Source organism: Syngnathoides biaculeatus, chromosome 18 (assembly GCF_019802595.1).
Source record: "Syngnathoides biaculeatus isolate LvHL_M chromosome 18, ASM1980259v1, whole genome shotgun sequence".
NCBI lineage: Eukaryota > Metazoa > Chordata > Actinopteri > Syngnathiformes > Syngnathidae > Syngnathoides > Syngnathoides biaculeatus.
Genome location: NC_084657.1, coordinates 18,251,976 through 18,396,154, shown reverse-complemented (window position 1 = coordinate 18,396,154; position 144,179 = coordinate 18,251,976). Strand labels below are relative to the sequence as shown.

The following is a 144,179-nucleotide window of genomic DNA, read 5'->3' as shown; positions in this document are numbered from 1 at the left end:
CGCGGTCAGCAAGACCAACCCTCAATATACACAGTGTTGACGGCGCACTGGCCCGCCCTCCTGAGACGCCGGATGGTGGACCAGAATTTCCTCGAAGCTGTCTTTCTCCACGGCCTCACCGAACTCTTCCCATGCCCGAGTTTTTGCTTTAGCGACAAGCGAAGCTGCATTCTGCTTGGCCAACCAGTACCCACCATCTGCCTCAGGGAGTCCCACAGGCCAAAAGTACCTGATAGGACTCCTTCTTCAGCTTGATGGGATCCCTCACCATTTGTAATATCTTCACCTGTTTCTGTAAAATTAAAAACTCCAGTTTCCACGTTCCTCCAGCAGCCCATTTTCTTGCTGCCTTCACTTTCCTCGAAAATAAATGGCTACTGGCAAAAATAAAACAAATGCTGGTGTTTCCTGAGAGTGTGCCTAAACATATCCTGATGTTATTTTAAATGTTGCTGCTTTTGTTCATTTCCCTGCTGAAGTCAAATCTCCTCTGAGACAAAGTTCCAGAATTAAAACAAAATCATGAAAATGTAGAAATGTCTTGTAATACTCTCCAGGATTTGAAATTCCGAGTATTTTTAAAAATCTAGGGTAAAAACATTGAATACGGAGTTGAATTTTCCTTATTCACGGATCAAGTGTCACTTTGAGGCAAAGGTGAATACGGAGGAAGAAAGCCAAAGAAAAGAGATTAGGTGCATTTTTCTTTTCCAAGGCTGCTTCCCTTCTTCCCTTCTTCCATGCAAGTCATGCAGGCAGTCAGCATTACCACCATGGAGTCAGTCACCCAGGCAGCAAACAAGCCAAGCGCTCGGCTTCTTTTCAGCGGGTCCACTGGCACGGGACCAAGTAATGCCACCAAACAAAGAGCCAGTGTCTTGCATCACTTCCCCTCCGAGAGGCCATCCAGGCCACAGCCTCTTATCATCAGGCACTGCCAGTCTGCAGCCGGGCCTCCAGCACAGAGGCCTCTTTGCGAGCCGTTCTCACATTATACAGCACCATTAGACCACTGTGCTCGTGTCATACATCCTACTCGTGGCCCCAAAGAAGTGTCACATCAGAAGAATTGGCGTGACACGTAAAAATTCACGTTTTCAACACAAAAGTGTCGAAAGAGAAAAACTAACTCAAACTAGAATGAAATCATTACTTCAGATTAGACATGTAATAGATAGGGAAGCTTTTCTTGTTAAAATTGTTTTTTTATTTGTCGTTATCCCTGCGATTGTCTGGCGACCACTTCAGGGTGTACTTGTCTCCTGTCTGAAGAGAGTTGGGATAGGCTCCAGCACACCCGGGACCCTTGTGAGGATAAACGGTAAAGGGATGGAGCGATGTATGCTTCCTGCTACATGCTATTTACATAAATTGTCTCTTAAAATAGACTTTGGATGTCAAAAGTAATGCATCAATCAAACAACAACAAAAATGTTTTTTAGCTTAGAAAAAAAAAAAATAATACAAAAAAATTAAAAAAAAATAAATAAAAAGCATAAAAACCTTACACTCCTAGCAGCCTTACTTAGCTTTTGGATTTTGAAAAAAAATGACACGCCTGCTTGCGATATGCGACGCAGAATATATACTGTAACAGTACCATTTTAGTGTTTTCATCCAAACATTTCGTTTTATTTGCTGTTTTTGCTTGATTAGTTAGCCAGTACGGTTACATAAAAAGTGTCCAGATGAGGATGAGAAATGTTGCTACCCAAAGAACTCAAGTGCGACAATATTTCCTTCCATGTCATTTTTAAAAAGTAGAAATTTGTTGTCGAACGAAATGGACTAAAACATGTTAGTCATCATTTCCAGCCTTCGGTGGAGGTTCACCTCGTGGTTCTGATTTTCAGAAGTTCGGAAACAGAGTTGAAAAAGACGTGTAACTTGCATAAAATGTTGTTTCACTCCATTCAACAGCAATCCTGTTATTTTCCTATTGCAGCAGTTAAGCAGGGAAAGTCTGGAATCTTAATGGGCAGCTTTTGCTCCTCAACTCTTGATAAGTATTCCGCCGGTGTAGTTTGATACTTCCTTCCATGCCACAACCTCACTCTGTGTGTGTGTGTGTGTGTGTGTGTGTGTGTGTGTGTGTGTGTGTGTGTTTCGTTGCGTGTCTGTTTTCAACAGGCCCTTTGGCTGCCTAAGGGGGGGTGGACATGTGCAGGGAAACAGTTGCATTCCTTTCAGATCATCCTCTCCAAGAGAAAATACACACACACCTTTCGCTCATTCACATCTATTCACACGACGGTCCACAAGAGCTCACAAACCTCTCATCCTCCGTCCCTACATTTCTGCGCAACAACAGAGCAAGATCGTCGTCCCCCACCCCCCCTCAAAAAAAAAAAATCTGAAGTAACTAAACTTGGCTTCCGACCCCCAAGCGGTGCCACGCCCACTTTGGCGATGGCAACGGCCTGCAGTGCATTCCTGCTGAGCACATTGTCAAAGCCAAGCACTTCCTCTGGTCGCGGGCCAGCACCGACACAATAACATTGCAAACATTTATCCCTTGGCTCCATGAATGAAACTACACACTGTAAAAGCACGCATAGACACACACACACACACACACACACACACATATATATGCACGTAGAGAACATACACAGGCCGAACTCTGTACAAAAATGAATAATATAACTGTTATTGCAAAACACTGTTTGGATTTCCTTCTGTGCATCTGACTCGCACTTGCTACAGCTGTGCAAAACTAAGTTCCGGAACCATCAAATCTGCATTTACGATGGTCCCCAATGTGTTCTCTTGCTCATGCTAAGGAAGTTAGCATTTATTAGCTTGCTGTAAGGAGTTTTAATACAAGCGAGGTTGAACATAATCCCTTCCAAGATGCTTGTCGACATTCAATTTGGTTTCATCACGTTTTTCCCTTTTTAAGTCCAGAACTACCGTAGTGGCAAAAACAAACACACCACAAACGTTCCCTCAAATTTTTTCCAGACCTTTCGCTGCAAAACGATGCATTGCCAGTGGTGCGACATATGATCACTAGCTCATGTGAAGGAAGTTTCTTGGGAAGTTCTTGTGACTCAATTTTATACAGCGGAAACTCTGAAGTCAAACGCAATCCATTGCAGAATATTAGTTAACATTCATATATTTTATAGTTATCATATTTGGCACTGGTAACTTGGCAAAGAAAATCCTCATCATCTTCTATGCATTGTGCACCAAAACACTTTTTTTAAAAATATTACTAAAAAATGAATATGAACATATATTTACTGTGTACATAAAATGTTTACATTAAACAACCTATTTGAATATTTATCAAAATGTTGGATCACTGTGAAGACATTTTCCAGGGGGAAAAAAATAATTTTACGACTCAAAGTGTATTCAACTTTAGAGGTTTGTTTGTAATGTAGAGTTGTACCTTGACTTAAAATGCCCCTAATTTGGGTTGATTTAGTTTATTTATTTATTTTGCCTTGACTTGCAAGCAATGACTGTAGTTTTTTTTTTTCCATTTAAATCATTGAACAAAAATTACTGTGGTGGATTTCCTGGGGGCTGGAACATATTAATGGCATTTCCATTCTTTTCAGTGGAGAAAGTGGATTTGAGATCCAAAGCATTTGCGTTACGAGCATCGCCATGGAACAAATCAAGCTTCTAGGTCAAGGCACTACTATATTTCTAAACAAGACGTGTGCACAGCGAGCGGTGATGAAGGACGTTTCATTCTCAAGTCTAATTGACATGCTGCGGTCTGGTTTCCATTCAAGGCCAACAAACATAGAATCATGCACACATACAAAAGAATGAGACTCGCATAACAGGTGTGACTCACAGGAAGTGTGTGTCTGTAGGTTTCTTCACTTGTGTCGATTCTGTTCCCAAACGTGTACATGTGAGTGTCCATCCATGGTAGCATCACACGAGAGTCTTGTGCATCATTCTAGTTACATTTACAGCAATTTACTAATTAGTGGTAGAAGAAGAAGAAAAACGCCATTCTTCTTCATTTGCGTCTGGACCATTGTATTATTATCACAGCGGGGCACACCAGAAGGAGCAGCACACCGAAGTGGATGGACATTCCATCCATCCATTTTCTTAGCCGCTTATCCTCACAAGGGCCGCTGGGAGTGCTGGAGCCTATCTCCGCTGTCAACGGGCAGGAGGCGGAGTACACCATGAACTGGTTGCCAGCCAATCGCAGGGCATATTGAGAGAAACAACCACACTCACAATCACACCAAGGGGCAATTTTTGGGATGTGGGAGGAAACCGTAGTGCCCGGAGAAAACCCACGCAGGTACGGGGAGTCCATGCAAACTCCACAGGTCCGGAATTGAACCCGGGACCTCAGAACTGTGAGGCCCACGCTTTACCAGCTGCTCCACCGTGCCACCTGGATGGACATTAAATCCAATAAAAATATTCACTAGTATGGACTTGTTTTTGGTTAAAAACAAAAGCAATGATTTGTTGGAGGAGGCTGGAATTCATTTTAACGAGGAAAGATGAGTCCCGATGCGGGTGTTTTGAGCTCCAAGCATGGCCACTGAATTCATGAAACTCATCTCAAGGCACAACTGCATTGCCATATCAAGCATTCTCTCGAGGTATGGGCCATAGACAAGGCTGAATAAGTGTTAAAGAGATACGAGGCTGTGTCCTTATGAAACACCCCTCCCCATGTCACAATTTCCACTTTTAAAGATAGACAGATGGTGGAAAGAGAGGTAAATATATCCGTGTTACACGTCCGACTGGAAATGGCTGGTGGGAACGCATATGTACGCATGCCTAGACGCTGCTTCACGAGGCTATAAACAACCGGCACACATGGTCCGAAACTAATATGGACGTTCTCGGTCGCTCCCGCGTGAGTACAGCTGCGTTGCAGAGGGCCTGGCCGAGGCAAACACATCTGCTGCTGTGCTCAGACGTGCCAGCGTCTATCTGACGGGGGGGGGGAAGGTTTCTCTTGTAAAATTTCACATGGTCACATCTTCTTGGCCAGCACAGGAGGAAGCCCCCGCTGCCCAAGACCCAAACCCCTCCTGCTAACATACATCTGTTTGGTCAATATCGTGAGCAACAAGGAACATCACCATGGCAACCTGCCATACACACACACAACAACGTCGGCGTCTCCGACACTACCGCGCCTATAGGCGAGGAGAGAGAAGCGGTCACGTTTCCTCTGAAGCGTGTGTGTGTGTGTGTTAGCATGTGCACGTCGAGGCCTTGTGCCACCGTGGTTCAATGTTTTCCTTTCAGCGCCGCCGCCACTCTCCGCTTCCAACAGCCTGACCTTTTCTCTTCCCGTCAACTTCCCGTCATGTGATCTCAGTTTCCGAAAGTCGCGTGGCCCTTGCGAGACATAACTGAGTTGAAGTATCCCACACAGAAAATAGTGGCATTAGCGTGTTATTCAAATCCAGTTTGTTCCACGACCTCCCAATGACTTTTCCTCATAAGAGTTTTCTAAAATGAGAGGTCCTGCCGAGGACTCCCTCTTGAGACATGGAATGGCATAATTAAAAAAAAACAGTGGTGCTTTGTTACCAAACTTTTGTACTCGTCACTGACTGTGCATAATGAACACCGTGTTCAGACATGAGGGTGTCCACCTGTGCATTTGCCACCAGGACACCCGAGACTGGAGTCGGAAGATCGCCTTTGTGGTCATCGGACCTGCGTAAACAACAGTCCGGGGTTAACTGACACCAAACAACCAAACTTGTGGTGGACCTTCGCTAAACATCTGTTCAACGACTTGACTCATCCAATGCTACGGGCGCCGAGGCGAGTCCCCAATCATGCAGCAAGTACTAGCAGCAGACTAACGAATAGAACACCGCGGACACACAAAACCAAACTAAACATCCGTTCATTTTCTTAACCGCTTATCCTCACAATGGTCGCGGGGAGTGCTGGAGCCTATCCCAGCTGTCGAAGGGCAGTAGGCGGGGTACACCCTGAGGTGGTTGCCAGCCAATCGCAGGGCACATGAAGACAAACAGCCGCACTCACAATCACACCTAGGGGCAATTTAGAGTGTCTAATTAATGTTGCATGTTTTTGGGATGTGGGAGGAAACCGGAGTGCCCGGAGAAAACCCATGCAGGCACAGGGAAAACATGCAAACTCCACACAGGCGAGGTCCGGGATTGAACCCGGAACCTCTCCATTGTGAAGCCAAGGCTTTTCCAGCTGCCCCACCGTGCCACCCCCAAACCAAACAAAAATATGAAAATAAAATACACAAATTAAAAAATGTGACCAAGCAATGGCTTGTGACTCGAAACGCTCAAGGTAACTTAAATCTATTTTCAAAAATTGATTCAGAGAAAAAGGGTAAACAGAGAAGTGGTTTTAAAACAAAAACCTAAACTGTCCATGGAGTAATGTGTTAACGTATCATGTATAAAGTCCCGAGTTTTATTTATTTTTTGGGAAAAATATTTTGCAAGACACTGGGAGCTCACCAAGTTTGGGGTGAGCACGTTGGGGTACAGGGAATCGAATGGCGCTTCTTTTATTAGATGATGCATTTGAATAAAGGCGATGTCAAGATGTGGGAAAAAGAAAGTTAATGATTTACAAATAAGGGAATATTATTATTTCTATTTCTTTCTATTCTTCTTACGTTTGTGAGATTACAAATGCAGCTTTTGTCTGAAATGTCAGCAAACATATAGTTCCAAAGCCGCATAAAACGTCAGAGTTTGAAAAATAAGACAAGTCGGACTTATTTGATATGTATTTTCACTTTATTGTAAAATTATTTTACCTTGGACATTTGTTGGTAAAGACTGACATATTGGTTTTAGGTTTCAAGAACATCTTATTTTTGCACTTGCATCACTATTTAGATTTTCTTTTTCTTGTTTTGTACCTGTAAAAAAAAGGTTTTATGATTGTGAAAAAATGGACAATGGAATGAATAGAATATTTCTACTTCCAGTGAGTGAATGATTTTTTTTTTCTGTATGCTTGTGTAGGTCTACATGCTAAATGCGTAATAAACCAAAAAGGAATACAGCTAGACGCGTGCGCGTGCATGCGTGCGTGTGCGTGTGCGTGTGCGTGTGCGTGTGTGTGTGTGTGTGTGTGTGTGGTGTGTGTGTGTGTGTGTGTGTGTGTGTGTGTGTGTGTGTGGAGGGGGCTATAGAAAGAGAGGCACCTGCTCAGCGGCCTCGCTCCAAACAAAGACCCCTCTGTCCCCCAAATACAATGACATGCCCGACTTTCTGTCTCAATTGGGACCAACGTAACACATTACAGACCATGTTCTATTCTACTATTCTACTCTACTCAAACACACATTCATATTCGTTTTTCATAATTTGACTCCAAATACTGTAAGTAGGTGACCTTTTTTTTTCTTTGGGATAAAAACCAGAGCAATTAAAGCCAGGAACATACGAGACACTTGTGGCCTAATAAACACTAACAAACACATCACCTTGGAAATGACACAGAGGAGTATTGTAGCAATCTAGAATAGGTCACATGAGATGAAAATAAACAAGGAACAATTACATAAAAGCTTCTCAATTGCCTCTGTTTGCATGTTATGCACTGGTTGGCCATTACTCAGCCACACGTTAGATTTCTTCTTGATTATTGATGGAGAAAATAGAAGGGTCTTGAAAACTTACCTTGGTGAAAACTGACCTCAAAATGACCTCAGTGGGATTTTGTGAAATCTCACAGTGCATCAACTCAGAATCTTACTAGGAATATTTGTCATTTCCAGTCCAAACCACAGGATTATATAACATAATCATAAAACGTTAACCCCACTAGGAATAATTCTCTACTTAGCTCAAGTACACTTAGCTTGGAAGTGAAAACAAGTTACTTTTCAAGGTGCCGCGTCTTGATGTGAATGTAATCAGATTCATTTTGACTCAAAAAGACACTTTTTTTTTTCAGAAGATTTTGACTTTTTTTTTTGCGGTGCACTCTGTTCCACTGAGCAACGTGAAATGAGGTCAACTTTGTCTATCACGAGTACACCCACAAAAAATATCTCAAGAAGCCATGCCTTCAAAAAGACTGGACTGTCTGCAAATCACGTTTGCTGCACACATTTTATTGTCGTTCTAGTATTTTCCTGAGAGGGCCCTTCAAAGATAAACTCCAGTCGTCCCCAGCGGCGGTTTTTGATAGAGCAGCAAGTCTACAAAGCAACACAATTACATAAACATCGTTAGCTAATTTAAAATAGCTTACCGTTATTCAGTATGTATTGAAATGCTCCCACAAGTGGCCAAGGCTAGACACAGCTAACAACACACTTGTAATCACTTTTTGGAATAAACAGTAACCAAATAAACACATAACTGCATTTGTGCACGAGCTTGCTACAACACAGCTGACGCCAAGGGACTGAAAGTGCAGACTGGCTAACGTGAGCTAAGAACTCAACAGGCCAGGCCCCACCTTTTGAAGCCACACACTCAAAGTCACAGATACTACAGTGTAGAGCTTTAGGATGGCGACCCTGAGCGGACAGAGTCCAGCAATCTTTCCAAGTGTGTGTTTCGACCCCCAACTGGAAAGTAAAAAAAAAGAAAAAAAGAAAATTCCTCAGACATCACTTTCGCTGATTTACATCATTTTGTGGACAAGTCTATTGTGATAGGATGTACAAAAACAGCTAAAGCAAAGCGAAGCAAATTTATTTGTATGGCACATTTCATACACGAGGTAACTCAATGTGCTTTACATGATTAAAGGCATTTGAAAACAAAGAGATAAAACATTTAAAACAGGATAAAAACAATAAAAATGACAAACAAAATATTTAAAAAAAGACAATTAAAACCACATACAGTGCAAGTAATATGATCAAAAAGTGGATATATTCTAAAAAGCATGAGGAAAAAAGAAGAGTTTTCAACCTAGGTTTAAAAACATTCACACTTGGGGCTGACCTCACCCGTGTTGGCAACTTCTTCCATTTGTGTGCAGCATAATAGCTAAATGCTGCTTCACCATGTTTGCTTTGGACTCTGGGCTCCACTGTTTGACCTGAGTCAGTTGATCTCAGAGCTCAACTGGGTTTGTATTCTGCAAGCATTTCTTTCATGTATTCAGAACCTAAATTATTTAGTGATTTATAGACCAGCAGACTAGCAGAACTTTAAAATCTATTCTAAAGCTCACTGGAAGCCAGTGCAAGGACTTTAGGATTGGCATGATATTCTCTGACCGATTTGTTTTGGTCAGAACGTGAACTGCAGCATTCTGAATGAGCTGCAGCTGTTTAAAACTCTTTTTGGGGAGTCCAGTCAGAAGACCATTACAGTAGTCAAGTCTACTTGAGACAAAAGCATGGATGAGCTTTACCTGGTCTGCTTGACACGTACAAGACCCTGACTCTAGATATGTTTTTCAGATGGTAGGCAGTTTTTGTGATTGATTTGATATGATTGTCGAAAGTCAGGTCGGAATCAATCAGAACACCGAGGTTTCGGACTTGGCCTTTGGTTTTTCAAGATAGAGAGTCCAGGTGTTTATTAACAGCAATTGTATTTTCTTTATTGCCAAAAACAATTGTCCCAGTTTTTTTGCAATTTAGTTGAAGAAAATTTGGGCTCATCCAGTTATTTATCTGATTTAGACAGTGGCACAATACCTCAATTGAACTGTAGTCATCTGGAGACGCTGCTAAATATAACTGTGTGTCATCTGCATAGCTATGGTAGTCAAAATTAAAGTTTTGAAGAATTTGACCCAAGGGTAGCATATACAGGCTGAACAGGAGAGGTCCAAGAACTGACCCTTGAGGGACCCCATAGGTCATTGCCATTCGCTGAGACGAGCACCTCCAATGGTCACAAAAAGAACTCTATTCTTGAAATAGAACACGAAGGTGACCATTTTGGTTTGAAGCAACCATTTTTGAAAAATTCCAAGGATGTGTATACTTCAAGGGGTTTGCTCAAATGTCATTGTACAGGTACTTAAAAGAGCAGCAATTTGAACACTTTTACGGGATCATTCAACACCTCAAAGCCCTTAGTTCCCGATAACACTTGACTTTTTGACTACACCATTTTTTCCATCACAGTTTTTTTTAAATGCTAGCCTTGCGCTTTGGAGGACCTCGTGGATGAAACCACACATCAGAGTTGTGTCATGAGGTAGAAGAAGGAGGAGAAGATGTCTCCCGAAACCGGCGGCCTCCAAGCCAAATTGCCATCCGCAAACCAAAACGGATGTGGCAAAAATGTTGACCGACTGCAGCCAAACCTCAGTGAATCTATGAGAAGCAGCGTAATTAGAGTAAAGATGAAAACCCACATGTACACGTTAGGCAAAAAAATAATTGTTGTCTAAATGATGTTTACAGTCTGCAGTGGACCCTTGGTGGATAGACAGATAATAACAGCATGGGTTTATTTTGACCATTTTTAGCAGGGAGTAGTGAAGTAGTTTTAAATGTTTTTATATTTGGGATGAACATGAAAAAACATATAATAGTATAATAGCGTTCTTTATGAAAACATATAGCAATAACAATACATTGTAAAGAAGAAAAAGGAACTTGGGAATCTGCAGTTATATTGGCTATTTTTTTTGCTTGAGACTATTATAATATTGTCTATCTACATGTGTTGCGGAAAAATTTTTGTTCAAATATCCTTTCTTTAAAGCGTTAATTTATCACCGCACGGATGCTGTTTGATAGCCCGTCTATGGAGTTTACTATTATGTGTTAAACTAACGCTAAGCTAAACACAACAACTAAAATCCAACCTTTAACATCGGGTAGGGCTCCAGCTAACAATTATTTTAGTAATTGATTAATGTGTCAATTTCTTTTTATTGATAAATAAATCGGATTTAAAAAAAAAAATACAATCTCCGGGGATTTGGACAATTTCAAGTTAATCAAGGGACTCTAAAGCAGTCGTTGAAAATCCAAAATCGCTATCTATTTGATAATCGATAAATTGTCAGTTAATTGATCATTGGCCCTCTAATATCAGGACATTTCTCTTTGAAAGCTTCACACACACATAAAAGTCTAGCGTTTGTGTGTGTGTATACGCTTGTATCATGCACAAGCACACACACACACACAACCTCCTCCTCACTCCATAACAAAGAGCAAGAGCCAGGGGCCCCCAAAGCTTCCTGTGTCGTACACACAGCCAAGAAATAAACACAATTACATTCATTTGTCCACGCACATACACACAAATATTCGCACGACGACACAATGCGGTCATTCCTGCACAAAAATGCTGTAAACATACCACAGACAAGACACAAAGACACAACGATCCAGGCACAGGCACGCATACAAACGAAATCGAGATTCGCATCGATCGGGCGACTGCGACTATTTTTCCCATCATTTTTGGTGGAGATATTGTGAGATGAAATCGTGAGAGGCCCGCCTGCTCGGACTTGGAGCTTTTCAGCAAGAGGGAAGAATGTCTCCGTCTCGTACAGGAAGCGGGGAGGAAGGAATCGGATGGAATTGGAAAACAATCTCGTGTTTTTTGAGGTTAACAAATGGGAGGAGTGAGTTCACAAATAAAGTCTGTTTTCATTAGAGGCTCACATTTTTTGTCATGAAACTACTCAATTCCTGTGGTCAGACAATATTTTCATTAGGAATTCATTGTGATAACTTGCAACACATGAAGAAAACCCCCACTTGGGCAAACCATATACACTACAACGGTACCTTCACCTGGGACTTTAATTTATTTGGTGACTATTCTCGTCATTTAAAATGTTCATATCAAAAATCATCTTTCTGCATGAAAAAAATCGGTCTGCATGAAATAGGTCAATAATTAAACAGTTTACAGCAGGGGTGTTAAACTCATTTTTAGCACGGGCTACGTTGTACTTACGGTTTCTACCATTATGACTGTGAAACCATCAAAAGGTTTAACCCATCGTTCAATTTATACATGATATTTAGAGGAAGTTTTGGAATCAAGGGTAATGGGTTTTTCAACTATTGCTGACGTTTGGTAACACAAAAATGCTTGCAATCTCTCGTTATCATTTATGATATGACAATTGGAGATTTTGGTACAGATTTGAACAAAAATCACGGAGGTTTATGCACATGATTTGCCTCCACGGGCCACATAAAATCATGCGGCGGGTCGGACCTCGCCCCCGGGTCTTGAGTTTGACACCTGTAGTTTACAGCATCATATTATGTGCTTCAGTGCCTGTTGTCAATGTGCTATTTCTGGTGTGCGCCTCCTGGGCCCTGCTTGATAGTATCGTACAAGACCTACTGTACAGTACGCAATACACAAAGCAGACACAACTAAGTAAGTCAGTAAGCCAGAGCAACATTGGCGTTATTCACAGAGAATACAGAATATATGCCTGTGAGTATTGTAATATTGTCCATCTCATGAGTTATGTTCTAATATCTGTCACTTAAAGGATTTATAACTGCCACGGCACAATATCAATGATAGTTTCAGTCGCTTATTTATACTGTTTTGCATCATGTATTAGCACTAAGCTAACAGAAGTTCATATGTAATTGGGGTTGGTTAAACAAACACAGTGTAATTTTCTTTGTTTTGTGTTTTAACTTCAACTGTAAATGATAATAAACAGCTTGAAACACTTGGGCTCTTTTTGGGGGGGAGGGGCTTTCACTATCTGGTGTTTGTGACTTTCGCTGCTACACTTTAGCACTCATAACTCGTGTTTTTGCCCATATCAAAGATCATAATTATTCAGCCTAGCGACGGCTCATATCTCAACAAAAACTTCCAAGTCAGTTCACTTGAAAACATTATCTGAGAAAGGATAAATCAAATTGTTTTATCCAAAGTGAGGAGTTTCCAACTTTTGTGCAACTAATAAATGTGAAACTGTCCACAAGTATTTGTTTATTTCCCCACCAGCCACTATATGACAACATCAACGAGGGAAACAACATCATGATGTGTGTTATTAAATTTTTGTCCATCACGTGTTAGAAGTTCCACTATAAAAAAAAAAAATGTGTGCTAAGTGATGACAAGTCACGTAACATTGTAAGTAGAGTTTGGGGGAGATGAGGCGGTTGTGGGGGTCGTTTGAGTCATTTACACCAGGTAGTAATTATGTAAATTCTAAAGTTGGCTCTTCCCTTTTATGGGCGGTCACTAAACCAACTGTCAAGCCTGGCTGGCAATAAACGTTATTTATTTCTTTGTTTATTAATACTTCCACTGCTCACCACCCCCCCCCACCTCCCCGTATGACTTTTTAGAAGACAAACAAAGAAAGTTATTTAAAAGTCTGCCAGCTAAATCCACATGATGAACGCGGAGATGAAGGCTCCAAAGTTCAGAATAAATGCATTAAAAAAAATGGGGGGCTTTGTTAGTTATTTTTATGAAAGTAACCCGAGTGCTTCATGTGGTTTTGTTACATGTGGTTTTATGCATTTAGGAATGTAAGGGTTAGGTTTCAAAAGTGGGTAGTAGGCACAGTTAAAACGCCACAAGACAAAGAAAGTGAAATAGTGTGTTTACATGTTGTGCAGCGTGTGGTAATCATTTGGGAAGGAAGCACAATTGAACTCATCTGCTTTGTTTTTCTCTTGCTTCCCCCCACAATGATTTGCAAGATTGTCCATTTATTTAATTTCTTTGAATGTGTTTTGCAAGGATTTATGATATTATTCAATGCAGCATGAGACGTTGGATTTCTTTTATTGTCGTATCACTTTTTTTGTTATGTTTTTAACATTGTTTTATTGCTTTCAAGTTGTGCAATGTTCAAGTGCCTTGTATTGTATTTTTGGTTTTTATGTACAGCGCTTTGTTTCAGCTGGACTTCCTTTTAAAGTGCTCTATAAATAAAAGTGAGTTGCAATTAAGTCCATCAAGGATCCTCAGGTTTTTGATGATCTGTTTCAGTTGCAATCGTTTGGTTGCAAGAAAGCAAAGTTGCAAAAACACGAAAAATATATAAAACTATCCCCCCAAAAAACTTTGGGTGAATTTTGGTTAAATTTATGGCCAGTAAAATTGAATTTTTTCTTCATTGGTTTAGCAGACAGCCCCTTTTAAAGGAATTACCACAACCTACAGCTCTGGAGTTGAACTGTTTTGCACATTTTTGTTTGGTTTGGTTTTGTTTCCAACAGAATAATAACTAATACATTGAAGTATTTAAATATGTAATTTAACCTGAGGAAATGATTTTAATGTAATTGTAAGGCTTTTTAAAATCTATTCAGACATTATTTTAAATCATTATTCTTAGTATAAACAATCTGTTTCACATCACTTTTTTTTATTCATAACATTATAGTTTTGTATTTATAGCCAAGGAAAGTATCATGTTTAGTCATGCAGACATTTGAATTAAACTATACCACGGAAAAAAAAAGTACACAAATGCATTTATGAGAATTCACTTATACCTTCAATAATGTAACAGTGTTCAAGATAAGAATAAAAAAAAGCGATTACATCATAATCATCTAAGTCTTTACTTATTTGTCTATTCAAAAATATGGAACAAAGGACAAGAAGAAAAAGTTATATTCTATCAGAAAGGCATTACCGTTTCAATCTCAACCATCGTTTGGGAACTGAGGCATAACGTCCATTTTGTCTTATGTTTGATTTACCAAATACGGTCATTTGTCCTGGCTGCAGCAACAAATTAACAAGTATTAAAAACATCCTTGTAAATGTTGACATCATTCACCCTCAACAGTCTCCAAAAGGAACACAAATAAATCCAAATTGGATGGTGCAAGAAGATATTTGTCAAACAATGACCTAATGTGGACCCATAAAGTTGAGCACTGAACTTCCTTCCCGATATTTACAACCACTGGATCCAAACACGTACAACAAATTCTGAATCAAAGCATTACATTAGGTCAAGCGACTCGCTTTAGACTTCTTGGCCGAAGATAATGCTTCTTATTGGGCTGGCAGGGTGTCCTGTCGCTCAGTCCCAGCAGATTGTTTTCCACTGACAGGGAGGCGGAATTCCTCAATGACATGTTGTATCCCATCCTAACTGTAACATCCTCCCCACAGGGTAAATAAAAGCTCAACACCAGTGCTTGTGTGTGTTCTAGTCTTTCTGTGTTTCTGGGACACAAGCCTCAACATCCCTTTTATTGAGACGACGTCGTGGAGCGGTGAACAGATACCTTTCGATACTTTGGAGCGACGCTGTATATACCTGAGATGCATGAGTACACTACACGACATCCATATTACGATATTGTGGAACTTCTTTTACGATCACTGGGTTAAGCTTATCAACCACTGTTGGGGAAGGCGGGACTTGAAAACATGCCAACGCTAGGGGATGTAAGCGTTACCATGGCGCTAGTTTTGATTGCACCAATGTTTCATGTTGATGGGGGGGTTGGGGGGGAGAAAGAAAAAAAATGCGTTGTGTGATCCCCGGGTGTCCCAGAGAGGATGTTTTGGGCTTTCCATTCTCCAAGGATACCTTGAGGTAATGTTCGCGTGTTTTTAATGTTGCTAGCAACCAGGTAGCATAACATTATGCTAGTGCTTAGCAAATGCTAGAACTAGCATTCATATGTAAACATTACGCTGGTGTTCTCTCAATTTATGTTCCAAAAGTTCTGTAAACATTGGTTTGTGTGCTCAAATAAGTTTCTCGCCTCTGATTCTGAGGGAACATTTTACAACTTTTATGTCTGGATTACGTAAATCTCACCAGTTTTTTATCTCACATGGAGACACGGCGAGACTTTGCCCACTGCCTATTCCCTTTCAAATTCACACGTGTGAATTCAAATGCTTAGAATTTAAAAAAATCCTCAGTCAAAGATATGTAAATCTGTTCTGTTTACTTGGGCTAAATTTTATTGGTGAAAGGCTGCAGACAGGCTTGAAAATAATTGGGCATCTAATGGAAAAGGGTCATTGCCCATGTGTACATCCCCGTTGCGGGGACATTTTTGCTTGAAAAATGCCAGGACGAGGTTATTTCACCATATTTGATTTTAGTTGTGTTCTTGTCTTTTTCTGATTCTGTGGCACGTTTGTTCAGAGGAGGCTTTTCAATGTAGGGAAATTTTGGCTAGGCGAAAAATGCAAACATTACCTTCCTTCTTCTCCTTCCGTCTATCTCCTCTTGTTTTTCTGAGTTTGTGGTGCACAATCCTTGAAAGACACCCCACCCCCCATATCAAGAAAATATTGTGGGCACATTTTGACTGTCAAAATACAAGGACAAACACCTTTCACCCCATTTAGCCTTCTGTGTATGCTTTTGTTTTTCTGTGTCCTTGACACCCCTCTTTGTTGACTCTACTTTGTGGGCAAATTTTGGATGGAAAAAAAATGCTAAGATGAGCTTGTTTCACTCCGTTCAACTGTGCGACTGTGTGTGCTGTTGATATACAATCTGGCCTCCTCTAAGGGGGAAAAAAAAAAGCCTTTGATTAACTTTTGTTTTTGGCACGGTAAAAAACCAAGACATACAGAGAGGAAATGTGCACGAATGGGAGTGTAAGCATGGGCATTTAGTTAGGCATATGTGTGTGTGTGTGGGCGCGCATGCACTCACAGTGTAGATAGGCTGTGTGTGTTTATTTAGTTTGAGGTGACAGCAGGAAGGAAGGCAGGTTAACGAGCTGCCGGCTCCAGGCACCAAGGCGCATGGTGATTACGCAACCCTACTCAACTCCTTACGCACACACACAGATAATGCAGTCACCTGAGTGAGGAAACAGGAAACCTTGCAAAATAAGCCACCCTGTTTTAGGAGCCTTGCACCATTTTGAAGGCTCGTCCGACATACAATGGGAGTACGGACGCGACCCTGCAGTAAGTAGACTTGACTTGCGGTCACACCCACTGGGTGGCAGGCTAGCTGGTTTCATACTGGACTATTTATTCAGAGTGTGTGTGCCACCAAGAGACACAAACCACATCGAAAGCAAGGAAAAAGGCAAACAGACGCCGTGTTCCACCCTTAAATCGCCATCATCCAATTATCTATTCCACCAATTCCCAACCGCTGTGTGCTATGAGAGATCATCAGTTGTCCAATTTCATTTTTAAAGAAATTACTTGCTGTATATTTATTTGTCTATCTATGCTAGTGACTGATAGTAATAGTAATGGTAAAAATAAAAAGCTCTATTATCAATAATTATCTACAATGTAGGAAATAACAAGAGCAACTATTTGAACTCAATTGGACAGTTGTGACAAATGTCTTAATCCCTCCTTTTTCATGAAGGAAGCCTTGCGGAATTTTGTCTCCTCAATATTGAAAATGGCAACAAGCAAGAAAACCTCAATAGACTGTTTTCGACTGTCATCACACACCTTCCGATTTAGAACGCGGGCGCCATCTTGTTTTGGTGAATTCATGTAAACACACATAACTGACCAGGAATCATTTCAGAAAGGCATATGAATGGGCGCGCACTGCTATTTTGTCGGTTGCTCAAATGGGCACTGTAAAGCGTCTTTCTTTCGACTGCTAGCTGTGATCAAGAACCATTGCAAGAAAACAGAGCAGTTCGCAACCAAACAGCGACAACTGCGGCTGTCTTGTATTAGCAGAGCTCATCTAGCAACCAACCACAATTCGTGTAGAAAAATATGCATGTCTCCAAAATCTGTATTTTCTGTTTCATTACAATGAGTTTGCAAAAACGAGTTACCGCACTGCTAGCTGTTTTGTGAGTTGAGTTAAAAATGTAGCCGTGGAAGTGGAGAAAAAAGTGCGGGACTCATCCCGGTCGAACCCCGCCTCTCTCTGACTCTCGGAAACAAAAACGAAAATAATAACCTACACCTCTTTCATTAGTATAATCGACATAATTTAACATAATGTCGACTATAATCACGTAGTACATATTTAAATTGCAATGTGCTTTCAATGGATACCACAGCATGACGAACCCAGGCATCGATGAATTGGTTGTGGGCCTCCAGACCTTTGTAATTATTTAGTTGGTCCGTGGTATAAGTGCTTTTCGAGAAGAGGAGATAGTGGACAATGTCTGCATAGGTTACCGACGCCCACAGTTGTGTGTTCCATTTGTGTTTCTCCAAGGCATATGGGTCGATATTGTCGATCAAACCACATTTCTTGTCTTAACCGTTTCTTGAAGCAACATCTAATGAGCACCGATAACTTTCCAAAGTCTTTTTACCCATCATGCGTCACTTTTAACAGTCGTACAAACATTTGTGTAAATCACATCTCTATGCAAAAGCATAAGAGTGAACGGCGCGTCGGTATAGTGAACCCATCCAGCACGGCCAGGTGCCCCGGATGTAGTCACGTGGTCGAAAACGGTCTAAAGAAAGTAGAAAAAAAGGAGTTGAAAACCATTAGGTTACGGATACATTTCACTCAGTCTGTTTTCTGAATGCGTTGGTGCAGAAGGAAGGCGGAAGGAAGGTAAATTTGGACATGAAATTGAAATTGTACTTTTCAATTTTTGATTGTCCCTTTCAAACCCTCAAAAGGATCAATACACACAGCTGCTGACGGAGCATATGTGTTCTTCAACAGAATATAAAGTTCTGGATCTGTACTCTTTGACTGTTGAAATGTGGTCTGAGCGATTGGGGTTGAACACGTGCACATGACCATTGCTGCCAGGTGCAAAATCAGCATTTGTGGTTTGTTCTGTCTTCAGGCATCCGAAAGAGAGGAAAGACCGATGCTGCTCAGTGTGGATTTGCATGTGTGTCTATGAGGCAGTGATGGTCAACCGTGCAGAAAAGACCCCCCACGTCACCCATTAACACAGTCTCACCTTTGCCCCCCCAAATGAACAGCTTGCTAATAGAGGCCAGGCTGTGCAGTCACTGAGCATGTTTGCATGTTCACAATGATTCCAGAAAATGGTGAAAGTTTACCCCACGGGTTCTCAAACTGGGGTCCCCAGGCCCTCAGGAGTTCACAAACTGTCTGAAATACAATAATTCCCCACTATTCTTGCAAGATTGGGACTGAGCCCAGCCACATGATGGTGCCAAAGCACTATTTCTGTGGAAATGAAGCTCTTCAATTCACTTTGGTGTAGTTCTTTGGCACCAAAAGGCCACAAGATGATATTGCTTTCACCTGAGCACAAAAAGAGCACAAAGAAGGAGATGAAAGAGGGTCTGACCTCGCCTGTCTGTGAAATTCAACGTTGTAAACCACTGTAATGATGAAGACCTCTGGAAAAGATGGCGTTGCATGGCTTTGGATTTGAGATCAGCTTTTGAGCAGGTTGCCTCCTTACATCAATTACAAGGGGGAGAAGCTGCAACACATTTATGACGCATTATATAGTTGGATATCTCTGTATAAATTATTAGATTGCCATCAAAAGCCCATTTTAAAGTGTGAGGAGTTACAGAAGCAACAAAATAGCTTAAAAAGTGTGTTTTCTCCACTCTGAAACTATTTTTACTATTGATTACTAAAGAATGGATTGGAGACAAGGTTGGAGAGTGCAGACTTCGATGGTTTGGACATGTCCAGAGGCGAGAGAGTGAGTATATTAGTAGAAGGGTGCCGAGGATGGAGCAGCCAGGGAAAAGGGCGAGAGGAAGACCCAAGAGAAGGTTGATGGATGTTGTGAGGAAGGACATGAGGACAGTGGGTGTTAAGAGAAGAGGATGCACAAGATGGGCTTGGATGGAAAAAGATGACACGCTGTGGCGACCCCTGACAGGATAAGCCGAAAGGACAAGAAGAAGAAGATTACTAAAGAATGGAAAAAGCTTGAAACAAACTTTCTGGAGAAGGAAGAATCTAACATTTTGTTTGGGTAGGTTCGGTGCTTATATTTTGACACTACAATATTGTACGCATCTTGACACATCAATCGAAACGCTCTACCATAGCTGGCAACGGATGTGTTATAATGACTAAGAAGTGGGGGTCTGGGGGGTTTGTCTCCATAAGGGGCCCCCAGATTAAAAAAGTTTGAGAATCCCTGGTTTACACAGAAAACGGACAACTCACACAAAGTGGATGAAGACGAGCGTTTACTTTGACTAGCCTTGGACTTTAGGCATGTGTTCGGATTAATAAATGTGCACAATTGAAGACTTCCTGTTATTTAGCGGTGAGGCCAGAGGAAGTTATTCTGTGGGACACTGATCATTTTGGTCAGAACGCCGGCCTATAAATACTGAGCGCGCTACGCAATCCGCATCCCGCCTCCTTCCTCTCTGTTGCTCCAGCCCGCCAAATGAAAAACAGGAGTGCAGCAGAATAACAAAAAAAAGGCAAAAGAAAAGAAGCGTGTGCATAAAACTGCTTCACGCTGAGGGTTTGTGAGGAAATTGTTGAAACATGCTATTGTATGTAAATCACGCACACTGATGTACAAAGCAAAAGGCAATTTATGTCAGCAAAAAAGCCACAACATCTGCATCAGTGCTGTCTTTGGAAGTCATGTTTCCAGCTCACCCCACGCAACCATTACATCACAAACAACTATTGGAACTAAACCGCTTACATGTAATTCATAAAATGTTATAACGCTACATTAACGCACAAAACAGCAACGCATCTCGAGGAAAAAATGTATTTCAAAACATTTTCCTGAGAATTTATTATGTAATTGTTTTAAGAGGACATTTATACAGGACTGGCTTAGTGGTTAGCACTTCCGCATCACAGTTCAGAGGATATGAGTTCGAACCTGGTATGGAGTTTCCGTGTGCTTTGAAGATTTTCCTCTATAACGCTTTCTCCCACATTGCAAAAACATTCATGACAGTCTCGAATCTGTCCACAGGTGTGAACGTGAAAGCTTGTTGGTCGAAATATCCACCGTAACTAACTGGAGACCAATAACAGATGGGATAGTCGCCAGTTCACCCACGACTGGATTAAGGATACGTGCTTCCACTCATATAATTAAATACAATATAAAGAATTCAACAGGTTGTGCATCATGATTTTATGCTTCATTACCCATTGAAACTGTATTCCTAATGTGTAGCCACCACAGGGCAGTATAATATACTGTATACTATAAAAGCCTATAAACAACGATGACAGCCAAAACTGCACCGTAAACTGCAGCAATATTAGCCGTTTCTTGTATATGATAAATATATGTCTGTGAATATTTTGAAAGTCAACACAAACTGCAACTCACACGATTTTCATGTCTTTTGTCTTTACCGGTGTAAAAAGAAAAGCATTTCAATGGGCCAGCACCATTTGTTCTGTAAATAAGGAGTGCCCTCACTATGAATGCCTAAAATTTTAAATCATCAATAACTTTTGGAAACTGGGACCTTAAGCATGGCTGTTTCAGCATGGGAGCCGTTTACCCGTACAAAACCAAATTGCTCAATCAGAAAAAAAAAATTACAATTGTTTTTCATTATTGATCAAGTTATATGAAAATAACTCATAAATTACTAACTTGGAGTTGCAAAAATCATTTAGATATCGTTTTAAAATGAACCGCTCAGACTGTACAAATAAAGCAAATCTTTGCGTACCACTCGAGGAAGCGTCCGTACCACTAGTGGTACCCATACCACACTTTGAGAACCCCTGAACTAGATTAATAATACAAAGGTTTAAAGCATATTTCAACCCCAAAGGAGGTTCAACGCTTCTTCATTCATCAACAAAAACACTTTCACTGTGTAAAGTCAGTAATCTTTCCTCTCAATCAACTCCGATTTGTCCTGGGATTTCATCCCCCTCGGTAACATCGGAAGTCTCTGTTTACCCATCCCATAATAAGGCTCATTCAAGCTCGGGACATCTTGATTAGGTCTGCAGAACGTCTGGTTCTCATTTAGCGTGGAGGATGGACGCAGGGAGAGAAAAAGGGAGCAGGATTGAAGGAGAGGTGAGTGCAAAAGAAGGTGAAAAACAATAAAATCTTCGGCAGTCCAGTGTGAGCGAAACTGATGAACTTGATACATTAAACCATATTGCAGACCATAATAGATGACCTTATCTTGTTGACACAAGAATACTTTACCTCGGTTGGCGTCCTGTGGGGCACACTGATAAGCAACTGTCCTGGGAAAAGCTGGCACAGCTCCTGTGACAGAAATTGGACCAAAAAATATCCTTGAATGAACTGCCCGGTTCTGAACATGTCACAATGTAAACAAGCGAGGCGGACACCATTATCGCCAATCAACAAGAATAAATACATTAAAACGTTGACATTTTACAGCTATCTGAACAGGTTAATGTCCAAGGAGTATTAAGAGCATGAAGATCATTAAGACCAGAAGAGGAGAGACTATAAGTGGCAAAGTTGCACAATGAAGTAGTATACGACTCTATACTCAATCACATTATGATGTGATTCTTGTAACAGACATTTTCTTATACTGTAGCTTTCTTCTTATTCTTATTTTTTTTCTTTTGGCTTGTCCCTTTAGGGGTCGCCACAACCTGTCATCTAAAATTGCTTTTGTTTGTGTACAATTACAATTTTATTTTCCTAAAAAAAACCTCACCTGTAATATTCCCTTGGTTTGTGTAAAGATAAAATGTCTTAGAGTATTGCTACATTTTTCTCAAAATATTCCATACATGTTTCTCAAAATATTCCAACTTTATTTTTGTAAAATTCCCATACATTTTGGTTAAATTAATAAAATAGTTTACCAATTTGATATTTAAACTTTTTAAATTTGCTTTTCTTTAGTCATGTTACTTGTGTGAAGATTACCAAAATTTCCTCATAACTTTTTCTGCATTATATGACTTTTTTTAATTGATTTACAGTTTTTGTTTACTTATTTCTTGTCTACACTATTTTTGTAAATTTTCATTTTTCATAACATTACTACTCTCTTGTCAATGGAACTATCCTTGTAAATAAAATCTTTTTATACTACAACTTTGTTGATATTTTGATTTTGGGAAAATTTGTGAAACTTTTTGTTATAGGTATTTGTTTAAAAGGAATACTTATTATCCTTTATACCATAACTATTTTAAATATCTTCTAATATTAAAACGTTATTGTAGTTACAGTAATACAGTTTGACCTTAAAACCATAAATGGAGGGCTGAGGGAGGTTGGACGCATGGCATAAACAACGAGGAAATCATGACGTTCATGACATTCCCGCAGCACTTTATCAACCTCAGCAGAACTCACAGTCACACCCAGTGGCAAATATATCCAGTTACATTTTAAAAATATAAAAACAGTCGAGACCGCATACACTCCCATGGTATTTGTGCAAGGAAAGAGTGTGTAGCAAACTATGCAACACATACACACGCACGCATACAACACATCAGTGTGGAGTTCATGTAAGCGATAAGAGACGCAAAAGTCAACAGCCCTGCAGATAACCTGCTGATAGCGTGTTCCCTCGCTTCCGCTGCCCTTTTGTTTACCTAATAATCCCATGGATCCACGTACGAGTGGTCCAGGGACACACTGAACAACATATAACTTGGCCAACACTTTCTCCCACTCTTCATGCTCATATCGGAAGCCATTAGAGAGACAAAGCAAAAAGGGAACCCAAAAGGGAAAAACTGTAGGACATACTGTACACCAGGAGTTGGTAACTTATCGTATGTGGGTTACATATGGACCTTAATCCAATCCACCGAGCAGTTACATTATCAAGAGAGATGTGATACCTTTGCATTAATTTAAATTACGGTTGAAGCGTTTAATTGACTACCCGACTTTAACTACTCCGTATTGACAGAGATTTTACCGCGGTCAAAGACTATGCGAATTAGTTACTGAAGGATGAGAATAGATGATGAACCACACTAACAGGAGTCATTTTGATGACTGCCAGTTTTAAAAGTTCATGCAAAGTCGAACCTCAGGATTGGCAGTGAGAAACAAGGGCAGCGGTATGAAGTTAAACGCCACCACTTTTGCCAAAATATTGATGAACAGACAACAACTGTATGATAACATGAACTTTATTCATCAGAATCAATCGGCTGAATTTGAGAAATGAAATGGCAAGAAAAGTAAATATGGGTGATTTTTTTCGCAATATACAATAAGCATCCTGAAAGAAACAATGAAATCTGGATGGGCCTAAAGACAGAACCCTGAGGGATCCCTCATTGGGATGAAATTTTACCCTCCACCAGTGGAGGATTTACAAACAACCTGGGCAAATCAGAAATGTGAAATGAGCGAAATGTGAAGGACTACACAAGTTAAAAAAAAAAAAAAAATCTGTCTTCCACCATGAGAAATAACATGCTCTCCAGACATGTGCACATGCTCAAGAGCAAAAGCCCATTCAGATTGTGGACCACCTGCTGCATTCCACAGCCAACAAGCCGAAGCCCACCTTGTGGTTGACTACCTAGACCAGGCGTGCAGTTACGTTTTCCCTCATAGACCCATTATGAATGTGAAAACAAAAACGTTTGGCCATCTCTCCATAATGTTACATGTACACAAGAAATTGCTGGATAACTAGTTTCGAAATCAGACCTCAAGGATAACATTTTTTCAACTACTGTAAAAGGTGTTTGGCAACAAAAAAATGCAATACTCCATCGCAAACCTATTAACATAAACCGAGGGTTTGAAACTTGTGCCCTCGACAAACTACAAAAGTGCAAACTCCACTACAAAAAATAGTTCACACATTTTCTATACTGTAGATAGCTAATACAATATGTAAAAAAAAAAAGGGGGGGGGGAATGTGAGGAGCAGCAAGAATAGCCAGAAGCATTGTACTTAACATCAAAACAATACCATAAATGTCAATAAAGATAGACAACAGCTTATGTTGGATAACGTCTAATATAGGAAGACATACTGTAAATGTGTTTATGGATCACATAAACAGCTCTCAATAACTGGTCCCCTGCTTATGATCTATACTGTATAGCCTAGTTATTGATGTACTTTTTATACGATAAAGCCTACAATACATACTATTCTTGTTGCTGTTCCCGTTTACCTCTATGTATTATTGTTTATGTAAAAGCTCCTATGTCCTGTCTGCATTAGAAGAACAATTATTGATACGTGTATCTTACCTTATATATAATACTGCTAACTATTCTCATTCCACTTGTGTCCATATTTCTAAATGTTAGCTTGACAAATCGCCACCCACACTTTCCCAGCAGCCAGGAGAGGACAAGAGCAAAAGGAAGAGGTCATTATGGAGGAAGGCCGGGAGTCTCAAACCCATTATATGCCCCTCAGAGAGAGGCAGTCGGCACAACATGGCTGACTGGAGCGCTTCAAAGCAGAAGGAGGAAGAGGAGGGGGACTAAGTCACTTCCACTGGCCTCGCATGTTCAAGGGGAAGTGGAGAGTTTACAGGGTGACACGGGGGTCACAGGGCAGGCCCGGAGGAGGGGACACACGGGGGGTATTTGTGTGGACAAATCTGATTATGTTGGATTTGTTTTGATCGGGTGTGTCAGTTTGTCCAAGCATAGCTAAACACGGGGCTTTACAAAAAGTCCAAACCTAAACAGTTCAAACCACATATGTCCAGATTTGTCATTTTAGTTTACGTCACAGCACTGACAAATACTGAAGAGTAGCACAGTGCGTGTTGTTTATATGTATGTTATTGTCTTAGTTGCCTCTGATAAAAATGACATGACTTTATGGAGTAGTAATTCAACCCGTCTAGTTTCCTGTGATATATATCATTAATGTAATATTTTAGTTTCAATGTTTCACCTTTTCCATGTCAGGATCTTACAAAAATTAAACAGTGAGCAAATAAACGAGTCTCCAGTTCAGTGGCAGCTGAATGGTCTCTATGTATCATGTCAGTGACATTTTTGCATCAGTAAAGAAAAAGGGTACTCATTTGTAAAATTGAAATGAGAACATGTATGATCACAATAACAGATAACCATTTCCATCTCCATTTGTTTTCGTTTTGAAATCCCACATTTGTATATTACGGTTTAAAAACAAAAATGAAGTGGGCTAAGGACCAACCCATGAGGCATTCCAGAAAAACAATTCTTCTTGTCCAATCCTTTTTACACTTTACACAAAATTTTGCCTGACAAGTATGGTGCAAGATTCCCGTGTGTCAATAGTTTTAGTGTGAATTATTATTTCCTTTACATGTACATATCCATGATTGGTGAACATTTTGTCTTCCTGCTCAACTTTTCCAACATGATGACATTAACTATGATTGTAGATGACGTGCTATTTGAAAGCCACTTTATTCTGTCTGTGCTGATCCATCTATCTTTCTCTTGCGATTCTTTCTCACCACTCACCACCTCCTCCTCCTCCTCCTCATCCTCTCGCCAACACCTGTGCCCCTGCAGAGGAGGAGGGGGAGGAGTTCCGGAGAGGAGGAGGAAGCCCCCGGGGCAGCTAGGCACCTCACAGATGGTTAGCAAATTACACCTTTATTACCCTTCGTCTACGCTTCCTCTGGTCAGAGCCTCACAATGACTCGCTGTTCCTGTCACATCTGCCAGCATGTTGGCTTACACCAATTAAAAGTTGTTTGTTGGTTACTATCAGTACACGCAGACTGGCTGAAATGATACACCTGCATACAGTGTAATTAGACTACAAAACAGAAACACTGTGGCTGTTTGGAATGCTTCAAGGTTAGCATTTTGCTTTGGGCGATCGTGGAATCGTCAGATCAAATAAAAGCTTGAAAAGGTCATAAACATTTGATCCACAAATGCTCAGCAAATGTTTATTTTCCAATCAGTGTGCGATAATGGGAATATGGTTTTAGGATGCATTATGAGCCAACTGTCATGGTCTAGGTTTTGGTTTGTTTCAAAGCTTTTCAAGTCTTGTGTGCTCGTTCAGTTAGTTGCGTCCATCCGTTCTCGTTAACCGTCTGCCTCGTGTCGACCAATCGGCTCCCTCCAGCCACTTGCGTCTTTGTCCAGGTGTTCCTCGTTGTCACGTCAATCTGTTTGTATTTAGTTCCCCGGTTTCTTTCATTTCTTGTCGGTCCATTGCTAATGTCACTGTCCATGTTTCTGCCTTTGTCTCTCGGTACCATTTCTTAATCACTCTCGGAACTTTACAAGATGTGAAATGACCTCTTATTGTACTTGTACGCTAAGCTTCACGTTTCGAATCAATTACTTCAAGGGTCTTTTAGTCACTACTAATATAATAGTGTTATCATCCAATCTCAACCTTGTATTGTACCAATGTTCGACTAATTCAAGCCAATTTCACGTATTACACATGATCTTATCCCTTTATAATGATAACCTGAATATTTTTTTCCTTTTTCTAAATACAGTACATCTTGGTTCTATTTAAAGTATTTTACCCCTGAGAGAGAAATGTATTTCAAAGAATAACAAAATGACTAATCCACCTAACGCATGCGAGATGTTTTGCCGTTGGATATATTTTACTTTTGGAAATGGAAACACATGGCACAAATAAACTTCACTACAGGGATCTTCTAATCGCTGTGAGAAAATGAAATATCAATCTAAATCGTTAGAACTCACAAAGAAGAGACGACAGCACTCGTTGGGCGCGGGGGAGGCTTTCAGGCACATGTAAGTCCAAAATTGTTCATAGAAATGATAATTTAGGGCATTAAGTCTTTCTGAATCATGTGGGTCATTGCATCAAGTGAGTCGAGGAGTTTAATTTTGATAAAAGTTGTTTTGCCTCCATCTTGGTGCCAAGGAACTATGTTGAATTAAGTTTGATGGGGAGATTTCAGTTGCCAGAAGAGTCTCTGCTAGGATGAAGGGCAAAATCTATAAAACAGTGGCAAGGCCGGCCACGATGTATGGATTAGAGATGGTGGCAATGAAGAAACATCAGTAAGCAGAACTTGAGGTAGCAGAAATGAAGATGTTGAGGTTCTCACTCGGAGTGAGCAGGTTGGATAGGATGAGAAATGAGCTCATTAGAGGGACAGCCAAAGTTGGATGTTTTGGAGAAAAGGTTAGAGAGAGCAGACTTCGATGGTTTGGACATGTTCAGAGATAAGAGAGTGGTAGAAGGGTGCTGAGGACGGAGCTGCCAGGCAAAAGAACAAGAGGAAGACCAAAGAAAAGGTTGATGGATGTTGTGAGATAAGACATGAGGACAGTGGGTGTTAGAGAGGAAGAGGCACGAGGTAGGCTGAGATGTAAAAAGATGACACGCTGTGGCGACCCCTAATCGGGGATCCCAGTTATTCTAAGTCAGAATCTAAGATCTACGTTATTCTATTTCCTTTGTTTCTGTGTTGTTTGGATGTTGTCCCTACAGTAACAGTAGCCTAACCGCCGTTAATCCGTAGTGACCGCTGACAAGCTCCCCGAGGCTGTTATCCCTCCTTCCCGTGCCTCTTCAAGCCCAGCGTGAAAGCGCAAGCGAGGGCCCCAGCACAGCCATTAGTCAGGGCGGGAAGGCATGGAATAATAATGAACAGCGCTCTCACGCATGAGCAAGCAAACCCCATCACCGCCACCATCAGCCATTTCCATCATCCAAAATGCAAGTCCCCTCTCACTCGAGCGGATCTCGCCATTCTCTAGCGAGCGTTGGCTCCCCTGTCCGGCATCGCTGACTACAGTAGGACTGCCAGGAAAATAAAACAAAATAAAATCCCGTTGTTTTTCTGTCAGTCTTGTCCACATACGACCTTTTCGAACAGCTCTCACACACTCAATATTTAAATATATATATATTAAAATTAAATATGGGCGCTGTCTCATACAGTCTTAAGCTCCACATTTTGTGAGTGTTGTATTTTTAAAAGCAACGACATCAATGATTCTTCGGGGCGGAGGGGGATCGGATATATGGGGAAGCCCCACATATTTGTGGTTTTACCATTTGCAAATTTACCTATTCTTATTTTCTTTGGGGACTGGACATATCCTCCATGATTCAATAAACCTCACCAAAGCAATAAAAGTATTACTTAGGTATGATCTTGTGGCATCTTTGTGGACCAGTTGGGGAACAGTTGGCGGAAGGTGTCTTTTGTTCCATGCGACAGAAGAGTCTCCGCTAGGATGAAGGCACTAAGTTTATACAACACTGGTGAGGCCGGCCATGATGTACAGATTGGAGATGGTGGCCCTGAAGACACAACAGGAACCAGAACTGGAGGTAGCAGAAAGAAAGAAGCTGAGGTTCTCGCTTGGTGTGAACAGGTTGGATGGGATGAGAAATGAACTCATTAGAGGGACAGCCAAAGTTGATTGTTTTGGAGACAAGGTTAGAGAGAGCCGACTTCGATGGTTTGGACATGTCCAGAGGCGAGAGAGTGAGTATATTGGTAGAAGGGTGCTGAGGATGGAGCTGCCAGGCAAAAGAGCGAGCGGAAGACCAAAGAGAAGGTTGATGGATGTTGTGATGGAGGACATGAGGACAGTGGGTGTTCGAGAAGAAGATGCACAAGATAGACTTAGATGGGAAAAGACACGCTGTGTCGACCCCTAACGGGACAAGCCGAAAGGAAAAGAAGAAAAAGAAGAAAAAAAGATCAGATTTATCCAAAAACAAATTTGATTTTAATGACAAAAGGCAGAAACAATGGCCACGTTAGTAGACTGAACAGTACAAGAAAGATAACGGAATAGCACAATCCCACCTGGCAACTAAACAAAAGACTGTAGTACGTCACGGGAAAACAGTTGAAACATGATTTTTAGTGGTAGAAAAGACAAAAAGAAGAGAGTATACTTTCACCAAATTCGACAATGAATCTCCGAGGGCTTAAACAGGCTAACACTAGTGAAACAGGAAGCAGGAAGTAGCAGAGGTCATGTGCCTGGAGGGTCAGGAGGTCCTTTTGGAGAGGCAGAGAGAGATGGGGAGGTGCACTGGAGATATTTACAACAAGACCTTGTTAAGTCATTGTTTTTCTAAGGGTTTTGAACCACAAAATATCGTCAAGGAAGGAGCCTTAAATAGAGTAAATGGATGACAATAAGGCGGCACGGTGGAGCAGCTGGAAACCGCTGGCCTCACAGTTCTGAGGTCCCGGGTTCGATCCTCCCGCATCCCAAAAACATGCAACATTAATCGGACACTCTAAATTGCCCCGAGGTGTGATTGTGAGTGCGGCTGTTTGTCTCTATGTCCTCTGCGATAGGCTGGCAACCGGTTCAGGGTGTACCCCGCCTCCTGCCCATTGACAGCTGGGATAGGCTGCAGCACTCCCGCGAACCTCGTGAGGATAAGTGGCTAAGAAAATGGATGGATGACAATAAAAAAAAGGGGCGGTTTGCAATGATCACTCACCCCGATGAGTGACTTGCACCTGTGACAGAGGTTCTACACGCTTTTCTTTTGAGCCACAGGTATATATGAAATTATATCAAGTGTCATTGTAAAACAATCAATTGTATATACTGTATGGGTACGGCTTGGTGGGCAACCGCTTCTCCACTCATTGAGGAAGTCTTTCATGATACTGTATGTTTTTCCATTGGTTGTCAGTGTATAGTGGAGATGGATGAAATGGATGAAATCTCCAAGAAGGAGGATGGAATAAAGACGGAAGAGCATCAGCACAGCAGCATCAGGGCTACAAGTTGTCCACTGCAGCAGCGTCAGGAGTGACTACGAAGAGAGAAGAGCCAGAATGAGTCATACGCATACTCCTCCTTCGCCCCCTTACCCCCAGCCCATCCTCCTCCACTCTCCTGCCCATGTAGCGGCGTTACGTCCGTCCTGACTCACTCATTCACCTCGGTCTCACGCCTACTTTTTTTGCTTCCACACATGGACCCCCATTCAACAGCAACTTCATTCACAAAATAAAACTTGGTCATTCATAAAAAAAGAACCCTAATGGTTTTTAGAACATGTTTGCGTGAGTTGGTCCTTATTTGATGGTGTGGTGTGGCATTAATTGCCTGCCAGCCCCCCCCCCAACCTACCCCCCCACACACACATGCACACACACACACTGTAAGCCATTGACAAACTGAATCCAATGTGTGTGTTTTCTATTCCCACTTCCTACCCAAGCTGCTGCATCTTCAGTCCTGTCTTCCTCTCTCTGGTTAGCTCATCTCGAGACAGTCTGCTTCCCAGGCAGCTAATTATAGGCCACGGTTGTAGGGGGGCCGGATGTGACAGTGTGCCTGTGCAAACGCCGTTTCTATTGTTTTCCTTTATTTTTGCTATTAAATTCCCAGTGGACTGTTTTTTGTTTGTTTTTTTTTTTTTTTGCAAAGTGTAGCCATAGAATTGATATTTGGTCACTAACGTGTGTGTGTGTGTGGGTAGGTGTGTGGGTGTGCGTGTATGCCACCAAGTAGGATACACAACCTCAGCCCCTCCCTCACTGTACTGCAGCTCTGACTCATACAAGGTGGAGGCAAAGACAAGCGTCGTCTGATGATAAGCAATGAGCATACACACACACACATGTTCATGTATCTAACATATGTCACGTATAGTAACACGTTACTGAGACTGTTTAGCATTACACTGTCTCCACATTTCCGTTTCCCGATTTTTTGAAGTGTTGTTACAGTGATGGACTTGGAAGGAAGTTGAGTGTGTTTGTTCATATTAGCAGTTATCCTAGCTATGTCTATAGCACAAAAAATGCATCTTCCCTTCAGATAGTCCACTGCTGAGGCCACGTGAGAGTGGCTCATTGTTGTCATTGTTTGTCATGAGTGTATGCACACTAGACAAAGAAAGGAAGAAGAGCAAACAGGGGGAAAAGTTTATATTAAAAATTAAAAATGACAGCCAGCATGTGGACTGGGATTTCGACTGGCTTAGCTGCTTTAGAACGGCTTGCTTGGCATGAAAATACACTGTGCTTACCCACCGGGATGTATTTTCGTGGATATATCTTCACAAGTGTACAGACGTTTACGTGTAGGCATGAGAAATATGCTAGCGAAATTTTCCAGGTCGTAGAAGTGTACTTGCTTGACAATGGACCTTTCTGATGGTGATCCTAAGCTCCGCCCCTTACCCATGTCCCGCAAGCTTTCAAAATGGCAATTGAACAGAACATGTTTGAAGTTGATTCTCTATCGCGGATTCCAGATAATATTGGGGTATGTTGTTTGCCAAATGGGTCAGACTTGTCCGAGAGAGTTCTACAAAAAGGTCTCAACTATTTCACGTAACGATATGTACACGGAATTAAGATTTTGGACAGAGCAGGATGCAATGTCAGAGTTACAGCGAAACGTTGGCAATCGATGCAAAAACGTTCGAGTCCTCACGAACTTCATATTGCAATCCAACAGGATAAAATAGTGGAATTGTACTGCGCATATAAAGGAGAGTGAGTACTTTTTACTTAGAAAGATCACGAGTAATATCATTGTAGTCTTTATAAGTGAGTGGGTGTATTCATTTGACTTGGGTCGTAATGGAACCCAGTGCTCTGTCTTAAAAGTCTGATGTGATACAAATAGGCAAATAGACATTTCTCTTGCATGACGTATCCCTAACCCGGCTCTTCGGCATTAAACATTATAAACTTCGTTCAGCAGGTTAGTGATACACTAACAAAGTGAAAGTTCTTCTCCTGCAATGTATAAAGCACTGATAATAATTCAATCAAACTCAAAGAAGTTACTTCTCCCTCACTTACCTTCGAACATACTTGCGTTTGTTGATATTGTCCACACTTAGTTGTACGTGGGCTCTTCCGCGACCCTTAATCCATCGTAGACACTTTGTCAACTGTGTTTTATGCTTTGGAAAATGAATCAACCAGGCCCCTTGTAACCTAGCAGGATATCTTTCATCAGAATTGCACGTTCCCCAAGCGCACCCGAGGACCATTTTCTTCGTAACATTAACTTTTCCAAGCACACGCTACTGACAACCAGCATTGCTTCTGGGACAAGGTGGCCAAAGGAGCGTCAAACCAGGGGTTAAGACAATATGGCTATCTGATTGGCTATTATTGTACGAGTGATTGACAGGTCGGAAAGGTCCATTGACGGTTGAGCGGGACTCAGTTAGAATGCCTTTTTCACCGTTCAAACTAGTCGTGGTTGTTAATGAAATCTAGAAGACATCAATGGACCCCAACAAATTGCGGAGGATTGGACCAGTTCACGAATTGCAAAAATCTGCAGCTAATCGATGCCTTTTATAAATTGCTTTGAAAAAATTGAATTTTACAAATACTGTGTGGTGTGTGTGTGTATATATATATATATATATATATATAATATATATATATATAGCCAGCACACAACTTATCCTTACAAGGGTTGCAGGAGTGCTGGAGCCTATCCCAGCAATCTTCAGGCAGTTTGCAAGGCACAGAAACAAACAACCATTTGCAATCACATTCACACCTACGGGCAATTTAGAGTCTCCATTCAATGCATGTTTTTGGGATGTGGGAGGAAACCGGAGTGCCCGGGAATAAGCCACGCAGGCACGGGGAGAATGCACAAACTCCAGATAGGTGGGGTTGGGATTTGAACCCCAGTTGCTTTGAACTATGAGGCAGACGCTCTAACTAGTCGGTCACTGTGCCGCCTAGGATGAAATTGTGTGCCTTAAAAAGATGATTTCCTGCATTGAATAAGTCACCTGTATTACATCATTGATGAGGATTGGAACGGGGGAAAAAAAAGACAAACCTGCTCCTCTTCTTCCTCTTCCCTCCATCATGCTCCCCTCCCCATCCTGATGGGATGAGTCACAGACGGGCCAGTTCCCTTGATGCACTGCAGAAGCGTCATGTGACGTCTCCTCCGCCGCCGCTGTCTAACTCGCATTCATTCATCCCTTCTCTAAACTTCCATTCATAAAAAAGGCGTGTTACCAAACAAATAAATATATGCAAGAGTTGAATGTGGGTTTTTTTTCCATTGATAAATGTGTGACATGGGTTTGCTTTGGCCACGGATGGTGTTTATGATTTTATAGTTGCCATGGTTACAGCATGCCAGGAGACAAAAAAAATTACAAGCAAGACTCACAGTGGTGCAGTTCGTTACGTAATACACTCGGCGGATATTTCGTTAGGTACACAACCAAGACGGGTGGGCAAGCTACGGTCTATGGGCCCGTAGGCGGCTCATGCAAACATTCCATCTAATCCAGAGAAACAAAAATCCTTTTAAAATGCAGACAATCGAGCAATACGCTCTTAAATAAAATAGGCAAGGCTTGTGAGGATAAGCGGCTAACAAAAATGGATGGATAAATTCCCATTTCTAACCGGAAGGGTTGAGATGTTCTTGATGGGATGGTGTGACATCATCATTCAGGGACACATGACGACTGGCAATGTTTGGGTTACCATGGTAACACAGCCACAGTCTCTTTCCTTTCCGAGACAAGACAAGAACCTCTATAAAACATATGGGCAACTGCCAGGTCTCGGGCCGCAAGCAGCCCGCACCCACACTTGGATTGGCCCCAGAATCATTTCGGATAATTATAAACAAATAATCCCCCAACCAACATGCTTGAAGTGCACGAGTGACATGTGGAGGAGGAAATTTATCTCAAATATTGTAATCTAAGAGAGATATGGAGACTTGTTTTTAATCCACTGTACATATAAAAAAGGTCAATGGTCAATTTTGACTGACACTGTCAGAAAGCAATTTTTTTAAATTTATTTTGGGGAGTGGGTGTTGTAGTTATGTATAATGGTGCTATGTCATACTGGGATCTGTTTTTATTATTTTGATTCTCTCATTCACTTCATTAACCAAACCTTTAGGAATATTTCTTGCAGTATGATGCAAATACATTCATAAATGCCAAACCGAGCAATATTACCTTTGTAAAGAGACCATTTTGGATCCTTGGATTCATTCATACTATTTTTTTTTTGTCCAATGGTTGAAAAACATGCATCATATCTAAGTATTAGAGTATTTAACCATAAGCCACGGATTTCGTCATAGAAATGTAAGCCAACATTATGGTAAGCTATGTATGGAGAGGTGTTTTTTGTGAATTAATATCCAAGTTCACCCTCTGAGAACAAGAGAAGAAAAGCTCAACGTACAGTATGAATCACCACAAGAAAGTGGGGGAGGCGGGGTATGAGGGTGGGGTGGGGGGGTGTTGGTGATGTCATTGATGATGGTGGGGGAGTCAGTTGTGAGTCAGAAAGAAGAGGCGGAGAAGGTGGTGGTGGGTAAAAAACAAAAATGGGAGCACATGGGAAGGTGCATGGTGCACCTGCTAACATGGTGGATGACTCACCACCCCTTTACAAACACGCGCCCACACACACAAGCAGGTAAAACGTGCACGCACAATTCACGCTGGTTTTAAACATACACACGAATGAAGGGGAAGGAGGAGGGCAAGGATGACTCACACGTCAATGCCACATGCACATCCAGGAAGGACATACGATTCGCATGCATCCCACATCGTCTTCTCACTCAGGGGAAGCTCAACAATGTGTTTGGAATGATGTTCATTCGTAAAGGGTCCATAACTAACTGCATCAATTATGAAGTTTGTAAACACAAACTAATATCATCATCCATCCATTTTCTTTGATGCTTATCCTCACAAGGAGTGCTGGAGCCTATCGCAGCTGTGAACGGGCAGGAGGCAGGGTACACCTTGAACTGGTTGCCAGCCAATCGCAGGGCACATAGAGACAAACAGCCACACTCACAACCACACCTGGGGGGCCATTTAGAGTCTCCGATTAGTGTTGCATGTTTTTGGAATGTGGGAGGAAACCGTAGTGCCCAGAGAAAACCCACACAGGCACAGGGAGAACATGCAAACTCCACACAGGTGGGTCTGGGATTGAACCCAGGACCTCAGAACCGTGAGGCCAACACTTTACCAGCTGAACCACCGTGCTGCCCTAATAATCAATTCAATATCATAATAATGACAATATATGGCAATATCAATTTGACCAAACCGAGTGGTTTGCTTTGTCTGCATCACAGTAGGTTTTAGGTTTGAATCTCTCCAGGTTTGTCCTCACTTACTATACACACACAAAAAGGTACACCATCTATAATTTTTTTTTCCAACTTAATTCTAACGAGCACAGGTTGCATGCGAATTTTTGCTATTCGCAGGCGGTAGTGTAGGAGGGCTCCACTGTAAATAATATGTACACTTTCTAATTTGCCTATGGATGAAAAAGCAAAGCTTGTGACTGAAATGTAAGTACATATTTAGTTGGGTCGGTTCACATAAATGGAGCCTGCAAGACTTTATCCAATCGCACTAGAATTCTCAACCATGTCCACTCTTTAGGAACCCGTTTCTACCTTAATTCAACCATCTTTTTATGGTTTAAGAAATGTGACAAAAGTACAATGTACTGAATGTACTGAAAGCAGTTCAACCTGGTTCGACAGCATCAGTTTGTACCAGGCCTTATAGCAAAAGTGTCAAACATGTGGCCCGGGATTCACGTCCGTGCTCCCACATTATTTTGTGGCCCGCAAAAGAAAATCGTATGTGTAGACTTCATATTCCAATATAAAATGTGAATTTTTATATGCCACACATGAGGATTGATTATCTCGGTAAAACAAAATCTTTAAAATCAGATGATGTCAAAAGGGACCAAAACCAAGTGCTGTTTGCATTTGTTTAGTGCATTTCCCAATAAACTTTGTGGATTAAAAAACAATTATTTAAATACATTGAAATGGCAGTGTGGCCATTGTACCATTCACAGAAAAATATAACGTGAGGATGGAAGTGGTATTCGAGAGGGACCTATAGCACCCCCTAGCACTAACCTTAGCAGATGCAGGGATGTCACTTCAGGATTAAGTGGCGCATATACTCTACTGTAGGCCTTTTTTTTCTTTTCAGTTTTAAGATATTTTTGTAGTTTTCTAGAATGTATTTAGTCAGCACCCTTTTTGCAGTACAAAGTTGTTTTATAGTTTTAAGCTATTTAGTGGGCACATTTTAGGCATATTTTCAGTTTGAAGGTCTATTTTTAATCACCTTTTAACGGTTTTGAGCCATGCTTTTGCAGGCTTGGTACACGATTTAGAAGGTTTGATGCCTAGTCTTGAAGGTTTTTTTGCAGATCACCTTCGCAGTTTTTGGGTCAGCAGTTGTCTTGTTTTCTACTTATGTTGACATTGCTACTAAGGTTCCTTATTTTAATGTAGTTGTTGTTTTGCTTTTTCTTACATCCCCTTTTGGGCATTAAAAGATTGTGTTCACTTACAACTTACGGTGATGCACGACTATAAAAAGCATTGTTTATCTTTCTTTTAACCGTTCAGTTGATATGAAATCAGACTAAACTTTTTTGGTTTTAGGGCAATTAGGATTACCAAAATGATTTCTACTTGAATGAATTATAGCATATATAAAATTTCATGTGACCGTTTCAGCCATTTCAAGCAATGTTTTTCATGTTTTTTTTAGCCCTATTTGTTGGTGAAAGCATATTTTTTAATGCTTCTTCCCCAATTTAAGCCTTTTGGTGTAGTTTTGAGGCATATTTTCAGTTTAAATGGCATTTTTTCCCCATTTTTACATTCTCTGCAATTTTGAGGCATGGATTTACAAAACAAAAATGTTTGGTTGTGCAACAATTACAACAATGACTGACTTTTATTTTCCCAAGCACAGATGCTCTTGTGGTTCAAAAACATTTGTTTTATCGCCACAAGAATAAAAGAATACACAAGTATAAATTATATTTCTACATTTATGAGATACATACATTGTTTTGCTTGTTTTCATTAACATTTAGTCAAATTGTCAGTGTGAAGACAACAGACATTTTGAGTGTGTTTGACCCATTTCTTCACAATAAGGCCAGCTGATCATGATCCCTTGTGTAACCTGCATAACCAAATGTACTGCCCGAAACAAACGACAGTAGGTTATATTCAAGATTTCTTCCCTTGCCTTGGAATCCAACGCACCCACAAGCAACTCACCTTTTAGCACAAGTGCACTGGCCTGAATTTAAAGACTTGCCTGTCCTCTAGTGGCTACAAAGTGCATGTTAGCCACATCAGTTAATAAGGCATACAACGTTATATCCGCAATCAGCACTTTTACAACACAAAACAGGTGAAGGTATTTATTTTTTCTGGTTTACACCAAAAGAGAACCAACTGTTTGTTGATGGTCTTTTTTTTTTTTATATCAAGCAGAGGAATGATAGTAAATAAGTCTCCCACCCCAAAGGAAATACGATGCCACTGAGCTCAGTAGATGAAGAGGACTCTGGTGCGGGGCAGTGTGGAGAACGTGTCAGCCATCTTGCGGATTCGGGTGTAGTTGATGAAGCCTCGGAGAAAGAGCAAGAAGCCTAGAGAGGGACGCAGCAAAGTGTCAATGTAAAAACTGAGCATTGTTGCCATTTTTTTCCCCCATGCATTGAGCGTTGGTGGGAAGTAACAGACTCCAAACATTTTGTTACTCTACTTTGAGTTCATTTTTCAGGTATCTGTACTTTACTAGTCAGAATGGATTTTGGATTAATGTACTCAAGTACAAAAGTTTTAAAAGTACTTTTCAGAATCTGTACATATATTTTTTTTTAACTTGAATGCAGGAGTTTCTTATTTTTACACAAATATCTGTACTTCAACTTCAGCACAGAGTCCAAGGATTTTTACCACCAGTTTACACAGGTATAAAGTCAGGATGAGGGTATTAAATGGCTTCTTACCCAACACCAGGAACACCCACCACAGCCAATATTGTCCATCAAAGTACCCAGGAAAGTATGTGGAGAACTACAATCATAGAAATGTGGCATTAATTCAAAATAAATAAATAACATATCATTGTAGGCTAAAATTATTAGGCACAGGTAGTTCGTGAGAGCGTGTACCCTGACGATGAGGACCCATTTGATGAGCGAGAGCCCAAAGCCTGAGATGGCCCCGTAGCGGCCGGCCGCTGAAGTGGTCAAACAGAAGGACAGGAAGAAACCGATCCAGTTGAAGAGGAATGCCACTGGAGGAATACAACAGACGGGAAATATGCTTGAGGTTATGCGATCAAAAATACAGCCCCCATTTTATGGGAAAAGTCTTTAGATTACAAGAATAACACACTGGAACTGGAACACAGAGTTTCGAGAAACATGTATACAATTTCTAGGCCAATGATCAAAACCAAACTGAAGGCAGAAGTCACAGACTTTCGTAACATCAGCAAAACTCACAAAACCAAGCAGGGTGAAACATTGAAGAAGGGCTTTCAGAATCTTAAGGCCAAACTCTTATATATTATAAAAATGAGCACCATGGGGCTAAACTTGAGGGAAAATATGGAATCCCCATGCTAGAAGACTATCAGTACCTCCAGTCAATGGGAACTGATCGCTCAGCAAGATCTCAGGCAAAGGTTGACAAAGAATGGCATCATCATCAAGAAAAGAAAAAAGAAAGTGAGGCCCTCTACGATTTTAACGATATAGTCATGTATTTCATAAAATGAAAGTAGCCGCAGGAATCCAAATCACAGAGAGAAATAACATTTAGATATCTTCTTTATGTACAATAAAGGTTTGTTTAAACTCATTCACGGGTGTTTTTCCTCCAAAAAGGCATTTATAGCACCCCCCCCTATTTTACTAATAGCACCAAGAAAAAATAACAACCAAAATCATAATATTGGGCAGGGGGAAAATGGTCATTTCAAATGTTTGCAATTCTGAAGAAAAATAATAAAAGACAAGAAGAAATATAACAGCAAAGGTTTTTTGCACATGGTTCAATGATTTTTTTCCTTACTGAAGAAGGTGAGCATGAAGATGCCATCATTTCCTATCCTTAGCTGATCAGCATCTTCAAAATCATCTCTGGCCACAAAGTCTGCATCCTGCATTACAAAAGGGGGATAATTAAAAAAGAAGAGAAAAAAATAACCGCAGTTTAATAATATTTGTGCCACCTTTTCGGTACCTTGTATGAAAATGCATTTTCACTATTCAATACAAAACTGAAGTAAGTAATTGAAGACACGTACATGGTGACCTTGACATACAAGTTTGTTTTTGCCAGGGCCAAACTTGTACATAAATTGCCTTGTATAAAAATTGTCCACATTAAAATCAATTGAAATAACACTGTGATGATCAATGATCAGTTTCTATAGTGTGTACATCTAGTATTATTCTTAGTTGATGAGCCTTTAAGGGGTGTGAGCTAGTGAGTGACATCAGAGGCAGGAGTGGGCTTCATTGGTTACTCTTTGGCTGATTGCGGGTTGTGGCCCATGTCTGATTTTGCATTTTCCCATTCAATAAACAAAGGGATCAGTGGCTGTGACTCAATGACCACGTGCAGGGTGTTACAGTACCTTAATGACTCAATTTTTCTTCCCCACTTCACTGGAGTGGAGGCAGAGTGTATCTGAATCTCACTCAAAACTCACACTTTGGCTCGTAATATAAAGCAGATCTATAAATTGACTGAAAAAAACTACATTGGGACACTTGTATGTCAAAGATACCACTGGACTAGAAAAATACAACACACAAAAGACAAGCAACAAAACAACACAGTGATCTTAAATGTGAGCTTAACAGTGTCCAAAAATCAGTGCATCTAGCACTAGGAAGTCCAAAAAACCTCACACTAGCAGCTTTTCCACCATAGGAACCTTTTCAGAACCTTCCTTGATGACCCTGATAGCTTGAGCTGGAGCCAGTCCCAGCTGACAGGGCGTGTACACCCAGAACTGGTCACCAGTTGAGTTGTGGTTGAGTTTGAGGGCACATATAAACAAAGAACCATTCACATTCATGGTAATTTAGAGTTATTAATTAAAGTACAATACAAGTTTTAGATGTGGAAGGAAACCAGAGTACACAGAGAAAACGTGCACATGCAGACTCCAAATGGAGGTCAGATTTGAATTCATCCTCAGAAGTGTCAGGTAGATGTGCAAACCAGTCACCCGCAACTATACATTACGAATCTAAACTTTTTAAAATCTTAGCTAAACTAGGAATCCATCAGGTGATGTTTGGGGAAAAAATGCCAAATTTGAGATTAAAGCGAGAGACCATCACAACCGGTGGCTTTCGGAGCAATTTTAATCATGGAAATTTCCGAAGGCAACTGCTCTTTTTCTCTCTCAGTAATGTAACAGATCACAATCAAGTACATTTTATAATTAAACTAAGTGACATCATTAAATATAATTGAGTACTTGCCCAACACTGCACATGAAGTCACATCCATAAAATAGTACCATGAGACACGCGCATACATTACCTCCAGTGAATTGCGCATGACATCATCAAAGGTTTCCAAACGCTCTCTGTGCTGAGGCTGCAGCCGAACGTCGGGCAGCAGGAGGAAACAACACCGGGCCGTCAAACACGGTGACCACCCACTCTGAACCACATTCTTACACAATGAACACTACGTACGAGCTTGGATTTCCTCACTTACTTTGAATAAGGTGGACGCCATTTTAAAGGAGAAATCCAGTGCTTTGCATGTAGAGTGTATTCAATAGGTCATGTAATATGTACCTCAAAATGTACCTTACAATGTGATGTTGAATCTTCTCTCATTTGATAGTGTTTTGAGAAGATTTTTTAAAATCGACAATTACGAATTTTCAGGGGCGCTGCCATTTTCGGGAGTCACGTGATCTACGTGGGCGTGTGTGACGTGTAACGTGCCGTTCCAAACGCTGGATTACATGGGACACCATTATGCCCAGCGCTGATTTCTCGGATTTATCTTCATCTGATGAAGAAATAGCAGTATCGGTTGATCGGGAAGATTGAGTTATACTTCCATACAGATTTGAACCTCTGGCTGTAATTAATGTTGAATATTTGGATGGTTCTTCAGGCAGAATGACGCTGAGTCTGACTACTTAGAGGCCTACGTGCGACATAAGTGCATAAACAAAGGCCCCCGGGAACTCCGGCCTGGCAGCCGTGGATGGTTCTTTGGATGGGAATGACGCGGAGCCTGACGAGCGAGCTCTGGTGCCAGGCCACAAGCCGAGGTTTCAGGCGGCCGAGGCCTTTAGCAGAGCTTTGGTGGTGGCGGAGGCCTTTAGCCTAGCAGCCTCTGCCCCCTGGAAGCTCGGCTCGTTGCCTGCCGCCGCCCGCTTCGTTAGTTCCCGCAACTACTCCTACTGTATCTAGCTGCTTTCATCATCCTCGCGAGAGCTAATAGCACTTCAGCAGTTATGTCCAGCGTCGGAAGCTGCGCCACCTCAAACCGGGGCCATATGTAGCTGGCTAATTATTTGTAGTACAACGACAAACAGTCACGCACCTGATGATAAACCTCACAAAAATAAATCGCATACTTAGTCGCAACCACATTATTTGCTTAAAATCAAAACAAAAAAAATGCATTTAACAGTATTTTCCCAAACGTTCTGTCCTAGTCCTAATGGATGACAAGCAAAAAAGCTCATCAGCTTCCCCGGCAGTGACAAGGACTGACTAAGTGTGGCTAAAAGCTGAGCAACCTAAACACGCGTGATGTTGCGGTGAACCACACACGTGCCTAGAAGAATTTTATGCTGTTTAGGCACATTGGATAAAAGGTTACATGACTTAAGTTTGAACCCTGATAAATGGACTGAATACGTACGGAAAACACAGGAAGCGGTCGGAGTCGTGATAGTAAAACTAAAAACCGTGAGAGACTCACTCTTGCAGTTACCAAAGGAACAGCTGCCTCCGCTTTGCTTCTCTCCGCCTCATCATAGGAAGGTAGTGTGGTCGCCACATTGTAAGATGGCGGCTTGGGGAAACTTCCATCCTCTTTGTAGTCAACGTAGGCTGAAACATTGCAAACATCCAGTTTTTAATGTAAGGCATATACAAACTGTTGCATTTCCACCACCGTGCACCTGATCTGGATGTAAACAACCTCAAATTAAAGGTGAAGGTCTACAGTTAAGGTAAACCATGTTTGTTTCATTTTAAATCCGTTGTGATGTTTAGAGCTTAAAAGATAAGAGTGCCACTGCCCCAATATTTCCAGACTGAAGGCATATCTCAATGCTACCAGTGATATAAAGATTTAGAGGTGCCTTTGGCCCAGAGGCAGCGTACACCCTGAATTGGTTGCCAGCCAATCGCAGGCCACTTTTTTAAAATTCATTCTTTGGGCACACGGAGGTTAAAATGGGCAATATATATTGATTTTGATTATAATTGTGAATGTTGGTTTCACAATGTGCCATTTTACATTATTGAGTAGTCATGGGCTCTAAAAGAAAAACGATAAAATTGGCTGCATCAAAGGCATAGGCGAAAGAGAGAAAGGAGGAAGTGCATAGAGTCAGAATCAGCGGCCATGATTCAATCATGTGTCTCAGTGATAAGCAAAGCAAAGCAAAACAAAACTCTCGTGCTCAAACTAACAGGCTGACTCCATGCAACCTTTTCAATAGTTTAGCATCTTAAGAGGCTGAATGGTCACTTTGGACATAAGTTGAACACAAGCATAGTTTTTGTTGTTGTTGTTGGCCAACAGGAAAATGACACAGGCCACTCGACATAAAAGTGAAATGAAGAGAATGGACAGTGCCGTTTTGATCACGTGTTCCCTGGAGGATTTATTCATTTATAATAATTTGAATTCACAAAGGAAAGTCCAAATTTTCTCAGATTTACACATTTCCCAAAAATGACAATTTCAACTGAAAAATTCAAAATTCCGCAAAGCCGCAGAAAATTCATCCCTGCATCTTAAGTAAATACCTCACAATCCTCTAACTGATCACTCACTGCTTTACGTAATATTTAAACACTATTACCAGGCTGAAAACTCGTCATTGGGAATTTGAAAAAGAAAAAAAAAAGGCTGCCCTCATAACGCCATATATCGTCACCATCATAAGTATTAACATTGGAATACATTTCTGAAGTCACCTTACCAACCCTGAGTATGAGGAATATGTAAAATGTTGCAATTCCACAAGCACAACTACTGCTCAGGAAATGTACATCTACACAACATTAGCTGAACACAACTTAATGATTGTGTTGTATGAATTGCAACAGGCAAGACACACAAGTTAATTTTACCTTCAGCTTGTGGAAGGGCATAATTGTTGTGCTTGTCATTGCCCGGTGATGGCATAGATGAACAAAGACACATTACCTGAACTCAATAGATCTGAATTGTTGACCAATGAGAAATTAGATAGGTCTGGAACAGGAAGTTATCGCTAGTGGCATGAAATCACCTTTGAAGTCAATGAAACAAAGTACAGTAGCTGTACTGACGTGCATTAGTCACAGCCGGGAAGCTTTGTTTCTTACCAGCATTATCCTCTGTGGCGCTGCTATACGGAGGCGGCGCGTCTGCAGCTACCTGCGGGCTCGCCTCAGCCTCGTCCACATTGGGCAGCTGCACAAACAAACGGACAGACATGATCAATCGCACACCCAAAAATGGATGCAATGCTAGGTGGAAAATTAACTTCCTGGTTAGCCAATTAGCAGTAGCCTCAGTCGGCGCGTTTTAAACGGGCTAGCCGACTCATTTCGCTCACATACTTACTCCAAAACGAATGACTTCCACGTTTGGAGGCGAAATGATCTTTGTATTACCGCGATAATGCGAAGTGCCGTGTAAGCTAGAATAAATGTGTGTAGCGAGTGGAAAAACACGTTACCTGCTGATATCTGGCGCTCGGCTCAGCCATTCCAATTCGAACGGCAGACAAAAATCCCAACAGACAAGAGACACACTGCCAAGAACCCTAATCGTAAGAAAATTATACAACAAAATTGTCAACCCGTCGTCGTTGGAAAAAAAAAAGGCTGCTTCCAATTACGTGCACTGCTGTGTTTGTCGAGCAAGGAAATTTCTGTGCTCTCTTCCGGCTGAGGAGAGTTTAATAAAATAAAGGTTAATGCTTAAAAGCACAATCAGTGCAATGTTAGCGATACGTTTTCAAGTCATTAAAATAATAAATATATTTTTTCATCATACACTTAAGTAGTTTTAGTGTCGTGAATCATTGCGTTGTTGTAATACCCAAACGCCCTTCAGAGCTTTTACTTTAAAAAACAAAAAAATCCGATGATCGTTGCTTAGTACCTCACGCCTAACATTGTTCTTCCCGTGCCAAGCAAATATACGTCATTGGTTTCGACAAATCTTCCACGCCCCCCTTTTTGAAAGAAAAAAAAAAAATACTGTTTCAGCTAAGTCGTGGGTGACAACGAGCATTCATGATTAAAAATTTAAAAAAATCCATCCACTTTTTGTACACATCCACATCAGAGTAAAGTTTTTAAAATGTGTTAAGTCAAAAAGGTTCTGAGGAGGCTTTCAGCACATACAATTAGGATTACAATACTAAAAAGCAACATATAAAATAGCTCAAATATGCACAGACAAGAAAAACAACCATATCAAATTTTGTAAGGTTTTATTGTATCTTCAAGTAAAACTAAAACGTCACCAACAGTACCTGTACATTTTTGGCATGTAAACTTAAGCTATCGCTGTAATTTAAGTGTTTTTCTGGTACTTCAGGAGCACGGGGTAAGTGGTGCCTATGTGTTTCTGGTTGTAATGGTGGCACACAATCTCCACATCATAGAAACTGAACTGGACTTTGACCCGCACATTGGGCGAGCTGAGGAAACACAGGGTGTAGAGGGCGAACTCGAACTCGGGACTGACACCGATGAAGATGCTGCCTTTGGGCTTGATGCCGTTCTTCCAGCTGAACTGCAGGGCCAAGATGTGTTTGTTCTCGTCCGGCTGGGACAAACACAGAAATCTCGGTGTCAAACAGGACTCAGAAAAATACAACCCCAATTGCTATACAGGGGAGGTAAAAATAAATGTGCTGCTTTCAGGGCACATGAAGACAAACAACGGTTGCACTCTCAATCACACCTACGAGCAATTTAGTGTCTCCATTTGAGGCATGATTTTGGGATGTGGGAGGAAACCGGAGTCCCCGGAGAGAACCCACACAGGAAAGGGTGGAACATGCAAACTCCATAAATGCAGACCGGGATTTGAAGCCCGCTCCTCAGAACTGTGAGGCCAGTGCTCTACAGCTGCACCACTGTGCCGCCAGTGAAAAATCAATTTCACACATATATTAAAAGTGATTTCATGCATTTGTTTTACTCAAATTTAATTATAATTAAAAATTCCATGAATTATTTTATTTGTAAAATAAACTTTTACATACACATTTAAAGTACTTTACAGTATTTTTTAAACCTCACCTATGCATGACCTGTCCCTTGTGTGCTTTAAAAATTACTTTTGACCCATGAGCACAAAAGTGCACACCCATGCACTACTCACTGGTATGATCTAATTTGTTACAGGATAGCACCAGCATGCCTGCAACCCGAATGAGGATAAACGGTCTGGAAAATGGATGGATGGATTGATACCATGTCACAATTGCGAGGTTCTTCAAAAACCCAAATTAACAAAGTCGCTATCTAAAACAGGAGCACCTATTGGAGTACTTCAAGTAAAGAAAAGCAAACACTTTGCACTATGCATGGCAGGCCACTGGTTAGTGAGTTTGCTTTGTTCTCTGGTTCAAAAGCTTTTGTCGGTGTCAAGTCTACAACAGTCACTTTGAAAAGTTTTCAAATGTTAGCATGTTCCGGCTAAATGTTCCACAAAGAGCTAAAATCGCCAGGTGGTGTAAACATTTCCAGACAGAGTACCTGCGGCGAGTTAGCGTTGATGCTGTAGCCTTTGTAATCGATGTGTCCCAGCTTTTCCTGCAGGTACAGCTGGATCCAATTGTGAAAGCCTATGACCGTCCGCCCTCCTCTGGTTTCACCAACAAACACGTGCTCAAAACCGGATGAATCCGGCCTGGAAGGAAGAAGAAGGTAAACCAGAAACTAAGGATGGGTGATCAAATACATTTTTCATCCATCCATTTTCTTTGCTGCTTATCCTCACGAGAGTCACGGGGAGTACTGGAGCCTATCCCATCTGTCAACAGGCAGGAGGGGGGGTACACCCTGAACTGGCCAATTGCAGGGCACATAGAGAAACAGCCACACTCTCAGTCACACCTAGGGGCAATTTAGAGTGTCCAATTAATGTTGCAATTTTTTGGGATGTGGGAGGAAACCGGAGTGCCCGGAGAAAACCCACCTAGGCACGGGGGAGAACATGCAAACTCCACACAGGCGGGGCCGGGATCGAACCCGGGTCCTCAGAACTGTGAGGCCAATGCTTTCCCAGCTGAGAAACCGTGCCACCCAAATACATTTTTGAAAATAATATTGGACAATTTTCCCAAATTAATTTTAAATTGCAGACAAAGGACTATTATGAACAAATGTAGTAAAACCAAGAGGACAGAACATTATGGACATTTATGGTGTTACTACATAATGCAAGATCATATATTTAAAAGTGTGCAATCAGACTCCACACTAATTCATCTCATTCGTGCTTCTGTTTTGGTTAGCAACAGTATAATAGTGTATCCATCTATTTTCAGTACCACTTGGTGTGCATTATAAGACGGTTTATTTATTTATTTTTTTTAAATGATCAGCAGTTGCAATGGAAGATGCGTGTCACAGTTTACCACCATTAGCCACCACTGGGCTCTTGCAGCATTTTCCCACCCTGCCAGTCAGCCACACCGACCTACCTCTGCTGATGACTCGGGATACAAGACGCTGAACCACTTTTCTGTGGATTGATCTTTTGTTGCCAACTCTGTCCACCCCTACACTCCCTGTCCCGTATTTTTCCAAGGAATCCCCTCAGCCTTGTAGCTCCGACCAAGGGTTTTACATTTGCACTTTTGTGCGTGTTTTGCTAGGACGACAATGAAGTGTGGCTTTCCCCCGTCCTGCTGTCTGCAGATTAAGGCACATTGTATGACTTGTCTCTAAACTCATTCCTAAGAATCTATCTATTTCTGGACTTTGAAGTTAACTGTGCTGGTACATAGTTATTTGGTGCTGGACAATTAGCAGTTGTATTAAAACTCAAGCATGTGGGTCCTACACAAGGTTGTGTCAACAATCTAATATCATAATGTAATAATTCTGATACATAAATTGCAATATCCATCCATTTTCAATGCTGCTTATCCTAGTTAGGGTCGTGGGACGCTGGAGCCTATCCCACCTGACTTTGGGCGAAAGGCGGACTACACCCTGAACTGGTCAGCAGCCAGTTGTAGGGTATATTTAGACGCTGTTACTGACTGAATTGACCCCAAGCTGCTTGCACCAAAGTCAGGTGAGTGTACCTCTACACCATTAGTGACTACACATTGCAATAAATAAAATAAATACATTTTAGGAAGGATGAAGATTAAACATGATTGTCTATTATTGTTGTGTATTGTGTGTACAATTACAATCTGAGAGGAGTTGCTACTTTTAGGAACAAAACATTTCAAAAGGTCTCAGTGGTTCTAAGCAAAAGAACAAAAACAATTTTTTAGAACAAACGACTGCAGTTATATAATTCTCAGTGAGGAAAAAAAATAACCATCAATTTGAGGCAAGCTTTTATTTGTTCCAAAGTGTGCAACTGTACGGTACAGTGATCCAAACCGACCTTCAAAATGGTCCTGCGCTATATTTGACCATCTATTTACTGAATGTCCTACTGTTTTCATGTTGAGAGGTGGCACAGTGGGCAGCTGTAAAGCATTGGGCTCACAGTTCTGAGGACACGGGTTCAGTCCTGGCCGCGCCTGTGTGGAGTTTGCATGTTCTTCCGTGCCTGTGTGGGATTTTCTCCGGGCACTCGTGTTTCCTCCCACATACCAAAAACATGCAACATTAATTGGACACTATAAATTGCCCCAACGTAAATTTGTGAGTGTGAATGTTGTCTGTCTCCGTGTGCCCTGCAATTGGCTGGCAATCAGTTCAGGGCGTACCCTGCCTCCTGCCCAATGACAGCTGGGATAGGCTCCAGCACTCCTGCAACTCTTGTGAGGATAAGAGGCTAAAAAAATGGATGGATGGATGGATGGATGGATGGGATGGATGGATGGATGGATCATGTTTAGATAGCCCACTAGTTGGATATTGATCAAAATGAGCATGGTGGACTTGTGGTTATCTCGTCTGCCTCACAGTTCTGAGTTTCGGGGGTTTGAATGTCTGACCCGGCCTACCTGCGTGGGGCGTGCATGTTCTCCGGATACTCTGGCTTCCGCCACATCCCACAAAAATACAGCACATGGTCGCTTTACTGAAGACTAAATTGTCCATACTCTAGGTAAGAATGTGAGTCCGAATGGTTGTTAGTGTACAACTTTGCCTGGCAACTAGTCCAATGTGTAACCAACCTCTCCCCCAAAGTGTTGAAAAAGGCTCCAGCACACCCGCCACTCATAGGAATAAGTGGTACAGAAAATCAATGGAATGATTTTCAAAGATCTTTTCACCGACACTTCTCGTTCCCATCGCTGTACAGCCTGCCCACAGCCATAGTTTTGCACAGTGGTGCAAGATTCCAACATTATATATGGACTCACTGGCAGGTTGCACCTACCTGCTGGATCCTCTCCTGGCGTAGAGTTCAAACCAGATTCTGTAGAGCTGCTCCTTGAACTGCGTCTCATCTTGTGGGGAGAGCTTCTTCTCCACCAGATATTTATGAGCTATCTGAAACAAAATAAAGGGAGACCATAATGTGGTGAGAGGTGTGTGGGGCGATGCAATAAACAAAAACCAAGATCATCTATCCCAATCTACAATGCCACAGTTTACCTTCATTGTGGGAGTCTTAACAATAGAGTCCAGAAATTTGTGGTTCTCCGCCACCTCCTCAGGGGTTACAATTTCTGGCTCCCCCGTGTCACTCACATAATTATCCAACAGGGAGATAAAGGCTGTAAATGCAAACAAACAAAAAAAATATATGTTTCAGCACACACGTGTGACAGAAGCTGACTTTATGAGAAACGGGATACACTCTGGACTGGGTCCCGTCCAATCGCAGTTATGCTACAAACCAAAAACGACCAATTGGCCACAGAGAGAAATGTCATTATTGAAGTCTGCAATTTCCATTTTCAGGGAAATTCTTAAAAAGCAGTTTAAAAAAGAAAAAAAAAACACTTCAAGGGCTTCCAGTGCAACTCGCAACAACATTTCAAACCTCTGAAGCCAAACTTCTTTGAGGGGCATAATTCGAAATTTTTAAACAGTTTTGTGAAAAACGTGTAACGATGGAACTAATTTGTTACATGCGATTGTTCTCAAAAAGAAGGACGTCACTAAAGATATCATCAGGTGACACAAATAATAACGTCAAAATATGCCACAAAACTATACATTCAATCACATGAGGCAAATTTTGTAAGTAGGCTTTTAGGGACACCCAACATTTAAAATTTTCAATGACTGGACAACGTGGACATGCGACTTGACATAAACACGGGACTGCTCTTTTCCTAGCAATAAATAACAGCAGAGGGCTGAAGAAAGGTATTATTTTTGCAATTTAACACTGAGTAAAACACATAAACCACAGGTCTGATCATGTGATCCGAGAAGGGGAGGGGCCATGGCGTTTGCGTCCAGTGGCTGGGCGCAGTGAACTCGGTGTAATTCGCCACTCTTCGTCATAAGAAGATTACCAGTACGTAGATGAAAAAGGCTTTGCTGTGAGGCGATGTGATTGTGGGCTTAAGGGTCATCACTGGTGCAACTTGTAATACAAGATGGGATGTGTTACACGTGGACATCCATTCATTTTCTATAGCGCTTGTCCTCATTAGGGTTTCAGGGAACTGGAGGCTGCTTAGAGCTGACTTCTAGTGAGAGACAGAGTATACCCTCGATTGGTCACCATAGTCAATCGCAGGGCCCATATAGAAAAACAAGCCTTCACGATTAGTTCACACCTATGGACGATTTAATGTTTTCTGTGAATCTAACCAGCATGTTTTGGGAAAAATATACAATTAAAAGCCTCAAACCCCTGTCTGCAGTTGAGTAACTAAATGGCCCTGACAACTTTTGGTGGAAATTCGGTTCACAATTTATTCCATATGCCACAAGATGGCGCTAAAGCAACTATTTTTTTAAATGTATTTTATTTTTCAAAATGAAACTCCTGTAACCACTTCAATACACTGTATACAGTAGTGATTTCTTAGCACGAAGATGCAAAAGAGTGGTGGCAGAGGACTACTTGAGTCTAAAAGAAGCTCTTAAATTCACTTTAATATTTCTCATCTGCGGCAAGATCCCTGAAGCAGGTACTACAAGACTACTTTCGTATAAAAGAAGCTCCTTCATTCACTTCAACATTTTACCTCTGCACCATAATGCCACAAGGTTGTGGTAAAGGGGTAAAGGAGACTAAATTAAACTCATGCAATCACTTCAACATAGTCTTTTGGCACCAAGCTGCCACAAGATGATCACTCACCTAAAAAGGTCTCCTTCTGGAAAATGTTCTCATCAACAAATTTAAACAGAGGATATCCCGCTCCATCATTGTCATCGTCTTTGATAGCCATGTTGTCTCCAGCTTTGCCCTTAAACAAGAAAAAAAGCACTGTAACAGTTTGACAATTTATAACTTATTTGTACGTATGAACCTTCAAATTACATTACAACAGCACATCCTGTGAGAAAAACAACGAAAGTGCCCTGCTACTTGCCAAATAGTGAGCCCACAAAACTGCCCTTTTATTAAAGTATGGCAACAGTTTGAACTTGCAAAATAGTGACAAAAATACATTTTGTGTCATTTGTGTTGATTACTAAACTCTTTAAGAGATTAGCAGTTATCGTGCACAAGTGTGTATTGCACCTGTAATGATATTCTGTAGTCCATTCCAGGTCGTAGTCTGTTGATGTCGTTGTCCCAAAGTTCTTGCACCATGGCCGATAGCTCGCTCTCACTCTCGATCATGATAATGCTGCTTGGGTCACTTCTTGACTTTGTGGCAAAGAAGCTGCAGATGGTGTTCTCAGATATTTGTGTTTATTATTCTTAAAAATGTGAAATGAGGAGCTGTATACCTGAATGAACGAGACAGGAAAGATCATGAACTTCATTAGGGGGAAAAAAAAGCCCTTGCTACTTAGATGGTAACATTGTTACAGATTTAATACTATTAAATATGATAATACATGCATATTTTACTTTTTGTGACAATTTCAAAAGGAAATGTGTGTGTATATATATATATATATATATATATATATATATATTCCTAAAGGCTGATTACAGAAATGTATAAAGATAAAAAATACAACAAGAATTTGTGGGACATTGTCATCATTCAAATACTATAATGTCCTGATGTTTTTGCAATTCTGTTTGAATTTCATTATTTTTGTGACATTTACAAATGAAATACATCATGAATAAAAATACATAAATTAAAAAAAAACTAGTGGGAGAGTACACATTTTGCTCATCGTAATGAACCTGAAAAAGGTCAGTTTGGAACACGCCTTTAATAGAGGGACACATCTGTAATTTAAGAAAGCTTTACTTTTGTCAGTACTCATAGTATAAATAAAGAAAGAATAAACCCTCAAACACAAGGATTTTCAATGTTTGAAAAACACGCTCAACATCAGGTTAATCCATTCATTCGATATGGGCATACTTGAATAATATGTGTCAACCATATGTTCCACATGCATGCTGTGGAAGTTTGGGAACTTCCTGGTGAACCTTTGAGCCCCAAGGCTGTGTCCCATGAGCCCACACTGACCTTTTTTTCCCCAACCCCCTCAGGAGCGCTATCCTGCTTCAGAGGCGATCACACTTGTTTGCAAACGTTCCTTTGTGGTCCTCGGGTGTTGCCGCTGCTGTTGATGGTTTCCTGTGTTTGTTAGAGAAGATATGTCTTTAGGTGCATAGTAGCGGTCAGTCAGTTAGTGTGTGTGTGCGCGTGTGTGGATGAGAGGGGCACAACAGGAGAGGGGGGCCATTTTAAAGGGTTATCCCCTGTCAGCAACTCTAGCCAAAGGGGTGACACAATGTTGTCGTCTCTTTTTACTCTCAGGCTCCAACATGTGCTTTTGTTTCTTTAGTACTTCATTGTTGCTCCCACACAGGTCACACAGCACCGCCACCTGGACTACAAGCCAAAATATGGGTCGTGCCGCTGGTTACAAGATGCCCTGTAGGACGGACAAATGTGCCACTATATCATTAGTTTGAAATCAGTACAGTCGAACCCAAACCCATCTATATGGTGAGCTGCTTATCCTCACAAGTGTCGCGGGAGTGCCGGAGCCAATCCCAGCTATCATCGGGCAGAAGGAAGGGTACACCCTGTACTGGTTGCCAGCCAATCACTGGGCACATGGAGACAAACAACAGTCGCACTCACAATCACACCTAAGGGCAATTCGAGTCTTCGATTTACGCATGTTTTTGGGATGTGGGAAGAAAGCAGAGGGCCCGGAGAAAACCCAAGCAGCCACAGAGAGAACATACAAACTCCACACAGACATATTTGAACCCCGGTCCTCAGAACTGTAAGGCCAACGCTCTACAGTTGCTCCACCAGGGCGCCCTTGTTCCAATCTAATAAATACAATTTTAAGTCCAACAGTTTACTGTATAAAAAAATTTTCTCAAAGGAAATAAGGAAAACTAAATTGGGTACCTGCTACAATTGTACAGGCATGTACTATTGACAGTTTTAGGTTAAAATAACTTAATATCACGGAATAAAACACAAATAAAATAAAAATAGCCTTTAAAGACATCTGAAAGAGAAGGCACAAGAGGGGAGATTGCTACAGTTCCCTTGGAAACTTTATATTGTTGGATTTTATAATATAATAAAATTTAGAATTGTGTACATAATACATTTCCTCCTTCTCATCACTTGTACTCCTCTGTGGGGGGGGATAGAAAATAGTACAATATAGTATGTATAGTTGTTTGAGCTGAAGACTCAAGTTTTCAAAGCTGTCATATGAATTCAAATGACTGATGCTGGATGCGCAATTTCAATGCCAAGACAGGTGACATTTATTTTGAAGTTGAACAAGGGCCCTTATGATGACAAGAAAGGTGATTAAAAGAATGAACAGTGTCTCTTTTGTTGGTATATAATTTGCAAAACAAACATTCTGTTCAAGTAAAAATGGTATACAAACATGTCTCCTTCACTCTAAGATCCCATTAAATGGATAAATGTCTTTGGCAACATACACCCTGAATTTTTTTTTGAGAATTTTAGTAGCCTCATACTCAGCTGCTTTATATAGCTATATGAAAACTGCTTTATCCCAATAAAGGAAACGTGCTATCTAAAGACATCTACTGTATTTTCCGCATTATAAGGCGCACCTAAACGCTTTTAATTTTCCCAAAAGCCGGCTGTGTGCCCCATAATCTGGTGTGCCTTATATATGGATCAATATTGAGCCTTTAGTGCAGCTCCATCTAATGGATGAATCACGTAACCCCAACCTTACTGTAGCGTCTATTATATGCGCCTTATACTGTGGTGCTCCTTTCTTTGAAAAAAGTTTTAATATAAGCCATGCATTGAAGGTGCGCCTGACAATGTGGTGTGCCTTATAGTGCGGAAAATACGGTAATTGGACGCGATAATACAGGGCACTTAATAAAGTGCCTGATGAGTGTATATCAGAAAAAAAGAACACATCACTGCAGTAGTCAGAAGATGAAACGAGACTTGTGTACAACAAAGTGCATTCAGGCGGGGAGCACTACAAAGAACGTCAGTCTTCTTCTTCATCACTCCATAAGGCATCTTCATCGTCCAGATCCACACCATGGAAGAGTCTTCAGCAGGGAGGGCGAGGGAGAGAAAAAGACGATTACCAGTGTGAAATGTAGAAATAATAAAATAAAAGTGAGGAGGAAGGAGTGACTCACTGTTTGTAGCAGGGTGAATGTGGGTTGTTAAAGTGACTGTACGGGTTAGCTTTGTTGAGCAGGCCCAAACAGAGCCAACAGAAGTAATGGCGGCACGAAGTGCATGTCATTTTGTTGCAGCCGTCCACTTTCTGCACACACATATTATTGGAACTATGTTCAAAACGCTCACTCAAATAGGACAGAAGAAATTTACTTTTTAATATTGTATTATTAACATTTGGGTATTCTTCCCTGCCCACCCATCAAGTGTCAAATTACACAACCAGGTAATTTTTTGTGAACTGCCACGATCAACTTGGGGAAGCTCTGCAGCCACTTTTAAGCAATGCCCGGACTCAGGTTGCCAGACCAAACTATCGTGAAAAATGCCCACAGACCTTCATAGGTGTGACATCCCTGCTAATATTGCACAAGGTAAGCGGGCCTGCAGGGTTACCAAAATACTACCAGGATTTACTGTTCAGCTAATACGACAAGCGGCGGGTAATTGTGTTTCATGATTTCATGCTTCACACCGCTGTACTAACAAAAAGAATCTTCAGTTAATCTGTGCTTATGAATGTTTTTTTTTTCTTTTGTGGAACCTATCCTCGGCTGCATGCGTCTTTTCTGTCCATTTCTGTAGTGCGACAAGTGACCAAGGGGCAACAAAGCCCTGGCGAATAGGAAATTGGTAATTGGTGCCAAGAAAGTTTGTCAATGTATGCCCTGCGACTGGCTGGTGACCAGTTCAGATTGTAGTCTGTCCGAAGTTAGCTGGGATAAGCGCCAGCATTCCCGCAACCCTTGTGAGAATAAGTGGTTGGGAAAATGGACTGATGTTTGTGCAATTGTGATGCTATTTTTTTTTAAATAAATATGATGACCTGTATTTATTTTTAAGGGTAATTTTGCAATACTCCGCGACACCCAATTCCTGGCAATATTCAGTCCCCATGCCGAGGGTTTACTGTAATGTGGCATTTTACGAGCATTTGCTTTTTAGGAGAGATGTATTTAGTTATACGATATTCCCCAGTGGTTACTTGGCAAAAGTGCCATTCATTTGCAGCCAATATACAGAGGGGTAAACCTGCACAGGAGTGAGTCTCAGATTCTCCAGTAACACTGCAAAAGTCTGTTTTTTTTTCATCAGAAATATTGTTATATCCATATAAAATTGGGACACTGTATATAGCTTGAGCACCTACGTCATAAAATCATGTGACATTGTAATATTAGCAGTCAAAAACATTGTTGCAAGTTAATTCCGTTGAGATGAAATTAAAATATGTCTTATAGCACAACACTCAGAGTTTTGTCCGATACCGTTAAACATTTAGAAGGTGATAATAAACAAAGGTACGTGGGAAAAATTAGAGACACTTGGCATAGAGGACCCACATTTAATGCTGAATTCAATATTTTCGCCAGTAGGAAATTGGGCTGTTAATTCGCTTCCGCTTGTCTTGGACAACTGGATATACACCTGTATTTGGTGAGTAAGTCGTAGAGATTTACACAGAAAACTTTGAAAGCATATAAAAGTCTGGACGCATACAAATACTTCGTTGCTGGATCTGTTCTCAATCAGGAATAAATCCCACATAGTGATGGACCCACTCAGATTTTTTTCAATACAAATGCCAATATTTAAATAAATGACCCCTGGTTTTACACAAAAGCAGCTCTGTTTGACGTGCACGAGTTCTGTAATCCTGGTTAGACCAAATGCCACTTTTTGGCAAGGTAACAAATACTGTACTAAGCATTTTTAAAACGAGTGTTCCAGGTAGACATTATGTGTCCTGACACTCTTTTGTGTTTTTTGACCAAATAATGTAAAAAAAAAAAAAACACCTTGGAACTATTTTTGAGAAAACAAAAAGCCAAGTACTCTAAGTCATCTTAAAGATCTGGAAGACGTGCCCTGTGTAGCAACATGTGAGCTTCAAGAGTAACCCCCACCTGTATGTTGGTGCCACAGTAAGGGCAGGATTTGCAGTTCTCATTGAGCCAGTCTCTGCTAAAGGACTCTTCCACAGCTTTCTGGATTACCCTTTTCCCAAAGCGCTGCTCCATAAACTTTTTGCCCTCAGTCGTAGCTGACAGGTATTCGTCTCGGAGGCTACGCAAATCCTCTGTGGAACACAACAAAAATCAATAAATACTCTACAAAAAAAATACATGAGAAAGAAAAACAACCAAAATCACAAGATTAGGTTTCAAATACAAAATGATTGAACTGACTTTCAGTGGACCTTCCTAAATTGAATAATTTGGAGTTCAACCTAAAATTTGTGGGAAAAATGTGCTAAGTGTGATGTCAGGAACCCTTGTGAGACTTCAGCTTAGTGAGCAGTGACTATAACCATTAGTTTTAACAAGCAGACGCTAGTGATTTATACTGCATTTGTAAATATACAACATAAATACACAATGGCGGTATGGTTGTCAACTTGTCGAGTATCTGGCTCACAGTTCTGAGGACTGGGGTTCAAACCGCGGCCTCAGCTTAGTGAATTTGCATGTTGTCCCCGTGGCTGCGTGGATATTCTCCGCGGGTACTACGGTTTTCTCCCACATCCCAAATACATGCATTGATAGGACACTCTAAATTGCGGTTGTGAGAGCAAATGTTTTTTTGTTTACTTGTATACACCTGCGAATGGGTGGCAACCAGTTCTGGGTTTACCCAGTCTCCAGTCCGAAGATGGCTTGCATAGGCCCCAGCACGCTTGTTACACTACTGGGGATAAGCGGCTCAGGTAATGGATGGATGGATAAATACACAACACTAATTTATCATTATCTACTACCTATAAAACTGCAACTAAAACTCCACAACATCTTCCCGTTTCTATTAAACGTCTGCCAGGCATCTACAAAAAGTGAGCATTTTTAGTTTAGTTTTATAATACAGTTAGGCGGCACAGTGAAGCATCTGGTTAGATCGCCGGCCTCACAGTTCTAAGGACCGGGGTTCAAATCCCGGCCCTGCCTGTGTAGAGTTTGCATGTTCTCACAGTGCCTGCGTGGGTTTTCTCTGGTTTCCTCCCACATCCCAAAAACATGCATTCATTGGAGACTCTAAATTGCCCCTAGGTGTGATTGTGAGTGCGACTGTTATCTGTCTCCATGTGCCCTCCGATTAGCTGGCAACCAGTTCAGGGTCTACCCCGACTCCTGCCCAAACTCAGCTGAGATAGGCTCCAGCGCTCCCGTGACCCTTGTGACGATACAGTTAGTAGCTCAGAAAATGGATGGATAGATAATACCGTTAACTTTGATTTACACTCCTAACAGTATATTCAAATCTTTGTTTAAAACCGTCCTTAAAATTTGCCAATATTTTTTGATGGTGATGCTATTTTCCAAGGAAAAATATTGACAGGGAACTAAGTGTGTTCAACTTTAGTTTGGACTTTACAGGTCCATCTCATATTAAGAAAGCTCATTTTAGTCGATCAAAGTAGATGAAATTTACATCTATTTTCTACACTATTTATCCTCACTAGAGTCATACTGCAGTATACTGCAGCCTACCCTAGCTAACTGCAGTCAGGAAGTGGGGTACACCAAGAACTGCATGGAGTTTGCATGATTTGGGAGGAAACGAGGCTAACCAGAGAAAACTCACGCAGAAAATGTAAACTCCACAGCGTCAAGGCCAGATTTGAACGGAGGTCCTCAGAGCTGGATGGAGTTTGCATGTTCTCCTTGTGCCTATGTGTATTTTGGCCCACATCCCAAAAACTCATGTGGTAGGTTGATTGGAGACTCTAAATTACCCTTAGGAGTGTATATAAGCGCAAATGGTTGGTTTTTACTGTATGTGCCTTGCTGGCAACCAGTTCAGGGTGTACCCCACCTCCTGGCCCAAGTTAGCTGGGTTAGGCTCCAGCATTTCCACGACCATTGTGAGGATAAGCGACTCAGACAACAGATGGTTGAATCTGTACAAAGCAGTGAGTATTGAATTAAATGAACTCTACTACATTCAGATTCACGGAGATGCATCTGTATTTCCAAGTTGGTAAACAACTACACACATGATTCCCACTAAAGTTTTTACATTCTGATGTAGTCAGATAAAAGGTGCGTATCAATCAAATTACCAGCGGGAATTTTACAGTGGGAGACTCCGTGGAAGCCCATCTTGCACAGAGTGCAAAAAGCATATTGGCATACTGAGCAGATGCCCATAGTGGTCTCGGGCTCCACCATGACTGCCGTGCCGCAGGAGTGGCGGGGGCAGTACACAATGTCGGCCATAAGGTCCAGACTGGACTGGAGCAGTAGGCGGTCGTAGCGAGCGAAGAGTTCCTCATCCACAAGCTGCTTGACCTAGTGAGTTTACAATGTACAGTGAAGAAAATAAGTATTTGAACACCCTGCTATATTGCAAGTTCTCCCACTTAGAAATCATGGAGGGGTCTGAAATTTTCATCGTAGGTGCATGTCCACTGTGAGAGAGATAATCTAAAAAGAAAAATCTAGAAATCACAATGTATGATTTTTCTACGATTTATTTGTGTGATACAGCTGCAAATAAGTATTTGAACACCTGTCTATCAGCTAGGATTCTGACCCCCAAAGACAAGTTAGTCCACCTCCACTCCATGTATTATACTGAATCAGATGCATTTGTGTGAGGTCGTTAGCTGTATAAAGTACAGTTCTTGTCATTAAGGTTTCTTCAAAAAACATCTAACGAGCTCCGATAACTTTCCACTTTTAATTGTGGGACGAACATTTGTGTAACTCCAGTCTGTATGCAAAAGCGATAGAGTGAATGGCGCGTCAGTAGAGTGAACCCATTCAACATGGACGCGTGCCTCGGATGTAGTCACGTGGTCGAAAACAGTCTATAGCATCCACCCCACACAATCAGTAGGACTCAAACTTGTAACATGGCCAAGACTAAAGAGCTGTCCAAAGACACAAGAGACAAAATTGGTCAATGACCTGAAATAGCTGGGACCACTGTTTCCAAGGTTGTTGGTAATACACAAAGACGTGATGGTTTGAAATCATGCATGGCATGGAAGGTTCCCCTGCTTAAACCAGCATGTCAACGCCCATCTTAAGTTTGCCAATGACCATTTGGATGATAAAGAGGAGTCATGGGAGAAGGTTTTGTGGTCAGATGAGACCAAAATGAAACTTTTTGGTCATAATTCCACTAACTGTGTTTGGTAGAAGACAAATGATGAGTTCCATCCCAAGAACACCATCCCTACTGTGAAGCATGGGGGTGGTAGCATCATGCTTTGGGGGTGTTTTTCGGCACAAGGGACAGGACAACTGCACTGTATTAAGGAGAGGATAACCGCGTTCACAACATGACAATGACCCGAAGCACACAGCCAGGAAAACCAAGGAGTGGCTCCGTAAGACGCATATCAAGGTTGTGGTGTGGCCTAGCCAGTCTCCAGACCTAAACCCAATAGAAAATCTTTGGAGGGAGCTGAAACTCCGTGTTTCTCAGCGACAGCCCAGAAACCTGTCTAATCTAGAGAAGATCTGTGTGGAGGAGTGGGCCAAAATCCCTCCTGCAGTGTGTGCAGACCTGGTGAACAACGACAGGAAAAGTTTGACCTCTGTTATTGCAAACAAAGGCTACCGTTCCAAATATTAATACTGGTTTTCTCAGGGGTTCAAATACTTATTTGCAGCTGTATCCCACAAATAAATTGTTAAAAAATTATACATTTATATTTTACATTTTTTATTATACATTTGATTTCTGCATTTTTCTTTTTAGATTCCGTCTCTCACAGTGGACATGCACCTACAATGAAAATTTCAGACCCCTCCATGATTTTTAAGTGGGAGAACTTGCAATATAGTAGGGTATTCAAATACTTATTTTCTTCACTGTACAAACTAGAGTGGGAAACATTATTAACTGTCTGTACATAGAGAATATATAGCAGTGTGGTACCTGCATAGGTGTGGCTAAAGCGGAGCAATTGGGCTCAGGGCAATTAAGGCACTGCACGTTGCCATCCCGTATTTGGATCTGGAAGTATTCTGTCATGCAGGCTTTGCAGTACACGTGCTGGCACTCTTTAAAGCAGAGACAGTCGGCGCCGCGCTTCTCTGAGAAGCAGATGTTGCAGGAGAACGGCGTGATGTCAAACACCCTCTGGCGCTGCGCCTCATCAAAGTCCAGCAGATGAGGCAAGAGGTCGAGACGTATGTCCAATGACACAATGGCCCGTGGGTCCAGCGGTGGAATCCCTGATGAAGGCTGTTGGTCACATGTTTTCTTTGAGCAAGTCCTCCCATGCTGTGTCACATCTGAAAAATAGTACATGAATGAATAAATATCCATCCATCCATCCATTCATTTTCTTAGCCGCTTATCCTCACAAGGGTCACGGGAGTGCTGGAGTCTATCCCAGCTGTCAACAGGCAGGAGGCAGGGTATACTCTGAAGTGGTTGCCAGCCAATCGCAGGGCACATAGAGACAAACAGCCACAGTCGCAATCACAACTAAGGAGAATTTAGAGTGTCCAATTAATGTTGCCTGTTTTTGTGATGTGGGAGGAAACTGGAGTGCCCAAAGAAAACCCACGCAGGCACAGGGGTACCGAGCAAACTACACACAGGGAGGGCTCGGATTGAATCCAGGTCCTCAGAACTATGGCCAACGCTTTCCAGCTGCTCCACCGTGCTGCCCTGAACATAATACAGTATATTGTATTGTTTACTTGGATATTGCCTGGGGTATTTACTATGTGAGGAGAGAACCTGGATTATTAGGAGGTGAAGACCTTTATTTGATATAAAATAAAAAAACAATTCATATTTGAACCAAATTTAGTTTTTTCCATTTTCTCAAGACGTGGTTTATAATACATGCTTTTCATATGTAAATAATTCACTTGACTTTGTTTTGTCCTCTATGTACAGATTACAGTCAAATTCACTGTCGTAGGAGGCTGTTTAGCGAATTATTAGACAGCTGGCATGAGGATTTAAGAATGCTCGTCAGGTAAGGTCCCTTGTCAGATGTCACTTGTGCTTTTGTTGCATTTGAGAATTGCATATTTTGTAAGTGACTGTGCTACCGGTCTCATTTTTATCCATCCATCCATTTTCTGAACTGCTGATCCCTACTTGGGTCGCGCGTGTGCTGGCGAGTGATTGGAGGATGATACCTCAGAGTGTATTAACACATTACACAAACTGTATTGGCAATGTATTGACACTGTGTTGGGTAACCAATAGTGTCCAAAGTAATTGCAGGTAAGCAAAAAAATGCAACTTAACATGGAAAAGCTTACATGCTGCAAGCCCAACATTAGCCTGTGAAATGAAATTTAATCGCTTGTCCTATACTTAAAATATGATCCCGTCATTGTATAATTTCATTTACTCAATTTGCTGCCTCGGTTGTTTCTGAGAAGAGTTTCAAATTTGGTGAAAAACTTGTATAAATGTTGAACTGAGTTGGTATGTAAAATATATCAAATGTATAAAATAAAATTAGCTTAAAATTTTTACATTTATGTATGGAATTTTGTTAACTGAAGTGTTCAATTATTACAAATAAAAGACTTAAAATGTATGCATTTTTATTGAGGATCAAAAGTTTTGAAGTGTCTTTGCTCCAAAGCCATTTCTCCTCTGACACACCAGTTCCGTTGTCATTAGGGGGTTCAGAGGACCGGGGTTCAAACGCCGGCCCCGCCTGTGTGGAGCTTGCATGTTCTCCCCATGCCTACGTGGGTTTCCTCCGGTTTTCTCCCACATGCCAAAAACATGTTTGGTAGGTTGACTCAAGACTCTAAATTTCCCATAAGTTTGAGTGTGAGTACGAGTGGTTGTTTGTTCATTTGTGCTCTGTGATCGGCTGGTGACCAATTCAGGGTATACCCCTCTTCTTGCCCAAAGATTGCTGGGATAGGCTCTCGTATGCCGACGACACTAGTGAGGACAAGTGGTACAGAAAATGGGTTGATGGATATCATATTAAGGATATTGCATTAAGGCCTCCAGAAGGGACTGTCTTGCCCTGTGAAATCTGCTTCGCAACAAGCGACATGATAACAAATGACGTGAAGGAGAAAATATTAAAAAGTTAAGAAAAAAAAAAATCAAAAACACATGCTCCCAAATTCTGCTTTTTTGGGGGGTATGTTTTATGATTTAATTTAGCACATCTGTGGAACTCGAATTGAAGTGAAAAAAAGCTAAATTTGTGAGTTGTGTAATTTCATTGTCTGCTTATTAATTACAATCATACCTGTGGCCGTATGGTCGGCTTTCCTGCTGCATTCCTCGCTCGCCTTACGTTCATGCCTGCTGACTAGGAGAGGAGACTGGATGTCCAGAAAGTCCAGCACCTCCTCACTGAGGAACTGAATCCATGTAAAGAGGACCACGCATCCTTGGTTCTCCTCCCATAATTCATCCAGGCGTCGGCACAGAGAGCTCATCTGACAAGGATGAGCAGTAGCAGAAGGAATAAGTTACGAGTCTCGAGTGATAAATGGACGGATACCATTTCTCAAGTACATGAACTGTACAAATCGTACCTGTCTTCTGGTCATCCATTTTGAGCTAACGGTGAATACTGGCGAATTTGTGGATGGATAGTCTTCAGGAAGCTCAAAGTTGAGAACCAAAGGAGGCAAGAAGCTGATTTTGTATTCGGTTTGTTTCTCCCCTGAAAATAACTCACGGTTAGAGGAGCCCTAAAAACATTAGAGACACTGAGAACTAGAGTGGGAAAACTTTGGTAATTTTTAAGTGAAATGCATTGATGGAGAACATGGATATCTTTCAGATGACTACTCATCCAAATCAAGTTTCCAAATTTGACATCGGGGCAGTCAAATATTGCACCACTGGTGGGATGTGGTGCCCCTTCTGATGGTATATAAAATAATTATTGATATTGCGGCAACCCTGCAGTTGTGTTGAGCAGATTCTACATAAATTCTGTAATTTACAGTTCTCTGGGACATCGCGTAAGGAACTGACTGTGATTTGTGATTGGATTGGGTAGACATGTCAATGCTAGTTTAAGTGAATGCTTTATGGCTCATCTTTTGTGAAATATTGATAGATTTGACGGATATTTGGCTCTTAGAACAGTACTGCACCAAAGTTTTAGTGCCAGCCACAAAACTTTAAATACTGTAGCTAAATTACTAAATACATTGGCGTTAGTTCACTCTCGTTGTGTGGGGCTCATTTGGTTTACACTTTGCTCACGAAGTACCTTTGACAACAACTTTGAAATCTGGTGGAAGCTTCACGCAGAGCTGGATCTCGCCCCCCTGGGCAGAGTCCGCTCGATGGAACTCCTCCTCATAGATACTTGCTAAGGCAAGCAGCTCGTCCTCCTGGTCTGCCTTGTCCTGAGACATTTACATTCCTGATAAAACAATATAGAATTAATGAATCAATCAATTTTGTGAATTCAATTGAATTCTTTGTAAAAAAAAAAATGATTTCTGTAGCACGCACGCACAAATTCGGAAGGTTTCCATGTGCAGCAGTAGCTGTGTTTACAGCTTCAAAATCTCATTTACATATTGACAGGAGGCAGGATATCCAAGAAGGACATCATGAACGATAGTAGACTGCTTTTCTTATAATTTGGCACATAAGAAAAAGGAGATTACAGCCAGTAGATGGAAGGCAGTATGATGAAAAAGGTAATGCTCTTTTTGGTCTTTCTATGCAGGAGTGTGCTTGTGATCTGTATCAATATTTCACAATGGAACTTAAGCAGTTTGATTCTGTTCTTCACCAATCTAACTCCAAACCCTTGGACCCCAAAATAACGGCATACTTTACTTTCGTCATTAACCAACAGTCCAGTCCTTCTCTTGGCCTTGTTGAGACACTTCCTACACTGGATAAGACTCAGAAGCCACTTGAGCCGCTGAACACGACAGTTGTGGCCCATCTCCCAGATAAATCTGAATATAGTGTTTTTTGACTCTGTGACTCCCACCTCAGTCCACTCTGGATTGCTGATAGATTCTTAAATCTTTTCTGTTCGATAACTCGTTGGAGCTCAACGGTCATTGTTTTTGCTGGTGAATCTTCTGCTGCCACATTTTGTCCTTACACTACACTTTCCATTGATATGCTTGGACACAGCACTCTGTGAACAGCCATCTTCCTTATCTTTGAACCTTTGTGCCTTATTCATCCAATAGAGGGTATCAATGAAGGTCTTCTGTCCCATTGTCAAGTGTTTTGTCTTCTCTATACTGAAGCCAACTGAGACGATGGACCTTTCCAACTGGCGATCTTCAGCTCCGCCCCACTTAGCTACAGTTGCCATCTCCCACAATCTTCCAAAATGGCGACTGAACAGAACAGGTTTGAAGTGGATTCTCTTTCACGTATTCCTGGTAACATTGCGGTATGTTTTTTGTCCAAGAGGGTTCCACAGAGAGGTTTCAACTATTTCACGCAAGGATATGTACACGGAATGAAGAATTTGGACGGAGCAGGACGCAATGTCAGTGTTACAGCGAAACGTTGGCGACCTCACAAACTTCATATTGCATTCCAACAGGATAAAATAGTGGAATTGTACTGTGCATATAAAGCAGGGTGAGTACTTTTTAGTTGGAAAGATTATGAGTAATATCATTGTAGTCTTTATAAGTGAGTTCATTCATTGGACTTGGCACCCAGTGCTCTGTCTTAAAAGTACGATGTGATACAAATAGGCAAATAGACATTTCGCTTGCATGACATCGCCCATTTACGCATCCCTAAGTCCCGACTCTTCAGCATAAAACATTACACAGTCCATTCACCAGGTCAGTGATACACTAACAAAGTGAAAGTTGTTCTCCTGTAATGTATAAAGCACTGATAATAATTCAATCAAACTCAGAGAAGTTACTTCTCCCTCACTTAGCTTCAAACATACAGCACTATGTTTGCTGATATTGTCCACACTTAGTTGTACATGGGCTCTTCGGCGAGCCTTAATCCATCACAGACACTTTGTCAACTGGGTTTTAGGCTTTGGAGAATGAATCAACCAGGCCCCTTGTAACCTAGCCTGATATCTTTCATCAGAATTGCACGTTCCCTAAGCGCATCTGTGGACCATTTTGTTTGTAACATTAACTTTTCAAAGTGCACGCGGCTGCTTGAGGGACATGACGGCAAAAGGGGCGTGTCAAGCCAGGGGTTAAGACAACGTGGCTATCTGTACGAGTGATAGACAGGTCGAAAAGGTCAACTGAACCAAATTTAAGTAATTCAATGACACCTGGGGTGCTTTGAGTTTGGAAGATGATTAACGTTTGACTTACAGTTTAAAACATTTAAGGGCTGGAAAATGTGGGGTGATTCCTTCACAGTATTTAGTCTCTTAAAATTCCTGATTTCATCTTGTTTTTTGATCTGGAAATCCAAATTATGTAAAAATAAACAAACAATTGAAATTGTTTCTATTGAGAGCCCTTAATCTAAAATCTATGGAAGATACATTTTTTGAATGACATTTTGGAAATAAACTTCAATGATGTGTGTGTGTGTGTGTATATATATATTTTTATTTTTTAAAAAAAAAAGGTCTGTAACTAAAACCAAGTTGAATGACTGGAGACATGGACATAAAAGTGGCCACTAGCGAGTAAAGGAGAAAAAACTCACTCTACCTTCATTAGCCACCAGACAGGACAGATTGTTGTGGTTACTGCCGGAGGCCGACACCCTGGGAGCAGTGGAAGATCCTCGCTGACTGGTGCCTGGGGGACAGATAACACTGTTCTGGACGTTGGTGGATGAGAATGACAAAAGCAGGACCTTTTTCCCCACAAATACACATTCTGATGCAATTTGTCCCCGTTTTGGGATAAGGAAGTCTTTGCAGAATGGATGGGTCACTGTTTCCCGTTTGATCTTATTGGAGGCTAATCGTAAAAGTGTGATGGTGTGACCCCAGTGCAGGATGCCATCGGACAGTATATTGAGATCGTGCATGTGATATCCCCATTTTCACGCCGCCACATTACCGGTCAAAAACAGAAGCTCAGGAGGAGAATATTTACAATGCCAGAGACCTGTTGTGCTGTTGGTTGTCACAACAGACGAGACAAATATTCAAAGAGATCATTCTATGGAATACCACCTGAAAAGGTCGATGGATTTTGGCAATTAAACGTGATGGATGGTGCCCAACCAAATAAATACACATGCTTGTGTAGCGATAATTTCATTTCAGGTAGGAATAATTTTTCTCAATCTCAAATTACCAAGAAGTATTTATAATACCAATTTGACTCGTTTGAGAACAATGCGTATTTAAACAAAGGAAATAAAACGTCTGTCGCAGAGAGGCAGCGATACGCTTCCGTGTACGGAGGAGCCGACTCCCTGTTGTCTTTTTTTCCCCAATCAGAGTTAATGAATGTGAGTTTGTGTAAAACCAGGGGTCTTTTATTTAAATATTGGTATTTGTATTGAAAAAAATCTGAGTCGCTCTATCACTATGTGGGATTTATTCCTGATTGAGAACAGATCCAGCAACGAAGTATTTGTATGCGTCCAGACTTTTATACGCTTTCAAACGTTTCTGTGTAAATCTCGACGACTTATTCACCAGATACATGTGTATATCCAGTTGTCCGAGACAAGCGGAAGCGGGTTAACGGTCCAATTTCTTATCGGCGAAAACATTGACTTCGGCATTAAATATGGGTGCTCTATGCCAAGTGTCTCTCATTTTTCCACATACCTTCGTTTATCATCACCTTCTAAGTGTTTAACAGTATCGGACAAAATTCTGGGCGTCATGTTATAAGACATATTTCTGTTTCTTCTCAATGGACTTAGCATTGAACAATGCTTTGTTTGACTGGCAATATGGCCAGTCACGTGATTTCAGAGACGTCGGTGCACGAGCTCTATAGAGGACTGACTCAGTTGTACTTAATGGTTCCATCGACCGCCCCCCCTCCTCCCACTGCCCCCATTTTAAAACAGACTTGTACATTTGCCTTTTCTGTGGTTCGTATTTGTCTTTTTATATGGTTGATCATATTCACTGTAGAATTAAAAATAAGTTTAAGTGTGTGGTGGTCACCCTTGCAGTTATGAACCTAAAGGTGATTATTTGGTGTTTAAATAAGTATAAGTATACCCTTGTTTTGGATTAAACAGTTTGACCTACTATGCTTCTATCAATGTTGGTCATGAAATAGATACTTTGAGAGATTTTTAGAGGTGGTATTTTGTGTAAAAAGATTGAGAACCAATGATACTGATTGCATTTTAAGTTGAAACTTCTTCTTTTCCTTTCGGCTTGTCCCGTTAGGGGTCGCCACAGCGTGTCATCTTTTTCCATCTCGTGCATCTTCCTCTCTGACACCAACTGTCCTCATGTCTTCCCTCACAACAAACTTATGCAGAAATATTGCAATGTTATTTCATTTCAGTGACAGATTTTGTAATACTTGACTAACAAAAGCCACGCAGTGAATGGATAGTCACAACAAGAACACAACCAACACCGAAGCAATAAATCCGACACTACAGGATTATATATTTTTTTTCGTGAATACTGTACACATTTGTTTAAAAGTCCTCAATGGCAAGCTACGTCATTTTCTCACGTAAACTTTGCATAGCTTACATGGAACACAATTTAAGGAAAAGGTGTTAATTTCACCCGAAGAATTAACATCGAGGCTTAATGTTCGTAAATGTTATTTTTGACAAGTTATTTGACAACACTCGAGCTGTCTAGCTAGCGTTATTCTGAGGTAGCTGAGATGAACACGAGCTAAAACCTCGGCAACCACTACCCACTGTCGACATTGTCCATTCTTCTGTGTGTACGAGACATCGAAAAGTACACTTGAAGGAGTCAAGAAACATGTTTCTTACCTTGAAAGTACCAAACGCTATAGGCGTGTGCACGGTACAGGTAGCATACTTCGTAAGGCCAGCAGCCACACCGATTGTTTATTCTATGCATTACGGTAATGCGCAACCAAAACGTTGCGCTGGCAACTTTTCAAATTAAAGATTACGATTTAAAATAATTGTGTAAACTCTCTCTGTCATCACGCAACCAGTTCATTTCTGGTAGAAATTATAAAATAACACTGCACCCAGGTTGGAGTTTAGGGTAGTTTCTCCCAAAATGGACTAGTTTTGTGATACCTAGTAAATAAATTTTAATATTTCATTTTAAAATGGCGAGAAATGGACAACGTGTAGTATAATAAATTTTTTTTGTGAAAATTTCTCTTCCAGCCAGGACGGTGAGATGAGCCTTCCTGAGTGCAACTCCTACCCTGGGATAAGTATACTACCTCCCAAAGTGGATTGATTGCGCGATAACCGATCGATTTATATAATGGGAAATGTAAATAAAGCATTGATGTAACTTTGTTTATGTGGAGGCTTATTTTTTTCAATTTTTTCAATTGCCCCCCCCCCCGGGTGTTACCGTAATGCATTGTATTTCGTGGTGGCCACTGCTCTTTAAAAAAAAAACTGAACTCGCCATCCGCCATCTTGATACTCCCAAAACAACCATGCCGACCTGTGCAGCGATAATCGCCAGAGTCGTGGCTCTGAGATAACATTCCACAGGTAAATTAGAAAGATTAACTTTGACACTGTTGAAGTTGTTTGTAAAGGTTTTTTTTTTTCTGATTATCTTAATTCACTTTAACAAAGTTTTGTTTACAGTTGTTGTTGTTCACTGTTAACTCTCTGCTTCACCTTTGTAGGCCGACGTTTTTTTGGGGGCGAAAAAGTGATGTAAATATTTTCCCAAATTTCATCAGTAGATAAACAAGAAAACACATTTTCTGTGAAATTTCTGAATTTCGTAATACAGAACTCTGTAAATTGAATTTCATTTTCAAATACGAGGAAACAAGTTCAAATTTTCTGTCTGAAATAGGACGTCGCAGAGATAAATGAAAAATGTGTTAAGCATGTATTTTCCCGTTGCGAGTCCTTATTTCCAAAAATGTACCTAACTTGATTGACTTAAAATGTAATGTTTTTAATGACAAAGCTTTTTGCTATGTTATGATGCTAGTGCTTCACAGTGTATTTTGGGAAAAGTTAACGTGTCACAGAAATCAGGCCCTAGGTGATATGCAAGGTTTCTTGGTAGTCACGGTATTATGTCTTTACTTTGCACTTAGCCTTTTTGGCATACCAAGTCGAATTAAAAATCCTTCATGTTATCAGAACTGAAAAAAATGTCACGTTCACACGAACAGTTTGAATTCTACATGCCAAACTGAGAAAAACCCCGCCATAAGCCAACCTGTAAACATTATTCTTAACATTTTTTTGGGAGTACAAAGATGGCGGCCAACTGGCTTCAACCAATCTACATACCGCTCATGTGTATGCCCTATCTAGTCTTTTTTTTTTTTTTTTTTTTTTTGGAGATCAGTGGTTGCGTCGGCTGGCTTGGGACCCGGTCTAGATTTAAAGTCGCAGGCCCACGAGCCCATTGCAGGGAACTCGCGTGGATTAGAAAATAATACTGTACAAGTGAATTGAATCAATTGAATTCAGTTTGGTCTACCTTAATGATATTATTTAGCTCTGTCAATACAAGTTCTGAAGCTTAAAAGTGATCTGAGATGACTCTTATTTTCCCAGTTGCCAAGAATGACTTCCATGTTAGAGGTGCTCCTCTTATAAATTAGAATACGGTAGACAGGTTAATTTATTAAAATGCATTAGATGCACAGAATACTTCTAAGATGCCCATCTTTTACTAAGTTTTAAGTTGGATTACTTACATCATTCTTTGTACAGTAAAATTCGGTCCCCTGCAAGGTACTAATGCTTTTATATATATTTCTATGTAGTGAACGTTTCTAAATTGAACTGAAATCTATCAAATTTTGGTTGATATTCAAATTTCTGTGGAAATATATAAATTTATGCAGTCTTTTTAGAGGCTTACATTTACTTCAGACCCATTCATTTACACTGCTGGCAGTGTTGCCTTTAATTTCAGCTAGACAAATGTTTTTGAAGTCATTGTTTAACTCTTCTTAAAATTGTGGGAGCAGGGGGGTAGACAAGCACTTTTGAAGTAGTGGTGATTGGAATGAAAGTATCAACACCATTATCCAGTTTTATTTTCATCTTGAAAGAATGAAAAACCTCACCTTTTGAATGACGTTTACGTTTTGCTTTTTTAATTACGTAGGAACAGCAGCAGCACCTGGGCAAGCCTTATGTAGAAAAAAAACCAACTTAGGATTCTTTTACTGTAACTGAATGAGAAAGGCCATACAGCAGATGAATTACTGCGCCTGTCCTTTTAAATCTGAATACAAAAAAAAAAACATTCAACACTTTAAAGTTCATAAAAATGCATGTGATGTCAAACTCAATTCAGATTCTTCAACTTGCCTCTTGACAAGGTCTACTGCAAACATATTCATGTAACCCAGTGTGAACATTACAGATGTAGTTTGTAGTCATGAAGAAATAGAACAAGTCGATGAGTCGTACTGATAAGGGAACGCTGTTGCATCCTCGCAAGTGCAACGTAATCAGGGCAAATAGCGCACAAAGTTAGTCAATGTCCATTTCAGGAGGCTTGTTCTCCGCCGTTCTTTGCTCTGTGCCTGCGGGTGGGATTTTGTCAGAGTCGGAAGGCTCGCCCTCTGTTGTTTCCTCCTGCCCGTTGGTGGGCCCATTGTCGGTCTTCTCCTTCGGCGGGTCCACCTTGGGCTTCGGCTTCGACAGCACAGAGTTGCACGCAGAGTAAAGGTCCTGTGCAGCAGTAATTATGGTAGGATTAAAGGCAAAGATATTAGTCTGTATCATTTGTTTGGGCATTTTAATACAGTGGCGACACAAGATAGTGAGATACAAGTTGTTGCCAGGGCAATTTGTTGCTTTGACTTGTGTGAAAAAATTTCCAACAAGCATTGTATAACGAAGGTATTGAAATTAAGTCACTTCGCCAGCAGTAGTTTGTCAGATATTGAAAACATATTCAAGAAAAGAGGCTGTTTATTGCCACTCAGACTGCAAAACACCATAGGTGGGCAACCTAATAGCGCTGGTGTGGCTGTAATAATTTCTTTACAAATATCTTAACGCAAACTGAGGAGGAATAACAAGAGATAAGATTTACAGGCATACAGTCCTCCCTTGCTATATTGTAGTTCACTGCATGACAGATTTTTTGAAATCACTTCTATCACTAAGTAGTCGCTATCGCAGGATTATGAGATTTTTTTTTCCCCACTTACTACAGAGCAATCAGGGTGATCCAAGAGAGAAGCGTGTGTAAAAGAAAAATGTTCAGTTTTGTTTTAGAATTTACAAATTCTATGTCACTGCAGACAAACAGCGCTCACATCTCAAGTTTGTGCTTGCAAGTCAGACAAATAAATTGGCCCAACGATGCCCTGTATCTCAAAAAGTCAGGTAATTTGCATCTCGCGGCACCACTGGGCCATTGAGTACCATAATTTCAAGTCTCTGTACGTTACACATTGAAGCATTGACAATAAAAGCACTGTGTACTTTTCAGATAGTTAGGAATGTGCTCATGTTACTTAAAACATTATTCAAGCCTAAAATGAATTATTTCACTGTTTTGAAATAAGAACAACTTGGAAGTCAACCAGCATCACTGCATGGAACCGAATGTATTCCACATTTGGAGGTTCGGCTGTGTATGAAACGTGGCCGTGGCTTCAGTACCTTCGACTTGGCGCGTATCTCGCTGACTTTGACCACTGGGTCCCGTGTGAGATCCTGATTGTTTTGCAGATTCATCTTGTTATTCATCCATGCCATGGCGTCGTTCACCTGCTTCTCCACACAGGTCACTTCCAGCTCGTCTAGGTGTGCATACTCTTCATCCTGTTTGGAAGATGATGTCATTCAGCATTACAATATCTTGCAATCTAGGCTTACTTCATTAGATTATGTTTGGTAACAATGTGACCGTCATATGGCTGCCTCTGATTGGAGGCACACATTTTGCAAGTTGGAAGGGGTGTTGTTCTGCCCTTTCAAATATGACACAGGTTTGTGTCTGGGAGTATCACAATTGGCAGTTTCAATACTGTATTATTACTGTCCTAATGCATAACTCACTCCTTTGCAATCTAAAAAATGGGCATGTTTTTGTAAATCTCTGACTGGTCTCCTTCGCAAAATTTTGTGAAATTATTGTTTCTTAGCGAGAATTAAGCTCTTGGAAAAATAGTCTTTAGAATGTGTTGGAAAAGTGTCTAGATGGAACCAAGTTTGCAACACTTACTGCGCTTTTGTAAATTAGCTCAATTGTTTGCAGCCATGTTAGTGTAAGCAGTCCATGTCAGTGGAGACACATTTTGAAATATGGATGTGCAAAAAAAAAAAAAAAAAAAAAAAAACTCTTTAAAACTAAATTAAATTGATTTATCCTCGAGTCCTAATTGGTTGTTACCTTTGCCTTGTAGGCGTTGATGATCTTCATGTACATTTGGATTTGCCTGCCCAGCTCCTCAAATGCTCTCGGCCGCTCCTCAGCTTCCGCAGCTCTCTCTACAATAGGTTGTCCAATTATCTGTGGGTGGTAAAGATGGATGAATTAAAATTTAAACAATGTATCAACTAACCTTTTTAAATATGTACCAATGCTAACAATATCAGTAAGGATAAATACTTTCAATAACAGGTACCTTCAGTTCTGCCAGTTTATCAATGTAAACCTGCTTCTGTTGGTCCTCTCCATCCTCATACAGCCAAGTCTCTGTGTCCTCAAGTTTTAATGAGAATGAGTCACGATCCTGCGTAACGTGATATACACAAAGAGCAAATGTTAAGGCTGGAAAATTGGAATGAAACAATTGCCGTTTTAAAAAAACAAAAAAAATTCTCACTGCTTCATTGACAAACTTCTCCAAGGGGCCAAACAACTTGTCTCTCATGTCATACACATACTCTTCCACGTTGTTTTTTGAGTCGTTCCTCTCCTTCTCCAACTTGTCTTGCATTATCATCTTGCCCTGGAGGCACGTCGACAATCAAATGTGACCAGTGTAAAAGTTTGCTTGAAAAGAATTTAGGTGACATAGCCAAACAGCAAAGTCAGTGGACATAGAGTGGACCTCCCCTTTTATCCAATTCCGTTGTGTCTTGTGTCATACATGGACGAAAAAAAGCTTTCTATTCCACTGTAATCAAAGTAATACACTTTTACAGAAAAATAACCATCAATTATCATGTGTGATTTAAGACAATCTCATGAGATTTAAGGCTCCTGAGGATTAAAAGCAGGGGTGGTTGAAGTATGACCCACTCTGTTCTTTAATATTTAAAAAAGAAAAAAAAAACATTTTATAGTAAAGAGTTTTACGATGGGAGGGTAAGCCTTACTAAATCAACTTTAAATAGTTTCCTGTAGAACACTTAAAATTATATATACTTGGAAGTCAACCAGTGTCACAGGTTCCACTCTAGAGGTAATTCAAACACATTAAGGTAACATTCTGCTGGTCCTTAGATTTAAAAAAACAAATAAAAAAAAAAGAGAAACAGTTGGCAAAACTATGAGCACATGCTGGACATGCTCAGTGATTTTTAGAACATTACCTCATTCTCCACAAACATATTTATCACATCAGTGGACAGCTGCCAGTGCAAATTGGTCTCGATGGGTAGCTCCACTGTCTTTGTTTTCACTTTCAGCTTCTTTGCCTGAGGCTCGTTCTTCTTTTCTTGTTTGCTGCCTTCCTCCGTCGCCATCTGAAAATCAGGAGTGGAAAGTTGTTTAAGGCTTGCAGATCACAGCTTATCACAACAAACGTCACCAACATGGTACCCGTGGGAACCAGGTAGCCCCCACCTCACCAAATAGCACACAAGTAGCCCGTGGGAAACGTCACTGGTGAAGGGACATTGTGACTCGAGAAATGTTCAAGTATTCATATAAAAATGTAGAAAATGGTCAAGCTTTATAGAAATAAAGCAATGCATATTGGTATCAGGCGGCAGGGTGGAGCAGCTGTAGAGCATTGGTCTCATAGTTATGAGGAGTGGGGGTTCAAATCCTAACCCCGCCTGTGTGGAGTTTGCATCTCCTCTCCATGCCTGCCTGGCTTTTCTTCAGGCACTCTGGTTACCTCACACATCCCAAAAACATGCGTTCATAGACTCTGACTCTGACTCTAGATTGCCCCAACGGGTGATTGTGAGCGCGACTGTTGTCGGTGTCCATGTGCCCTGCGATTGGCTGGCAACCAGTTCAGGGTGTAACCCACCTCCCCCCCAATGACAGCTGGGATAAGCTCCAGCACTCCCACGACCATCGTGAGGATAAGCAGCTCAGAAAATGGATGGATATTGATATCCATTTACTAATAACTGTGAATCAGTGTCTTTACATAAAAGAATTACATTTGAATAACATATTACTTAAATTTGAGCACATTTGTTATTTCAGAAGTGTTTTTCAAACTGATGCCCTTTGCATTAATCAATAGCCAACAAGTTAATTTCAAATTCAAAGTTTGACAACTCCTGGCCCAAATGCTGTGCCCTTTAGAGGCTGTACATTGTATGAACCATCTGACAATCTTTAACGCTTAGTTTAGTCATTGTGCAATGACTTCAACAATCACAAACAAGCCTCTCCAAACTGATGTACTTTTTGTTCTTTGATGGAATGATATTCCGTTGAGAGATTGAAACAATGAAATGATGTTAAAACAAAGGTAGAGAGAAGAAACAAACTGTACAGTACCAATTACATTTTATTTGAAATGAATTTTCACAAAGCGTGAAGAAAATAACATTTACCTCCATTTCCTCTGCGTCACCTTTCTTGTCTCCACCTGGCACTGCTTTTTGATCTTCCTGGTCTACTTGCATTTTGCTCTGATACGACAACATAAAAACAACACGCGAACATAATGTAACAATGAAATATACCATTTTGGCGTTCATTTTGGATGGCGTCTGCTTCATTCTAGGACAACTCCTCCAGTGTAGGGAGGAATGAGTTACAGAGGCAGAAATAGCAGAAAATAGTGGTCTTTCCTAATAATTTCCTGCCAATTACATCAGAGACAATTTGAGTCACGTGACTTTCTTCTGAATATCATTCCTCTTGGGAGCAAAAACAGTTGTCTAATGATCAGCAACATGTATGGATTACTCCTCTCTCTGTGACTTTGGAGCGCCATGTTAGGTTGCAAAAATCACAATTACAGTAAATATTTGTATGAAAATTTTCAGCCTTCTTGTGCAGTGTGACGGCATTCTTATGCTAATGGATTAGTTCATTTTGAACACTTTGTATCCTGGGGCTGTTGAAACGCAGGACCCCCTGTAATTACTGTCAATTGACACTAGGTTGTAATTTATGATACATGACATTTTGAAAGTAGGTTGTCCAACACATGGTTACGACCACAATGACAGAGAAACAACAGGAACTCCTTGTACAAGCGTGCTACATTCCATAGAGATGACAAAACTGAATGTCAAGGTAAGGTGTGAGCAGCAAAACTGTGTGAAAGTAATCCGAATAAGAGTCTAGCCATTTTTACACTGCCTCGAAAAGCTACCTTTTTTCAACACTTTTTCGTGTCACTCTTCTGTTAAATGGCACAACATGGACCAGAGGGGCCAAAGTTGAACAGGCAATATTCTTCCTTCTGAGGTTGTACCAATGGTAGCCATAATAAAGTTGATATAGAAAGACCATTTAAAGATAAATAAATAACATCACTTTATCACTCCCAAGTGCTTTATACACATGAGCAGTGCAACGATTCATTGATAATCAAATAAAAAACTAGTTTGATAATCAAGTAATTATTTAGCAACCCTGTTTAGCTTAAAATTGTCCAAATCCTTGGAATTACACTTTCCACAGTAAATATTTGTAATTATCTTTATTATAATAATAAATCTGTAAATACTAAAATTTATATACAATTAGAATAATAAACGAGAGATTATCTTTGTGTTTCATCAAAATAAGAAAACTGCAAACATCTTTGACTTAGAAAACAAGAGTTTTGGCTATTTCCTGAAATGTTACAGGTCAATAACTAACTGAATCGACATCAATTTAGGTTAGTACATTTTCTGTACCGTCAACTTCAAATGACGTCATGTGTTGAAACAAAAGGGTTGTTGAGCTGTGACCTTTGGATAGTCGAACACAAATGGTGAAGTAGCACATGCATATTTGCTCTGCTCTCTGTACAGTAGTACATCTGTATGTCTGACTTTTATTCCACCCAGAAGGCCAAAGCCCACACAAGCATGACCAGCACAACGTAACACAAAGTGATGGTATGCGCCACTGTTTAATATTTTTTTAAATCCATCTAATTATTCCATAACTGTTTCTCTAAATATTAGATCTGTAGCTATTTTCTCATCAAAAATATTTTAAAGGTTTTATCTTTTTTTTTTAATGATATATTGATTTTGTTTTTATGCTGAAGTGCTTGTCTTGCCTCAAAGAAAATGTGTTTTGCCTGCTGAAATCCTGTGGCATTCAAAGGTAATTACAAATCTTTTTGGTGGGCATCAATTACATGCTGATTTTCGCTATTCACACAAGGGCTCTGTCCCTGTCTCCCGCAGAGCGAGGAAAAAGTAAAAAACTAAAACTAAAAGCCAGTAAAAATCAATCACTCCCCCCCAAAAATGTTATTATAGCGAGGGCACGAATATTGACTATGATCTTGAAGGGAAACATTGTATTCCAGCATGAGCTGGTTTGCTGTGTGAAAGTGCAGATGTATGTACTAAAGGCTTTAAACGAGGCAATTTTGTGGGATATCTGTTTAAAAAAAAAAAAACCTTTCTGCCTGAAGTCCAAATTAACACTGTGCATACCTCCTCATCCTTCACCGTCTGATCAGTTTCCATGGGCTCCTCTCCATCTGTCGCTTTCAGCACCTCTACTAGGGAGGCGCTGGACACGCTGAACACGCCGTGAATGTTGACTCGAACTTTGACCTTCACCTTGGCACTTTCTCCAGACGACTGAGGGACCACGTTTTGGATCAGGAACTGCCCTGTGGGGGAGAGTGAGGTGGAAAACCAGTTCATAACTACACTCCATACCTGACACACAAAGATTCAAATGGTTAACCTCAAGAATATATCTTTACCATCAAAAGTGTATGCATTTAAAAACTGACAGCAGGGAGGCTTTACTGTATTTACAAATATAAACCAGTTGAATGTAGGTGCCATCACATCAAGTGTTTTTTGTTCAAAACTTTGCATTGTACTTTGGATCTTAAGAGATCCCTAATAGGCCCCTAATTGCCTGAAGAGTGTTATGAATATGGTAACATTTGGAGTTAAACCCATTAAAAACATAGCATCAAACACTAAAACAAAACTTTGAAGTCAATCAGGCATCACAAAATGATTTCATTCCACTTTTGATTTCAACTGGTACAGCAGACAAATTACGTAAAAACGTAATGACATTTCCAGACATATTTAAACTTACCCAGACAAATATCCTATTCATATACATGTGATTTTTCAAGTAGTAGATACACCGTACCTATGGAGGTGTTGGGGTATGACAACTCCTTGGGGTTTTTGTAGTACGCTTCAAGGACAAAGGCCTCCTTCCGATAGAAGGTCAACACTTTGGAGAAGGGAGCCGCATGATTCTTTGGGAAAACTTCACAATCGCTGTAGAGGACAATACAGGAAGAAAGTTAAAATAATAGAATGTCAAAAGACAGACGGTTTATTCTATTGAAGGGGTCTGAAGGATAAAGCAGAAATAACTACAATATACTACTTCACATCTTATGCACGTGCATGAAAGCACAAATGTAGTTGCTCAACCAAACACTCAACTTGAACATTTCAAGTCAAAGTCAAGCCAAAGAACTTAATTCAAACAAAAAACAGGTTTATCTTAATTTGCTTGCCTCCCACTTTGTACTGTTCAAGGCCCCCTTCCATCAAAGTCCTAAACGTTCCACTATTTTTGGCATAGAGTTCATACTGTGGCCCAGTTTAAGTTTGGCTTTTATGCGGTTTGTCAATTGAATGGAAAAGCTTTTGAACACAAAACCGGAAAAACGGTGGACTTTTAATGACGTTATTCAAGAATCTGCCCACTTTGTGAATGCTTTACACCCACTCATCTCGGGAAAAGTGTCTGAACAACAAAACGGCTGTGTCTTGTGCAAAAATTTTCACCACCTGCCAAACTCAGAGGACTTGAGGAATTTGACTTCCATTTATTTTTGGACAAATTTCTGAGCATTTCGGAACCAGAGTTGCGCTATGTTCTGGCTCAATTCATGACTGATGATTGGATAAATGAGCTTTCTCACACTGCTGGAAGTGCATTTGTGGGTCTTAAGCAAGCAAAACGACCTCTGCAAGGCAGCAGAAAGGAAGTATCTTAAAGCATATGTGCTGTCTTTAGAAAACAACAGTTTGCTTTATAATTGATAATGAAATTGTGGTTCAATGAGCAAAACATCCAGTTACTGTTGGCAAAATGTGGGCGAGCGATGAGCATCTCGCAAGAGGGCACATAAGAGTGAATAATTAATCACTGCAGTGGACTGTTTTGGAAGTCAAATAGCCATGTTAACTGGGAAGTTGACATTATGGCTAATATAATGAATAAGTTTGAAAATAAGTAAATAAATAAAGGGACCAATCAGGAAGATTCCAATGGGGAAGAGAAGCAAGGTGCAAGACGTCTCCAAAAATCAATCAGTTACTCTTTTTTTTTCTCCACATTTAAATGACATATGTTCACAATCAAATCATAGTAAAGCTTTTCTCATCTCAAATTCCAAGTGTATAACACAAACTAAAACAGCTTGAGAAAGCACATCCTGGACATGTTCAACCCAAGTTCTTGCAAACCTGATAAAAGGACAAAGATTATATAAAAAAAAAAAAAAGATGGGACTTCTGAATTCTTTTAAGTTTTCCCTTTTATTTGTATCTATGTAACATATGCATGCCAACCGTAAGTGATGCCGTGAAGCTCCAGAAGGAGTCCTATCAGGCCTTTTTTACCTGTGGGACTCCTGAGGCAGCTGATGGATACCAATTAGTCAAGCGGGATGCAGTTTTGGTGGTTGCTGAAGCAAAACCTCAGTCATGGGAGCAGTTGGGTGAGGCCACGGAGAATCACCTCTGGACAGCTTCATGGAAATTCTGGTCCAACCATCCAGTATTCTCAGGAGGGGGGAGCAGTTCACTATCATCACTGTGTATAGTGGGGATGGGCACTACAGACCTCGACTTGGAACGCTGTGAGTCAGTGGGGAGAATATTTCGAAGACCTCCTCAATTCCACAGGCACGGCTTCCCATGAGGAAGAAAAGGGGCTTTTTAAGATAGAAGACCGGAAGATGTGGTTCAATTACAGGGGAAATCACACTCCTCAGCCTTTCTGGTCAGGTTATTCAGGGTTGCGGGAGAGGAGGGTCCACCGGAAAGTCGAAGCTTGGATTCAGGAAAAACAATGTGGTTTTTGTCCTGGCTGTGGAACAGAGGACCAGCTCCACAGCCATGGCAGAGTCCTCGAGGATGCATGGGAGTTCCCCCAACCAGTCTACATGTGTTTTGTGGAGTTGGGGAAGGTTTTCAATCGTATCCCTTGGGGAGTTCTGAGGAAGGTACTTCAGGAGTATGGGGTACCGAACCCACTGATACAGACTGCTCGATCCCTATAGGACTAGTGTCAAGAGTTTGGTCCGGATTCCCAACAGTAAGTCGAACTTGTTTCCGGCGAGGGTTTCACGCCATGGCTGCCTTTTGTCACCGGTTCTGTACATAACATTTATGGACAGAATTTCTAGGTTCAGGCGAGGTGTAGAAGGGGTCCGGTTTAGTGGCCTCAGTATTGCATCCCTGCTTTTTGCAGATTATGTTCTGTTGGTTTCATCAAGCCGTGATCTCCAACTCTCACTGGAGCGGTTCGCAGCAGAGTGTGAAGCGGCTGGGATAAGAATCACCACCTCCAAATCTGAGATGGTGGTCCTCAGTCAGAAAAAGGTGTCACGGCCTCTTTGGGTAGGGGATGAGATCCTGACCCACATAACATAGTTCAAGTATCTTGGGGTCTTCACGAATGAGGGAAGAATGGAACGTGAGATCAACAGGTGGATTGGTGCAGGGTCTGCAGTGATGCACACGTTGTATCAGTCTGTTGTGGTAAAGAAGGAGCTAAGTCAAAAGGCGAAGCTCTCAATTTACCCGTGGATCTACCTTCCTACTCTCATCTATGGTCACAAGCTGTGGGTCATTCCTGAAAGAACAAGATCCCGGATATAATTGGCTGAAAGGTGTTTCTTCTGCAGGGTGTCCGGGCTCTCCCTTAGGGATAGGGTGAGAAGCTCGGTCATCCAGGAGACCCTCAAAGTAGAGGCGCTGCTCCGCCACATTTAAAGGCCTTAAGATGGCTGGGGCACCTGATTCAGATGCCTCCTGGACGCCTCCCTGGGGATGTGCTGCAGGCACGTCCCACTGGAAGGAGACCCTGGGGATGACCCACAACACGGTGGAGAGACTGTCTCTTGGCTAGCCTGGGAACGCATGCTGGAGGAGCTGGATGAAGTGGCTGGGAGAGGGACATCAGAAAATCCCTGCTAAAGCTATTGCCCCCGTGACGCTAACTTCGGATAAGAGATATATGGATGTAACGAATATACATGTGTTCATATACATAGTAATGACAAAAGCATAATAATAATTAAAAAAAAAAACTCACTAGAGCAAGCAAGGTTTGCTCATCTAACTATTAGCAACAGACTTATTACACGGTATTTAAATGTTTCATGGTGGCCATTTGTTTCATTGCTATTACTGTATTTCGGTTGAGTACTTAGTTTCACAAAATAGTCAAACACAAGATCAGTCATCCATCTGTCATATATTGCATTTGTCCTCAGTAGGGTCAAGGACTCACTGGAGCCTGTCACAACTGAAACAAATTTCTTGTGTGTTTTTGATATACATGGCAAAAATAAAGATGACAGATTGTGAGACAACTGCAAGAGGCCGACTACACCCAGAATGGTCACCAGTCAACAACCATTCATGTTCACATTCACACCTAGGGACAATTTGGTCTTCAATTGAACCCAACACGCATGTTTTGGAATAACATGGAAAGTCCACTGAGATTCAAACCTACGACTACCGTGTAACTAACCCACACACTATCAACTAGTCCAACAGGCTGGCCAAATGCGAACAAGGTCAAATATGAGTGAGGACAAGTGGTACGGAAGATGAACGAATGAATGCATCCCTACTTGATCAAAACATGAACAAGTTCTTACCTCTGTCCTTCCTCTGCTGCAGAGTTCCATTTAATAGAGATGGAGTAAGGGACAACGTCTGTGATGGAGAACTCTCTGACTTTAAAGGCCGGAGACAAAATGGCACACTGCATGGAGAAAGGATGACATTTTCAAAATGATTAAATAGAGTGTCATTCAGGCTACAGGTCAGGACCCACTACTTCCATGTGTTGCGTACAGCACCTGCAGTGCACAGCCCCTGACCACGGCCTCGTCTGCATTCAGTGTGGTGCTCAGCTCTTTGCCGAAGAATTTGCTGATGCGCTCTTTGATGGCGGGAATTCTGGAGGCTCCGCCAACGATCTCTACTGCGTACACGTCTTCTTTCCTCAACTCTAGACAGAGGTAAAAGGGGCAACTTGTCTCACTACTTTCTTCTCCCCTCACAGTACAATAGAATCTCAATTCTTGATGCTTTAAAAAGTATTCAACGTTAAAGTTCAATCCAAATTTTCTTGAAAAAAATGGCTTTGAGTGTTATTTTACCCCGCATCAAAGGAGTATTATACACATTTACACTCTCATGAGTAAAAATGGTAGCTTGTCCATATGTGCTAAATGACTGACTGCCGACCAAACCCTGGTTTACTCAGCCTCTCGCCCCGAATGCAAATGGATTGCTTTTGTCACAGCCAAAATTAATCTTAAAAAAGTATTAATTAAATAAAGTTCCCACATTTATTACCTATTCTTATATGTCAAAGTTTTTATTTATTTATAACATCTTGGTAACTTTGCTAAGTTTCTGCTCATACCTATTTGAGATGTAAGATTACATATTGCTTAAAACTTTGCCTGTGCAGTTATTAAGTTTTACGCAGGCTAGTGGCAGCGAATATTCTGAATGTAATTGATCTCAACCACAGAAAGGATTGTAAGAGACTTTGGAGGTTCCACTGTCAATGGACAATCCTGCCGCCATTCAAATGGCATGCACTCACTCGCTTGTTCCATGACGCTGCGCAGAGGAGCCTCCACTTTGGCCAACAGCGCCGCACACTTTTCCTCAAACTGACCTCTGTGAACACAAAACCAAATGTAATTATTATGAATAATGATGTCAAAGTTTTTTTTTGTTATCTATTTTTGTATCACACCTGTTGAGCTTACTGGACACATCAATGTCATTCATGAAACACTCAATGTTGAGAGGCAGGTCAGATGAGTTGGCGCTCATCAGCTTTTTAAGCTTCTCACACTCCTGGTAGAGACGCACTAATGCGCGAGGCTTGGACCTGACATCCAGTTTGTACTTCTTGGCGAAGTCCTCGCAGAAGTGATTCACTAGGATGTCGTCAAAGTCCTTCCCGCCTAGCTCGGAGTCAAATGCCGTTGCCAGAATCTAGAAGGATGAGTGGTAAATATTTCAGGGCTAAGCATGTCTCTGTGATCATACCCTTCCAATATATTAATAGTCACCTTAAGCTTTCCCGTGTTGAAGGCACAAACTGACACCTGATAACCAGAGTGGCCCACATCAACAAACACAACAATCCTGGGCTTTTCTTCCGGACCTGGGAGGTCCTGTTTGTAGATGCCGTAAGCCAGAGTCACTGCAATACACACATGCGATGTTAAGTCTCTTCTCGTCATTGTAATATTCCGCTGCCTCGACTGGACTTTGCCAAGTATGCATTCACAAAAAATATGTATCTTCAATCATTGAAAGCAAGGGGAAAAAAAACTGTCAATTGATTTGTGAGGGGGGACTTGTTGGTTGTTTGTTGGAATGGAGGTGTGAATGGGAAAAGTATAAATTAAGGTTTCAGCTTGTTCATAAAATTATTAAGTCACACTGGAGTGACAAACAGGACTGTGACTCATACTGGCAAATGGCATTTGGCCAATACATTTAACGTTTTTGTCTACAACCCAAAATGAGTCTAGATATTAGAGTGGCATGTCTAAAGTCAAACTCAATCCACTTAGGGCCTATTTGAATGAACTCCCCTTTTAGAATAAGTCCCATAAAATAACTCATGTCCACTGAAAAAGATTTTGGGGTACACAGTTACTTTGCTAAATTTTAGACTCCTGTCGTACCATCTAGAACAGGGGTCGGGAACCTATGGCTTGTGATACATACCTGGCTCTTTTGATGGTTCCATATGGCTCACAGAGCCCTCATAACGATATACTGTCCATGTGATTTGTCATGCATGCAATGCATGTGGGCTTGCTGTAGTTTTCCATTGAAGTCGATGCACACAAGTGCAAAAGCGTCGGAACGACGATCGGTTGGAGCAACCAATTATGGAAACACATTTTAGTTGAGAAAGGTCACTCAAAAAAAAAATATGAGTACCACCAAAGATTTTAAAAAGAATGGACAGCCTTTGTAGAGAGAGATGGTTCTGCTATGTGTCTAAATTCACAGGTACGGAGTATGCCAAAACATTCGTAGTCGATGTTGCCAAATAAACATTTCAACAGTTTCGCATAAAGACAAGACAATTAAATGAATAAAAGACACACCTTTGTCAGCAAGAATTATTCGCCATCGTACAATCATGATAGCAAATCAAATTGAATTATGTTCACGATTAATGGATGGCAGTCTCAACGCCTGCGTGAAGCTTAAACTAAAGACGTATAAAGCACCAGAAGTCGCATTAATGGTAAGAAATACTTTTGTCATCATTGGTTAGCAACAGCTTAACAATGTTATTAAAATAATTCAGAGACTTATTGCATTCTAAAACTGTTGGTCTTAGATAAATGCGCAAATACCCCTGTATTTAGTTTTTAAAATATTGTATGGCTCGTTTGAAATTACTTTTTAAAATATTTGGCATTTATGGCTCTCTCTGTCGAAAAAGTTCCCGATCCCTGGTCTAGCATATCAAGGGCGATTTTGACTTTGAAGGCTCAACTAATAATAAAGGGTCCTCATATATGGTGAAAAGCGTGTATCCGTGTACCGGCTGTGGTCTCGTTCATTAGTCGCAGACAGTTGAGGCCGGCGATCTGGGCAGCGTCCATGACAGACCTTCTCTCTGTGTCGGTGAAATAGCAGGGAACCTGTGGAGGCAAAAGTAATGTGAACATGTGCTTTTGTTTTTTGTGAGTGTAATTTCTAGAAAGATCAGCAAGATAATGGACCACTCTCGTTAAGTGGAGAATAGAATATTGTATATTGTAATGTTAGCAAGTGTGCTTGGTTTTGTTACTTCATCATGCAAGATACTAAAAGCAATAAGAATACAGGCAGGTATAAAAAAAAAAATACATTATTCACCCAAGCGACAGGAACCTCTTATGTTGGTAAGTTTGTAAGTCAGGGTCCCTCTATATGAATATTTTTAATGCTACATGGTTAGTTCCTTACAGAGATGACGCAGTCAGCCACTGGTTTCTTCAGGTCACTCTCTGCAGTTTCCTTCAACTTGGTCAGCAGCATGCCGGCCACCTGCTCCACGCTGAACAACCTCTCCTCCTCCATATACATCACCTAAAATTTGGAAAGTTTTTTTGGTGAGCGTTCAACGTCATGACGGTCTGCTAAAAATTCTATGGGACAAAAGGGAGTGTGGGACTTCAGCTCGCTGAACATCAAATCCCTGGATCAAACTACATGATTTCACCCTTTTATGGGCTGATTTACTATCGTGGGTTATTTCCCAGCTCAGGCCCAACATACTTTGTTAGGAACGTCAAAACATTTTTTTTAGTGCGACATATAATCCATGGGCAATGATTTTTTTGGGGGCCTTTTTTGTATACCACTACAGAAAGATACAAGCGATGAAAGAGCAGAAGTGCAAAAGAGAAGGAGGGCAATGTCAACTTTGTATTTGGTATAAAGGTTAGAACCACTGCATTCAATTATACCCAGGCAATGTGAGCTAAGTACACAATCAGCCTAACATTGAAGCTAATTTCCATTTGATCCTTCATGCTGTTTCGCATTACATGTGAGTCAGATTGTCGGATTAAATTACTTGGTTTGAAAATGTTGTTGCTTAAATATACCATACACGACGGTTTAGTTATATTTGATTTAGATGACGGATTAATTCCCTTTAGTTAAGTTACGAGTTGTAGTGATTTGTAAATGGGACTTTTGTTTTCCATGACTGCTTCAGGTTTTGTCCCTCCATGCTTGCTGTACTGTTGTTGTGTGTCTTTCCACATAAGAATACAGTGAATATTTTTCAGATGTTGACCATCTGCCAAACACTGCAGAAATCCCATTACTAAAAAGATGTGGTATTGTTTACATTTTTTATGGCAAGATATCACTGTACCTTTGTAGTATTAGTACTGCATACTGGTGCAACAGAAATGTGATCAAAATGAAATAAAACTTTAAAAAAAAAAAAAAAAAAAAAAGGTTCTTTAACATGTTTCACCTTAATTCCAGTGGATCCAGAGGGCATCTGTGCAAGGTCGTACACTAGGTTTGACTTGGCCGACTGGACGTAGGGATCAGAAAAGGCCCTGCCATGGAATCGCTTGAAGCCTTGAACTGTGTTCTTACAGTTGGTAACCACCTAGATAAACGAAGCCAAGGATGAAGGCGGCATAGATCAATGTGTATGTAGTTGCTTTTGGCGGAGGGTATGCTCACCTGGCTCTTCGCAGCAGCACCAATAGATCGATTCCGTGGTCCAAATGAGACAAATGACCTCAAAACACAAGTTATGTTAAAATTAGACATGCTAAAGTTATATCGGTAACAGTGAAATCAGGCTATATCTCAGTTCATTGTTCCATTTTTTTTAATAAGGTCTGACTATATCGGGTAGGTGTAGAACCTATCAACCGTAATAAGAGGGGTGGGGGTTACGGCATGTTTGTATTTCTACAAACCATACAAAAATAAACACGTGATCACGGGCCTGTCAACACTCGTTAGGTGGTATGTACGGGTCCACTTGTGTTGCACCAGGCACACTTGTCACTGGGGACAAACACAAAAGTCAAACAAGTGTTGCATGTGTGATGTGTCACTCAGGAAACAAGGGTTACAGGTGCTAGGTCAATCTACTGTTTTAGAAAATGGATGGATAGATGGATGTTTACTTCGTCCATTCTCCCATCCATCCATCCATTTCCTGAGCCACATATCCTCACAAGGGTAACGGGAGTGCTGGAGCCGATCTGAGCTATCATCGGGCAGGAGGTGAGATACACCCTAAACTGCTTCCCAGCGAATCGCAGGGCCCGTAGAGACAACAGTCCCACTCACAATCACACCTAAGAGAAATTTTCTTCAGTTAATGTATGTTTTTGGGGTGTGGGAGGAACCCAGGGTGCCCAGAGGAAACCCACTCGAGCACGGGGAGAACATGCAAACTCCACCCAGTCCTCAGAACTGTGAGGCTCATTTCTTCGTTTGTATTCATGAGTTTCCTCATTGATGCCCCCTTTTTTTCTTTAAATTTGGTTAAATTTTTTTCAAACATTAACTCTTTAAAAAGATTATGTATATATTCTAAACCAGAATTTACATAGATTTGTTTTGTTAGAGGCAATCTGATTGCTTGAATGGCCGCCTAATTTTAGGATAATATTTAAAATGGTACTTTGTTGCTTAGTTAGCAGCATTGTTCCTCATTAAATGCATCCACCTTTAAATTTTTCTTGTGTGTACCGTTTTTGAGGTGTTTTTTTTTATATACGCATGTTCTTATGTAATTACAGGGAATTGTACTTAGTACTAACAAACTTAATTTTCTTTTATAACCAGTAATATTCTTGTTTTTAAAATCTCATTTTAACCTTTTTCGAAAATTCTGCAGGATTCTCATGATAAAGCTTTTGCTTAAATGTTGTGTGATACATTTTCAAGCAAAGATGGAATATTTACAGTAAATCGTTTCCCAAAGTATTACTAGAATTTTCCAACCAGCATGGGCCTGCTTTTGTCACCTTGGCAGCGCGGTTTGCGTCAAAAGCGCACCGATGAGGCGGTGCTTGAGTCAGACAGGGGTAGTCAAAACCAGTATACGGAACCGCGCCGCCCGCCCGACATCACAGGGTTATTGAATTGAGCCTCTAGATTGTTACAGTTAATAAAAAACTATGATCTTGGCTAACAAAGCTAGCCCGGGCGTCCAAACGTGATCACAATGTGAACAGGATGCGAGTTGAAACACTTACAAGATTTGAAAATACAAAAAAAAAAGTCTTTTAAATGTTAAATCAGTGTGCTTTCTTGAAGGGTTGAGGGAAATCAAGTTTAGCTCATAGCAACGAGTCAGAGGAAGCGCTGCTTTCACGTGCAGTGGGACAAATTATCAATAAAAATGCATTTCCCATGATAATTACCACGAAACTTAACTGAGAGACAGCAACTTACGGCGTGCATCTGTCGCTGAACTCGTTGGCGATTGTCTCGATCCCACCGGCTCGGGCTACAGCTACATAGCAGCTTTGAAAACCTAAGTCAAATCCCACCACAGACATCTTCGATCTCAGCCTTCAAACTTCGGTTTTGTCGTACTTAAATTGTTGGTTGAATGAGAATCCAATACGGGTACAGCTACGATTGTACAAAAAGTCCAGCGAAGTCGGTTCCCTTAAATTGGGCTACTGTGGTCATAATCCCCACCGTTGACCAACCGGTGTCGGTGTCGGTGTCTCTGATCTGTGCTGCTTGCCTGCAGTCTCAATGTGGTTTCGATCGAATCTCGCTCGAGTTATCGCGAGATCTGTCTCTTTCCAGAAACATCATTTCTGGATCTTTCTAAAGGGGTGGCAACTTTTCCGTTCCAAATCTTTCTAGAACGAGTTTGTAGAAATATTTTTACGTAGGTTTTGTCGTTACTATTCGTAGATTAAAACTTCGAAATGATTTTTTAATTTTTCATATTATTATAATTCATGTTTTGTTTTCATGTTGGACCTTTTTATGTTCATGGACAGCACTTTTTTTCAACTGTGGTTATGATGGAATGTAATAAAATATCATATGGATTGGTGGCACGGTAACTGACTGGTTAGAGCGTCTGCCTCACAGTTCTGAGGACTGGAGTTCAAATCCCGGCCCCACCTGTGTCGAGTTTGCATGTTCTCCATGTGCGTTTTTTCCGGGCACTCCACTGTCGTCCAAGAACATCCATTAATTGGAGGTTCTAAATTGCCCTCAAGTGTGGTTGTGAGTACAAACAGCTGTAGAATAATTTCATGAAAACAAAATCTGAAATTAACATGTAAAAGCTCTTTTAAACATCAGAATTAGAATCATGCAGGAAGAAAATAGTTATATATGTAAAAGTGTGGGAGTATAATAGCTTAGAAATTGTCATATTTGATTGCCATTTTTGTATTCATATTAAAATTTCATTTAAGAAATAGGTTATGGACAAAACAGTATACACACACACATATACATTTTTACCTCCTTATCCTCACAAGAAAGCTAACTTATAGAACATTAAATAAGAAACATTGTCATATGGAAATGATGGTTGGAATAACCCTTTATAAAGTGTTGTGTTAAATGCTTTTGTATAATTTATAAGTTTCACTTTTGGAATTTCAACACTTTAATACAATTAATTCTGCTACAGTATTGTGGTTTATTGAGAAGCACCAAAATCAGCAAACATTAAATGACACCCAGAAAACGTGTGTGCAGCATGTGAGGACCTTATTACTTAATAGTAGTTGTAGTAACCAATTTTCGTCAAAGAGGGCGCCCCGTCGCTAAAAATACGTGCCAGTTTTTTTTCTCTCCCACCGAACAAGAAAAGTAAACCCAAAAATGGCGACTCCCATGCACAGAATAATAGCCAGGCGACAAGCGTGAGTATATTAGCTACACAGAATACTAACATTTTCACATAATTTTACCATTTGGATGTTTTTGTTTTGTGCACTAATTGATATTTTGTCGAAATTGTTTAATTTCAAGGAAAACGCGACCAGATTCCAAATGTAGCCGTCTTTCGGTCTGTTGAAACATAGTTTAAACGAAAAACGACACATTCTTCCAACTCAATCTAAAAAGTGTGCGTTCTTACAGCGACGGCATCTCGTTTGGGTGAATTATCATACCGGAACTTATTCAAACACTTGTACATACTTCATTTGCCGAGGCCTGAAAAGACATTGCTTAAACTTATTCCCTGTCAAATTGCCTGCTTCAAAGTACTTTTGGACCTACAATAACAAGTAATATATAATGTATGTTGTTTTATTCTTGGTTCGATAATATTGGCAATACTGTATTATTCTATTCAAATAAGAGGGAATTGACAATTTAGAATAATGTAAGAGGCATACATGTACATTCTCATGAACATTTGATTTTATAATCTATTCCACCATGTTCCTTTTTAGTCCTTGTTAGCTCACTCTGGGGAAAAACTGCAAGAGGAAACATATATAGGGGATACAAAATGGGCAAAATTATCGTCACAATTATACTGATCAGTATTGTAATGGACTTTTCCGACCTGTCAATCACTCGTACAACAACAGCCAATCAGATAGCCGCATTGTCTTAACCCCTGGCTTGACGAGCCCCTCTTGTAGTCATGTCCCACAAGCATTGCTGGTTATTGGTCGCGTGCGGTTTGAAAAGTTAATGTTACGAAGAAAATGGTCCTCAGATGCGCTTGGGAAACGTGCAATTCTGATGAAAGATATCCAGCTAGGTTCCAAGGGGCCTGGTTGATTAATTTTTCAAAGCCTAAAACACAGTTGAGAAAGTGTCTACAATGGATTAAGGCTCACGGAAGAGCGCATGTACAACTAAATGTGGACAATATCAACAAACACAAGGCTGTATGTTCGAAGGTAAGTGAGGGAGAAGTAACTTCTCTGAGTTTGATTGAATTATTATCAGTGCTTTATACATTTGCAGGAGAACAACTTTCACTTTGTTAGTGTATCACTGGCCTGGCGAATGAAGTGTGTCATGTTTTATGCCGAAGAGTCAGGTTAGGGATACGTAAATGCGCCATCTCATGCAAGAGAAATCTCTATTTGCCTATTTGTATCACATCCGACTTTTAAGACAGAGCACTGCGTTCCATTACGAGCCAAGTCAAATGAATACACCCACTCACTTCTAAAGACTACAATGATATTACTTGTGATCTTTCCAAGTAAAAAGTTCTCACCCTGCTTTACATGCGCAGTACGATTCCACTATTTTATCTTGTTGGATTTCAATATGAAGTGTGTGAGGCGTCAAACGTTTTTGTATCGATCGCCAACGTTTCGCTGTAATACTGACATTGCGTCCTGCTCCGTCCAAATTCTTCATTCCGTGTACATATCCTTGCGTGAAATAGTTGAGACCTCTCTGTAGAATCCTCTTGGACAAGTCTGGCGCATTTGGCAAAAAACATACCGCAATGTTACTGGGTATAAGCGAAAGAGAATCCACTTCATACCTGTTTTGTTCAGTCTCCATTTTGGAAGATTGCGGGAGATGGCAATTGTCGCAAAGGGGGGCGGAGCTGAAGATCGCCAGTCGGAAAGCTCCATTACGATCGTTGTAAGGGAAAAGATGTATTTTTACTATAGGACTTTTCAACAAACAATATGTAAACTTTTCAATGCAAAAAAACTTAAAAGCATGGATAATCATTTTAGAGTAAAATATCTTTTTAAAAATGTGAATTTATGAATTGGGCATGGTGGATCACATGGAGAAGTGATGGCTACACAGTTCTGAGGTCCCGGGTTCAATACCGGACCCGCCCATGTGGAGTTTTCATGTTCTCCCCGTGCCTGGGTGGGTTTTCTCCATGCACTCCGGTTTCCTCCCACATCCCAAAAAACATGCAACATTAATTGGACACTCCAAATTTCCCCTAGGTGTGATTTTGAGTGCGGCGGTTTGTCTCGATGTGCCCTGTAATTGGCTGGCAACCAGTTCAGGGTGTACCCCACCTCCTGCCTGTTGACAGCTGGGATAGGCCACAGCAATCCCCGCGACCCTTGTGAGGATAAGCGGGTAAGAAGATGGATGGATGTATAAATTTATGAATTGAAAATTTACCAAGGGTCAAGTGAATAAATGTTATCTTGTTTAACGTCACTTGCCCTGCATCTAAAACAAGTTCAAACAAAAAAATTGGATCCCTTTCGCTCCCTTATTTGGTTAGCATGCATGTTTGAAATGTGGGAGGAAGCTGGTGTACGAAGAGAAAACCCACACAAGTAAGCGCTAGCACTGTACTGCCGTTGAACATTATTACAAACAAATATGTTGAGGGTGTACCACACATCCTGCGACCCGTGTGAAGATAAGTGGCTCAAAAGATGGATGGATGTTAATTCAAAGCAGTTTTCTTTTATTGTCACCTTTAGGGAGGCAAACAAACAACACGTGCGTTGTCAGAAGTGTTTGGAAATGGGACACTGGACGTACGAATGCACCGGGAAGCGTAAATATGTGCACAGACCCTCGAGGACAGTTGAGATGAAGAAAATGATGAAGGAAGCCGAGAATCAACAGAGGAGTTTCAGTGGGTAAGGAAACCCTCCCTCGTGTCAGCAATTGCAATACAAAGGCAGTATTGTCTCATATTGATGTCCATCTCTGCTACCGGAACTTGTACATTAGCTAAAAGCTGTTTTCTTTTCCCCTACAGACCAGGACAACAAAGCCCCAGCGAGAAGAAAACTAAGAAGTAAGTTGCACAAGAGAAACAAAATATCAAAACATAATTCAAATACTAGGCTGTACAGGGGTTATACAAAACAATGTGAAAAGGATTCCACTCGTCTTTGTTTTCATGGAAATTAAATTTGCAGCTCACCTTTTGGAAACAAGGTGTCTGAAAAGTTGCTAAGTTGGCTACAGCGACTGCGTTTGTGAACAAGCTCCTTTGTGTTTGCAGCCATGTCTTTAACTCTTAACTCTTTTACTCAAGTTGTGCATGTTAGCAACACGCTTCGAACTACAATAGCCACTGAAATAAATTGGTTTGAGGTAAAGACTTGACTCGAGTCACATTTGTTTCAGCAATTGTAGGACTAATGGTTGAAACTTAAGAGTTACTTATGAATTTGGAGATGACTTAGACTTGAGACCCATGTTGTGACTTGTTGTCGCATTCTCCTGGGCCAATTATTATTTTATATATCATACATTACTCGTCCACTCCCTGTAGTAATCTCACCACGCTGCACCACTTGCACGTGTTGTTGACCAATACAAGCCTCTCATCCCCAAGGAGCATCTGCTAGACTTGCACAATTTATATTTATCAACACCAAAAACTAAAACATGAAACTTCACCATCTCTAACTACCTGCCAGCTTCTGTTCAGATACACACATGCACACACCTACACGCCCCCACACAAGCAGTGGGTCCACCGCCTGGCTATCTCATCTAATCAGAGATCTGGACTCAAGCCTACACATTCACAGACAGTCAGAATTTATAAAACTTGTGACATTTCATTTTTTTTATCTCACATGTTTGAATCTTTTAGCTGTAATTATTATATTTGTATAAAATGGTTTCAAAACGGTGGGTTGGTGGGATGACTGGTTCTGCCTTGCAGTTCAGGGGACCAGGGTTCAGATCCTGGCCCCGTCTGGGTGGAGTTTGCATGTTCTCCCCATGCCTATGGGGGTTTTCACCGGGATCTCCGGTTTCCTCACACATCCTCAAACATGCATTATTTGGAGACTCTACATTTCCCATAGGTGTGATTGTGAGGGCAACTGTTTGTTTGTCTCTGTGCCTTCCAATTGGCTGGCAACCAGTTCAGGGTGTACCCCTGACCCTTATGATGACAAGTGGCTCAGATGATGGCTGGATGGAGGGTTTTGAAAAACTGGAATGATGTTTTGATCCCTACATAACATGCAACTGGAAAATGTATTGTCCTTTCTTTTTGTTCTTCTGTTAGGTCTATTGGCAGTTTGCAAAATAGCTTAATGGCATTACTGCCAACAACTGTCCTACCACTGCAAGGAAACCAATGTGACTCTATTGTGACGTGTGCTGCCACTCTCTTGTGGGTGTTTGAAGCACACGTATCTGAAACCACCGCTGTATTGTAATGACAATTATTTAATTAATGGTGGTTTAAGTTTTATGTTTGAGCTTGAGTTGCATGAAAATTCAGCTGTTCTGAATGTCAAAAAGTACACTGGATTGCTCATTTTATATTTATGTATTCAAAATGAAATGTGTTGCAATTCCTTCTGTGTGAGTGCGATTTGTGTCAGTAATATTGTGGCAATACCAGTAATTGTGACAACCTTGGTCATGATAATCATGTCAAACTATTTCATACTGTTGCACCTTTATCCCCCTGCTACCTGCGTCCAGATTTCAGTTCCGTTCGACTGTTGGTATTGACCTGTTTGCTTTACTTGGCACCAACGTACTCTCAGGGGTAAAGACTCAAGCGGGAGCAGCGACGTTACAGGCAGCTCATCCAGTGACTCATCTTCAGACGGCAGCGACTCCTCCAGCTCATCTTTGGACAATGACACCAGCAGCAGCAGTGACAGCGACGACGACGAAAGCTCATCCACCTCTTCCTCCTCCTCATCGTCAGCGTCATCCACAGATAGCTCAGGCTCTGGAAGCAGCAGCGATTCAGATCAGGGACCTCCCAAGAAGAAGAAGAAGAAGAAATGAGCATGAGATGGCTATAATACTGTTTAGTTGAGTTTTTTTTCTTAACCAGTTTACATTCCTACATTTCGTCTGTGCTGTTGAGAGGAAAAACTGCTTGTACAGTGTGTTTTCTTTTTCTTCTTTTTTCAATATAAATTCACAAAGAATAATAAAAGTTTGTTTGTTGGTCCTGCTCAGGGTAGCTTTGAGATATTTGAGGTGTATAATGCTTTTTGTATTTTGTGTTGACTTAATTTTTTGGCAAATTTCATCTGTATAGATCAAAACTTTGCCACCATGATAAAGAAAGTGTGTTATGCAAGCTGTTAAAGGAGACTGAATAAAATTGTTTGAATAGTCTAATATAATATAATTTGCTTTTTTTTCTTAAATCAATTGCACTAAAGTAGATTTACCCAACTTAGTTAGCATTTAAATGTTCTAACAGTTCCAGCTAACTGAAAGGATCGTGCAAAAAGTTAATGGATATGAGTTTTATTTTGAAATGTAAAGTGTAATTAAATATTACAGGTGGAGCTCAATTATTTATAATATAGCAGATAGGCTCTTATATCAGTAGTGTTATTCAACATCCTGGCGCAACTCTATACGGTGTTAAAAATCATTTGGATTATCTCATAGTTTCTTGATATATTTTTGGGGGGAGGGGCGTTAAGATGTAATAGAATGTAATTCAAAATAATTCACTAGTGAATCTAAGTTTAAATTTATAGAAACAAACGTTCATGTCTTAAGATTAATTGATGTGCACCAAGGTACCATGAGCAAACTATATTTTTATTCAGTAGGTATTGATAGAATAATACAAATACTAAGTAATTACTGAAATAAATAGTTGATTTTTTTTCATGTTTCAAACTTGAAATCAATTGACAATTTCATACATTTTATGTTCAATTTGATATTGTCACTTCAGGTTTTGGTTGTACTTTCTATTACTCGCTGAAGAGGTGCTAAAACCGCACAAATGCACATCAGGTCCAAGAGGAAATTGTGGCGTTTTAAGGGCAAAATGCCGAATAAGTATTCAGTTCAAGACGGGGGAAAACACCCTCACTATTTTATGAACATCGCGAGCGGGAAGGAATTCAAATAACCCCGCCAGCGTACGTTTTAAAACTGTGTTTACAATTTGTGTACAAATCGTTACGAATGACCGAATGGACGTCATTACTTGAGGCGTGAACGTCACCGATACGTTGAATATAACAAAAAATGGGAATATCACGATCGATAAATAAAATACCATTCCCACGGTCTCTTTTAAATGTCTCCATTGAATTCATTTTCTCATCATGGTTTGAAACATTACAATAAAATGTGTACTTTTTTTCTGGCGTATAAATGAGCCGAGCCATCATTTGAGTTGGGTTTTCTGATAAAAACCTGCGAAATGAACTGCTGACGCCAAATTGAGTTTGTGTTTACATGGTTTCGCTTGGAGTAGTCAAGTGTCCGACGGTTCTGAACGCAACAAGCTTGCTGTCCTCCATGCATCCTTTCCTGTCGGTGGGTCTGTGTACCTGCTGACTACTGAACAGAGCTAGCAGCCTTACCTTTAGACTAGAGACACTTCTTTCCTGAAATTATAACATGAACCAACGTCCGAAAAAAATGATATCAACTTGTTTTCAACCCGATATGTGAGCCCAATCGAGGAAGTGATGGGGACCTTCTTTTGGGTTGTACCGTCGTAGCTGTTACGGCGTTTTGTTGGGTCCATTTTGCGTGTAATTGGAAGTGGAAAAGACAAAGAAAAGAGCTTTCCAATAGCTAGAATGGTTTGGGCCTAAAAAGAAGACAAGAGGTAAGGATGTCCAATGTTACCAAACTATGTGTTTTATTCTTTGACTGTTCGCTGTGGCTCTGCGACGTTTGCAGTGAATGTTATTTTCAAAAGTGTACGCGGAAATGTGAAATGTTTTTGCGAGCTTGTTAGCCGTTAGCTTCGCTCCCCTCCCAACTACCAGCGAATAGGGCTAGCCAGGATTATGCTGCTAAAGCCACTATGTAGGTATGTCGGGTACACTGAGCACACGTTCTGTGATATTCTCTTCGAGTAAATATTTGCTTAAACAATGTTAGTCAACTATTACCTTGCATTACTGGCGTTTTTTTGTTGTCTGTTTTCGTTATGCGAAAGAACGTAATGGACATTGTTATTAAGCCCTTTCCTAACTAACAAAATACTTGAAATTGTTAAACGTCGAATTCCCTCTTGAGGAAAATCAAAGCGTAATATAAAAATGTTTTCACGACCGGTGATGGGACAAGCCGAAGGTTGCTAGAACTGTTTTGAACTTTTCGCATTCGTCACCTGTCTGTTTCGTTTTAGCTAAACCTGGATGGCTTGCTCTGAATCTTTTTACACCAAGCGCTACCTCAAAAAATAAGGAATTGTTTTATCTGATTAAAAAAGCATTCACCTCATCCCTTATATACACATGTATATATATGTGTGTATGTGTGTGTATATATATATATATATATATATATATATATAAACAGGACATTGTATGAATTTACTGGAGAAAAGTCAATAACAAAATTATTATGATTCAGTCACCGGCAACATCAAAAAATAGGTTAAATTGTGATCATTGTTTTATAAACCGATGTTTGCAAATGTAACAACCCTAATCAGTGTGCTTTCATGGGTAGCGACCAAAAACTGAGAATACTTTTTACTTTTCAGAGGCTATAATTTCAGGGTTTTGGACAATTTTAAGTTAATGTCTATACGATTAATTGGTTATCAAAATTCTGGGAGTTGACGATTAATTTGGTAATCGGTTAGTGACAATTAATTGGATAGTTTAGTTATGATTAATTATTACACTTCTGTGGCCAAGTTTAAAATACAGAAACATAGCAGGTCTAAGTTTCGTCAAAAAATTATGCAGACGTTTCTTTTATAAAGTGTCATTATAATAACATCTGCTCTGTAACTGTACAAAGATCTGTTCGCAATTATAGTTCCAGATCTCAAAAGGTGACGTAGTGCGTTCAGAGTTTCTCAGGAATTGGACCAAAGGCTTTCTTGCACTGTGCTCCACTTTCCTGGAATAGTCTTTAAAAAGATGTGAAACTTAAATAACTTGTCTTCTTGCCTACTGTACATACATAGGGTTCAGATTCTGATAGTATGCTGTGACCAAAAATATTATTATATTATTACAGTTGTAAGACATACTACGGCAGAACCTCAATGAATCGGACCCCTATACACTGGATATGAGATAAAATGGACTGTCAGGACTGAACAATGTGTGCAAAACTAGTTTCCATTTATCATTTAACTCATTCACTGCCATTGGCGCCTGTTGAATTCAAATGGTGGTTGAATGTAATGGCTGATTGAACAAACTAGGGTGGGGGGGGTTGTGTCACTTCTTCTTCACTGACAACACAAAAATAAGAAAACAAAAAATTATACACACATTTATACACCTGAAGTGTACTTGAAAAATGTCCTTTTGATTTTTTTTCTTTTTTAAAAGTTCGAGTCGGCTCTATGCATTTTGTTTTTTATTTGTTTCGATTGCATGTTTTAAATGTAAATTTTATTCGCCTATATTTTGGTGATTCCTTCACATACCACTCACGAGTGTTACTCACACTACTTGTACACTTCCCTGATCAAAATATGAATATAAGACATGTTATATTTTGACAATTTTTTTTCCACAAAATATATGTTAAACTAAATTTGTTGCGCTACATGATTCACCCTAGCTCCCTGATTTTATTGTATTTGTCAAACTCAAGTGATCTTTCCTTGAATTTCAATGACACATAGCGTATTACAACATTACTTGTTAAGTTTCCGGATAGCTGATGTATGTCTATTCCAAGAAGCCATTTAAGCCATTTTGCTACATTTTGAGGTAGGGCCAGAAACATGCTTGAGATAAAATGTTAAACATGCTGTAGAGAAAATGTTAAGTTGTATTAAAGTTGTGCCAAAAGTTGATCTATATCAAGTAAACACACGCGGCAAATGAAGACAAGGACAGCCAACTTGTTTATCTGTGTTGACACAACCTTCTGTGCGTGTGTGTGTGTGTGTGTGTGTTTGTGCGCCCTCCACTTGCACGCATTGCATCACGTGACCTACACATGTCCCCGTGCCGCACCTCTGCTTGGCTTGTCTTGCACGTGTCAAAAAAAGTTGCTGCATGGAGAAAGCTGATTGGTCCATTTTAGTCACATGCTCTGATGACATACACACCAATGTTCCCTTCTCCCCATACCACCTACTCAGCTGCCTACTCTGTCGATTTTGCAGCATAATTAAAGGCGTCATCAGGTTATTAATCCCATTTGTTCAAGATGACACCATTCTGCAATCGCCATTGTTGTTGCTATGCTCCTTGTGACAGAAAGAAAAGTAAAAAACGGCTCCCGGAAATGTCCAAAAAGTGCTGAGGAAACTCCACCCTGTGGTGTCCCAGCCAAAACCAGCCTTGGCACCACCTATGTCTTGTAGAAGAACTGCAGCACAATTTCACAACTGCGAGGGCTTGAGTATAAAGTCAAACTATGTGCGGGGTTGGCAGTAATGTCAGTGTGGTCACCGTATGCGCGAGTATAAAGAGGTCTTAAGTGTGGACTGATGTAACAAACACTGTTTTGAGTAACTTTTTAAGTTTCTCACGTTTTGCACAAGTGTAGAAAGCATGTAACCTTGGTTAATGAAGACAGTTAAATTTTTACAAAAGTTGGAACATGCAGAGTCTATCAATAACTGTGAGAAAGGTCACAATATACAATAAATATTTGTATGGAAAATGTTTGGCCATAAACATAAATTATTTGAATGTAAAGTACAGCTGTTAACTAAGTGTGCGATGTGATGACCTACCCCAAAATTCAGCATAAACAAAGCCAAATAAATATGACAAATTCTGAAATGATGTGACTATAACAGCTGTATGACCTCCACATCATAGTAGAATTTGAAAAAGTCCTGGCAGTCTCGGATTGGAAAACCTGCAACGAGAGAGCACACGGCTCTCAATGTTTCCAAGTTACGAGATGATATTCACAAATACCTGTGGCAACTTTACACAGAAGAGATTTTTTAAAACTACAAAGTCCAAATAGTAGTTTCCAAATGATTGTGACTACAATAGTAGTAGTTTCAGTGATGTGATACAGGACAGAATTAAATACGTTAAAACATCTAATTCAATACCATTTGAAATGAACTTATTTGGCAAGTGTAATCAAGATGTCTGTTTTTTTTTTCTTTTCTTTGGCAAGTAGATATATAATGACATTTGGCTTTGTTGTGCTTACAATCCTCAAGGTGGGTGTGAATAAAGTCTTTGTTTGTTTTAACTTAGCCCAAATAAGGTGATTATTGTGACTTGAATCATCTAGTTCAAGTTACCATTTGAAATAAACCTATTTGGGAAGTATATAACTAAATCTTCAAGACATCTGTTTGTTTTTCCCTTTGTCAACAAAATATTCAATGACATTTGGCTTTGTTGTGCTTACATAACTGAAGCTGGGTGTGAATAAAGTCTTCGTTTGTTTTCACTTCACCCTTAGCCCAAATAGGTGATTATTGTGACTTCTTGAGATTGCAGTCATAATGACTCTAAGGCTTAGGCAAAAATATAATTATCATTAGCTTCTCTTATCTTAAAAATTCTGTTTCATTTTCTGTTTCTCTTCCAAAAAGGATAAATACCAATTAAATCAACTCCAGGTTAATCAGACCGCCGCCGCTCATCATTATTTAATGCCATATCCTTCTTTTACACACAGCGTAAATATGGCAGCACCGTCATATGCAACGGTGGTCTTGTTTTTAATTGTTCTAAATCAAGTGTAATGATTTTAATCATGTTTTTTTAACTACTACTTTAAAAACTACTGTGCTGAATAGGTGATGGACCTCCATTTTATAAATGACGTGAGGTTCACGACGATGTGCACATGTCACAGGCCTGCTCCGATTCAATGTTGTGCACATCACGTAAACACTGGATGAGAATAGATCACATCACATGTAAACAGTTCACCAGAGATCTGCAATCAAAATAACAAAAAAAGTCTCCCAGTAAACCCGGGTAACTGTGGTTTATCCTCTGAAGACGAACTGTTAACCTGTCAATCAAAAGATATTTATATTCGCTCTCGTCAACTACTGGCTGCATAACGTGCCACTAGGGTTATGTTTAACTCATTCAATGCCAGGCCTCCATGTTACGATGGATATTTTAATTCAACAGCCGCCAATGGCAGTCGTTAATAAAGTGTTAATGTTCTTGTGTTTGTGTAGGTAACTATTGTGACAGGTCTATTTACATATTGCTTATCGATGAGAAATGCGTCCATTTCAACTAACAGTTGTAAACGGCCAACTAGAATATTTTTACATACTAGGCATCCAACCCAGTTTATTGCAAACCTCTCACACTCGGTACAGCCAGCTGGCCTTGTACACTAGAATGCCAAGGCGATGTACTGATAAATTGTGATCATCAACAAAGTAATTTTAAAAAATTATCGACACTCAATTAACATTATTCTTTGTGTAATATGAAACAAATTGCCATGGCCATTGATACCATGGAGATAATTTTTTTCCAACTTGGTTTATTTTATCTTGGATCGGAAGACTATTTATAGGTGCAGTAGTATGCAGCCATATGTTTGTGTGTTTCTAATTATAGCTAAGGTGACCACCCTTTACTAAAAACATTTGGACAAATATACGTGTCGAAAAACTATCACAAAAGTTCTGACACCTGGTTCACAATTTGTCTCCTTTTGACACAGTTTGATAAGAAGGTCATGGCCCCCCTACACCTAACAAACACATCTTAAATAGAAAGAAATGTTGAGAAGACAATTGAGACTCGTGTGTCATGTTCCAAAAACACGCGTGTCACAATGCACTGGTGGAATAATGTTTTGTGTAATCCCTGAGAGAAAGGCATCATGAAACAGGAGTCAAGATGACAGGATTTTACTTGTGGTAGCTTGTGTTGAAAAAAAAAAAATACATTTTGAATGTTGTGTTTTTGACACAATAATCATGATTATAGTATTGATTTCAATGTAGGTTGTTTGATTTTGATGTTTGAAAGATACACTTCAGCCGCCTTGACTCAGAATTTACTAAATCGCTGTCTCAAAGCAGTAACTGTTTAGGATTTATCGATCATTGCATTTTACACAGAATGTGGGAAATTGATGCAGATGTGTACACTTTGACACAACTTCCCACAATCACACAACCCGTTGAGGTCTGGTGTGATGTAGTATATTAGAGTAGTTGGACAGCGAAAATTTATTTCGACACAACTGGGCTGGAATTGTTAATTGGGTGTAAAACCTCACAGAAGTTCATGCCCCTACCTTATGGTGCTGTCCAGAATTAATCCATAGACATATTTTTTACGATGCCATGTTGAAATCCCATATACCTTGATTCAGGCTGCAACATTCTCTGCCATTACAGTGTTGATGCAATAACTACAATAAAACAACATTGAAGGCACTATTAATGATTATGATTATGGAGTAATGATTAAATTGCACATTTTAACAGTGTGCAGAATTATTTTTCATCTCATTTCACAATAACTCTCCCAGGGTATTGTTTCTATAAATATAGAAATACACACAAATTCTTCTGGAAGTGAATTTCTAAAGGTTGCAAGCTCTCAGTCACAGCCATATATCAAATTTCTCTAAAGCCTTAATTTCTTGCACTTTGTATTGTCCACCCTTGTATAAATGCACCCCACAAAATTGAGCTCAAAATTCTGGAAAAACCCTTTCACCTATTTATGTAATACAATGCTTGATTTTGCTTGCAGCCATATGATCAAAACAGGAAGTATTATGTATTTTGTCGTTTTTTTTTTCAAAGAATTGTTCTGATGTTTAACACTTTATATGAACATATTATGTTCGCTTTACTCGTTCTTATTTTGAAATTCATAGTCCGTTTATTTAGTAAATGAGAATGCACAGATGTGCTCATATGTTTAATTACTCAGGCAGCATTTGTATGGTGGATAAAATTGTTTAAGTAAATCATGAAGGGCCAGGTGAAATACATTTAATTATTTTAATGTTATTCAAATTAAACTCTCAAGGACTTCAGAAAAGCATTATCATTAGTCATCAGTCATATTTTTTTTTTAAAAAAAAAACAATATTCCACAAATTTTGCTGCTTTTACAAATAGGTTTTCTAGTCATGGCTGCATGTGGTCTTGTCCCTACTCCTCGCCAAACAGCTGTTTATGTGAGGCAGGCCCCAAGCTATTGAACGAACACTCCTGTGGAATGCACGCAGTCAGCAGCTTTGCTTCAACAGTGCCAGGGGTGCTAACATGGCTACCTACACAGAGACCTGGTCAGATAATTTATAAAAGTAGCTTCTGATGTTGTTTTGTTTTTAAGATTCCTGCATATGTGTCATTGTATTCTTATTCACGTACGCTGATCTTTGGCTTCAAGAGAGTGTCCAAACTAACTATTGTTTGTTTTTTGTTTGAGCCCACAATATCACAAAGATGTCATTTAGTGCCTTCTAAATGACATCCTACTACAGCTGAAATGTTCTACTTGTCTAATATATGCTTACTTCTGTATGACTGTAAGTGGCATATGCTGTATAATTGATGCGCTCAAAATAACTGACCACTTAATCCAAGCACGACCTTTGAATGGGTTTGGGTGGTGGTGGAGGGGTAGCTGTGTTCTAGCCTGTGGGGAGTGCTGCAGTGCTTTCAAGAAAAGTGTTGCAGCAGTCTTAACTAAATGTGATCTTTTTCTGAGGTAGAGACAATATTTTTCAACAAGATTTTCCAAATTTTTTTAATCAGAGGGCTTTCCGGTCCTGACATCATTTCATGTGACATTCTTCCCTTTTTTTACTTTGCCGATTCGATACATGGAAAAGTACTATAATACAGACTTAAACCACAATCATCATTTTTTTCACAATCTTTGTTGTTCCATTTTAAAAAAAATAATCTTTTATTCAGTTTTCAGGATAGATCGTGTTGGAAGTGTCCTTTTCCAAGATAATCAAGTTGGTCTTTTCTGACTGGCAATTGAGATGGCCAGATTTTTCAATTTATGACATGTGTTATAGACATTGTCCATCTTCACTAATTTAATTAAATGTGAAAACAACTTGGCTCTGATTGGTCCATTTCACTTTATGCAAGCAGCTTGAAGCATGGGATGGCCAAGCATTCACAGCAAGTTTGAATTTGAGTGATTCTGGTCCCATGTCTGGTTCTTTATTTTGATTCTGGTTCCAAATGATTCTTGATTTTGTTTCTTTTAGGGGCCTGGGTCAAAAAAGCATTATAGACTAAAATGAATATTTGAATCTGGGTTCTTTATAAGCAGTATCAAAATTTAACATATGTGCTCAATGGCAATGTGTGTGGAACTAACACAATTGACTTAATATTAATTATTTCTTTCAGCCATAAGTTCAACATAGCATGTTTAAAATCATTAGTTGGGACTGTTTTATCATCTCAAATGGTTTATATGTGCAGGTTTTAATGTGACTGTGTTTTAAGCTTACTCACCGGAACTCAGAATTTTTGCATGAAAAGTGCCCTCAAATGGCACCAATGTTTTTTTTATGGATGGAAGCAAATGTTATAAAACATTGATTGCTTTCCTTACTCACCGATAAGGCAGACGCGTTAAGTCTTTGTGATACTGTGAGGCATTTATATGAAGTTTGTCCCAATTCATTGTGATGTAAAAAGTTGTTATGGTGATAATGTAGCTAAATGTCAAGGTTTTTTTGCCCCTGTCATCGGCTCTTAGAATGGTTTGAAGACTACAATAATTGCACAGGAACGGTGCAAAAGCGTAATCAACTGTTTACCTTGTTAACAGTCTCAGTGTTGGCATAGACTGTACTATATTGTTTCACTCACCCATTTGACTTAAGAGTTGACTTCACTGAAATGCCATGAAGGCTAAGGCTCTGAACGTGTCAGACACTACACATCGTGAAAGCCTCCTTTGCACAATATGACACTGAGGTGACTGGTCATTAATTTTAATTAATATAATTAAGGCACACTTTTTTTGCCTATACCGCTGTGGGGCACAAGCATGTCATTGTGCGTGTTATTCTCTGTTAGTTTCACCGGTAGATGGCAGATGGTTGTAGTACGAGTGGGGAAAAAAAATAGTCAGCTATACAAATCTGCTCTCAACAACAACTCTGCTAAGCAATTATATGGTAGTATGAAGAAACTTGGGTGAAAATTTAAGTAGCTTTAACATTTCATTTTAATGGTTGTGTGATTCCAGAGAATCACTATTGAGTATGTTTTTTTTTTTTATGGGAGTAGATGAAAACATGATGATATGAGGTAATAACACATTTATCACTGTCACCTCCCCACTTGTAGTTGATAAATGCATTGCCCATTTTATTACCATCGTAAACGGTGTGCTGTGCCTTTAAGAGGTTGCAATAGTGCTTCACGTGTGCTAGGCACAGTTGAGCAGAGGGACACGGGAAAGGAGGGAGCTTGTTGACGGAAGTCTTTCCGTCGTGGTTGGCTTGCCTCGCTGGGAGGAGTGACATCACGAGCTGGAGAGGCCCTGTGGTTTAAAATAACATGTCCTTGTATGGTACAAGGCGGAATATTCCATTTTCAGGATGGGAGGTGAGATTTGCTCCCTTCCTCACACTCACTCCGTTTATGGTTACTGTTCTAACAGCTTGTCAAACCTTGGTGACTTATTTTTTTGGAGTCAGAAATAACATATATAATATCTCTATATATCATGGATTTGCATGTCTCTTAAATTTATTAGTTAGGCATTAGCACAGAATGTTGCATTCGATGCAACTGGCAGTTTTAACTGGGTTTTAGTGTGATTCTGCATTTATTTGGCCAGCTAATTTGAGTTTTCATATTTCAGTAAATATCCCCTTCATAATTTTATCCTTAGAATCCAGAATGTTCCTTGGAATAAGGTCAACATGAAAATTTCAGTGGACTGTTTACCATAAAACTCAAAATCTCAGTTGTACTAAACATAAAAATGAGAACAACAATGATAGCTGGGTAGATGAGCTTTAGTTTTAGGGTTTCTATCAGTGTTCCAGTTGTGTTGTCCAACCAACCTAGTATTGTATACTGTTGACAACTTGTCAAAACGATCCCCATTTATGACTGAAAGTACTGTAATATGAATCCAGACTACTCTTTGGCGATGGCACTATACCGAAAGGCTACGCAAACTAATTGTTTGCCCAGGTTATGAATAGCCTTTATTATTATGCGAATAGAAACTTGTGACTCCACGGTTAGTGGTGGAAATTGTGTCGAAATGGACTATTATTGCAGTATATTGCTAACAGCTATGTGGACACTGCAATGGCCTACTTCAATAAGTTCTAACTGAAAGAGAATAAAAATAAATGCCAACACTTTGATTGTCCCTCTTGTGTGCAAATGTACGCAGACACCTATAGTAACTATCAATAACTATCGAAAATTGATATTCTTGTCTGTATTTTTTCTCCATATGAAAATGAGCGTGGGGGGTGCCCCAAAGTAATAAAACCTGTTATTGATTGTTTTGATCTTCACTGTTGACAGTATGTAGAAAATATTGAAATTGATATTGCATTCAGAAGTCTTACTTGCCAGCAAGTCTGCAATTATGCAGCTGGACAAAGAGCAATAGTGTAATAATACCTGATGCTGGCATGTCTATAACTATAGTGTGCGAACCAACGATACGATGCATCACTTTATAGAGCCATCCATTATCCAGGCTGCTTATCCTCACAAGGGTCACAGGAGAGCTGGAGCCTATCTCAGCTAGCTTCAGCAAAAGGCGGACTACATACTGAACTGGTTGACAGTCAGTCGCAGGGCAGATAAACACCATCACTGAGCGGGAATCAATCTCATGCTAGCTGCACCAAAGTCAGGCGTATGTACTACTACACCATCAGTGACTCTCCAGCACTTTATAGATATTGAAGTAAATTTATATGCATCGGACTTTTCACATGGTACTCATAAAATGTTTCACATAGTTAAAATCCAGTTAGAGATACAAAATACAGAATCCTCACATTTTGTAGTTAATACAAGAAAAAAACAAATAAAAACACAAAAGCATCCAAATAATCTAGGAGTGCTCTTCGTAGAATGCCTGCTTGCTTTTCAAAATAGTCAGGCCGTTCTTAACTCAAAATTTTTTAATAACACCATGTCTTGCCATTCTTGTTTTGACTGGACATGCTTTTCCTTACCATTATTGAACCAATGAAGCTATTTTACACATCTCATGCCTCATCTCACTTAACCTAAATGTCATAAAACATATGAGGTGGTGACGTACGGTATCATATTAGTGGCTCGACTCGTTTTTCGAGAAAGGAGCTGTCGCTGAGCTGACTTTTTGCTTAGACTTGGGAGTGCTGAGCACTGATAGATATACTGCTGTGTTGAGCACTGCATTGTGCCAGCATAATCAACTCCTTTCACAATAAGCAGCAGTTTTCCAGATAGTAAACAAATTTTCAAAAAAGAGGCTTCAAGCTTTTGCACACCACTCCAAGTTCAAGTTTACTATCAAACTAATTGTTAAACAGAGTTGCTCTTTGTGAACTTAAAACCACTTGCCCTTAGCAAATGCACCTAAATTAATGCTAATACAAATGTAATCGCCTTAGACTGGCCAATGATTAGCATTGATCGTCACAATGTGATAGCACTTAAAGCAGCAGATATTTCAACAGAAACAGTAGAGCAACACAGGTAGACAGACATAATCCTCACGGCATAAATAATGTTCCCTCATTTAACATAGGGGTTATGTTCCCAAAAATACCCCCGTTAAGTGAAATCCAAAATCCATGCAGTATAAGTTAAGTTGTTAGTATACTGTTTTCATGTGTTTTGACAGAAAACGTCTTGAAAAATGTTATATAAATGAACTTTAAAAACTTTGTGTAAACGGCCCCTTGATTTCCAACAAATGTCAACTTTTTCCTCTGCTTTATAAACTTATCTTCAAAACGTTGCCATGTAAATGAACTTTAACATCAGTATCCTGTAAACAGCCCCTTGCTTTTCACCAACTGTCAATTTCTTGTTTGCTTTATAATGAGCTAAATCCGTACAGTTTGACCCTTTCATCCATTATTTCTGTTTCTGCCCCTTTAATACACTTTGCTATTTGTCTAACACTACCCTAACCCATTCTCCTCCTCTCTTGTTCTCTGCAATAGCATAACTACAAAAAATAGCACGCACACACACGGAAACAAAAAGATTCGCCAGCTCCTAAAGTCTCACGTTGCATGTGAACACCCCTGCTGTTTGCTTTTGTGGTACGTTCCGACACGAGCAGTTACCTCCCTATCCCGAGTCAGATTTGTTTCCACTCTAAGGAAATACACCATACTTCTGAAAGGTGTAAAAGTGTAACATAAACATTTCTTCTTGGAAGGTGGATACTGATGAAGTGGTAAAGGAGGGTTCAGTGACGAAGGACGGTGACACACTCTTTTTGTGGCTGACAAGCCATGACAGGATTACTTGTGAATCACCAGTGAACCCTCCTCCTCCCAATGTCTCAATGCTTTGGCCATGGCCTTTCACGCAGGGTAAGACACTTGTACTCTAAATTCAGTTTTGAATTCTGTTTTTGGGGGAAGATTTAAAATAACACTGACAATTGGAATACCACATGAAGTTTTTTTAGGTAGTCTTTTCATGTGACAGAAGCTCAAATGCTTTACAGTATCACAAAACTGATCTCTAAGGGAAAAAAATGTTTGCCCTCGTAAAAGACGTGGCCTGGCTCTTATGTTGCGAGTTGCCCTGTGACAGATGGGCTGATTAATTTAAGAACAGAGTGAACTGGCTTTTCAGCTTGCCAGACTTTGACCTTTTCAACGCACTGCGGACTGATTACAATAAAATGGAGCTGGCTTCTTGTGTCATAAATTCACCTCACCAAATTGTGATCCTCTGCTCATTTTCTTCTTCGTCATTGGTCGATATGAAAAATTTCATTTTAAAGTTATAGAAAATGACATCCTTGGAGGTATTTCTGTCCACACCCCCAGGGACAGTCTCTGTCAGTATCTAGCTGTAACCATTTTGAATGTGTTGACTGTACACAGCACTTCTATTCTGAATCAGTAAAGAAATTACACCTAAAAATGTACATCTATGATTCTTAAGTGGGACGTTTCAGTATCGCAGATACGTCCTCAAAGTTGTACCTCAAACGACACTCATTAATCCTCCTGAAATGAAAGTCACGTAGCTTGCCGTTTTGATTTCATAGTGGAGACATCACATCTCACAAACCTAAAGACGCTTCTCAACGCTTAGATGGGACTGATAAGATTCTGCCAATTTGTTATTGTGAACTGTTTTCCAAAGTTAATGTTTTTAGTTTTGTATTCATGAAATGCTTCACATACAAACAATAAGAATACCGGAGCCCAAACAACTGAAAACCTTGTAATCTCTGAGTTTCAGTAGCTTGTTTCTAAAGTGACTTCCAAATACATGGGTGTTTAGACAGAAAACATCATCATGAGCATTGTTTTCAGTCCTATCCACTTTGATTATTGTTTTCAAAATGTTGGCATTGTTCTCTCTCTAAAATGTAATTCACCCCCATTTTTGTTGAATTATTTTGTGCAATGATAACTCATTGAATTACGCGCGTTTCCTCGTAGGATGCAAAACGAGTACCAGTTAAATAGAAATGTTAAAAAAACGTTCAAAACATGGAATACTTTAACATATTAGATAGAATGAAAATAACTGATGCCAAGAAAATCAAGGGAGATACAAATTATAGTTGTATTTAACTTTCAGTTATAATACATTTGCATTTTATCTTTACTGGTTTTAAATATAAGGTATTTTTTATTCATGTTGTGCAATTAATACATTTTATTTTATCAATTGGGTACCCTTGTATTTTCCTACAAGGGCATTGTAGATGTTCATGCTGTACATAATGCTTTACTGGCTTACTGTATGATAACTTTAAAGATACTTTTGGGACGTAACACCTGCTTTTACGTGGTGCTTGTAAAAAGTCCAATTATAATTGATTTACGATAAAGGGCTCTCAGGCTACGGTTATGGGAGGAAGATCCAGGGAAAAAAACATTTGGCCACATTTTCTATGCATTCAGGCAGAGGCCATTGAGTAAATTATTTTTTTTTTAATCCACTCTTTCAAAAGTTTAGAAAAACGTCACACACAGATGACTTTCAAAAGGATTACCATGCTCATTATCTGGTGCTCCACACCCAAAACAGCCCCATGTTCCGCTATTGTATACACAGTTAGTATGCAAGCCAGTACCACGCTCATGCGCATTGACTGCTTTTCTTCATGATCTTATGCAAATATGTCTTAAATACTCCTCATACAGTGTACTTTGAGGCTAGCATGGTACATTTGTTATAAACTCATGCAACTCCTCTGCTTTTACAGACAACAAGCCTTTTAATGTTTTAATGGTAAAACATTTTGAGTCTCCAAAATGCAAATGTCTCTTAAAGAACGATTCCATCAGCATCAATTTCTGTTGTTTCCACACATGGCTGAAAACTTCTGTCAAGATTTGGATCTTAAGTTTTATTATTGATATAAAGGCATTTTTTAACTGAGCTGTGTTTTTCCCGACAGTATAAAACTATACAAACTTTTTTAAAAGCTCTACCCCTAATTTAAAAGCAGATTTCGGGACCTCTCCTTACTGATTAAATTCATACACACACTGCTAGTAAAAAGTTGGTCCAAAATCCTTTATCTGCCCAAACACAAAAGGAGTCCCACAGTATCTATGGAACTATCGCCAGACAAGTCAACTTCTTCTACTTCGGATGAATTTCTTTAGTGGTATATGATGTGTTACCCTTGTTTAACCAATAAAAACCTACAGAATGGTTCAGCTAAGCAGGCCAAATGGACTTGAGCGGTGTTTTCAATGGACTGCGGGCTCGGGGGCATTTGATAGTCAAGCACAATGCTAACAGTGGCCCCTTCACACATTGAGTTCAGTGACTTTAACACACTTATTCACATTTACATGATGTGTCAGTGTACTTGCAGCAGTCGAGTTGAGTGACGCCAGTAGGAAATGTATCATCAATATTTGTTTGAAGCATAAGGTGGGAGGATCTGAGTTCTGCCGTTTTATCAGTATTCGTGTACTCCTTTCATACTATATGCCGTTCATCCCTTGCACTTTCATTGGTGATCACTTAAAGTTTAAACTCTTTTAATCATTTTGTTCTACCTCTTGTGTGCTATTTACACAGCTTGACCTATAACACCGACATTTTTTTTGGGAAAATACCATGCTAAGAATTAGCATAAACGCTTCCAGAGTTTTTCGAACATAGGCACGCAGTCATTGCACAATTTATTTTTTCATTGTTGTCGCCTGCAAGTCCATAATGTCAAAATTAAACAATTAATTACACAGAAATGTTGAGCTTATATGACTCATTTTAGCCTGGGTAACATGATGTGCCTTATTTTGCTTTGTTGAAGCAGTCTCATGTGTTCTCCCACATGAAACAAGCACTGCCAGTACCGCAAATTGAGAAGAATGCTCTGGGCGACAGATATTTTATTACTCGACAGAAGGAGTGAATCTTGCATTCATGCAGCTGCATATCCAACTAAAAAAAAAAAAAACTATGGACAATTAATACATGCATTGAAAGAAAATACTTGTTACTAGCTAGTGTTTCAGGAGATAGTGAGAGATAACTGCAGTGTGCACATAGTTGCATATCTGGGGATCTTAAATCGCTCCTATTTACATTGATAAAATGACCACTAATTGGGTGTGCCAAACACGTCCCAGTGGCTATTATGGGGTTTGTTTCCATGGAGACTATTTGTAGATAGTAAATCAGTGTGCCGCAAAGCCTAAAAGACTCATTTTCTGTCCTAGTGATGATGCTAAATGCCCCATTAAAGTATTGTGAACTTGAGTATTACGGATGAGCACACTCATATCCATCCATTTTCCGAGCCACCTATCCTCACAAGCGTCACGGGAAGCACGTACATAATGAGTCAATATTTTGCTGACCGGTGATTTGTCAGATTCATTTAAAACTCAGTTGCATTTATTTTAGGACGTCCAGCTTTGGCTTGTTAAACCTTCGCTTTTGACTTCCTTATTTAAAACTGCTTGAAACCCATCTGCTTCCTATCCTCTCAACAGAAACATTTGAAGTAATCCTGGTGTGCTGTGTTAATAATGGGGAGGCGGTCGCCCAAGCACTCTCTGTCAACAGACGTCAAATCTTTGTTGCTCTTGCCAGACCACAGGTTGTTAAGGGTTAAAACTGAGAGGTGACATGCCTGGCTTGATATTATGGTTGTCTTTTGTTTCAAAGCACACTGTTAGACAAGCTAGTGGATGAACATTGTGTTTGTAACAGCTCCTTGACTGCGCTCTGCCTCAAAATGACATGCGTGCACTGCAAACACTCTTTATTAAACCCCCCACTTCCCTTCTGTTTGGATTGCACACTATGGTCAGAATCTTGTGACGTGCAAAGCTGTTTGGTCACTCCTGTCTGTACAGTTCTTTTTTTTTTTTTTTTTTAAATATTGGATTCTTGTTTGTTATAAGCCATTAGGTTACATTACAATGTATGCCTATATTTTGGAAGTACATTTTTTACAGTATTTTAACAAGATAATTTGCTGGACAGGAGCCAAATTATTATAACTTTACTAATTTGGGTTTTAACCTGAACATGTTAAGAAAATTGGTTTATGAAAGCACTTTGGTAGCAGGGAACATGGCAAAAATGAAGGTCCAGTCTGAGTTTATGACCCTCCCTTTGTTGTCTTCCTTAGGCCAAGATATTTACAGTGGAACCTCAATATTCCATAGATCCCTTTATACCTCACATCTGTTTGAAATTTTCATTTTTTTTTTTCCAAAACTATATATTGTTTACAGAAGTCAGGTGAAAAGCAGCAAAAAGTAGTTTGCACCATTGGCTATGACCCCAAGAAAATGACATTTTAATTGTTAGACAAGTTTAGTTATCCGCTATTGACATTTATACAATTAGTGTCAGACACTATAACAGATGTGCTGACTGTAAATTCCTGGATCATATTCTTTTGGTTTACGATTTATCAACCTATTGTTCAGGTAGCGTGATAAACCTTGGAGTTCTGTGATCATTATTATTTTTGATGCTTTTTAGATATAAACTGAGTTGGAGGTCCCCTGCTTTGCTCAAAGGACACATTTAAAATGCTCATTGTTGTTACCTAAAAACCTACCAATAGCAAACATTGATTTTCCCATTGAGCGCATTTAGATGGTCTACAAACAGGCGCCGAGCATCGAGTCAAGGATCTTGTTTGCAGTCCTTGTAGGCTACTGCAGTGTCTAGACGAGCCTAAGCCTATTAGACTACTTTCTCCACTGTGGTTTTCAATTCGTGAGTGTGTGCGTATGTGTGTGTATAGCACGAGCTGACTGTCCTTAATGGACTTCGCCGTAAAAAGTGGCACTGAGCAGGAAATGTAAAATAGTTGACTAACGGAATTGCCATTTACTTTCAAGGTTTATTTGAACATTTTAAAACGTATGCACTTGAATTCACATCTCATAATGCATTACCATATATACCGACTTGTTGTCTTGTTTTTGATTCCAGCAACATGAACCGTGAGGACCGGAATGTGCTCCGAATGAAAGAAAGAGAAAGGAGAAATCAAGAAATCCAGCAGGGAGGAGGAGAAGCATTTACAGCGAATTCCCCCCTTTTCCCTGAACCTTACAAAGTGGTAAGATTATTATATTCACTCTAGTTCATTCAGTTCAGAAACATGATACATTGTCCAAAAAGCTAATTTGTACTTATGTTCAAAAGACAGGTAACATTAATCTTGAGACCCTGCTTGGCACAATTATACAGATGGTTCAGATATCTTTTGGCATCCATGGTCCCTTGAGTGGGACACATTTCAAGGTTTCCTGACGTGACATGATTGTCACCAGTTCGTTATTAAGAGGATCAAAATATTTAATCATAAAATCAGTTATGTGTAGTAGAAATTTGATATGCACCCCTGTGACTTTTTTCTGTTTCATACCATTATACAGGGATGAGAATTTTCCGCCTATTGGTGGATTTCCGACTTTTTCAGACCAAAATGACCATTCTCGAGATAAGCGCAAATCCGTTGAGAAAATTTCAGGGGGGGATAGGTTATCGTGCGCCTGCCTCTCGGTGGTGGGCTCCGAGCTGCAAGTTCAGCATAGTGCTAGCACAAGCACGACTATCATATACCATTCTAACTTGCTCGGTAGTGTAAATATTTGCACTTTGCGACATAAACATTAAAACTTGTTTGCGGCAGATTACTTGATTGGTCAACATGGTTATACAGTATAATGATCCAATCCCGTTAGTGGTTAATCGAGTTTCACCATTGCCATGTACATGTGTTCTCGGTTCTCAGAAATTGCAGTGTAACTTGTTAGTTAGCCAAGTAATGGCACGTGGGACTTAGATAGCGTGAACTGAGCGACGGTGTGTTCAAAGTTTTACGATGGCGAAAGTGTTAGGAAAAAAGGATGAAGATCGAGCGAGGGCAATTGACAAGGACGCTGGAATCAAAAACTGTTTCAGACGGGCATGGCTTGAAAAAAGTATAACCGTGCAGATAGGACCGAAAACAGTATCAACATGTCTAACCGAACACATACAAAAAGTGGACATTCCAGGCAAAGTGCTGTGCACTCTGTGTTCCGATAGGAGCAAAAAATATCCAGGAGGAAACTCAAACCCCCCCATCGACAGATATTTTCAGTGTTTTTCCAAATTGGTCATTCTCATCCTTGATTTATAATATTTACTGTAATTTTGGTTTAATTTAAGAGTTACATTTCCACTATAGAAACAGAACTCCATCATAAACCGACAATCCCCTATATTTAATATGCTCCTGCGGGATCATTGAACACTCACAAATTTCCATAGTTGTTAATGTGAGTGTGAATGGTTTTCATCTATCCATGCCCTCAGATTGGCTGGTGATCAAACCAGGGTGTAGCCCACCTACAGTATACCACAAAGTCATCTGGGATAGGCTCTAGCTCACCTGTGACCTGAATTAGAATGGATGGTGTAGAAAGTGAATGTTGGATATTTTTAAAATTTCATGGTTTTTGTCTCTCAAAGGCCACCACCGAATTCATGATGAAACTGATAAGTATCAAATTTGTTTGACTCAAAACTGCAAAGTAAAATCTATTCAAATTGGCAACGAGTGACGATGAACAACTGCAGCACGAACAGAGTCGTGAGTGACAGCAATTGCTACGCCAGGGTTGTTGCAGTGCATTGTAGCACTTGAAGTATGAGCAGTGTGTGTAGTATACACTTGTACAGTTAAAACTCATTAAAATGATTTTTCAGTAAGATTTTAAAGGGCTTTGCATATTGTCTTTCTTAATTTTAGAAAATAATAACATGCATTATCAATACTGTCAAAAGTGGTATTTTTATAGTTGAATACAGCAATAACACCCTAGTGCTCATCCGATCCAGTCGGATTTTCCTATTTTCTCATTTGCATCACATAATAAAAGCCATGTTGCACATAGGAGTCGTAAAGGGATTGAAGTGATCTGGGGTAAGAGGTGTGAAGGCTACTTTATACTTCCGCCAGCACTGCATCACGTGACCTACGCATTGCATCACGTGACCTACGCATTGCCCCCGCGCAACACCTGTGGTTCACACGTCAAAAAGGATTTTTTGGGCGGCGAGTGCTCATCTCTCGTGATTGGCCCGTTTAGTCACATGCTGTGATGACATACTCACCGTTCCTCCCGGCTCCATATAGCACCTAACCGGATACCTTCTCTATGGACTTCGCAGCATAGTTAAACGTCACATCATCTAGGTCAATTTGTTCAAGAAGACACGCTGTCACGGTCACGATTGTTGTTGCTTTGTTCGTTGTTACGGAAAGGAAAGTAAAAACGGCTATCAGAAACGACCAAAATGTGCTGAGGAAACCACATCCTGCAGCGTCATAGCAAATACCAGCTGTTGCGACACCTCTGATTTGGTGAAGAACTATCGTACATTTTCAATACTGAGCATATGGATTGCGCTGGAGTGTGAAGGCAAACTAGGAGGCCTACAATGACATCAGCGCTGTCGCCGCATATGCGAGTATGAAAAAATCTCAAGTCTCCGGGCCTGATCCGCCATGCAGCCCATATTGAACAACTAGTGGCATTCTGGCCGGAAATGGTCAATACTAGTATTGTCGTCGTTAGTTTCGGGAATTTCTGGCACCTTATGGTTGTGTCCTACACGATACAACAATTCATTGTATGCTTCAGATGTAGGGCGATGGTGAGCGAGTCTAAGACAAAGTCTTTTTGTTCATAATTTGAAAACATTGCTTGGGCTTCAAGATTTGGGTTACAATTTAAAGCTGGAAATGGATGGAAAGGCTTTTTGAAAGTTTTCAAAAGAACTAAAACCTAGAATTCATTTGAAAACCTGTGGGGTCCTCAGGAGGGGGTTATTCCCGAGAAATGTAGTATATTACACCTCCTACTAGATTGTCAGCTTCTAATATAAAACATTTTTTACTTAATATCCCAGGTCAGATGGATCTCTAGTGCAATTTTAGAGAATTCACTTCCTTCTCCTATGACTTCCTCGTGTAGATGCGCACAAATGAGCCATAGATGTAGGCCAGCCTGGGCCATACAATGCTAAAGAAGATTTGTGCTTCCCGCACTGATCTAATCTTTGCTCCTAACCCGATTTGTGTGGAGCTAAGTAGCTCTTTCTCTCTGAGCTTGAGTGAGTCGTTCAGGCAACGGTGAGGAATGTCAAAGCCAACCACAGGTGAGTGACAGCCTAATCTTTTAGCCCTCAAGACTGCGAAAGGAGGTTCCAGGAGTTGACGTCTTTAGCCTTCAATTGTGAAACAGCATTGACATACTAAACACAAATTGACATGTAAAAAGATGACTGTATCAGAAAAGGGGAATTTTTCTGTCTTTGCAATCTGCCTCCTGCTTGTCTGTGTCTTACATAAGCTTTGCTGCATGACTTTTTCTTCTTCCCCTTGTCATGCTTCACTAAGTGGAAGAGCACTGCGGTGCATTTAAAGACCCTGTGTGCAAACCGCTGCCTTTGAGGCCTTGCAGATGTACAACAGAAGACTGCTGTGACAAATTCAAACTTGAAAATGAAAGAAGAAATTAGGCAATAATATTTATCAGTTTTATATTTATTTATATTAAATTTGCTGTGTAATCTTAGTTATTCCAGCAACTAGATAAAACAAGTCAAAATACTTTAGTCGTCATCTGTGGGCCATATATATACTGTATGTATGAGCTACACTGTGCAAATTAAAGTAAAAATGTCTGTTTTGGGCCCTTTTGAATCAGAGCCGATTTGAAGTATTGCTGTTTGCTGTGCCGTAAAGACTGCTGACACCTCATGGAGCCAAAATCAAACAATATCTAGGTTTGTAAATTACATGTTTGAATTGTACAGTTTGTGCAGTTACTACTACATTTTCCAAAGTATGAAACCTTTCCTGTTAATGCACTCATTCAAAATGGATGCTCAACCAACCAAAGTCTTAATAATAGTAATGCATACACTTATATTCCGCTTTTGTAGTCACTCACAGATGCTTTACAATTGCACACATTTGTTATTAAGTTAGTTGTTGCCACAGCTATCCTGGGGCGGTTTGACAGAAGCTTGGCAACATGCGCTCAGGCAGGGATACGAACCGGCGACACGATTGTACAGTGAGCTTTTATCCTCTGCACCATGTCAGCTTCTTGTTCAAGGTGTTGTTCCTTTGTAGATCTTATGTGTCCCGGGTCTCATGACTTTTTGTCCCACACGCTGTTAAGAAATGTACAATACTTAGCTGTTACCATTGTTTAGCTTAAGCACACTGAGTTGATAGGTGTCTTTCATCTACCCAAATACTGGAAGCACTTGCTCAAATAGTGACATTTTCTTTGCTCTCATAAAAAAAAAAAAACAGGCAGTAATTAGAATATCTTAGTTCATAGATGCTATTGTTGACACACTGACGTTAAAATTTAACTATTGAGTCTCTGAGATGATTTAGTGTGGACTCCGACAGCATATTTTAATAAGATTCCTTGTGCACCATTAAAGTTGAGCTAGTTATTGTGGAAACGTCGTTAACTCATTCACTCCCATTGACATTTATATCCATCGATTGGAATCCCAGCATTCACTGTCACTGACATTCGTCTAGTCAATTTTTCCAGTTAGATTTTCTATGAAATTCAGGTGTGTAAACCACATTAACTAACAGATCCCTTTAGATGCCGGCATTGAATCACTTGGGATTTAAGATCAGCACAGCTTTTCAGTCGAGCATTAAGATTTGAACGTATTATGTTGATTATGAAGGTGAGAAGAAAAATGCAAACATGTTGGAAGTTGAATAAGTTTAGTGACCTCACACTGCAACCATGTCTACGCACATGCACATGCGCCCAGACACACACACACACACACACACACACACACACACACGGACTAAATTAAATCCATTCATGTACTGAGTGTGTAACGGCAAAGCCACTTGCGTCCAATTTGAGCTATGCAGTGAGTCACTATCAGGGGATATTTCCTAGTTAAACATCTGTAAGAAATATATATAGCGGCTGAAAAACTATATAGTGCTACCATTTTTCTCACTGGTCTTCCAAAGCACAGAAATGATGTGTATAAAAATGTGAAATGACATAGGGAAAATGTATTGAACACACCAACTGGTATTTACTTAATACTTTGTTTCCAAAGTCTTTGTGTGCAAGGTCAGCTTCATGATGCCTCTGTATGGAGAAACTAATTGCTTGCATTGCTCTGGTGTAATTTTTGTAATAGTCCACTTAAGCAGTCTTCAAATATTGAAGGTTCCATGGGGTTCTCTTAAAGACCTTGAGTTTCAGTTATTGGATTCAAGTCACTTTATTGGCGGGTTGTCTCAAGCAGCTTAATTATTTTTGTCTTTGAAACCAGTTGAGTTTATTTGGCAGTGTGTTTTGGATCATTATCCTGCTGAAATGTTTCATTTTCATCATCCTCGTAGATGGCAGTAGATTATTGTCAAGAATGTCTCTGTAGATTTGCCTAGTCATCCTTCCTTCAAAAACACAGGGAAACAATAAAAAAATGGTTAAAATTAAAATTAGCATGACTATTCCAAAATTGCAGTTTTTTGTTCAGTTTACCCTCCAGATACGCAAAATTCCACTGATTATCTTTAGTAAGTCTTGCTACCTGATTACAATTGGACTCATTTACAGCTACATGGCTACTTGTTTATGCAATCACAATTGAGACAGTGATGAGAAGTGTGTGCATCTCCTAGTAAGTCAGTGCTATCAATACCTGCAAACAGAAAGCTACCGTAGTTGGAATTAAGAGGATTTGTGGTGTTTTTTCCTCTTAACCTTGTAACAATGGACATACCATTGTAAATTCTTTGGTTTTTCTTTTTTTTTTTTTCATTTTTAAAACTTGTAACGATTCCATCTTAGTATTTCATTTACATATTTCCTTTGTCCCACTTTACTCAAAAACTTAACGTGATAGAGAAAAACCGAAAAACTTCTGGACGATGAAGATTTAATTAAAGACAACTCAGAATTAACGCAAAAAAAATGTGCTCCCCATTCTTATCTGAGGTTTTACCAGTACCACTTGCTGAAAAGCATCCCCACACCATCATGTTCCCACTTCCAATCTTCGCTGTGGCTATGGTGATTGTGGGGTGATGAGCACTGCCATTTTTCCTCCAAATGTGGTGTACATTATGGCATCCAAACTGTTCAATTTTACTCTCATCTCACCAGATTGTATTCTCCCATTATATAACGGAATGGAAAGCTTGAATAAAAGCCATGGCGGTGGAGTACAGTACTTACTGTTTTCCTTATGACAACAGTACTTGCACTACTCGGTCAAAAATCTTGCAAGGACCACCTGATCGAGGCAAATTTATGGTGCTATTATTGGCTTTCCCATTACGTATTATCGCTCCAAACGTGCTCACTGGAATGTTCAGGAGCTTCTATATGTTCTGCTGCCCCTCTAACCAATGCCATAGTTATGCTTTGCAACGGTTTGTTTGCGATGGTCTTGAGACAGATAGCTGGTCTTCCCCAACTTGAGATGTGTCTTGACTCTCACCTTGCCAATGAAAGTTTTTGTAGACCATCACAAGCTGATGTTCGTTTGCACTGACGACGAGCTGGATTGCTGTTTGGTTGTTTATATATTTTATAAAAATATTTTTTTAAGATATTTTTGGTGTTTACACCTCCCCTTTCTTCATATGTTAAATAGTTATTCTGATTGTCTTTTTTTTACATTTTTGCCATACAACTTAATTTCTGAGGTTATTTGGATTTGGATTACTTGGTTAGTTCACAAATCCTTTGCAATTTTCAGGTCAGTTGCACCTTTGGACATATTTGTTGTAAGAGAAATGGTGAAGTGTAGCTGCTGTATGTTTTGCCTTCTAAAGGTCTTATTTTTGTTTTATAATGTGAGGTGTCACCAAAGCTGGGAAAAAAATAGCGTTAAAGTCACTGTTCTGCTTGACATAATTTTTGCAAAACTTTTCTTTGCTTTTTGGTGATAAACTGATAAACAAAGGAAAAAGTCAAAGATTACATTTTTGGGAGTTAAAACAAAAAAGTATACTCTTTATTTTGGTAGGTTCAGTCCTTGTATTGTCGCTGAAAACTATTATGTGCGTCTTGAAAAATCTCTGAAATGGCGAGTTAATAGATAATTGTCTAGTTAATACACGCTATTTGTTTGAAATACGCAAATTTTTACAGTCAAAAGGTGGACTTTATAGTGAGTTGTCTTTCTAAAAACTGCTCTTAAAATTGTACCATATATTCCTAGCATTACTCATGAGTGCCCTGTCACAGTTAATAAATTAGAGGTTTTAGTACAGGATCAGACATTAAATCACTTGAAAATTGCCCCTTTTGAAACAACTGTGAAGGACGCTCTTAAACTTTGAGTATCATTTGCGATATGTAAAACCTATTCAAAAATCATTCTTAATGCCTTCAAGAAGTCCTAATTATTTACCATCCTAGGAGATGCTAGCAGGGGGTAGTGAAGTCAATGTTATGACCAGGGAAGCGATTTCCTGTCTCAGATACCAGCCTGTGTTTCCTCTGTATAAATCTGTCGAACAAAATTGTGGTCTGAGGCTGGATGTGAAATTGGATACTCCCACCCCCAAAAGGTGAGATGTTTGCTATTAGAAAGCTGGCGGTACCCTTTAACCACAATGGGAAGCTTTTACATCTATCTTTGATCGTTGCATTCACATCTGTATTCGCAGATTAGTAAGGCTGGTCGCTCTGAACAATTCTATTGACTGTACTTTAGTTCCCATTTTACTTCAGTTTTTTTTATCTAGGTTTTTATGTTATGTGGGTCTTGTGCTACCCACCCTGTACTTCATCGCTCCACTCACTTTTTGACTGACAAATCTTGGCACTACAATATACTTTATTCTAGGGCTGTATGATGATGCCCAAAATAATAATCACAGTTATTTAGAACAATGTTGTAATCACGATTTGTAACCATAGTTATTCCTTATGTAAGGGAAAGATATTTTATTTACTGCACATCTTTTTGCCAAACTATATACAACAGTTTTCACTTTAAAAATGAATCTTTGCATAGGAATAAATGACATTATTAAAATAAATAAATATACACAAACAAAATCTACAAACAATGGCTAACTTAATAATAATAAATGTGCTAATACAAAGTTCAATCACAAATTGCTACTTAATAGAAGCAATTATTGTCTTTGTATCAAAACAAATCGATCGCAGAAGAAATCATAGGTAAAAATAAAAGTAGCACACAGAATTTAACTCAGTGTATCAGCGTTATATTAGTGGTGCCTCTTCAAAATACTCAACCAAAAGGTGAAGAAAACAATTCTGAAAGGTACAATATTTCCTGAAAATTACTCCATTAAATGTAATGGAATAAGTGTAGCTCGTTACTACCCACCTTTGGTCCCGATCCTGCGTCCCCTGTAGATGAATAAGACTGCACAAATGCTTTTGAGTACTTTGTATTTTTAGTCAATTTCCCATTTTTTTTCCTGCCAACATTTTTATTTGAAACCAAGCCATGAACTTCCATACTGACCGAATTCTCTTTTGTCCTCGTTTTGTCTCCATCACACTGTTCTGTGCCCCACTTCATGCTTCCCTGTTTCTGTCTCCTCTTCCAGTCCAGCAAAGAAGATAAACTCTCCAGCCGTATTCAGAGCATGCTGGGCAATTACGACGAGATGAAAGAACCAATTGGTGAGGCACTTCCAAAGCTTAACACCAAACCCTCTAACAGCTCTTCTTCCGTCGAGGAGAAATCGGGTGCGGCTTTGTTCGGCGAGAACCAGCGAGGAGGTGTCAGTGGTCAAAGCAGTAAGTGGACTCCCGTCGGCCCCCCATCAGCTGGAGGCTCATCTCAGTCTCAGAAACGCTCTGGACTGCAAGGGGGGCACAGTAGCCAGAGAGGCAGCGGCGGCAGTAGCAGCAGCAGCAGCGGCAGCCAAAGACACAGTGAAAAGAAGTCGAGTAAACACAGCGGCACTTCCGAGCACTCAAAGTCGCACACATCGAGTCCAGCAAAGGGCTCTTTGAGTTCCTCCGGCGGCAACAGCCACTCACGGAGCTCCTTAGCCGCTGAGCAGCATCACAGCAAGGACCGCTACCGCTCCAAGTCTCCACGAGACCGAGAGGCCAACTGGGACTCACCCTCGCGGGTTCACACTTCTTTCCCCGGCGGACAGCACTCAAGTCAGGCCTTCCCCCCATCACTCATGTCCAAACCGGGCTCCATGCTCCAGAAGCCAACGGCCTATGTGAGGCCTATGGATGGCCAGGAGACGGCAGAAGCTAAGAGCTCACAAGCAGAAAGCTACAGTGGACAGTCACACAGCAGCACTATGGGGGAGATGAAGTCCAATGGCAAGGCCTCACTCAGCAAGCTCAAGATCCCCTCGCAGCCTGTAGAGGTATGACTTGACTGATACTGTCTTTAAATTCACAAGAATACTCCTTTTCCTCAAATAAACACTCTGCCGGAATTAGTCATGCATCAACTTAAATAAGTGTCTCCTGCAAAAAGAGCTCGTTTCCCACCCTATAACAATCTAAATTCATTGACTATTTATCATATGGAGACATTAAATAAACAGCAGCAGAACCCATTTGAACTCTGTAGCTAACCAAAAAAGCAGCACCTGCTGAAGTAGGTACCGTATACAGTCTCAGATAGGATAAATTGTGAAGATTATTTCAAATCCTTTTCTATCAGAACCTATTTTTTACTACTGTTTTTTGCATAACAGGTTAAATTAAGTTTGACATAGTTTAAATTTGACATCTTTGCATTTTGTCAATTGAATGCAAAAGGCAAAGCATGACATGAGGCTTGCAAAATGGGTGGATTTGAAAACACTTGACAGTGTCACGTGGTTTTGGAGGAGCATGTCAATGTGGCACAAATGAATCAAATCCACGTTTATAAATGACCCAATGATAAAAGCTCTTGCGAGAGATGCGAGTCTAAACATCACATCAAAGAACGCAACGTCTGTATGAATGCCTGGCCACCCCAGACTTCTTTCTAGATGCGAGCAGATTCAGTGATATGTACTAATCAAAGCCAAGGTACTTTTCCATATACAGTATTAAAATTTAGATGAGCAATCCAATTAGAGAAAAGCTCATTTGTGTTTCTATTTTTAGGGATCTGGAGATTCTAACTGCGTTGACGAGATTTTAAAGGTATGTCTATACAAGTTATTTTATATTTAGAGGACAAACCCACGGTCTTGTCAGTAGAAGTGAAAGGTTTAGCAATGCATACACCATATGGCTCATTTGCACATATGCCCCCTCCCCAAGTATGTGTGTTTTCTTTATACCAGGAAATGACTCAGTCCTGGCCCCCTCCATTGACAGCAATCCACACCCCCTGCAAGACAGAGCCCTCCAAGTTTCCATTCCCAACCAAGGTAGGTATTGCCCAAGAACTTCTTTAGATTCAATGTCTTGAGTATGCTTTATATGGTTAAATAATTTCAGTGCTCTGGTTCTAGTTTGAAAAACACATGCACAGAAAATCTTAATCTTTTTTTCTTTAAGCAGCACATTATAGTGATGAGACTTACTACTTTAAAACACTTGGCTGTTTAGTGAATGTGAGCAGATTTGACAGACATAAGGATTAGTAACTAAAAAGGTCATAAAAATAATACGGAATGTTTTTTTTTTCCACCCACAGGATTCTCACTCATTCTCAAGTGGACAGAGTGAGTAATAACACGATTCATTCATGTTAAGCTGGGGACAAAAACCAGAGGGGCGATAAAGTCAATGATTTTACTGTTCTACAAGTCTCTGTCTGCAATGCAATGTCAGTTAATAATGTTTTCAAAGGTAGTGTAATGAAATACAAAGAATAAGAGGTAATACAATATGGGCAATGTTTAAGTAACATTTCAGTAGCGGTACCCAACAAGCAAGTTTGCAAACGGACAGTTGCTCAGCTGTTTTTTTGTTGTTGTTGCATAGATGCTACTGACGCACACACACTGGCAAAAATTAATTTATTAATTGACCACTAATCGACCATCCAATTAATTGATTGTAATTAATATATTACCCCCCCCCCAGCCCTTCCAGTGGCCAACGCAAGAGCACCAAAGATTTTACAGGGGGTCGAAAGGATTGAACGCATTTACATTCATTTCAATATGGAACATTTATTTGAGATAAGAATGTTTGAGTTTCAAGTGTGGTAACAGAACAAACTCAACTTGTAAATCAAGGCACCACTGTATAGCATTCCTAACTGTCACATAAGTCTGACTTTTGAGGTGTTTTTCCCTAAACCTGTTTATAGTTGAACTCAGTATGTTACTACTTCAGGGGCATTCAATGTTAGAGTTTCCACTTTGTGTGTTTGTTTATATTATCGTGCCTTACTTAAATACAATGCAATTTGTGGTTTACAGAGAGAGGCAGTTCTTCCAAGAGCTCAAGTAGCCATCAGTCCAAAACTTGTGATGACCAACCAACGTATGTATTTAAACTACACCCCTACATTCTCTTTGTGACCTACACGTGTATTGGTAGTTCACCCAAACCAGAGGCCCCATCTTAAAACATATCGTTCCTATACATTAGTATGCTGGAAGATGACCTCAAGCTCAGCAGCAGCGAGGATAGTGATGGAGAACAGGACTCTGCCAAGAATACCTCAAGAAACACATCAGCAAGGTTAGAGCTTCAGGACATCACTGTGGCACAACATGCAATCTCGTGTTAAAAAAAAGTCACAGTGGAAGAAAGAGGGATTTATATCTATTTTGTTATGTAATTTCTATACTTGGCTCACACCATTTACATGCTATATAATGTCATTTTGACTCTTTTATTCACCCCTTGGCAGCCATAACAGTGAAGGAGCCGAGCAGTCAAGAGATGACTCGAGCAGCCACAGTGGCTCAGAAAGCAGCTCAGGTTCAGACAGCGAGAGTGAGAGCAGCACGACGGACAGCGAGGCCAACGAGCCCCCACGTCCCGCTTCTCCTGAGGTGGATACCTATAAGTTGTAAATTAACATACACGCAGACACTTTTGCCCACTAAGAAAAGAGATCGCAAGACATGGGGTCCTAAATTTATGAGAGTTCTCTTCTTACTTTGACAACAAAACCTGAAATTGTACATACTGTGATGGAACCCGATGTAGTCAATCCCTAACTCATGCTAATGCAGTAGTAAATTGATAAGTACTGGAAATATTTTTCTGAAAAACACTTGTGGGCCATAAATATTAGGCATGTTCCCAGTTTTGATGCCTCGTCTTCCAGCTGCGAAGAAGTGGTGAAAACAATGAACAAGAGGCGTAACCCAATGAAGAAGCACAATGACAATAACGTGCTTGTGCCCGAGGCAGCGGTAGACGAAAGTGTGTCTTAACTTTGTTAAAATGATGACCAGTTGTCAGTTGGGCACTTGAACACTTGGAATAAGGTTGTACTGTGCAAAGAAGGCTTTCACGATGTATAGCGTCTGACACGAGCCGAGCTTTAGCCAACACCGCATAGAGCTTCAGTGAAGTCAACTCTGTCATCTGAGACAATAAAATAGGTTGATGCAAACATTGCATTTATTTTAGTCTTCAATGAATTGGGCCAAAATTCATATAAACATTGTCTTACAGTATCCCAAACAACTAACCTTGTTCCTCATTGGTAGGTAGGGAAAGGAATCAGCATTTTATAGCATTTTGTTCCATTCATTAAAGAAAAAAAAACTGTGGTGTGAAGTTACTTATCCTTCCTAAATAGTTGTGTACCCTTCAAAATAAAAGGCTACAAGCTTAAGAAGTCAAGTTAAAACTCATAAAACATTTGATGTTATTAAGCACCCCCCAAAAACTATTTTAACAATCCTTCTTGATGAAACATTAATTAGTAAATATTAAGACAATTGGGTTAGTTCCACACACTGCCTTTCATTTCATATAGTTGATATTTATTCTCTTATTCTTAGTCCCTTTTACCCTGTTGTTGTTGTTTTCTAGTTTGTTTCTTTTATATCAAAATGTCAAAAAGCAAGGAGTAATAAGCCTTTTCGTCACTAACATGAACTCAAGTCCATCTCTTGGGTGTTTTTCTCCTCATAGCCCGAACAACCAATGGCTAACAAGTGGCAGCTGGACAACTGGTTCAAGAAGGCAGCCCCGCCATCGCCGTTGGATAACAATAATGTTCAAACTAAGAGCAAAAAGGAGGGCAGAGACAACAGCTCAGGGCGCGGCTACAGCAGCCAGGGAGGTGGATCGAAAGATTCCTCATCAACGGGCCCAAGTAGGGACCTTCGGGCAGCACAAAAGGGTGCAGAGAGTGGCCGTGGTAGGCAGAAATCACCAGCTCAGAGTGAGAGCAGCACAGGGAACCGGAGGCCCGTGGGGAAGAAACAGCCTAAAAAGTCTGAAAAGCCCACTGTGTTGGAGGAGCCCAAAGGAGGGCTGAGGGTGGAAAGCGAGCCAGCACCTGAGATCCCCCCTCATCGACCCAAAGCGGCCACCAAGGGTTCTCGCAAGCCCAGCATCAAAAAGGAACCCAAATCCTCTCCCCGGCCCACTCCAGCTGTCCTTGCCGCTGCCGTAGACAAGCGCAAGGCCAAAACAAGTTCAAAATCAACACGCGAGAAGTCTCGGGAGTTTGTTGACACGGACTCCTCGTCATCTGACTCAGAGGGAAATGACAGCATCCCTTCATCCTCACAGACGCCAAAGTACACAGAGAGCATCAGGACGCCAGTGTGCGTGTTCTCCCCAATGGAGGAAAAGGAGCTGCTGTCTCCGCTAAGTGACCCTGAGGAGCGCTATACCTCCAGGCAACCACCACAGGTTTTAATTGTCAAGATAGGTCAGTTTACATGTATTGTGACCCATTAAAAGACAACAAAATTCCCGTTACATTCTTATGAACAAATTAAATCCTACCCTTCTCATCTACGATAGATCTCAGTTTGCTATCGAGGATCCCTGGACGCCCATACAAAGAACCCGCAGAGATAAAAGTGGAGCGGGATGACTCCCAAGACAGAGACAGCAAAGACTTCAACAAGCAAAGCTCAGAGAAGAGCTCAAGCAAGGCCAAGAGGAAGCATAAGGTTTGGGAGGTTGTCAACTATTCTACTGGCCTTCTGTTGCACTGGTATTTGTGTCATCTCATGTAATTGTATCTTTTTTAGAATGACGAAGAAGGCACCAAACTGGACAGCAAGCGAAGCAAGCTGGAGGAAAAGTCTCAGTCTCATAAAAGCAGCAGTAAAGAGTAAGTGTTTTTATTGGCGGCTACTGTAAACACTTCATGAGGTATTTTATTTTCAAAGAGATTTTTGCAGTTAGTTTCAAAATGAACCCGATAACTTTCACACATTATTGAAATCACAGTATAAAAATTTAGTTAGGTTGACCAACCCTATCAAAGAGGAAGTTTGCATGCCATTAGGTCAAAGAGGTCTTTGGAGAAGAAAGAGGAGCCCGTGCCCTCTCCGTCCATTGTGGGCCTACAGCGAACGCCGAAAGCTGAACATCCAAGTCGAAAGAGGACGGTCAGCCAGTCCTCCACGTCTCTGTCAAGTGGGGCTGGCAGTGGCAAGGAGGGCGGCCACAGCACTAAGAGCACCTCCAACTCCAAACACAGAAAAGGGGAAGACAAGGGACGCAGCACTCGGGATGGCAAGGTGTGTGGAAATATTATCTGGTGGGAATAGCGTGAGTACCGATATAAGCCTTGTGGATACTTAACCATATCTTATCAGAGATTGACTTTTTTAAGGTGTGGGCAGCGTTGAATTGATCCCCACTCAGTGATGGTGTCGGTACATGCCCTGCAACTGACTGGCGACCAGTTCGACCAGTTCAGGGTGTAGTCTGCCTTTCGCCTGAAGTCAGCTGGGATAGGCTCCAGCACTCCAGCGACCCTTGTGAGGATAATGGGCTTTGAAAATGGACGGATAGATTAAATCATGTGTAGCAAATATGCATTCAAATGTCCTCTTTCCTTCTCTCATTCTTCTCCATTTTATCCCTCATTTCAAACATTAAGACAATCTCCCCTGAAACTCTATCCTCACTTGCTTAATGTTTCTTGAAGGAGAAGTCCTCCAAGGGATGTGATAACCAGCTGGCCGTGCCCCCACTCTCTACTGATGGTTCCAAGTTGCAAAGATCCAAGCTGCCATTTGAAGACAGGTGAGACGCTTCAGGCGGGCTCTTATGTCCTAAAAGGCAATTTATGGATGTCTTTACACAAGGCTGAGCGATGCCTTCAAGATCATAAACACAAAGGAAAATGATTGTTGTATTCATTCAGTTGTTATACATGGAAACAAGGTTATTATTAATGTTTAAGTACTTTTAAAATAATAATATCAATTATATATCAAGAGACATTTCGGTTAAATCGACATGGGCAAGACTTGGAATATTAAACGTTTGTCTGTTGATGTTTTTTTTTTTTTTTCAGGGCCCATTCAGCAGATCATTACTTACAAGAAGCCAAGAAACTTAAACACAATGCTGATGCACTGGTAAGAACTCAACACATCACATCTTAATCAAGGGTTGGGAAAATATGGGCTGCTGGCATGTGTACAGGAGCTCTTTCTTGTATTTCCGCCTTAATCAAGAGTGTCGTAAATTATTTGGTCCTAATATTGGTTAAGAGCTTTTTATTAGGGCTGTACCAAAAAGTAAGTCATCCAAAAATGTAGACTGAAAAAGTGCATTTTCCATTTTTGGCTGAAGACCTCAGTCTCCGAGACAAGACGGCTGAAACTGGATGTTGTGATGACTCCATCTAAAACTGTCACCACCAGTGCCCCAGGTCCCGACAAGTTACTACTAGTGAGCTAACGGGGCTAAACACAATGCAGAGTCTCCGAGGCAAATGTTTGCTTCACATCCAGTGTCTACACAGCAGTTGTCCTTATTCATTAGGTCTGTGACTGCGAATAAGCCAGACTGCTGACAAGTATCTTTATCATGAAGTGAGGACAAGGAGTAATTAACAGCAGAAAGACGGAGAAGCCATGCTAATTGTTAACCTATCGTGACATGTAGTACTAAAAGACCAAAAGAAGTGATTCGGTGATCAAGTACATTTGTCACATAGGTCTGACTGAAACTGCATTATCGCAGAGAGTAACGAATGCTGAAAAGTAAAATAGCAGGGAAATTAGTGTAGAGAAAATACTGCACAGGACACCGTCTGAAACTGGAAACTAATTTGTACGTTGCTGTGTACATAACCACTACGAGCAGAGGCCTATAAATTTAAAGGTGTATTATTATAATAAATATTCGTAAGATAACCTTTATTAGTACAACTGTGGGGAAATCTACATGATTTCAGCACCAATGCTGAGTTTCAGTCTTTGACTTTCGATGTGTTTAATCTGATTAAATATACAGTCATTGTGATTTGACGCCCCGTCATATATTTGCCATCGCACTCGCAAATCTCCACAGTCGAGCACGAAAAATCATGCGCGAAAAATTTGTTACGTGTAGAAATACATAGATATTGAAAGATGTCGGTTATTTTTAGTCTTGACCAATGTTCTCTCTAAGCTGTGCCACTGCGCACTTGTTGCACACTTTCAGAGCACATGAAAACCGATCCAGCACGGTGAGCCACAGCCTTATTTTTTAACACGGAAGCACAGTCTCTAACAACGAGCTGCTGCTCAGCCTGCTTCTACTTCCTAGTTTACCTGGCACCGCCCCCCTCCCCTCTTAAAGACGTACACTCATAATTACAAACAGAACACACACGTGCAACTTTATATCTGCGGGCATGACTAGTGGACCACACCCGATTATAGTTTCTTTATTATGGTTGAAAACAAAATCTGTCAGGGGTAATTATTTCATCGATGCAGATTTTTTGATGACGGCATGTTGACATCTCATACTTTGTGTCACCTTGCGATTTCATCCACCATTACAACGCTGATGCAGTAAATATATTAAAATACTATATATTGAAGCTATGCTGTATTAGTTATTATAGTTATAGGTTATATTTTCATGCATGTCTAGTTTTGTACATTCCTTTATCTACTTCAATGAATGAGGGCCTTTTCCACCCCTGTTGTAACTTGTTCATGCAAGACAACATCCCAAGAGACTTTACATTTAGCTCAAGAGCCTAATAAGAAAATATGTCCATATTGTATTTGGTTAAGAAGACTTTCTCTTCGACTTTGAGGGATTCCTTTTTGCAAAAAAAAGCAAAAATGAATGCGATTTTACTGAGGACATAATACAAGGAGCGTGTCTGTGTGTGTCTTCTGCACCAAACATTTGTTTCATTTCATGTCAATTTAGCTAGACCGTTTTGAGAAGGCCATTTACTACCTGGACGCTGTGGTATCTTTCATCGAGTGTGGCAACGCCCTCGAGAAGAGCGCCCAGGAAGCCAAGTCTCCTTTTCCCATGTATGCTGAAACTGTGGAGCTTATCAAGTAAGACCAAAGCAAAGTTTAATCTTAACATAAAACTGTTTATCCTATCATCTTATACATGTTATGTCTGTACACTCAGGTACACAATGAAGTTAAAGAGCTACATGGCCCCTGATGCAACTTCAGCCGACAAGCGGGTAGCTGTTCTGTGGTTGGTATTCTGACTTAAATTCATGTTGTCACAATGTTAGCTGCTCTTTCCACTTACAATCCTCTTTTACACAGTGATGCCAATATTTATCCACATTTACTTTTTACGCAGAATTCAGGGAATTGGAGTTATTGCTATAAGGGTGCAGTAAACAGAAGTGTGACTACTTCAGTATCCGAGTCAATGTCAAAATAACTGTCAGACACAAAAGTGTGTGTGTGTGTGGGGGGGGGGTGACTAGACTGGGACGGCTGATGATCTTTTTTTTAAAAAAGGCAAAGGAAAAAAACGTTTACACAGCTGTTGCGGATTCGAACATTGAGATAATTAGCTGCATAACTAATGTCTGGGACAGATTCCAACACAAACGAGTGTAGCCTTCCCCACTATCAGTATCTGATAGCACTCCTGAATCCCGCAAATTTGCAAGACAACTTGAACTCCCTATCCTCAGTAGACACAGGACAGCATGCTCTGAAAAAACAAGGAACAAGCTGTCTTAAATGGCTGGTGTGAAAAAAAAACATCTACACGACCACAAACAACACAACCTCCTGAGGAAATTCCACAATGGGCTTCATCACCCCGTGATGTGCCAAGGTTATCATTTTTATCCATTTATTTATTTATTTATTGGGGGGGGGGGGTTAAACCGAGCTAGTGGGTGTCACCCATTTAGTTCCCTATTTGAGTTATTCTGCCCCAATTGAGTGGTTCTGAGAAGTGGTAATTGTGTTGGTACCTTTTGATAATAGAAACACAAAAACACACATGTAAGTTTTTCTGCTTGGTGGAATCAATTTAAAACAGGCTGATTCTTGCCGGTAAGTGTGCGCTGGTGGATCTTCGCCCAACCTCACTGGTCATTGTAGGGGTGCAGAATGTGGTTATTATGTTAATTTGTGTTACTTGATCATGGTGCACATTTACAGTATACAGTGTTCCCTCGCTGCAATGCGGTTCACTTTACGCAACCTCGGTGTTACAGGTTTTTTGTGTGTGTGTGTGTGTGTGTGTAATTTTTTACTGTGGTGCAGGCTTTTTTTTTTCCAACATATGAATGCGCATTGTGTTTTGGATCCAGATTCATTATGGGATTCCCTACATTGTGTTCTGCATCCGGATTGGCTAAGCGACTGCAGCCCATTGTCAACCGCCCTAAGTACTGGGACCAGGGGGGGGTGACCAGCAAATCCCGCAGCGTTCTGATGCACCTGCACAACGCGTCACAAATTTATAGAAAGCCTCCTCAACTAGGGCATTTTGCCACACCTGCCATCACATTGCGGCTTTGTAGAAAGCACCAAAATGGTCTCAGCACTTAAGGCATGCGATCGCGCCGGTGCACCACTCCCATGCGGCAGCCCTCGAATTTCGCTGCTGAGCTCAGTGGAGTTCGCTGAAGTTTATTGGCCATGGTTGTCAACCGATCAAAGCTTTGTCCACACCGCGTGGGCGGCCGGCGGGCCCCGCGCCATCTCGGCGAACCTGCACAACACGTCGCGGCGTCAATTCTTAAACATAATCAAATGACAATGGCATGTCTGTTTATAAGAATGTCCTCGCCCAGAAGAAGAAGGAGCGCCGACTACGACCCATAGCTATGTTTTTCAATCGCAAAAAGACACCTGCACCAAAGTGCTTCAGTGGAAAAACACTACAACAGAGCTGTGCCAATCTGCCTGTAAAATACACTTCAGTTGCTGTAATTCCTTGCATTCAACCTCATAGATTGATCATTAAAATTAAATTTGCTTCTAAAATCTATAGTATTTTTCTTTTCATATGAAAGTTCTTCTACCCGGTCCTGAATAAAGTGGAAGAAAATGGATGGTGGCACATTTATACATTATTTTTCAAATAAATGTTTCAGCCTCAAACAGGTTTGGGGCTTGAGTTTCATTCTAGAATACAGCACTATACTTTTATTTAATCTACAGTGAGTGTTTTACCGAGAGAAATGTGAGAAAATGTTAGTACCTGTCTGAGAAAACTTTTAAAGTCTGGTTAAGGGTTTAACAGCCTTAACAAATATATTACAAATGAAAAAAAACACTCTTTAAACAAAAAAGACAGTTTAACCTGAAAAACATACTGATTACTTTCAGTTAAAAAAAAAAACAATCTGTAAACAAAAAACATGCACTGTAAATGAAAACAAATCAATAAATAAACATCCTGTAAATGAAAAAAATATATAATGAATGAAAATAAATGGGGAAAAATGCACTTCTATTACACAGGTTTCAATTAATTCTGGTATTTTTTGGAATGTATCCTCTGTGTTAATCGAGGGAACACTGGAATAACACATTTTGCTCAGAGACCTTGGAAAATATAGACTAAAGATTTATAGATACACTAAAGATTTTGTTAATTTCACACTTGATTGGTGGGCAAGGACTCCAGAGATCCAACTCTTTGTATACAATGAATAACTCAATTTTCCATAAGATGTCCCCTTTAAGTCATTCAGGTGTTCTATTGTTCTTTCATTTTAACACTGAACCCTTTTTTTCCAGCCTACGATGTCAGTCTTTGCTCCACTTGCGGTTATTCAAGTTGAGGAAAGACAGTGCTCTAAAATACTCCAAAACACTTACAGAGCAATTAAAGGTACTTCTTGTCACTACAACTTCAACTTTGGTTTCCCTTACCACTTAAAACCCCAGACTCACATTTACAAAAAATATACTGAATGTAAATTCATGCTTTCTTACTCTGTAATGTTCTTCCTCCACTAACCAGAACTCTCTGAGTAACACCCAGGCTCCCTCTCCTGGAATGGGAAAGTAAGTTCACCCAGCTTCTATGTAGTTGCATTCAAGTTAGAAATTCTATTTTCAACAGTTACAATTTACCTAAACATTGTTTCTTCTTCTTCATACATAGCAAGGCAGTGGGAATGCCTTCGCCAGTGTCCCCCAAGCTGTCTCCAGGCACGGCAGGCGGTTACTCGTCGGTCAGCAGCAGCAGCAGCAACAGCACTGGCTCATCTGTTACTATACCTCAGCGCATCCACCAGATGGCTGCCAGCTATGTGCAGGTCACCTCCAACTTCCTGTACGCCACTGAGGTGTGGGACCAGGCAGAGCAGCTGGCCAAGGAGCAGAAAGGTCAGGCATTATACATTTCTACATTTTTATGCTTTTTTTTCCCCCTTTTAAATGAGGGCAGTACTTTACAAGTGCACTTTATCTTTTTCACGCACGGATATGGTTGGCCTAAAATTATCAGTGAAATAAACCATATAACAATGTACTGATCATAAATTCACAATTTATAATGAAGAATATGAATACATAAAACAATTGATTCACTCAGAGCTATTTAAGGTGTAATTTCAGGGTTTTATGAAGTGTCCTTGGACACTACTGTCTATAAATCCATCCATTTTCTTAGCCACTTATCCTCACGAGGGTCATGGGAGTGCTGGAGCCTATCGCACCTGTCACCGGGCAGGAGGCAGCAGGGTGCATCCTGAACTGGTTGCCAGCCAATCACAGGGCATATTGAGACAAACAACTGCACTCACAATCACACCTTGGGGGGCAATTTAGCGTGTCCAATTAATGTTGCATGTTTTTGGGATGTGGGAGGAAACCGGATTGCCCGGAGAAAACCCACGCCGACACGGTGAGGACATACAAACTCCACAAAGGAGGGTCAGGCATTGTGAGGCCGTTTTCCAGCTGCTCCACCATGCCGCCTCTATAAATCTATTATTTTGATAAAGATTTGTGAATAAATACTTATATTTAACAATACTAAAATACCATAACTCATAAAGTCCAAATTCAGCATATTCCATAAAAAGTAAGTTTCTTTCGGCTTGTCCCTTTCGGGGTCGCCACAGCGTGTCATCTCAGATGAACGCACATATATGTTTGGCACAATTTTTACGCCGGATGCCGTTCCTGACACAACCCTTCTCAGCCATGCATGTGGTAAAAATTTTCTCAGTCCTCATATTGTAATAAGACTCATCATTTTAATATTAAGAGCTTGGAGCAGAAGGCTGTGCACCCTAATCGAACGTTTTCTAATTAATGAGTTTATATTGCACCTTTAAAAACACGTTCACAAAGTGCTTTGACAGACAGTGTAGAGCACAGTTCACACCAAATAAAGTAAGTTCTTTCTTTGGCACTAGTTTCTGCCGCCATTTCATGCACTGCTAAGTATCACAGTTCTAAAAGGCAAGAAAAGCTCATATGTTGGCTGTCAAGTCTGAGCCACAGTAAGCACGGGAACATCTGCATCAACAGTTTGAATAATGTTTCTGTGATGGCCATTTGTTGCTGCATGGAAAACATTTAAGAGCATGAATGTCGTCATGCATCTTGGAGTCATTGCTTGCTATCGACCTCCATATCATTATTGATATTGTGGTATTTGTCCTCCTGCACAAATGAGCATCTGAGAGCAAGGCAACCAATTCAGTCTTATTGCTCTCTGTTCCAAGAAAGTTTGGGCAGTTATTGGGAATGCCTGTAGGTTGGAACACAATGGACGCAGTATTGAATGCACATCTCTAAACCCCTGTCCCACCCAAGCTTTCCTCTTGTAGCAGCTTTCAGAGGTTCCAACCAGTAGCTGTTCCACACAAGATGAAATCTGCACACAATTTCAGATTTTCTGGTGACTTTTGTAATGAAGATGAGATGGGAGTAGTTAGTTATGGAAGTTTTTTTTTTCCCCCCAAACTTACTTTCACCATCTGCATTAGTGGAGGTAACTTTCACTATGACAGAGTATGCACGATGAAGGCCGGAATCAGATCACTGTTCAGTCCCAGTCACAGATTGAGACCTCCCCTATCATGTCCTGTTTGAGGAATACCAATTTCAGTTTTACTGTTGTTATACTAAGACTGACCTCAGAGAGGCAGCATGACACCATATGTCATCGAGACTGCTGGAAAATGCAAAGAAGGAAGTAGGAGCTGAAAAAAATGGAAGGATAGAGGCTAATGTTGGTTATTTTGCTTGTGCCTTTACCCTGACATGGACTCATCGCTCCTTGTTTTTCTTCAGACTTCTTCCAGGAGTTGGACAAAGTGATGGGTCCTCTCATCTTCAACACCAGCAGCATGACCGACCTGGTGCGTTACACTCGGCAGGGCCTGCACTGGCTGCGACTGGACGCCAAGCTTGTTCCCTAGAGAGGACTTGCGCTTTGTATCCTCCCTTTCCCTGCACGCTGCTCTCCCACCCACACACAGCCACACCTCAGCGACAGACACACAGTCCACCTCTGAGCACACACATGCACGTGAGGATGAACATCTCAAGCATATCGCCAAATGTGTGTGCATCTCTTTTTTTTTTTTCTAATTATCTGCGCCAGTTTGCCAAACACTCAGCAAATTGAAACTATCATGGGGAGAAGCAACATGTCACTTCACATATCCGCATCTTTAGAAGGAGATGAAACATGACTTTTTCAAAAAAATCTATTTGGCCCTGAAGTGCTAGGTGATTTATTTATTATTTATTCCATGCGCTTGAGTTGGTATTACGGGCTTTTTTTTTTTTTTTAATGGTTTTAATTTCACCCCCACCAAAGTACCTCCCACGAAACACCAAAGGTGCTTTAAAAATTTCAAATGAAGGTTTTCTCTTTATATTTTTGTGCCTTCAATGTGAGCTACAGGAAAACAGAAGTCCCAGTCACCCTTCTCACACCTTATGTTTTTTGGGGGGTCATTTTCAACACTTTTTTTTTTGTTTTTTTTTTAACTTTTGGGCGACAATGTTGCGTTTGTTTTTCTTTGCAAGAGGTGTCAAGCTTTGCTTCAAACCAAGCTTCCGTGCATCTGCTTGATTTTAAATTTCCGGAGTATACCGGTTAGATCACAGCGAAGGGCTACTGTGCACAGCCGTAAATAATTTTTAGAGCATTACAATATTTAGTTTTGTACTATTGTGCTAATCCCAATTTCATGAATTAATTCAGGTGAGTGTATGAATTGCTGATGGAGTTGCGTAGGCCTCATTCAGATGGGTGTAAATGACCTCTAGATGTCAAAATTGGGTGGTTTTGAGTCTCCCAGTCTTCTTAAAACAGATCACAGTAGCGTTTCAGCGCTGCTTGAGGCCAAGGAAGTTTGTGGTTCTTCCAATCAAATTTTTTTTCCTCTGTTGCCATTGAGAAATATCCTTCAGGAAAGTCACTTCCATACACTGTTGTTTGCCCAGTGTGTATTTTTATGAGTCACTACGGGGACTGTTTTTCAGTGGTGTCTGAATTCAATGCAGTTATTTACATGAGCTTTTGAGGCGCACCCTGCTGAGAAACTGAACTGGCATCTGACGAGCGAAAGAAAGGCAGATTAGCAGTGTTGCATTTATAGCATTATAAAGAGCATTTATTTCAAATATATAGATTTTATTTATATTCCTGGGCAGATTACGCCTTTCAGATATGTTTTAAAATGATTTTGACTGGTTTTAAAGTGGAATGCAAAGTATGTGTGATTCTTTTAAATTAAAAGAATCATAATTGAGCTTGTTAATCAAGACCAGAGCAGAAATAAATGTCTGCAAGTAATGTGAGAGGATAGATTTGTGTACTGTATTTCCCGAAATAGTGGCCATCTCCACGAATAGATGCCATTTCCTCAGTTAGTTGCTGAGCGGTTCCGCTACATTAGGCAAATGAAGGCTTCATTCTCAAATGTTTGTTCATAGATTTTAAGAGTTAACTGCTAAGCCCATTTGACCTCTGTTGCTAACTAATACAACAGCACCTCCTGAAGCATACAAACTGATGAATTTAAGTGTGCAGACCTAACGCAAAGTATTAATGATCTGTCTTAAATAACAATGACCAAATAGGCAGAATAACATGATCGCCCCACAATGTTGCGTGGGTCGGTTCTGCTACGCAAGCATCTCTGTAACTTCTTTATGTTTTAAACTCCAGTTTAACGGGACATGAAATGTAAGAAGATATCGGTAATATTGTACAAATGCACGCCTCCCATTCTCTACAGTTGGGTAAATAAACACCCTTGCAGCAAATCTCTATGATTTGTTGAGATTAGGGATTGTCATAACAATAGGTTGAGAATTATGTTGAAATATATAAATTAGTGATTATGTTTTGATTTCAACCAGCAGTTATTTCAAACTTGTTACCTAGCTACACACGTATATAAAGGCTTTATCTATGGCCAATTAACCTGTAAGGACACATATTACACATTGTCAACCTCATAATAATAGCATACCGGTAATTGCCCATGTCATTTTTTTAACATTGTTGGAAAACAAAAACGACAAATTCAACAAACGAGTCCCCTTGCCTCGATTCCGCCTATGAGCTGAATGCCTGAGATTGTACACATACTTAAAGGAAAAATTATTCTTTTTAGGAAGCACATTATTGTTTATTTTTTAAGAGTTAAAAAATAGGGAATTAAATAGTATGCAAATGATTAGAAAATCTCACATCACCCATCAAACAAAAATTGAAAACCATGTACTAATTTTGCTCGTCATTATACATTGGGTGGCATAGAAATTGTATTTTTGTATTATGGTGAAATTTGTTCCGTTTTGATAAAACGGGAGTTCAACACATTTGGCAATGCCCAACAAACTGCCGTAAGAGAAAATTCCAGCAATTATCTGTCAGAAAGTTGGAGGTTGTCACTTCCACTGCCGTGAAAAAAATATTTGCCTCCTGATTTCTTATTTTTTATTTTTTTTTTTTACATATATATATATCTCTCACAAAAATTTCAAATCATCCAAAACAATTTTAACATCAGTCAGAGATGACCCAAGGAAATACAAAATGCAGTTCTGAAATGACAGTTAAATTTATTAAGGCACCAAAAAAAAAAAAAAAAAAAAAAAAAAACCTTTTCCGACCCTTATTAATGATTAAATCACAAAGTCACTGTGACTAAACACAAATTTGGGAAAAGTGAGTTCAATTTCACAACCCTCACCCCAACCTGATTACCAGCATACTTGCTTGAATGAACTTCACATAGAATCTGTCAGAGAACATGAAGTAGGCTACAAGATCTCAAGAACCAATGCATCATGTCATGATCCGATCTGGAAAAGGTTACATAGCCATTTCCAAGGCTTTGGGGCTCCAGCAAACCACTGTCAGAGCCATTATCCATAACCAATAACCAAAACTGGAGAAAACTGAGAACAGTGGCAAACCTCCCAAGACTGGACCAACTAAAATTACTCCAAGAGTGTGACGACGACTCATCCAGGAGGTCACAAAACAACTTCAAACAATATTTAAAGGCGTGCAGACCTTGTTGGCCTCAGTTAAGGTCATTGTTCAATATTCTAAAATAAGAAAGACACTGGCCAAAAATGGTATCCATGGGAAAGTTACTAGGCAAAACCCCCTGCTGTAAGCAAATAATACAAAGGCTCATCTCACATTTGCCAAAAAAAAACATCGTGATGATCCTCAAGACTTTCGGAGAAACATTCTGTGGACTGACCAGTCAAAAATAGAAGTTTTTGGTAGGTGTGCGGCCCGTTACATCTGTCCTAAAAAAAAAAAAAATGGCACAGCATTATGAATATTATGCCAACAGTTAAGCATGGTGATTGTCTGGAGCTACTTTGCTGCCTCAGCTCCAGGACAATTTGCTGTGATTGGAACAATGAATTCTGCTGTGTACCAGAAAATCCTGAAGAAGAATGTCTGGCCATCAGTTCATGCCCTCAAACTCAAGCGCTCTTGGATCATGCAGCAGGACAATGATCCAAAATACACCAGCAAGTCCACCTCTGTATGTACAGTCCCTTGTGAAAGTATTCGGCCACCTTGAACTTTTCAATCTTTCGCCACATTTCAGGCTTCAAACATAAAGATATAAAATTACAATTTTTTGTGACGAATCAACAAGTCATGAAGTGGAATGAAATTTATTGGATATTTTATACTTTTTTAACAAATATAAACCTGAAAGGTGGAGCGTGCAATATTATTCGGCCCCCTTGCATTAATACTTTGTCGCGCCACCTTTTGCTCCAATTACAGCTGCAAGTCGCTTGGGTATGTCCCATCAGTTTTGCACATCGAGAGACTAAAATTCTTGCCCATTCTTCCTTGCAAAACAGCTCAAGCTCAGTGAGGTTGGATGGAGAGCGTTTGTGAACAACAGTCTTCAGCCTGCCCACAGATTCTCGATTGGATTTGGTTCTGGACTTTGTCTTGGCATTCTAACACATGGATACGTTTATTTGTGAAGCATTCCATCGTAGATTTGGCTTTATGTTTTGGATCATTGTCCTGTTGGAAAATAAATCTCCGTCCCAGTCTCAGGGCTTTTGCAGACTCCAACAGGTTTTCTTCCAGAATGGTCCAGTATTTGGCTCCATTCATCTTCCCATCAATTTGAACCATCTTGAAGAAAAGCAGGCCCAAAACATAAGGCTGCCACCGCCATGTTTGACAGTGGGGATGGTGTGTTCAGGGTGATGAGCTGTGTTGCTTTTACACCTAACACATCGTTTTGCATTGTGGCCAAAATGTTCGATTTTGGTTTCATCTGACCAGAGCACCTTCTTCCACACATTTGGTGTGTCTCCTAGGTGGCTTGTGGTAAACTTTAAATCAGATGGCTTTCTTCTTGGCAATCTTCCATAAAGGCGAGATTTGTGCAGTCGATTGATTGTTGTCCTACGGACAGATTTTCCCACTTCAGCTGTAGATCTCTGCAGTTCATCCAGAGTGATCATGGCCCTCTTGGCTGCATCTCTGATCAGTCTTCTCCTTGTTCGAGTTGAAAGTTTAGAGGGACAGCCGGGTCTTGGTAGATTTGCAGTGGTCTGATACTCCTTCCATTTCAATATGATTGCTTGCACAGTGCTCCTTGAGATGTTTAAATCTTGGGAAATCTTTTTGCATCCAAATCTGGGTTTAAACGTCTCCACAGCAGTATCTTGGACATGCCTGGTGTGTTCCTTGGTCTTCATGATGCTCTCTGCACTTTAAACAGAACCCTGAGACTATCACAAAGCAGGTGCATTCATATGGAGACTTGATTACACACAAGTGGATTGTATTTATCATCATCAGTCAACATTGGATCATTCAGAGATCCTCACTGAACTTCAGGAGTGAGTTGGCTGCACTGAAAGCAAAGGGCCCGAATAATATTGCACGCCCCACTTTTGAGGTTTTTATTTGTTAAAAAAATTATAAAATATCTAATAAATTTTGTGTCCCACTTGTTGTTGAGTTGTGACAAAAAATGTAATTTTATACCTTTTTGTTTGAAGCCTGAAATGTGGCAAAAGGTTGAAAAGTTGAAGGGGGCTGAATACTTTCACAAGCCACAGTATATTGCTGCCAAGTTTGGCACAACCCATTATTAGCTTCAGGGGGGAATTACTTTTCCCACAGAGGGTCAGAACGGTTTGGATTTTTTTTTTTTTCTGGCCCAATAAATTCAATTGCCATTTGAAAACTGGATTTTGTATTTCATTGGGTTGTCTCTGAGTGATGTTGAAATTAGTTTGATGATTTTAAACCTTTGTGTGTGATACATATGCAAAACAAACAGAAATCAGGAAGGTGGTGAATACTTTTTCACGGCACTGTAAGCGTCTGGTGTCACAATTGCTTTTGACATAAAAGGATGGGAGAAGTATCTACGCCAAATAACATATTTTATTTTAATTTGGCACAGTTTTTCCAGCACAAGTGGTGCAAAAGGGGCAATGCTAAAAAATGTCCGGGCCAGCCTTCTAGTTGTACTTTCCAGCTCATCATTCACCTTCAGAGTAGCCCCCCCCATCATCAACCTTCACTGGCTCCCTGGCCTGACTGTTTTTTTTTTCTCTCTAACGCTTGACAAAAAAAGATGAATTATTTTTCAATCTATGCAGAATTTATTATTTACAAAAAGGATCATTTGAGACTTTATTCTTTGGCCTGTGATTTTTTTTTTTTAATATAACTTGAAAAAAAAAACAAGTGTTCAATACTTTTTTGCAAGGTAGTGTACTGGTTTTAGGTAGTACACGTTTGTGTGTATATTTTATAACAAAATAAAAAACATCATAAAAAAAAAAACAGGTGGCTTGTGCCATTCTGTACCTAAAGCTGGAAGCCACTTTTTCTCATAGGAAAATCCTCTGAGTTTTATTTTTTTGTTTTTTTTTTTTTAATTGCCAAGCCAGCCAATGTGTTCATACACTGGTACACTTTGTAAGTACAATGTATACATTGAAGCATTGTTTTTAACCCATTTTCTAATTTATTTTTCTGCCAGCCCCAGCCCTTTTTTCTGCTTGTAACATTTGATGAAACAGGATGATGTAAATATATCGGGGTGGGGGCAGGGAGGGGGGGGGTTGTTCATGAGATTTCATTGTAAGTAGTAATATTAACGAATCCAGGGTATGTTTTTTTTCCCCTCAATAGGAAGATGCTAACACTTGCATGTTTCTATTTAAATGTACAGTGTACATATGACATTTTTCGCTAAGGGTGAATTTCTACTACAGGAGGACATTTTTATTGAAATTGAATATCACTGTTAATGTATTTGTGAGACTTTTATGCACATATTCTCTCTCGCTCTATCTCTTTCTCTCTCTCACACACACATTTATCGTTTTGTCTTCAGAACTATACAAATAACGCCCAAGTCTGTGTACACTTCGGGGGTGGGGAACCTTTTTCTAGCGTGGGTCGATTTGGTCAACTAAATTTCGCAAAAAAAGAATTATGCACGTTTAATATCCATTCATTTTCTGTAGCGCTTATCCTCACTGTAGGCTGACTCTGGGCCAACTGGGCGCTAGCCAATCACAGGGCACACAAAAACATACAACCATTTAAACCTATTGGCAATTTAGTTTTCAGTCAACAGACCATGGATGTTTTTGGGATGTGGGAGGAAACCTGAGTACCCGGTAAAAAATCCGCCTGGGCACGGGGAAACATCCAAACTTCACATAAGTGAGGTCAGATTTGAATCTGGGACCTCAGAACTGAGGCAGACGTGCTAACCAGTCACCCACTGTGCCATCACCTGTCAAATATTTATTATAAAGTGCTTTTTTTTTTTTTTTTTTTACTTGCACAACAGTCGGGGTTAAATAGGAGGTTCCCCACCTCTGCTCCAGTCTTTTTCATATTTGTCTTCACTGCCATGTTATCATTTTGTCTCCTGTATTTTGTCCTCTCATTGGCCATCCTGCACGGGATGCGAATGTACAGTCTTGTCATTCCGAGAGTATTTCCTACTTTTTATGAACAATTGGTCACACAATTCTTTGAAAGAAAAGGTATTTCTCAACAGCTGTAGCAGTTTATACAGTCTCTTGTATACTTTTAAAAAGTCTCAAATGAGCAGCCTACAATATGTACCATAGTCTAAATTGGCTTAGTTTTTAAGATGAAATAGATGCTATTATACGATGGATGCAATACAATTCAAAGGTACTCTTGGAGTTTGAGCTTCAAAAACTTTAGGTCATGTAATTCAAAGAACATTCTTGTGAAGTATTAATTGTGACTAATGAGAGTCTGTCCTGAATATTCTTTGTATTTTTGTCGTATTGAGAATAAAATATATATGAATATGTTTATTAATGGTTTGTTTTGGCTTCATTTTAACATGTCTACCCATAAAAATATGAGGGCAAAGTGGTCCCATAAGATGTCTTTACATTGTTAAATTGATTTAAGAAATTACAAAACTATATTTCATTAATAATGTACATTAAATAAAGAATAAAACTGATTCATTGATTTCTCAGTTGAATTTTGAAAGAAAAAAAACTGCAATACTTGTAATTATGTATCCATTATATTTTTGATTTATATATTTTTACATTACAATCACTGCTAAGTAGAGTTCAGTTGTTTAGTTCTGTCCATCCATTTTCCTTGCCACTTATCCTCACAAGGGTCACGGGGAATGCTGGAGCCTATCCCAGATGTCAACGGGCAGGAGGCAGGTTACCCTGAACTGGTTGCCAGCCAATCACAGGGCACATTAAAACAAACAATCGCCCTCACAATCACACCGATTTTGAGTGTCCAATCAATGTTGCATGCATTTGGGATGTGGGAGGAAACACACGCAGGTACGGGGAGACCATGGAAACTCCACACAGGCGGGGCCGGTATCGAACCAGGGTCCTCAGAACTCTGAGGGCAATGCTTTTACAAGCTGATCCACCGTGCCGCTGTTTGGTTCTATACATTTTTCTGATTACTTGAAATGTTTTAATTGAATCTTTTTTTAAAATGTATATACATGGTATA

General features: G+C 40.2%; 6 protein-coding genes across 15 annotated transcripts; 2 read left to right on the top strand and 4 right to left on the bottom strand.

Annotated features, from left to right (window-relative positions):
* Positions 1-37,856: 37,856 nt before the first annotated feature.
* On the bottom strand, positions 37,857-44,928 carry LOC133492112 (NEDD4 family-interacting protein 1-like). 2 transcript variants are annotated; one of them, XM_061804067.1, is made up of 7 exons: positions 44,460-44,928; positions 44,104-44,191; positions 42,494-42,612; positions 39,584-39,671; positions 38,677-38,801; positions 38,512-38,578; positions 37,857-38,148 (listed from the first exon to the last, which is right to left on the bottom strand). In XM_061804067.1, exons 1-7 carry the CDS (start codon positions 44,487-44,489, stop codon positions 38,045-38,047), a joined length of 621 nt encoding a protein of 206 aa, XP_061660051.1. In that variant the 5' UTR covers positions 44,490-44,928; the 3' UTR covers positions 37,857-38,044. The 2 variants fall into 2 exon arrangements, with proteins under 2 accessions (XP_061660051.1, XP_061660050.1); XM_061804066.1 differs by having other exon boundaries at positions 42,482-42,612; positions 44,460-44,925.
* Positions 44,929-45,204: 276 nt separating this feature from the next.
* On the bottom strand, positions 45,205-53,625 carry endou2 (endonuclease, polyU-specific 2). 3 transcript variants are annotated; one of them, XM_061803912.1, is made up of 8 exons: positions 53,014-53,625; positions 52,509-52,920; positions 51,593-51,804; positions 51,206-51,314; positions 49,537-49,658; positions 49,319-49,431; positions 46,498-46,651; positions 45,205-45,559 (listed from the first exon to the last, which is right to left on the bottom strand). In XM_061803912.1, exons 3-8 carry the CDS (start codon positions 51,692-51,694, stop codon positions 45,305-45,307), a joined length of 855 nt encoding a protein of 284 aa, XP_061659896.1. In that variant the 5' UTR covers positions 51,695-51,804; positions 52,509-52,920; positions 53,014-53,625; the 3' UTR covers positions 45,205-45,304. The 3 variants fall into 3 exon arrangements, with proteins under 3 accessions (XP_061659896.1, XP_061659897.1, XP_061659898.1); XM_061803913.1 differs by having other exon boundaries at positions 51,593-51,737; XM_061803914.1 differs by having other exon boundaries at positions 51,593-51,721.
* Positions 53,626-53,758: 133 nt separating this feature from the next.
* On the bottom strand, positions 53,759-68,702 carry rnf14 (ring finger protein 14). Its single transcript, XM_061803911.1, has 10 exons — positions 68,526-68,702; positions 66,296-66,385; positions 63,880-64,035; positions 63,191-63,321; positions 62,899-63,091; positions 60,588-60,946; positions 58,759-58,987; positions 56,609-56,781; positions 54,659-54,789; positions 53,759-54,565 (listed from the first exon to the last, which is right to left on the bottom strand). The coding sequence occupies exons 3-10, from the start codon at positions 64,025-64,027 to the stop codon at positions 54,502-54,504; spliced, it is 1,428 nt and encodes a 475-aa protein (XP_061659895.1). The 5' UTR covers positions 64,028-64,035; positions 66,296-66,385; positions 68,526-68,702; the 3' UTR covers positions 53,759-54,501.
* A 2,030-nt stretch (positions 68,703-70,732) lies between these two features.
* Positions 70,733-88,605, bottom strand: hspa4a (heat shock protein 4a). The gene is made up of 19 exons (XM_061803209.1): positions 88,269-88,605; positions 86,535-86,592; positions 86,317-86,457; positions 85,293-85,415; positions 84,886-84,985; positions 83,384-83,517; positions 83,062-83,306; positions 82,906-82,982; positions 82,148-82,299; positions 81,944-82,050; positions 78,178-78,311; positions 77,493-77,674; positions 75,435-75,512; positions 74,229-74,381; positions 73,517-73,642; positions 73,316-73,423; positions 73,081-73,200; positions 72,348-72,509; positions 70,733-71,405 (listed from the first exon to the last, which is right to left on the bottom strand). Exons 1-19 carry the CDS (start codon positions 88,373-88,375, stop codon positions 71,205-71,207), a joined length of 2,508 nt encoding a protein of 835 aa, XP_061659193.1. The 5' UTR covers positions 88,376-88,605; the 3' UTR covers positions 70,733-71,204.
* Positions 88,606-88,896: 291 nt separating this feature from the next.
* On the top strand, positions 88,897-94,724 carry zcchc10 (zinc finger, CCHC domain containing 10). Of its 5 annotated transcripts, none has more exons than XM_061803210.1 (4): positions 88,897-89,066; positions 92,214-92,398; positions 92,521-92,559; positions 94,283-94,724. In XM_061803210.1, exons 1-4 carry the CDS (start codon positions 88,977-88,979, stop codon positions 94,530-94,532), a joined length of 564 nt encoding a protein of 187 aa, XP_061659194.1. In that variant the 5' UTR covers positions 88,897-88,976; the 3' UTR covers positions 94,533-94,724. The 5 variants fall into 5 exon arrangements, with proteins under 5 accessions (XP_061659194.1, XP_061659198.1, XP_061659196.1 ...); XM_061803214.1 differs by having other exon boundaries at positions 88,901-89,066; positions 92,237-92,398; XM_061803212.1 differs by lacking the exon at positions 88,897-89,066 and adding an exon at positions 89,570-89,716 and having other exon boundaries at positions 92,237-92,398.
* A 1,270-nt stretch (positions 94,725-95,994) lies between these two features.
* aff4 (AF4/FMR2 family, member 4) lies at positions 95,995-143,497 on the top strand. 3 transcript variants are annotated; one of them, XM_061803483.1, is made up of 21 exons: positions 95,995-96,339; positions 113,257-113,386; positions 121,928-122,713; positions 123,450-123,488; positions 123,632-123,718; positions 123,988-124,015; positions 124,721-124,784; positions 124,893-124,985; positions 125,158-125,302; positions 126,399-127,146; positions 127,242-127,393; positions 127,475-127,557; positions 127,735-127,969; positions 128,383-128,480; positions 128,755-128,818; positions 130,620-130,756; positions 130,836-130,907; positions 133,430-133,523; positions 133,656-133,699; positions 133,800-134,023; positions 135,944-143,497. In XM_061803483.1, the coding sequence occupies exons 2-21, from the start codon at positions 113,261-113,263 to the stop codon at positions 136,069-136,071; spliced, it is 3,447 nt and encodes a 1,148-aa protein (XP_061659467.1). In that variant the 5' UTR covers positions 95,995-96,339; positions 113,257-113,260; the 3' UTR covers positions 136,072-143,497. The 3 variants fall into 3 exon arrangements, with proteins under 3 accessions (XP_061659467.1, XP_061659465.1, XP_061659468.1); XM_061803481.1 differs by lacking the exon at positions 95,995-96,339 and adding an exon at positions 108,043-108,182; XM_061803484.1 differs by lacking the exons at positions 95,995-96,339; positions 133,430-133,523; positions 133,656-133,699; positions 133,800-134,023; positions 135,944-143,497 and adding exons at positions 108,043-108,182; positions 131,992-132,165.
* The last annotated feature ends 682 nt before the right edge of the window (positions 143,498-144,179 follow it).

Excerpts from the sequence above, each read along its gene's own strand:
- aff4 (XM_061803481.1), top strand. Across the intron at positions 113,387-121,927 it reads TCCCTGAACCTTACAAAGTG|TCCAGCAAAGAAGATAAACT; the intron begins GTAAGATTATTA and ends CTCCTCTTCCAG. Across the intron at positions 128,481-128,754 it reads AAGCTGCCATTTGAAGACAG|GGCCCATTCAGCAGATCATT; the intron begins GTGAGACGCTTC and ends TTTTTTTTTCAG.
- rnf14 (XM_061803911.1), bottom strand. The coding sequence starts at position 64,027 with ATGTCTCAGGACAAGGCAGACCAGGAGGACGAGCTGCTTGCCTTAGCA. Across the intron at positions 63,322-63,879 it reads TTTCAAAGTTGTTGTCAAAG|GGGAGAAACAAACCGAATAC; the intron begins GTACTTCGTGAG and ends AGTTATTTTCAG. Across the intron at positions 63,092-63,190 it reads AATGGATGACCAGAAGACAG|ATGAGCTCTCTGTGCCGACG; the intron begins GTACGATTTGTA and ends CATCCTTGTCAG.
- hspa4a (XM_061803209.1), bottom strand. The coding sequence starts at position 88,375 with ATGTCTGTGGTGGGATTTGACTTAGGTTTTCAAAGCTGCTATGTAGCT. Across the intron at positions 82,051-82,147 it reads TCAGGGGCTGTGCACTGCAG|TGTGCCATTTTGTCTCCGGC; the intron begins GTGCTGTACGCA and ends TTCTCCATGCAG. Across the intron at positions 71,406-72,347 it reads AGATACGCGCCAAGTCGAAG|GACCTTTACTCTGCGTGCAA; the intron begins GTACTGAAGCCA and ends ACTGCTGCACAG.
- zcchc10 (XM_061803210.1), top strand. The coding sequence starts at position 88,977 with ATGTTCTCCATGTGCGTTTTTTCCGGGCACTCCACTGTCGTCCAAGAA. Across the intron at positions 89,067-92,213 it reads AATTGCCCTCAAGTGTGGTT|TTTTCTTTTATTGTCACCTT; the intron begins GTGAGTACAAAC and ends AATTCAAAGCAG. Across the intron at positions 92,399-92,520 it reads CAACAGAGGAGTTTCAGTGG|ACCAGGACAACAAAGCCCCA; the intron begins GTAAGGAAACCC and ends TTTCCCCTACAG.
- LOC133492112 (XM_061804066.1), bottom strand. The coding sequence starts at position 44,489 with ATGGCTGAGCCGAGCGCCAGATATCAGCAG. Across the intron at positions 39,672-42,481 it reads TTCCTTTGGTAACTGCAAGA|GATGCAGACTTTGTGGCCAG; the intron begins GTGAGTCTCTCA and ends TTTGTAATGCAG. Across the intron at positions 38,149-38,511 it reads GTGGGTGTTCCTGGTGTTGG|GCTTCTTGCTCTTTCTCCGA; the intron begins GTAAGAAGCCAT and ends GTCCCTCTCTAG.
- endou2 (XM_061803912.1), bottom strand. The coding sequence starts at position 51,694 with ATGATCGAGAGTGAGAGCGAGCTATCGGCCATGGTGCAAGAACTTTGG. Across the intron at positions 46,652-49,318 it reads GCCAGGAGAGGATCCAGCAG|GCCGGATTCATCCGGTTTTG; the intron begins GTAGGTGCAACC and ends TCTTCCTTCCAG. Across the intron at positions 45,560-46,497 it reads TCAACGCTAACTCGCCGCAG|CCGGACGAGAACAAACACAT; the intron begins GTACTCTGTCTG and ends TGTTTGTCCCAG.